This window comes from Bubalus bubalis, chromosome 1 (assembly GCF_019923935.1).
Source record: "Bubalus bubalis isolate 160015118507 breed Murrah chromosome 1, NDDB_SH_1, whole genome shotgun sequence".
In the NCBI taxonomy this organism is placed as follows: domain Eukaryota; kingdom Metazoa; phylum Chordata; class Mammalia; order Artiodactyla; family Bovidae; genus Bubalus; species Bubalus bubalis.
Window position 1 is genome coordinate 162,578,164 of NC_059157.1, and position 116,745 is coordinate 162,694,908.

Below are 116,745 nucleotides of genomic sequence, written 5' to 3' on the forward strand. Positions count from 1 at the left end.
TTTTGCCTGAGAATGTGAATGTGAACAGCTCTGCTTTGCCAGAGCTTTTAAGACTTCAAAAATGCAGCTGAATTTTCTTCTAAAGGGAACTTAGTTCCTAAGAGAATTGGGGAGGCATTCCCAAGTCACATAGTGCCTCATTTGCAACTATTTCTGGGTTACACACTGATTTCCTTTTCCAAGGGTGCCATCCCTCCCCAGCTCAAAAAAAAACAAAAAAAAAAAACAAAAAAACCAACCCGAGATGGCACCCTGATTGTGATGGCTCCGGTCCAATTCCAGGGTCTCTTTGCTTCACTTCCCCTTTTCTCTCTTTCTCTGTCCATCTCATGTCTTTTTCTCTGAAATGGTCTTTTTCTCATTCCCTCCTGCATCCAGTTTTTGCTTAGTGATCTTAGGAAAAATCTCCTTTCTTTCCTTCTCTTTGTTTCATTGATAAACACTCAGTGACCTCAACTGTGGTAGAATTTGAGAATAGTAATAATTTAATTGAGGAAGAGAAGATAAGTTTATGTGTATGGAACACAGAACCAGTATCTAAAGTGCAGAAAAATAACCAAAAGCATTTAGGAATCTCCTTAAAATTATTTTCTTTTTCCATTACTTAAGTCTGCTTAAAAAAAAAAAAAGTTAGCATTCAAACTTACAAAAAGAATTCTCATTCTGTTTTCTTATATTGACATTACTTTTAAAAAATTAACTTGTAAATAGCATTTTTGTTTTAATTAATACCCAGTTCTTCCATGTAAGGTTTTCGTGGGATAATCTCAGCACCAATAAGCACTTATTACCTCTGTGGGAAAACATGCAAATTTTCGTTTGTGAACATTTGACCTACAAACAAATTCTTGAGACATGATTCATTTGCAGCCAATAGTTCCTGACAGAACTCAGGGGTAAGGTAGGAATAAGTCTGATGGCAAGGAGCTAACAAGGGTTAATTCAAGGAGTTTGGCAATATAAAAGCAAAGAGCAGCAATACAGGTGATTATATTTGCAACTAGTTGCAGGGTATAGGTTTATTTACCCTGTGGCATATGGTATCTCAGTCCCACGACAAGGAATCGAACCCGTGTCTCCTGCATTGGAAGGTGACTGGACCACCAGGGAAGTCCCTACAATTCGCAACTTTTAAGGGAGTGAACATATTTTCCAGGTATGTTCTACGATTTCTAATTCCTTAGTTTTCCAATATTCTGATCTTTGAAACCCTCTAGTGGCCATAACAGGAATTGCGTTTTGGGGGAAACCTGCATCAACATATGTTCCTTGTTTTCTGACTTTTTTTCACTATGTGCTAAAGTGAGAAATACATTCAAGGGATTAGATCTGATAGACAGAATGTTTGAAGAACTATAGATGGAGGTTCAGTGACATTGTACAGGAGGCAGAGGTCAAGACCATCTCCAAGAAAAAAAATGCAAAAAAGCAAAATGGTTGTCTGAGGAGGCCTTACGAACAGCTGTGAAAAGAAGAGAAGCTAAAGGCAAAGGAGAAAAGGAAAGATATACCCATTTGAGTGCAGAGTTCCAAAGAATAGCAAGGAGCGATAAGAAAGCCTTCCTCAGTGATCAGTGCAAAGAAATAGAGGAAAACAACAGAATGGGAAAGACTAGAGATCTCGTCAAGAAAATTAGAGATACCAAGGGGACATTCATGCAAAGATGGGCTCAATAAAGAACAAAAACGGTGTGGACCTAACAGAAGCAGAAGATATTAAGACGAGGTGGCAAGAATACACAGAAGAACTGTACAAAAAAGAGCTTCATGACCCAGAGAATCACGATGGTGTGATCACTCACCTAGAGCCAGACATCCTGAAATGTGAAGTCAAGTGGGCCTTAGGAAGCATCACTATGAAAAGCTACTGGAGGTGATGAAATTCCAATTGAGCTATTTCAAATCCAAAAAGATGATGCCGTGAAAGTGCTGCACTCAATATGCCAGCAAATTTGGAAAACTCAGCAGTGGCCACAGGACTGGGAAAGGTCAGTTTTCATTCCAATCTCAAAGAAAGGCAATGCCAAAGAATGTTCAAACTACTGCACAACTGAATTCATCTCACATGCTAGTAAAATAATGCTCAAAATTCTCCAAGCAAGCTTCAACTGTATGTGAACCATGAACTTCCAGATGTTCAGGCTGGATTTAGAAAAGGCAAAGGAACCAGAGATCAAATTGCCAGTATCCGCCAGATTATCGAAAAAGCAAGAGAGTTCCAGAAAAACATCTATTTCTGCTTTATTGACTATGCCAAAGCCTTTGACTGTGTGGATCACAATAAACTGCGGAAAATTCTGAAAGAGATGGGAATACCTGATTCCCATCAAGATTGCCTGTTCTGCCTCTTGAGAAATCTGTATGCAGGTCAGGAAGCAACAGTTAGAACTGGACATGGAATAACAGACTGGTTCCAAATAGGAAAAGCAGTACATCAAGGCTGTATATTGTCACCCTGCTTATTTAACTTATATGAAGAGTCCATCATGAGAAACGCTGGGCTAGATGAAGCACAAGCTGGAATCAAGATACCCGGGAGAAATATCAATAACCTCAGATATGCAGATGGCACCACCCTCATGGCAGAAAGTGAAGAACTGAAGAGCCTTCTTGATGAAAGTGAAAGCAGAGAGTGAAAAAGTTGGCTTAAAGCTCAACATTCAAAAAACTAAGATCATGGCATCCGGTCCCATCACTTAATGGGAAATAGATGGGGAAACAGTGGAAACAGTGTCAGACTTTATTTTTCTGGGCTCCAAAATAACTGGAGATGGTGATTGCAGCCATGAAATTAAAAGACGCTTACTCCTTGGACGGAAAGTTATGACCAACCTAGACAGCATATTAAAAAGCAGAGACATTACTTCACCAACAAAGGTCCGTCTCATCAAGGCTATGGCTTTTCCAGAAGTCATGTATGGATGTGAGAGTTGGACTGTAAAGAAAGCTGAGCGCCGAAGGATTGATGGTTTTGAACTGTGGTGTTGGAGAAGACCCTTGAGCGTCCCTTGGACTGCAACGAGATCCAAACAGTCCATCTTAAAGGAGATCAGTCCTGGGTGTTCATTGGAAGGACTGATGGTGAAGCTGAAACTCCAATACTTTGACCACCTGATGCAAAGAGCTGACTCATTTGAAAAGACCCTGATGCTGAGAAAGACTGAAGGCAGGAAGAGAAGGGGATGATAGAGGATGTGATGGCTGGATGGCATCACCAACTCAATGGAGATGAGTATGAGTAGACTCTAGGAGTTGGTGATGGACAGGGAGGCCTGGAGTGCTGTGGTCCATGGGGTTGCCAAGAGTCGGACATGACTGAGCGACTGAACTGAACTGAGAGATCGCTTCAAGAAAATTAGAGATACCAAGGAAACATCTCATGCAAAGATGGACACAATAAAGGATAGAAATGGTACGGACCTAAAAGCAGAAGATATTAAGAAGGGTGGCAAGAATACACAGAACTATACAAAAAAGATCTTCATGACCCAGATAATCACGATGGTGTGATCACTCACCTAGAGCCAGACATTCTGGAATGCAAAGTCAAGTGGGCCTTAGGAAGCATCACTATAAACAAAGTTTATGGAGGTGATGAAATTCCAATTGAGCTATTTCAAATCCAAAAAGATGATGCCGTGAAAGTGCTGCACTCAATATGCCAGCAAATTTGGAAAACTCAGCAGTGGCCACAGGACTGGAAAAGGTCAGTTTTCACTCAAAGAAAGGCAATACCAAAGAATGCTCAAACTACCGCACAATTGCCTTCATCTCACACGCTAGTAGGAGAAGAGCACCCCACTCCAGTACTCTTGCCTGGAAAATCCCATGGATGGCGGAGCCTGGTAGGCTGTGGTCCATGGGGTTGCGAAGAGTCGGACACAACTGAGCGACTTCCCTTTCACTTTTCACTTTCATGCATTGGAGAAGGAAATGGCAACCCACTCGTGTTCTTGCCTGGAGAATCCTAGGGACGGAGGAGCCTGGTGGGCTGCCGTCTATGGAGTCGCACAGAGTCGGACATGACTGAAGCGACTTAGCAGCAGCAGCAGCACACGCTAATAAAGTAATGCTCAAAATTCTCCAAGCCAGGCTTCAACAGTACGTGAACTGTGAACTTCCAGATGTTCAGGCTGGATTTAGAAAAGGCAGAGGAACCAGAGATCAAATTGCCAACATCCATTGGATATCAAAAAAGCTAGTGAGTTCTAAAAAAACATCTACTTCTGCTTTATTGACTATGTCAAATCCTTTCACTGTATGGATTACAATAAACTGTGGAAAATTCTTCAAAGGATGGGAATACCAGACCACCTTACCCACCTCATGAGAAATCTGTATGCAGGTCAGGAAGCAACAGTTAGAACTGGACATGGAACAATAGACTGGTTCCAAATAGGGAAAGGAGTACATCAAGGCTGTATATTGTCACCCTGCTTCTTTAACTTATATGCAGAGAACATCATGAGAAACGCTGGGCTGGATGAAGCACAAGCAGGAATCAAGATTGCCGGGAGAAATATCAATAACCTCAGATATGCAGATGACACCACCCTTATGGCAGAAAGTGAAGAGGAACTCAAAAGCCTCTTGATGAAAGTGAAAGAGGAGAGTGAAAAACTTGGCTTAAAACTCAACATTCAAAAAACGAAGATCATGGCATCTGGTCCCATCACTTCATGGTAAATAGATGGGGAAACTGGAAACAGTGAGAGACTAATATTTTGGGCTCCAAAATTACTGCAGATGGTGAGCAGCCATGAAATTAAAAGATGCTTGATCCTGGAAGAAAACTTATGACCAACCTAGAGAGCATATTAAAAAGCAGAGACATTGCCGACAAATGTCCATCTAGTCAAGGCTATGGTTTTTCCAGTGGTCATGTATGGATGTGAGAGTTGGACTATAAAGAAAGCTGAGAGCCGAACTGATGCTTTTGAACTGTGGTGTTGGAGATTGAGAGTCCCTTGGACTGCAAGGACATCCAACCAGTCCATCCTAAAAGAAATCAGCCCTGAATATTCATTGGAAGGACTAATGCTGAAGCTGAAAACTCCAATACTTTGGTCACCTGATGCAAAAAACTGACTCATTTGAAAAGACCCTGATGCTGGGAAAGACTGAAGGTGGGAGAAGCAGATGACAGAGGATGACATGGTTGGATGGCATCACTGACTCAATGGACATGAGTTGGAGTAAACTCTGGGAGTTGGTGATGGACAAGGAGGCCTGGCATGCTGCAGTCTTTGGGGTCACAGAGTCAGACACGACTGAGCAACTGAAGTGAACCGATACAGACTGAATGTTTGTGTCCTTTCAAAATTCATACGTTGAACCTAGTTCCCAGCATCATGGTGTTTGGAAGTGAGGACTCGGCATAGCCCTCATAAAGGGGTCTAGCACCCTCATAAAAGCAGCCCCTAGAGCTCCCTCACACCTTCCACCATGTGAGGACACAGTAAGAAGACAGAACGAGGAAGCAGACTCTCACCCACTTCCAGATTTGTCAGAAAGAAATTTTTGTTATTTATAAGCAACCCAGACGATGATATTTTGTTAGAGTAGCCCTGATGGATTAAGACACCTGGCCACATCTTTTGGCAGGAATCTTCAAGTATCTTTTACTTCAACTCAATGTCAATCTTAAAACTTCTAAATACACTGTATTTCCTTTGTAACCTGCACTTTACACTGTAAACAACTGATCTATGTAGCTTAAAAAAAGAGCATGAAAGTTATTCCTTCTAAATCTGATTTGATTCTATTGCCTTTGGAGCCAAAGATGACCCAGAGAGTTAGGCACTTGGTGTTTGCTTATTCTATTATTCCTCCTGCCTTTCAGAAATTTAAAACAAACAAACAAAAAAACAAACACTTAACTTTGGCAAGATTGGAACAGCAAGGCAGTCACAGTAATTTGTCATTTTAGTACTTGTAAACTCATACTTTTCCCCTGCTCTGGACATTATTATTTTCAGAAGTGGATGAACCCAAGAACTGCTTTGAAACCTCATTTTAATAAAAAATTTTAATATTCCTAGTTATCTTGTCTCATATTTCACTAACTTAAAGAAATACACTACAAAACTGATCACCAGTTAAACTGAGTATCCAAAGACCTAATTTAATTTTTTGAGACACTCAACTTGGGGCTTCCCTGGTGGTCCAGTGGTTAAGAACTTGCCTTGCAATGAAGGGTATGCCGGTTTGATTCCTGGTCTGGGAAGATCCCACATGCCAAGGGGCAACCAGGCCCATGTGCCACAACCACTGAGCCTAAGCTCTGGAATCCATGTGCCGCAACTACTGAAGCCCGCCTGCCCAGAGCCCATGCTCTGCAACAAGAGAAGCCCCTGCAACAAGCCTGAGCACTGCAGCTGGAGTAGCCCCTGTTCAGAACAACTGGAGAAAGCCTGTGCACAGCAATGAAGACCCAGGGCAGCAGACCTATTTAAAGAAAAAAGACACCCAAGTTAATCCCAAAATAAACATCCATACTTTATTTTAAAGCATGTGTATATGTGTATTTAACTGACATTTTATAACCTAAATGTACACTGGTGTGAGCTGGTTAAACTGTCTTACCTCCAAAGAATGTGGTCATTATAAAGGTATATGTATAAATTTTAAAAGGGCAATGTCCTGATAGGAAATGACTTCCAAAATATGTTAAGGGAAAAAATACAGAACTCTGTGTGTGTATATATATATTTATTTATTTTGAAGGAAGTGTATATACACTTGAATATAAATATGCAATGTATCTTTAGAAAGATACCTAAGGAACTGGTAATCACTACATCTAGAACAGAAGTACCTTTCATTGTATGGCCTTTGTTCTGCTTGAATTAAAAAAAAAAAAATTCTGTGCATGCTCTTCCTACTTAAAATTTTAAGAGTATTTTACATGTTACTATATAGGACATGCTTATAAATCAGTAAGATGAAAGCTAAATACTCAAATAGGGAAATGGGCCAATGAAAAGGAAAAGCAATTCACTAAAAAAATATAAACCACCATATATAACCCATTACTAATAAAAAGTAACAAAAGCAAAAAGTATCATTTCTCCTCTCTTGATTTGGTAAAAATTCAAAAGCCTTATAGATCTGATAAGAATATGGGAAACTTTCATTGGTAGAAGTTAAACTTTTAAAGAAGGCAATTTGGCAGTATCCATAAAAACTGAAATGTGCACAGTCCAGCAGTCATGCTTATACAATCTATAATTACACTAAATCAAGTGTAGAAGGATATATTACCTCAGGATACAGGGGCAATATTATCATAGTGACCTAGAGCACAAGGACTGTTATCAGACTGCCTGGGTTTAAATCCCACATCCTAGCTTGGTGATATTGGCAAATTTCTTAATTCTACAGCTGTAGGGTCATATACCGGAGAAGGCAATGGCAACCCACTCCAGTACTCTTGCCTGGAAAATCCCATGGATGGGGGAGCCTGGTGGGCTGCCGTCTATGGGGTTGCACAGAGTCAAACATGACTGAAGCGACTTAGCAGCAGCAGGGTCATATACATTACAGAAAGATCATGCAGGTATCCATTAATAATAAAAATAATTACATGTGAATCAGTATGTGAAGTAGGAGTCAAACTCATTTTTTAAATATTAGATAACAGACCAGGATAAAGATGGAATCCCAACTTAATAGGCATTTATAAGAGAATACAGCAGATTTTCCATATTTACTTGCTAAAATTTCCTAGGGAAAAAAAATGAGAAGCATTTTTGCAAACATTTACCTTACTCTCATGCTGCCTCAGTTATTAGGTGCCATATTCCAAAGAGCAAATGAATTGCACATACCTATAACATTGAGTCCTTACCTTAGATATTATGGTGTATAGAAGTCATAAAATCGAACTGGAAGACAATTTTCTAGTTTGAAGCCTAGTCTCAGTTGGTTATGATTTTAAAATTGTACAAAATTATATTTTCCTTTATGTATAAAAAATTACACATTACAGATAAAGTTCCTTTTGACCACCCTCCACTTAGTAGTCAACGTCATCAATTTAGTGCATACCCTTAGCAAACCTTTTTCTGTTAGTTTACATACTTAAATGTAACCATCAAAAAATGTATTGTTTTGAAAATTTTTGTTATTATTTTATTTGGCAACATACGTATATGTCTTGACTTTGTAGCTCTAGTTCTAAGAGAATTCTTTTTTTTGGCTATAAAAGTTGAGTTTTGCTCCTTTTTCTCCTCCCTCTCTGGGAAACTTGTGTAACTAAAGAGCCTTTGTGCTACTGAAGGACCTCCCCTCAAGCTTATGTTCTTCACAGATGCTTATGGTAAATGCCAAATAACTTTTCCCCCCAGCCATGCTGTGCAGCATGTGGGATCTTAGTTACCCTACAAGGGAACGAACCCATGTCCCCTGCATTAAAAGTGCAGTTTTAACTACTGGATTGCCAGGAAAAGTCCTCCAAATACATTTCTGAGAGGATTAATGAAAAGAGATTTTTATGAGAATCCAGGAATTACATTTTTTCCTTTATAATGAATACACAACAGCATATTTAAAATTTCAAGCACACCTTCATCACTTTACACACTTTTCTATAACTGCCAGAAGATAATATATTTAAAATAAAAATAAAATATGTAGTCCAAGAACATCTCAGTGATTTTTACATTGATATGTGCTCAGAAATAAACATGATGCTAGTGGTAAAAGAAACCACCTGCCAATGCAGAGACATAAGAGACAGGGGTTTGATCCCTGGGTTGGGCAGATCCCCTGGAAAAGGTCAAGGGAACTACTCCAGTATATTGCCTGGAGAATCGCATGGATAGAGGAGCCTAACGAGCTACTGTCCATAGGGTTGCAAACAGTCGGACACGACTGAAGCAATTTAGCACGCAGAAATAAAACATTTCTTTGGAAAAAATTAAATAGATTGATTACAGAAATAAAGACAATTTAAAAACCAAGTCCAAATAATCTAATTTTAATAGGAACAGTCACCTTAGAGCAATTAAAAAGCATCTGACTAAAGCAAAAGGTTCAATGGTAATACTTCTAAGATAAACATTTCATTAAAAAAAATTTTGGGGGGGGGCCACATGGCATGCAGGATCTTAGTTCCCTGACCAGAGATCAAATACGTACGCCCTACAGTTGAAGTACGGAGTCCTAACCACTGAATCACCAGGCAATTCCCATAGATTGATAAAATTTATTGATAACTGATTTATTCACTGTCATGCCACACAGTGTGTGGGATCTTAGTCTGCCAACTAGGGATTGAACTCAGGCCCTCAGCAGTGAGAACACAGAGTCCTAACCACTGGAACACCAGGGAATTCCCTTAAGATGAACATTTTAAAAATGATTAATATATTTGCTGTAAACTGTATAAATTGGTAATTAAAAAATTTTAAATTAAGAAAACTGTTAGGCTGCTTGGTCAAAAAACATTACACTGGCTTAAGGTGAATTACTTAACATTATATTAGAAAATTACATTGTTTTACAATATATTACTTTAAAAAAGCTTATGTTTTTATTATCAAAAATGAATTAATGTTGAAAGAAATTATATGTACACAAGTGTGTATGTGTCCACATTCACTCTGCACACAAAACATTTAAAATACCACTCAAGGGACTTTGACAACAGTCCAGTGGTTAAGACTATGTGCTTCCACTGCAAAAAAAAAAAAAAAAACAACCCAAAACACTACAACTTTAATTCATTAGATCTGTACCAAATCTTATTTGTAGCTTTGGAACATCAGGAAGCTCAGTTACCTGTATATCTCTCTCAGAGTATTCCTAGATTCTTTTCTTTTACTTAGCTTAAATATTAGCTCTGGATAATTAAAACCTGTATCAATGTAAATGTAATAAAAATAACTTCAAATGTAAATCAGATAAAAAAAAAAAGTAGCTGTAACAGACTCCAAAACCAAATATAAATCAGTTTTGATAGCTAAATGTGTTGGGTTACCAGTACATCTTTTATTCATCATATAAGTGAACAACTTTTATTCATCGTATAAGCGAACAACCACAACAATCAAGACAACTACAGCAAAATAATCATAGTTCACATTTAGAAAATATTACCTTGTCATTAAATGGCCAGGTTTATTATCTGAAATATCACGTTTTATTATTTTCTCTTTTTAAAGTTCATATTTTAAAACTAATCAGAAAAACTTTACTTCAAATACTACCAATAATATAAACAATTTAATATATTTAGTACAACCTGATTTTAAGGCTTTTCTTTAATGTTCAACCATATAATCTTTTAGGATCAAGATAGTTATGTTATATATTCAAAGGAAAAATTTCCCAAACTTGTCTTTGTAAATTAATAAAGAAATTGTTAATTGAAGAACTTAGAGTCAACAAAGGCTAAAATTAAAATATTTTTATTCATTTATATGGTAAATACTGTCTCCTACTAAAAAACAATGACATTAGTCTTTCAATCTGTCAAGCTTAGCTAAACAGAAAATCATATGTCTCTTTTTGATATCATATGTTGACATGATACAGAATGCAGGATGTAAAACTCAATTTAACACGCATATTAAGTAATTGTATAGATATGTAGAATCTTAGATAAATGGTCAAAATTATAAGTGAATGTTAAATGTGGGCACATGGATATTTCTATGTACACTGATGGGTTTAACAGAAAATACGTTTGCAATGATTTCTGGTAACCAGCTTGCTTTCTGTGAATCTTTAAATACCCAGTTCCAAATCCTCCAGCTCTTGGAGAAGGGCTTTCTCTTTCTGAATTTTCTCCAACTAGAAAAGTTTAAAACAATAAAGTTATTAAACAGGAAATGAAATAATTATTAGATCAATAGGCACATAGCGAAAGAGAAAAAATTTAGAGAAAGAATATACCTGAGACTTTACCAGATTTTTTGGTCACCACCGATTTAAAAAACACAGATTAGAGACAAGGTCTAATTTGTTGTTTGATATGAATCAAGTACTTGGGGGCAATCTCAAAAATGACAATGATTTCTGTTCATTTCCAAGGCAAACCATTCAATATCACAGTAACCCAAGTCTATGCTCCAACCACTAATGCCAAAGAAGCTGGAACGGTTTCTATGATGACCTATAAGACGTTCTAGAACTAACAGCAAAAAAAGATGTCTCTTTCATCATAGGCAACTGGAATGCAAAAGTAGGAAGTCAAGAGATACCTGGAGTAACAGACAACTTTGGCCTTGGAGTACAGAATGAAGCAGGGCAAAGGCTAATAAGAGTTTTGCCAAGAGAACGCACTGGTCATAGCAAACATCCCTTCCAACAACACAAGAAAAGACTTTACACGTGGATATCATCAGATGGTCAATCAGACGGAAATCAGACCGATTCTGTTCTTTGCAGCTGGAGAAGCTCTCTACAGTCAGCAAAAACAAGACTGGGAGCTGACAGTGGCTCAGATCATGAATTCCTTATTGCCAAATTCAGACTTAAATTGAAGAAAAGTAGGGAAAACCACTAGATCATTTGGTCATGACCTAAATCAAATCCCTTACGATTATACAATGGAAGTGACAGATTCAAGGGATTAGATCTGATAGAGTGCCTGAAGAACTATGGACAGAGGTTTGTGACACTGTATAGGAGGCAGTGATCAAGGCCATCCCCAAGAAAAAGAAATGTAAACAGGCAAAATGGTTGTCTAAGGAGGCTTACAAATAGCTGAAAAAGAAGAGAAGCAAAAGGCAAAGGAGAAAAGGAAAGATACATGCATCTTAATGCAGAATTCCAAAGAATAGCAAGGAGACATAAGAAAGTCCTCCTCAGTGATCAATGAAAAGAAACAGAGGAAAACAATAGAATGGGAAAGACTAGAGATCTCTTCAAGAAAATTATGAGATACGAAGGAAACTTTTCATGCAAAGATGGGCACAATAAAGGACAGAAATGGTATGGACCTAAAAGCAGAAGATATTAAGAAGAGGTGGCAAGAATACACAGAAGAACTACACAAAAAAGATCTTTATGACCCAGAAAATCACAATGGTGTGATCACTCACCTAGAACCAGACATTCTGGAATGCAAAGTCAAGTGGTCCTTAGGAAGCATCACATGAAAAAAGCTAGTGGAGGTGATGGAATTCCAGTTGAGCTATTTCAAATCCTGAAAGATGATGCTGTGAATGTACTACACTCGATATGCCAGCAAATTTGGAAACCTCAGCAGTGGCCACAGGACTGGGAAAAGGTCAGTTTTCACTCCAATCCCAAAGAAAGGCAATACCAAAGAATGCTCAAACTACCGCACAATTGCACTCATCTCACATGCTAGTAAAATAATGCTCAAAATTCTCCAAGCCAGGCTTCAACAGTACGTGAACCTTGAAGTTCCAGACGTTCAGGCTGGATTTAGAAAAGGCAGAGGAACCAGAGATCAAACTTCCAGCATCCACTGGATCATAGAAAAAGCAAGATAATTCCAGAAAAAAATCTACTGCTGCTTCATTGACTACACTAAAGCTTTTGACTGTATGGATCACAACAAACTGTGGAAAATTCTGAAGGAGATGGGAATACCAGACCATCTGACCTGCCTCCTGAGAAATCTGTATGCAGGTCAAGCCAACAGTTAGAACCCAACATGGAACAACAGACTGGTTCCAAATTTGGAAACGAATACATCAAGGCTGTATATTGTCACCCTGTTATTTAACTTCTATGCAGAGTACATCATGAGAAATGCCAGATTGGATGAAGCACAAGCTGGAATCAGGAGTGCCAGGAGAAATATCAGTAACCTCAGATATGCAGATGACACCATCCTTATGGCAGAAAGGTTAGAGAAGCTAAAAAGCCTCTTGATGAAAGTGAAAGAGGAAAGTGAAAAAGCTGGCTTAAAACTCAACATTCAAAAGATGAAGATCATGGCATCCAGTCCCATCACTTCATGGCAAATAGATAGGGAAATAATGGAAACAGTCAGAGACTTTATTTTGGGAGGCTCCAAAATCACTGCAGATGGTGAGTGCAGTCATGAAATTAAAAGATGCTTGCTCCATGGAAGAAAAGCTATGACCAACTTAGCATATTAAAAAGCAGAGACACTGCCAACAAAGGTCCTTGTCAAAGCTATGGTTTTTCCAGTAGTCACGTATGGATGTGAGAGTTGGACTGTCAAGAAAGCTGAGCGCCGAAGAATTGATGCTTTCTAACTGTGGTGTTGGAGAAGACTCTTGAGAGTCCCTTGGACTGCAAGGAGATCAAACCAGACAATCCTAAATGAAATCAGTCCTGAATACTGACTGGAAGGACATGCTGAACTTGAAGCTCCAATACTTTGGCTATCTGATGTGAAGAACTGACTCATTTGAAAAACCCTGATGCTGGGAAAGACTGAAGGAAGGAGAAGGGGACAAGAGAAGATGAGATGGATGGATAGCATCACTGACTCAATGGACATGAGTTTGAGCAAGCTCTAGGAGTTGGTGATGGACAGGGAAGTCTTGTGTGCTGCAGTCCATGGGGTCATAAAGAGTTGGACACAACTGAGCGACTGAACTGATGAATTAAGGAGACAAAAGACAGAGCTGTCTTACTGCATTCTCTAAGTCTAATAAATCTTCCATTCTACACTTGGGCTTCAAAGTGTGGAGGACAGGAGGAAGGAAAAGGGGAAACAGGACAGTGTGACCTGAGATACAGAAAAGAAGAAAATTTTCTATTTGTCTAACATAATAAGCCAGCAGCTACAGCATTAGTATGTCTCACAGGAAATAGGGACTCTCTCATTCACCACGATCCACGTTTTCCCCTATCCTTGCGTATTTCAAAAGAAGTTTTAAAATCTATATACTCTTTAATCTGATTAAATAGTTGCTTGTAATAAAAAGGGGAAGGGTGGTAGTAACTATGAGCCCAAATGAAAAATGCAGAAAAGACCTGATTTTTTTCTAGCTGTTTTCCAGTTGCTGCTTGTTCTTTCAGCTGTTCAATTGCTCTCAGTTTCTGTAAACACCAAACAGGAGTCAAAAGGAAGAAAGAATAAGTAATTTCAGAATGCACAAACTACTTTCAAAATTAAACATAAAACTGTGTACATTAAGAACATGAAATTTGGTATTTTTCAAAATTTTAATATTACTATATATGTACATCTATGTATATGTACATGTATGTAAATATATGTCTAATTTCACCATTTATTTCAGTACCTCATGGTACCTGGACCATGTCTTTAGCTTTAAGAGAAACTCAGTAATGTGGCCTGGGAAGCACTCTAGAAACCTGATTTTACCTCTAAGGCCACCATCACACAGTGGTTGCAATTTGACAATTAATAAACTTCCTTTGTCCCTCTTTCTTCATCTTTAAAAATGGGATGAATATCTGTCCTACCTGTCTCACAAGGGTATAATGAAGCAGTGAGTATAAAAATGTTCAAATGTCCATTATTTCTTATTACTCTAAAAATCAATAATAAAGAACTAATATCCCTTAGACATCTGTGAATAAAACTAAAATCAGTACCATTCCTAAGTTACAGTATTTCATGGTGAGAAAGCAACAACAAGGATTGCTACAAACCTCTCAGATGCCTGTCTTTAGGCATCTAAACACTATTTCCTTTATATAATTCTCATGTGTTCTTTCAATAAACACATGTGCTTTTCACTGAAGCCTCCCACCTTCTTTAGGTTCTTGATTTTTTTGTCTGTCTCAGGGTCCCCAGAAGTTGACTGAGAAATAGTATTTCGTGGTGTGCTTTGTGGGGCAGGAGCAGGTGGCATATCTGGACTCTTGTCAATTCTTGCTTCCTGCAGGAAATATTTTCAAGAATTCAGTTTTCAAAAATGAAATCATTGAAGTATTTCAACAAACATAGCCTTTTAGAAAACAAAATATGATTTAGAAAACATAGCCTTTTACACACTTTATATAAAGAAAGCAACTGAACTGCTGGCCTCAAGTATGTTATATCGTCCCATAATAGTTATAATGAAGCTTAAAAAAATATTTCAGTACAATGAAATATCCAAAAGGCTAGATCTGTAACTTAAAGTAACATAATAATAAAATAAAAAATAGCATATTGGGGAATTCCATGGTGGCCTAGTGGTTTTAGGTCCCTGTGCTTCTACTGCAGGGCACAGAGGTTCAACCCCTGGTCCAGTAACTAAAGATCCCTCAAGACACGTGATGCAGCCCAAAAAAAAAAAAGGATTTTAGTAATATTAGCAAAATGTAATAAAAATATTATGTTAGTAATGTAAAATGTAATTAGTTATATAATAACAAATGGAAAGAAATGAAATGACCTTAGTAAACGAGATTACTGTTTCAGCCAATAAACATTCTAAATTTTTGGTTATTTTGGGATGTGCCATTATATGGATGATTTGGAAATGTGAGAGGGTTTATCTAACTAAGGTGTGTGTGTGAAGTTTCACTCTTGGATATCCTCCAAAACTATGAGTATATAAACTCAAGTACATATAACAGATGATGTTACAGGGTAAGTCCCATAGAGATTTATTTACAATCAGATCAATTCAGCTCAGCAATACTGTGCCATGGAAAACTTTTTAAGTAGGGCTTCTACTTCTTCCTTACAGAGTTCCCCGTAGAATACACAGACTCTGCAAGACTCTAGAATCTCTTAGAGTTCTGGGTGGAATACTCCAAACTCCCAAAGCATCCTAGGGGAACATGGGACAGGGTATCACTTCTAGATCTCCAAATCTAAAAATGTCTGCCGGAGAGTTTTTAGACAGTGCAGAATTCGAGCATTTTATTTCTTTTTTAGAGTCATGTTGGTTCTAATTTGTACACTACAATCCACAAATGTTAATTCCTAACCTTCTATGTGAAAATATTACTGAGCATTTAAGAGTATTTAGAAAGAAATTATTTAGTTTTGACTCTTAAGGAGCCTATAAGTTCTGATAATATGGTGTAGTTTGGTATTTTTCATAATAAAAAAGGAGAAGACTGGATAAAAGGAGAAGAGACATACTTTGCCTACCAAAATTTACTTTTGAAATCTCATTAAAAAAAAAACTTTTTAATAAAATTATTTATTTTTATTTATTTTGGGGCTGTACTGGGTCAAATCATACTGGGTCCGATCTTCACCGCAGCATGCAGAATCCTTTAGGTGTGGCATGTGGGATCTAGTCCCCTGACCAGCAATTGAACTCGGGTCCTTTGCACTGGAAACGCAGAGTCTTTGCCACTGGATCACCAGGGAAGTCCTCCCAATTTTTTCAATTTAGTTGTTTGTGGGAATATCCTGGCAGTCCACTTTCACAGCTGAGAGCCTGGGTTCCATCCTTGGTGGCAGAACTAAGAGCCTGTAAGCTGGGTGGCATGTCCAAAAAAATAAAAATGTAGTTGTTTGTAATCAGGTGAGAATACTAATTTTCTAGGAAGATTCAGTTCAGTTCAGTCGCTCAGTCGTGTCCGACCCTTTGCGACCCCACGAACTAGAGCACACCAGGCCTCCCTGTCCATCACCAATTCCCAGAGTTCACTCAAACTCATGTCCATCGAGTCAGTGATGCCATCCAGCCATCTCATCCTCTGTTCATCCCCTTCTCCTCCTACCCCCAATCCCTCCCAGCATCAGGGTCTTTTCCAATGAGTCAACTCTTCTCATGAGGTGGCCAAAGTACTGGAGTTTCAGCTTTAACATCAGTCCTTCCAAAGAACACCCAGGACTGATCTCCTTTAGAATGGACTAGTCAGATCTCCCTGCAGTCCAAGGGACTCTCAAGAGTCTTCTCCAACACACAGTTCAAAAGCATCAATTCTTTGGTGCTCAGCTTTCTTCACAGTCCAACTCTCACATCCATGCATGACTACTGGAAAAACCATAGCCTTGACTAGACGGACCTCTGTGGGCAAAGTAATGCCTCTGCTTTTTAATATGCTATCTAGGTTGGTCATAACTTTCCTTCCAAGGAGTAATCATCTTTTAATTTCATGGCTGCAATCACCATCTGCAGTGATTTTGGAGCCCCCAAAATTAAAGTCTGACACTGTTTCCACTGTTTCCCCATCTATTTTCCATGAAGTGATGGGACCAGATGCCATGATCTTCGTTTTCTGAATGTTGAGCTTTAAGCCAACTTTTTCACTCTCCTCTTTCACTTTCATCAAGAGGCTTTTGAGTTCCTCTTCACTTTCTGCCATAAGGGTGGTGTCATCTGCATATCTGAGGTTATTGATATTTTTCCCGGCAACCTTGATTCCAGCTTGTGCTTCTTCCAGCCCAGCATTTCTCATGATGTACTCTGCATATAAGTTAAACAAGCAGGGTGACAATATACAGCCTTGATGTACTGCTTTTCCTATTTGGAACCAGTCTGTTGTTCCATGTTCAATTCTAACTGTTGCTTCTTGACCTGCATACAGGTTTCTCAAGAGGCAGGTCAGGCGGTCTGGTATTCCCATCTCTTTCAGAATTTTCCACAGTTTATTGTGATCCACCCAGTCAAAGGCTTTGGCATAGTCAATAAAGCAGAAATAGATGTTTTTCTGGAACTCTCTTGCTTTTTCCATGATCCAGCGGATGTTGGCAATTTGATCTCTGGTTCCTCTGCCTTTTCTAAATCCAGCTTGAACACCTGGAAGTTTATGGTTCACGTATTGCTGAAGCCTGGCTTGGAGAATTTTGAGCATTACTTTACCAGCATGTGAGATGAGTGCAACTGTGCGGTAGTTTGAGCATTCTTTGGCATTGCCTTTCTTTGGGAGTGGAATGAAAACTGACCTTTTCCAGTCCTGTGGCCACTGCTGAGTTGTCCAAATTTGCTGGCATATTGAGTGCAGCGCTTTCACAGCATTATCTTTCAGGATTTGAAATAGCTCAACTGGAATTTCATCACCTCCACTAGCTTTGTTCGTAGTGATGCTTTCTAAGGCCCACTTGACTTCACATTGTCTGGCTCTAGGTGAGGGATCATACCATCGTGATTATCTGGGTCGTGAAGATCTTTTTTGTACAGTTCTTCTGTGTATTCTTGCCACCTCTTCTTAATATCTTCTGCTTCTGTTAGGTCCATACCATTTCTGTCCTTTATCGAGCCCACCTTTGCATGAAATGGTCCCTTGGCATCTCTAATTTTCTTGAAAATTAATATCATATAAAAAATTATTAAAGTTAAGTGAAATATGACACAATTTCTTCGTATTTTAAAAAACAAAGAGTAAGTCAAAATGTCTATGTTACTGTATTTAAATTCTGGTCACTCTCTGGAAAGGCTATGCATATGATAAGATTAAACTCTTTGTTTCACTTATTTTTGATAAAGATGATAAGTTCATAGGATCACCATAAATTTATAAAAGTACTTGGTTAGATTATATACATCTGACTCCTTCTCTTTGGTTCCTTAATTCACAGTCAGGCATAAGAAAAACGGTCTGGTTAAGGTGAGGTCCTATCATAGATTGTTTACCTCATTCTACCTCACAATCATAACTTTTACTAACTTCAACCAGTTGTCTCAAAAAAAAAAATAATTCTTTGCATATTGATAGAATTATCTTGAAAGTAGAAAACAGTTTGCTCTCACTGAGAAAACATGCAAAGAGCAACTCTACAATGATGGGTTAGTAGTGTCATCTTTAGTAAATAACGTGTGTCGGTGATTATATGGCTGTATGCAGGGGGGTGTGGGAGAGTGTTTCTGTAATTATTACGTTTTACAGTAAAAGCACGCATTGTTTTTTCAAAAGAGCCACAGGGCTATCATTAAGAAAGTCACTATTTTAATATTAGTTTTTCTAAATTAGAAAACTGAGTCTATAACCCTCTTCCCAAAATTTTATGTACTCAAGTATCAGAAAAACACACAAAATAAACGACTAATATTTTATTACAAAGGGAATTTACTTAGCTCAGTACCAGCAATGCTCATATTAAAAGTATCTTTTGATAAAGAGGAAGAAATATCACATAAAAATAGGATTCTGTGTTGAAAAGATTTCTGAAGACCCTTAAATCTCAATTAGAAGGAATCTTATACAGTCATTGTAAAAAACAGGATGGCAGTTCCTCAAGAAATTAAACACAGAGCTACCATATGATCCAGCAATCTCTCTTCTGGGTATACATCCAAAGGAAACAAAATCATTATCCCAAAGAGGTATCTGTACTCCCAGGTTTGTCGCAATATTATTTATAATAGCCAGGGTATGGAAACAAGCCAAGTGTCCATCAACAAAAGAATGAATATAGAAAATGTAATATATCAACATCAAACATATATAGAGTAGAATAGTATCCAGCCATAAAAAAATAAATAAATAAAAAGGAAATCCTACCATTTGCAACAACATGTATGAACCTGGAGGGCATTATGCTAAGTGCAAAAAGCCAGAAAGAGAAAGATAAACAGATAAATACTGCATGGCATCATTTATAAGTGGAATCTAAAAAAGAGAGAAGTCAAAATCACATAAATGGAGAGTATAAATGGTGGCTGTCGGGAGCTAGAGGAAATGGGGGATAGGAGAAATGGGAAGGGGCTGGTGAAAGGGTACAAACTTTCAGTTATAGGATAAATAAGATTTGAGGATATCATGTAGAATACGGAGACTATAGTTGATAATATTTTATTATACTGAACACAGTGATTGAAATTTGCTAAGAAAGCAGAATTTAATTGCTCCATCCCTCAGAATATATGTGTTATACATGTGTTAATTAACTTGACTGTAGGAATCCTATTACAATGTATATCTATATCATATCATCATGCTGGACACTTTTAAGATTTTTATTTGTCAATTACACCTATAATCATTAGCTGGAAAACCAACGACAACAAAAAAGGAATCTTAGCTACTAGTCTGTAACATCAGGCACCAGCAGAGGTCCCTACCCACTCTGATGAGAGACTAAGTCCTGCTTTTAAACAAGTCTAATACGTGGATTAGATTATTTTACTTGTAATCACCAAAGCTTAGGTTATTTACAGATATTTCTGGGGATAAAAATATATCAAATCATTATCATTGGTGTGTACAAAAGAACACACCAATATTTTAAGCTCAGATTTTAGCAGAATATGGTTACACAATGAAATTGTACTGGAGAAGGAAATGGCAACCACTCCAGTATTTTTGCCTGGAGAATCCCAAGGACAGAAGAGCCTGGCAGGCTACAGTCCCTGGGGTCACAAAGAGTTGGACATGACTGAGTGACTGAAGATGAAAGAAATTCTGTACCTTAAAATAGTAACTGTCTACCAAAACACCCAAGTAACCTAGAACTGTCAAAATCTAAGCATTAATAGGCAAGACCAAATTGTCTAAACCTCAAAAATGTGATTACCACGACTTTAACAACCATGTTTCTAGCAGCTGGTCTCACTACCACCATAAGCCACAAGCCATCACTATTTACTTGTCAATTGTTGTTTTTCAACTATGAAGTATATAAAAAAATTCTTTTAGAACAATTCCACTGTTTGGATACTTCTGGTATTTAGATTTCTAGTTGAACAATTTCCTGTAGCAATCTATTGAGTGACAAAATGGCTTTATAATCATGTAATTTCTGGTCTCTCCTAAATACATGGTTTAAGAAAGCAAACTATACCACATCACCCAGGCTCCTCCAAAACAGTCTGTTGCAAGTAACACACTACATAATCCCACTAGGGTTTCAGGTCTTAAGGTCAGTCCCAGTTTCCTCAGTCCCACGTTACACATACAGGACTACTGAGAAATTCATAGGTAAACACAAAAGAGACATTTTGGCTACTTATGTCTAACTCCAACTACATTTTATAATCTAACAATCAAGTTTTTAGGACTACAATTCTTTAAACTTTAAGGCATAGAGCTAATTTAACTGGTTTGGTCTGTTTTGGTTTGAAAAGATAAGTGTCCCAAGTACCTGCTTTGCAGCTTTCTTAGCCTCATGCTTCCTTTGATTTTTAAGGGCTGTTTTTGATAATGGCTTCTCATTTCCTGGTTGTGGTTTCATATTCTGAGGTGGTTCTTCTTCGTGCTATGGAAAATACAAATAAATGATTCTGAAATGGAGTCCATGTTTTTAAAAACATATACAACAAATTATACAATTTTGCTAGTACATGACAAATTTATTTTATCAAATTTATCTTAAGTTTACTGACAAAGAACATTTCAAAACTCCTGTGGCAGGTTTACTTCAATGGTCAGGATGGATTTAATAAGGATCTTCCTATTAGTTGATATACGGTATCTTTCAATTACATAAGAGCCAGCAAAATTCACTTTATTTTTATTTAAACAATGGCATTTTTCCTAGTACTACCACTGACACATGATTTTTATAAAATTAGATACTAACAATAGCTTCTTCTGTGGTCCTTTTGGATCTGACTACTGCCAAAAGAAATTCAGTTGCCTCAATTATTTTCTTTGCACAAATAGTCAATTGATACATCTTTACTTGCAAAATCAGAGATTAGAAGATAAATGGAAAAAAAAAACCGACAGTAAGAAAACAAATTGAATAGGAAGGAGTAAATAAATTACATAATTATAAATCCAGCTAACATAATGAAGAAGTCTTTAAAAAACTAAGCAATTTGTCAGACTGTACAATGAAAACAAGCAATCATTTTCATCATCAGGTATTTCTATAATTATTAACTACATTCAATAAGAGGGTGAATTACAGGTAGGATCAAGAAGGATTTAATGTAAAACATGATGACTATACTTGATAACACTGTATTGCATAACTGTACAGCTCAAATTCCTTGAGAGCAAAATTCAAATGTTCTCAATAAATAAATAAATAAGGTGATGGATGTGTTAATCCCCAGGTGAGAGGAAACCTTTTCAATGTATATCAAATCACCATGATGTACCCTCTAAATATCTTATAATTTTATAGGTAAATTATGTTCCAATGAAGCTGGGGAAAAAAAAAGTAACACCAGAGTAATTTCAGGCAACATGTAGTATAAACAACAGTACTCAACTTCTTATCAGATTCATTTACTTATTGATTTCTCTCAACTGCTATAATCTGAATGCTGTCTCTTAAACTCTCCATACTCAGCACATCAAAAGGACCAGATCTCCATGAAGTTTTTTGAGTACTAGATCTCAGAGCTGTGTCGTACTTAACAAGTGCCATAATCAAATGGGCAGGGATCAAACATTTAAGATATAGTAATAGCAAAAAATCATAAGGTGATTTTTATCTTAGCAGCTGCACTAACTATAGAAAGCATCAAAGTTCTATGTGTGAACATACCCTACTTGAAGCAACTGAATATATGAGAATCCATATTTGTAGAAGAGACAAATTTGCAGAGCAAGCCTTTCACTTTTTTTTATATCCACTGCTCATAATGATAGTTAAGATATACTAATATTTACTGAACATTTGTGTTATACATCAACATTCTTTCAATTGTGAGCTCTTCTATATAGTATCTTGCTTTAGTTGAAAAGTTTCCACTCATGAGAACTTCAAAAACAGACAAAGCAATTAAGAAAGATGCAGTAAGAAAGCATGAAGTCTCTTCCACTCTATAACCACCATGTAGCCATTGACAGACTTTCATTTTAGATGAAAAAAATCCACACAGTTATTACGGATCACAGGCTTTTCTGGCTTTAGTATGTGTCTACTCAACTTTGCTATAATCTGAATGCTGTCTTTAAACTATCCATACTCAGCAATTTCATTCTTACTAATAAAACTTGTTTCTTCAGTAACATTAACTCTAACACTGTTTTGATGAACACATCATATAAAAGTGAAGCTTTTCCAAAAGCCAAGAAATACTTCTTTAATTAATATATAAACTTTTTACTTATAAAAAAAGTAACCTTTTTTCTTCAGGGGGAAGAATCCAAACACATTTTTTCCTCCTTCTTCTATGTAACCCTCTTTCTTTGTGAAATTATCAACCAGGCTATCTTTGTTTCTAGTAATTTCTTGACAATATTTTCTTTGCCATTTAGCTCTTTTCTGGAATTAAATACAAAAATTTCTCATTTATAGGCATGTAGCTCCTTCAACTAAAATGATGTGACAGAGTCACATAATCCCCAGGTTATATATAAAAGCAAAAATTTAGTGGAAATCTTAACTGTCAAAAAAGTTTAGTTTTAAGAAGCTCTCACATAGTTTTCTCCCACTTTTTTCAAAGTATATTCTATTTTAATTTTTCTCCCTCCACTGACCAAAACAAATTAGTTTTATGAGTCAGAGAACAAAAATATATACTATTAATAATTCAGAATTTCTTTCTCTTGTGCTAAATTGCACAGATTCAGAAAGCAGGATGGGTTGAGGTCACTTCTTTTTTTTAATCTTGTGTAAGAAAAATTTCAATTGAGAGAGAACAAATTTTAAGACTAATATATCCTTTTTAAAAATCTAAAGACAAAAATAGTAAATAGGGCTTAATTTGTTATATATTTTAACTAAATAACAATGCAACAAAAATGTTTAAATACCAAGCACAGCACAGCACATAAGTGGCATAAGTGAAGCACAGAAATATTTATCCTTTGAAAAAGTATCTACTTCCCTGAGTGCCTAATCATTTAGTGACTACATAGTTGGACACGACTTAGCGACTGAGCACAAGCCCAAGACCATGCATTAGGTGTATATTAGGACACCTAATGTATGGTCTTGAGCTTGTGCTCAGTCGCTAAGTGGTGATCAACTCTTTTTGACCCTATAGACTGCAATCTGCCAGGCTCCTCTGTCCATGGGATTTCCCAGGCAAGAATACTGCTGTAGGTCGCTATTTCTTCCTCCAGGGAATCTTCCCAACTCAGAGATCGAACCTGTGTCTCCTGCATTGGCAGGCAGATTCTCTACCACTGAGCCACCTGGGAAGTACCTTTCTATTAATACCAGTAATTTTGTTATTCATTCTTTTTTTATTTTTTGTTGTTGTTCATTCTTAGAGTAACTTTATTCCTCAACATCATCACAGAAACTCATGTCATTAATAAATGCTCTCTCCTGAGCTCTGAAACATCTTACAGTAGATCAGAATCTGACGAATACTCGAACCACAATTTTGCATCAGAGGTAAGGATCTAATGGTCCAAGGACAAGTGTGTTTTGTTTGATCAGCAGTGTCTTAAAAAAACTGAGGCATTTCATACAAGCATCCAGACTTGTTTTGTCTTGAAAAATCAAACATTTTGGCAAACTGGGCCTAAAAATCTCCTGTGGAAACAAAAGGCTACTGTTGTGCAGTTGCTATGGCCTTTAAAGAGGGAATGTTCTCTCTCTTCACCCCTCCCCACCACTCACCACTGTCTCACACTACCAGCCTAGCTTGACAGGCATTTGAATTTGAGCCCACACTCTACAGCCAGTTAAGTCACACCCACTCATCTTTCCCAAGATTTTACATTAATTACTTTGCCAAGTTAACAACCTTTCACCATCTTCAGCAGCAGGTCCTCCACAATTTCTACCCTAGAGTTTATATCTTCTAATCAGATACCAAGTAACACAAAAACATGCATAAGAAAAAGATCTAGGGCATAAAGAATGGATGTATGGATACCAGAGCGGGGAAGAAGGGGAGGGATGAATTGGGAGATTGGGTTTGACATATACACTACTGATATTATGTATTAACTAGATAACAAATGAGAACCTACTGTATAGCACAGGGAACTCTACTCAGTGCTCTGCAGTGACCTAAATGGGAAAGAAGCCTAAAAAAAAGGGAATATGTATATACATATAGCTGGTTCACTTTGCTGAACAGCAAAAACACACACAACATTGTAAAGCAAGTATACTCCAATAAAAATTAATAAATAAATTAAAAAAAAGATCTAGGGAACTCTGCATTGAAAAACCTTTTCCTACCAAAGTAGTAAAACTCTACTTACCAGTTTGGAATTGGTGACTGGTTTATTTCTTAAAGCTGGGGGTCTATAAGCTGTTGCAACTTTAGGTTCTTCACTAGGCACATCACTTGGAACTACTTGGTAAGTTATTGCTTTTTCTGGAAATATTCCATCTAAGAATGGCTGCCAAGAAACCTGCCATAATTCTGCATTTGATGGTACATCATACTTGTGCAAGACAGAGCCTGTATAATGCCAAATCTTGTACCCATTATTAACACGTAACCGTGGGGCACATGTGGCTGTTAAAATATGCTCACCATCTGGGCACCAAGCAAAATATGTAGAATCAGAGGCCACTGGTTTAGAGATAAGTTTGTACTTTTTAACATCCCACACTTCCATTTGTCCCCTCAGATTCCCAAATCCAGCTAGTACTAATATATGTCCATGAGGGCTGTAGTAGGCTGCATTACGAGGGCCAGTTCCAAAGTCAAATACGGGATCACACTTCAGGTTGAAAACTGTCGCTTTGGCAGGCATGAACCCATACACGGCACAAAACTCAGTAGAACTAGAATTCCAAACCACATCGTAGATGGGGCCGTTTTTCGCTGGAAAAAGAAGATAAAATCTGTTAGAGATAAAGAATTCTATACAGGAATATAATATTTAGTAGTACAAGTTATAATCATACAATATTCATAAACAAGTCAAACAAGAAAAATCCAAAACTTTCACAGTATGATAAAATTAAGATTTTTTACATGACATACTGTGGGAATTAATGTATATTTCCTTTAAACATTTTGGCAATTTGGACTCATAGAAGCATCAGCTATTATTATTATTAAACTATTGACAGTTTTCCTTGAGAGAGGCAATATATGTATATAGCAATAAAAACACAAAAAAGACATGCCACAAAAATAAGCCTCTCTGGTGGTTCAGTGGTAAAGAACTTGCCTGCCAATTCAGGAGATGTGGGTTCCATCCCTGGGTCAGGAAGAGCCCCTGGAGAAGGAAGTGGCAACCCACTCCAGTATACTTGCCTAGAAAATCCCACTGACAGAGGAGCCTAGCATGCTACAGCGTGGGGTCGCAAAAGAGTCAGACACAACTTAGAGACTAAACAACCATGACACAAGGACAACCAATCCTCTATCATATTTCCTGCATATTATTTCAGAATATTTTTGTTGAAATTAAGGTTCTCTCCCTTAAATACATAAATGCACACACACACACAAAAGTTTTAAACCTTTCTTGTTTCATTTAATACTCCTATCTTGGAAATTCTTCCGTAAAGGCACACTGAGCTTTGCCTCATTCAGCTGCACTGCGTTCCATTACAAACCCTGCTATTTACTTTCCATTTGTGTAAATTTACACAAATAACACCTGTAAGAGAGAAACTGCCTGGTCAAAGGACACATAAATTTACTTGATAATGTACACTGAAATGCCCTTTAAAGAAGTTGCACCAATTTACACTACCAATAATTTTTGATAGCAAAGACTTTCCCCTCATTCTCACTCACTGTTTCATATTTTTATCTTTGCCAACCTACTAAGTGGAAAACTGTGTCTGGTTTCCTTTATTATAAGCTAAGCACCTTTTAATACACTTATACATAATCTTATTTCTTTTTTTAGTGTCCTATAATATAGTCCTGTGGACTATTTTTTACTGTCCTATACCTATTTTTATTTCCTATTATTGGTCTTTGTTATACTTAATATACTATCAAAAATCATCTTTTCTCATAATCATCCCTTTTCTAAAAATATTTTTCCCTAATATATTGTTTGTTTTGCTTAGTTTATGGACTTTTTTCTTCCCCCAATGTAGAAATCTATAATTTCATATACTCAAACTTACCACTTGCCCCATATGACTTCTGTCGTGTTTAGAAAGTCTTATTCTACTTTAAGATTAGAAGAAAATTCTCCCGCATTTTCTTCTAGTTCTATAGTTTTAGACATAATTTTTTGGCCCAGCCAGAACTTATTTTGGTAAACAAGTAGTAGCAAAATCTTTTTGTTACAAATAGCCAACTGTCCCCAAAGCATGTATTAAAAGAGCAGCATTTTTACCCATGATTCAAATGCTGACTTTATTATAAGTCAATGGCTACAGAAGTATGGATCTATTTCTGAATCCTGTTGTTTTCCACTGATTATCTGCCTAACCATAACACAGAACGAAACTGTCTTCATTACAATTGCTTTATATCTTAATAGTATCAGAATCCCTCTTTCCTTACTCTTTTTTTACATAGTTTTCAAACCATTCTTGCATGTTTACTTTTTGATAGCAACTTTGGAACGAGCTTATCTAGTTGTAAAAAAAGAAAATCCACTGGCATTCTAATTTAATTTTTAGATCAGTTTGGAGAGAAATGACATCTTTGTAAAATTCTCACGAAAGGTTAGTTTGCCCTTCGTTAGTTTTAGTTTTCTTCCTATCAGCCCTATATATTTCTTGTTTTTTTGTTGCCATATATGGAATCTTTCCTTCCATTATGCTTTATAAGAGGATGCTGTTTATACTGTGACAATCTGTATGAGCTGAGGTGATTTGCTTTTCACCTTTCAAAACGTATACTTATTCTTTTGATCAGGAATACTGACTAGGTCTTTCAGAATGTTCAACAATAGTAGAAAGTGCATGGGGGGAGTCATCCTTGTTTGGTTCCTGACTTCAATGGGACTACATACTGTTTTAAAAGAAAGTTTACCTTACCCTTAGATGTTCAATTCAAAATAAAAAAGATTACTGAGTTGCAGGAATTTTAAAACTATTAAGTTACCTTAACTCCTTGAAACAAAGTATGAAGTGGCTAACACTCTTCAGTTCTGAAGATGATGCTAAACCCACTAGATCAACTTGCTGTCATAGTTAAATAAGCTCCCAAAGAGCTAATACAGTGGAATTACCTCACTCAGCAAGTTCCCTACTCAACTTACAGCAAAACTAAATTAACTAATTGGATTCTGTCAAAATAGGGTATGTTTGGGGATGAGTTAAATTCCTTAATGAAGATAAATTTTATCTTAAAGGTTGTTAAAATACGTGAGTTCTATCACTTGATCAACAACTTAGATGTGGACTTCCCTGGTGGTCTGGTGGTTAAGAATTTGCCTTGCAATGCAGGGAAAGTGGGGTCAATCCCTGGTCAAGGAACGAAGATCACACATGCTGTGGAGCAGCTAAGCCTACTGAGCCTGTGAGCCACAATCAGAGAGTCTGTGTGCTGCAGCTAAGACCTGACACAACTTAAAAAAAAAAAAAAAAAAAGAACTTCGATGGTAACATTTTTATGGCACAGTATTTTTGACTATCATCGATTCTCCCAAAGGGAGACTCCTGGAGCACTCACGTAATTGTACCACGGCACTTTCTCCATTTGTTGCAATGTAGTGCAGCGTCTGTTCCCCATAGTAGGAAGCTCCTGTCTTGTCAACATCTGTACTAGCTATTACCAACACAGCAGTAGCTAAAAGGATAAAAACTTTAATTAGGTTTAAAACATAAATTAACCTAATGTTGATAAGAAGAGCATTAAAAAGTGTAACAGACCATATGTAAATTTTCAATAAACAAACACTGGTAATTTTTCCTTTTTCTATACACACAGGAATATAAGTCTCAATTAATGCTTGATAAACAAAATGGGAGATAAAAAGATATTTCTCATACCTTTTTTATTCCATAGCATTGTGACCTTATCAGCCTTAAAGAAACTTTTATTGGCTAAAGCTGCATGAGGCTCATCAAAGTTGGGGTACTGATATAATCTAACAAATGAAGGTGCACCCTTACTTCCTGGAACATAGACAGCCACCTAAGATACACAGACATAAGTAAATACTTAATTTTTTGAAGCATATAAACTAAGATGGACATGTCTTTAAAGTCACCAAAAACTAGGAAAAGGCTTAATCTCAAACCATTCCACATGAACAAACAAAAACATTAGCAATTACCTTGTATGGTTGGGGTCCAGGTGATAACACAAAATCATTAATTTTTTTCAAATGCAATTTATTTGCAATTGTGTCTAAAAAAAAAAGTAAATGGTGTTAGGTTAATGAGCAAAAGGTAATAGATATGTGTCAAATTCTGAATATATCATAAAAGGTTAATGTAACTATACACAAAATGTAGTCTCATGTAGGCCAGGCAGAGCTACACAGTAGAAAAAGCATGGGGTGAGAGCGAGATAGACCTATGCTTGAATTCTTACTCAGACACTACTAACTGTGTGACCTTCGCCAAGTAAGAGAATCACATACTTAATTCCTAGTACACAGTGCCAGGCACAAAGTAGGTATTAAATAGGTATCTATTCTCTTCCCTTAAACCTCTGAACTAATGTTGTCGTAGAGCCCATCTGATGGGAAAGATGACTAGCTTGCTACTGTAGAATGTGGATATGAAAATTCCGTAATTAACATGATACACAGATCCATAACAATGATAATCACAACAATAGTAACAATAACAATGGCTGGATATTTGTTGAATGATTACTCCGTGCCAGGTAGTAAGAAACCATGTTATCAACACTACTGCTCTCATGGTCAATGGGATCAAGAGCTATTACTCTCCCTTTGTTCAAATATGAGATCAACAGCCGTTCAAAAGTAGCATACCCAGCTGCTAAACTGGCAGCCCCCTCCTTTCAGCATGCTCATGAAGTGGCAAGTAAGATAAATAAGCAAGCTAACCCCAAATCAGCGGGAACAGATTAAGTCTCAAAAGCAGGACATTGAAGGGTACAGCTAAATGACTGTGTGGATGTTATCAAAATCAGCTTGCACACCATCTCTGGTACATGTGAACAGTTTCTAATTCCCATTTTACTTTCTCAACTTACAACATGGTTATGTCCTGATAAACCCATTTTAAGTTGAAAATATCATAAGCTGAAAATGCATGTAATACACCTGATGCATCGCTTATGTTAGACTATCCTAAATGTGCTCAGAACACTTAATGTTAGTCTATAGTTGAGCAAAATCATTAAACACAATGCTGATTTTATAATAAAATGTTGGATATCTCATGTAATCCATTGAATACTGAACTAAAAATGAATAACATAATCGCTGTAAGAGTCCAGAATAGCTGTAAGTGTATCAGTTGTTGACCCTTGTGATCACATGGCTGACTGGGAGCTGTGGCTCACTGCTGCTGCCCAACATCATGTATCATACCACATATCTCTAGCCCAGGGAAAGATCAACACTCAAAGTACAATTTCTACTGAATATATATAGCTTTCATTTTATTATAAAGTCAAAAAAGATAAGCCAAACTATCCAAGTTGGGGACTGTCTGTACTGAAAAGTGTTCAGTCACCAACAGAATGCTCTAAGGACAAAAGGAACTACAAAATTTCTTCTTTAAAGTATTTTTCAGTAATCATGTTATTGGTGTTATATTGCTGGTACTGCTATTCTAAAAACACTATGTGGTCGAGTAGAACAAAGCAAATGAATAATTATATGGATGTACTATTCTCAAACTATCTCCCCTGGTAGCCCAGAGAACCAGATTCTCAGTGTTAGCAAAAAAACAATACAGATGAAAGCTAAGAAAGAAGAAAAAAAAGAGTAGAAACAATGATCAATCAACACAGTAGCAAAGAGAATCCTCTACACCCAGACTGTAGTCTCTAAATACCATTTTCCACCAAAAGAGAGCAGAGTGTACTAGAGAATTGGCTGATTATACGTATATAGCAAGAAATAAATAAGATAACCCTAGAATGACTTGTCCCACCATACAGCAAAGAAGTCATTAAAGACCAATGACAGGACAATTTAAGCATTAATAAAAATAATTTTTAAATGGATTAATAAAATAATAAAATTTTAATAAAATTAAAAATAATTTTTAAATGGATTAATCATATATGTTTATTAGGTTGGGGGGAGGCTAACTTGTCTAAGGGATCTAGTTGCTAGTGAAAGAATTCATTTCGTTAAAAGTGATAAACGAAAAGAATATTTATCTTGCCTTTCCGATATAAAAAGTAACACTAGGTAACCAAATAGTAGAAAGGGGAATTCTCTTTATAGTGGTAGTATAAACTAACAAATGAGATGAGAAGGAGGGAAACTTTAATATCAGCAATTTCTAACCACTCATAAAATAATGGATCAAGGCACTGAATATTAATGCCAATTAACTATACAAAATTAAGGACAATGAGACATTAGGTGCTTCTTGATAAAAAAAAAATACTGCCTTATGATGATGTAGTCTTGCCCTCATATCTCCCAAAAAGAACTTAAAACTGACCAACTCTAGATTCAAAGTTATTTACTATTTGAATAGATGAATATGGTAAATTACAGAATAGGATACAAGAGCAAAACTTAAATTATGGGAAGATATATAATACAAGTAACCTTGTTCCTAAAATAATAAACTGCAAGGGGAAAGAAAGAATAGAGAGGAAATCTATATTTAAAGAAACTTATATATATATATCAACTGTAATATGAAAGACATTATCTGGATCTTAAGTTTTAAAAAACTTACATTTGCAATTATTAGAAATTTGAAACTGACCAGATATTTTATAATCTGTGATAACAGTATTATGACTACCTTACTGAAATATTTACAAGTAAAATTATATGATGTTTACGATTTGCTTAAGCAGAGTAAGAGAGATGGTAGGTGAATAGATGCCTGGATGAAGAAGGACTGGCAACAGGCTGATGATTACTGGGACTAGGTGTCTACTTTTGTGTTTGAAATTCTACACAATATTTTAAAAATTCATATCACAGAATTTCAATAGCAACTAAACTCAGTAAGAGCTATTCAAATATATTAATTTAGTAGTAATTAGATGGTAAAAACTTATTATAAAATAGTATATTTGTGTTATAACATTTTACTAGCATTTAGACTTCAGTTACTCAAATGAATTCCTATAACAGCAACTGTTGTTAACATAAAAACAGGATTTAGGAGAACCATATGATGCCATATAAGGCAATAAAAACTGTACACATTTATAGTAAATAATAAAATTATTTCGTAAATCTTTCCATACTAAAGTTGTTGTTTTCAAAAAAGTGAACTTCATTGTTCACATTTCGGGCACAAAGCGTTTCATCTTCTGACCAGGAAGGACACCTACAATGAAGAGCAAGAATATAACTATAGCATGTTAAAGTTTATTATATTGTTTACCATTTAAGGAAGAATACTTATAAACAAAGATCAAGATCTTACTCTACTGTATTTCCACATACAAAATCCTTAAAGATCTGGATTTTGATCTGACAAGTTATATTCTAAATTATACCAGAAAAACAAACAATATACAAAAAATATATTTAAAATATTTAAAAATAACTAATATTTTAAAGCACTTATTTACCAATTTTGCATTTTTTTCTGAATGAAGGACTTCAAACATGTTCCAGTTTTCACATCATAAAGTTGCAGATTGGGTAGCCCAGCTGTATCATCTTTAGAAGCTGCCATAAAAATAAATTTTTTTTTTGCAGTAACTGTCTCCTAACACCAGTAAAAAGATTTCATTCTTAGAAAAAATTTCAACAAGATTATAAAGATCAGGTAAGAGATGCTTTAAATCAATTTTCCCCCTCTAACGTAAGTTATAGATTTAATCGCCCATTCCTAAAGCCATGACGATATGACAGCTGTTTGAGAAGTTCAGTATTTCTGAAATGAGTCAATTACTACAGTTTTTAAAAATACTTAGGAGATTTCTTGTTTGTTAAGTCTGATGTGGTTTGCTGTTAAACAGATTAAACTGTCTTATTATGAAAGCTGTGTCTATAAGTCACACGCATGAAAAAAAGTTACATAAAACCACTCATAGTTCTCAACTGATTCTCCAATTCTTGTTTACTTACCTGGAAAACTAAGATTCATTACAGTCCATGCCTCTTAGAAGAACAAACTCAGAAGGTTTATAACCCTATAATGAACTACTAACTGATGCTGGGAGGGATTGGGGGCAGGAGGAGAAGGGGACAACAGAGGATGAGATGGCTGGATGGCATTGAGATGGCTGGATGGCATCACCGACTCGATGGACGTGAGTTTGAGTGAACTCCGGGAGTTGGTGATGGACAGGGAGGCCTGGCGTGCTGCGGTTCACGGGGTCGCAAAGAGTCGGACACGACTGAGCGACTGAATTGAACTGAACTGAACTGAACATATATTTATTCAACAATATTCATATTATTACATAATGCTTTTAAAAATAAGCTCTATACAAGTGCCCAATATTTTATCACTCATCTACAAAGCAGTTACATAAAATGCTCATATAAAGTATATTAGATCTTTACTTGTTCCAGAAAATGGCACACCATTTCCTACTCTGTCATACCATCCACATTTCTTAGATGATGTGTCTACTGTACTTCCTCTTTATGCTTATATAAAACATTTTATCTTAAAGTTCATTATTATTCTTAATTTTGAGATCTTCTTTATCCAGTGATTATTTACTTTATAAATTTTCCCTTGAGCTTTTTCTTTTCCTCTATCTCATGACAAATCTTCTAACTTGAAATCATTTAAAGTACACTGTATTTGGGGAATGCAAGATTCATTGTTGATTAAAAACATTCTTAAACACTGCTTAGTATTATAAAGATTAATTACTTTCCTATAAGGCTATAACCTTCTCTTTTTTCCCCCACTGAATTGCATTAGTCCTATCAGAATATTTTTACAATTGGAATATACTTACTAGTGTAAGGCTGCCATGTTGCCAGGACAGTGTTTTTTGGCGAGAACTCAAGGCAAACTGCCTTTGGAAGGTTGAAGGAGTGCAGCAGTCCCTTTTTAGTGACACTGATAACATTTATTCTGGTTTCAAAAGAAATTACTTCAGCAATGAAATACTGTTTCACAATAGTCAGCACTATCCAAAACATTCATACTTCTTTTTAAATACAGGTCACTCTGAAGTGTTCGTTTTTCATAAAGATCAATTTTCAGTTAGTTCTAGAAAATATCCAATAAATACTCTAACATAAAAAAGTATATGTTTTACCAAAAGGCCCCTATTTAAGGCTGGTGCTGGGAATTACTAAGAGTCAGACACGACTGAGCGACTTTACTTTCACTTTTCACTTTCATGCATTGGAGAAGGAAATGGCAACCCACTCCAGTGTTCTTGCCTGGAGAATCCCAGGGACGGGGGAGCCTGGTGGGCTGCCGTCTATGGGATCGCACAGAGTCAGACACGACTGAAGCGACTTAGTAGCAGCAGCAGCAGCTGGGAATTAAAATAGAATTTCCAGGGAGACACAATAGATGATACCACCTTTAGCCAAAAACAAATAACAGGCCTTTGAGTGAACACAGTGCAAACCCAGACAAGCAAAGGAATATCAAATTCAAGAGAAAACAAAAAGTGTATTTTTTAATTTGAGTAAATGGAAACTGCAGCAGCTGGGGAAATCATCAAGGAGAGTTTTGATGTCTATTAAAATCTCAGAAGCATTCTCCAAAAGACACTACTATAAGAATTGTCATGATACAATAAAGACAAAAATGACAATAACTGTATATTAAAAAAGCAGTTTCCTTTTTTTTGGAATATTTTCTACGTACTATGTTCTGTTTTAACCACTTTATGTACATTTTCTCATTTAATCCTCACAACAATCTCATAAAATAGATATTAACATCTCCATTTTACAAATGGTAAAACTGAAGGTTAGGAAAAAAAAAAAGTGATATGATTTGATGATTTGCCCAAGATCATACTACTAATAAATGCCAGAGCAAGGCTTTGAAACCTGTTTGGCCTGACTTGCTCTTGTGTAGGCCTTAGGATTTAAAAAAAAAAAAAAAAAAGATATTCCTTCTCACTGCAGAAATTCCTTAAGTTATTTTATTCAACTCAAGTTTAAGAACACTGGGTTATGATAAGCAAAAACTGCTTAAACACACAGATACACATGCTTACAACTGTAGATTCTTTACAATTTACTGTAAATTACATATTTTAGAATTACATGAAGTTTTCTGTTGTTGTTAATAAACTTTGAAGTTATTCTTAGTTTAATGAAGGGTATATATTTTATATGCATATATTTAAGGAAAAATCAGCTATAGCTTCTGACTTAATTAACCATGGACTCAGCAAAGACTACAATCAATACTCTACATCTGTTTCTCTCGCCCCAGGAACAATATGTATTGCTGTGGCTGTAGCACCTTAAGGAAATAAATACTAGAGCAAGGTATGAAAGAATATATTAAAAAGATGAATGGACACAACATGTGGGGACATAGTAAAAGGACTGAGTTGAATTCAACAGAAAGCAAAGTGGAGATATGACATGTAAAATAATTAATGATAATTGCCAAAGTGAAAATAAATTTACTTAATAAACTCTAAGTTATCAGAATAAAGGATATATCAAAAAGATAATAGGCAATGAAAAGATACATGGTATATCCTATCAGATAGTAAATTTCTATCAACTTATTACCCAAATAGTACAAACTAAAATATGGATTTAAAAATAATACAACCCAACAGGTTACACCTAAAGAAATAAGTTGAAAGTGCATCCTTTCTTTTGAGACTAAGACTGTTAACATTGTGAATAAGACCCAATATAATTACATTCTTAATAATTTGAGAGTAGTAGTTTGTTGATTGTATTTAGCAACTTACAAAAATATACTAATGAACATTTTTAATTATAAAAGTGAATCCTGCCAGCTACTTATAGTTGTAGAAGTGAATCAACTAACTCAACACAATCTTTCTAGCACTTTTAAAAATCATATGTTTAATCCAACTTGACCTGATAGTCGAAAGACCCGAGAATATATTACCATGGTGTAAGAAACATTTAAAATGCACTTTTCGAACTCATGTAATCGTTTTTCCCCCTTTAAAAATCTAAGCTATTGTATCTGGCTAAACACAACAACACTAAAATAACTTTAAATCAAGCAACAAATATTCGGGCATTTTTCCTGGTTCTGTTAATTAAAATATAGTGACTATGGAAAATGGAAAAGGATTAGTTTTCTGAGTGAAATTATGACACTGAAATCTAAATACTTATTTTTCTTAAAACCAATTTTATAATCTGATTATTTTATGTAATATAGACTATACCAAACATATTTCTGAATAACTTATACTTAATGACACGCTGTTATCTACAACAAAATAGCAATAAATACAGCTGTTAAGTAATTTAACAGCAAAAATATAAAGTATCTAAGATAAAGAAGCAAAGAGAACTACTCTCTAAGTATTAATGCAGAACTCAAGAAACCCTAACCAGTAACTTAGAGCACCACTTAAAACAAACTGCTGGCATTAAATTAATAGCCCCTTTTCATATGTTCCTTTTTAATTCTAAGAAACTAGAGAACTCAAACAAGTTTGACACACAAATAGAAACTAACAACTTTGGAGATGTTCTGTGAATGTTATACTGGAGATAATACCTAATTGTACCAAGACTATAAAGATGGAGTTTATAAATGACATCCAAATACATGTTATTCAAATAAAACAATTATGTTTTATATTCATGACATATACAAAAAAAGTTGTATAAATAAACACTAACTTTTCTCCATTGCCCCAGGCAAACAAGGTCCCATCTTTACTAAAGGTATAGGCTTTGCAGTTTTTCCCAGATTCTCTGAAAAATGACAAGAAAAAAAAAAAAGCTTAATAAACATTATTACTTAAAAAAATCTAATCAAAAATCCACAATCTTACTAATTTAGTGACTAAGACCTTACATAGATTTTAGAAAATAATTCTAACATGCTTTCATTTGTCCAAAATACTTTCCCTCTTAAAATGTAGCATTGACCACCACTATAAAGTAAGCTGGAAATCAATTTTTATACCAACAGATCAATCTTAAGTAAGAAATAGAGCCCTTTGGGGTGAATAACTAGTTTGTCTGAAAACCCGAAAAAGTAAGTATATGTGGAAACTAGGAGTTCCCAGGTGGTTCAGTGGTAAAGAATCTGTCTGCAATGCAGGAGACCTGGGTCTGACCCCTGGGTCAGGAAGATCCCCTGGAGAAGGAAATGGCAACCCACTCCAGTATCCTTGCCTGGGAAATCCCATGGACAGAGGAGCCTGGTGGGGCTATTCCATGGAGTCACAAAGGAGTTGGACAGGATTTAGCAACTAAAAACAAACAACAATGTGGAAGTTACCAGCTGTCAATCCTTATCCTGAGACAGCTGAAGGATTTCAACACAGCTTTGTAAAGAATTTCCCAAACTACCAGCGAACAAAACAATGGTGGGTACAATATCCTCAAGTAGCCAACAAGTGCCCCTGGAAGACAAAGATCTTCCATCAATTTCTCCTGTGCAGAGAAAGTATTAACAACCAGAAGAGGATATTCACATTAAATAAATATGGATGCAGGATTCTGTACAAAAACTAACCTGTGGAACTTGGACTTCTTGGCAATCTTCTATCAAATGATGAAAACTTTAAGCACTGTATCTCTCAAAAGGAGATGGCCACTGTGAGCACATCTCCCAGAGATAATGAAGACCCATAAAGAAATATGTGTGTGTGTGTGTGTGTGTGTGTGTGTGTGTGTTCAGTAATGCCCATACATGTAGTCACAACATCAGATCAGAATTTTGTAGCTAATAAATATTTGACTTGTCAAATAACAACACACTGAGAACTCACCAGTACACCCCTTCTAAACAGGGCACTATCTTTGCATTAATTCATCTGATGATGACATTTGTGTTTCTGCAATCACACAATGCCCAGATCTAAAAGCCTGACTAGAAGCAGGTTTTTAAAAATCTTCATAGAAGGTAAATACTACACTGTTCCTATTGCAACTCACCAAGAGACACGCACTGGCTCCTTGTTCTACTCTTAGTGATGCTGAGATTGTACTGGACTCACTATGCGCCTCCTCAGATCCAGTGAATCCTTCCTGCTCCCAGGCGCCAGCCATTCAAGGAAGACGTGGCCACCTCATCTCCTTAACACCACTGGTTGTCTCAGACTCTTCAGGAATGAGGGCCACATTTCAGCATGGCTTCCATTACACCTACCGCAGTAGCAGGAAGAGGAGCACTAGCACTCAGATTCAGCCCAAACAGATCAAGAGAGACTCTGGCTGTAGTCAATTCTGTACCCATCCTCTTAACAATAGGTTGTTCGAAGGCACAGTGGTTTTATACAACCTCGCTGGAGAGATTTGCATGACCAAGCAACCCGGCTGGATTTTGTGAACTGGTGGTCAGCTCAGTGTATCCTATTCTGTGTTTCCTTTCACTTCCTTTTCTCATTTCCCTTTCTCCCTCAGTCCTGCTGCCTTGGGACTGCACATCCCAGTGAAGTGCAGCACAAAAGCTTTAATCCAGACTCATTTTCTAAAGTGGTACTTTTCAAATATTAATGTGCATACAAATCACTGCAGACCTGGTTAAACTACAGATTTTGATTCAGCAAACTGAGTAGGGCCTGAGATGTTATATTTCTGCACTGACTCGAGGTGTTGCTAATACAGTTGACCTTGGGCCCTTATTTTCTGTAACAAACTTCTAGAGAACTGGAGCTCATAAAAAAAATCATCAATAGAGTCAGACGATGACAGTCTGATTATAAAGTTCCCTATCAACAGTTCATCTAACAGTTTCAGCATCTTTTGATGATCATTTGCCTAGATCAGTTGTTCTCAAAGTGTTGTCTCTAGACTTGAAGCATCAGCATTAACTGGGAACTTAAAAATTCTTATTCTTGGGGTCCTGCCCCAGATTTACTGAATCAGAAAACCTAAAGAGGCAACAGTATCCTGTGTGTGTTTTTTTTTAACAAGCTCTTCAGATGATTCTGAGGCATGCAAAAGCTTGAGAACCACTGATACGTGACTTCTTTACGATAAAGAAATAGTGATTATCTAAGCCCAACCTTCCTTCTGGGTTTATTACTGCTCTATAGAGAAGTTTTCTTCATCAACAGTTTGGTTTCTCTGAAAAAGTTTGTACAGGAAAGGTAACATAAATGCTTGATTTTTTTTATCAGTTTTCAAAGTAATGAATAGGATCCCATCAATGTCTAACACTGACCAAAAATATTTGGAAGGAGAAAGATTTTGGAGGGAATGTTTATATACTTGACATGCCTTAATTTTTGGTCATTATTCTCCTTAATCCTCAAATTGTTTTCTCTAAGGTTGGCAGGAACTCTTTCAGGTTGACTCCTATCACAGTTTAGCAAAACCCCCTCAGGCTGTAATTTAATGGAGATGATAGGCAGTGGTCTGGCTATCACATTCACAAGTTTCTCCTCATTCCTCTAAGCCTCAGGCATGAACTAAATTACACTGTTGTCTAGACCTTTTAAATGTACTCAAGCTATTGTTTTCAAATCTAAAGGTCATTTTTTTTGATAGAGAATATGCATTCTTCCCATCTTCTGTTAACATTATGTGATATGTCCCAAGAAACTAGCTTATCTGTTCTTTCTTTTTGTTCTCTATAACATTACTCAACAAAATAAAACCGTACCTTGGGAACACTGTGCTTTCTGTAAAATGTGGTGGTCCATTTACCATGTACAGCCCTTCTGATCCTCGGACTAGAGGAAAAAAAGGGAAAGAATCACCATTACTTTGTTAATAAATACTCAGTCATCACAAATGTTTAAAAAAGCAAAAAGTTTCCAATCAAAATACTAATAAAATCACTAAATATTTCATAGAACTATTAACATCAGCATTAAATGGGTACATTTTTCTTGCTCTTCTGCATAAGATCATTTAACTGCTGGGAAATAAATAAGTAATGCAATGAGTTGAATGTTTGTGTCTCCACAAAAGGCTCATGTTGAAACCCTAACTCCAATGTGATGATACTTGATGGTGGAGCCTTTCAGAGGGTTATTAGATCACAAAAGTGGATTCCTCATAAATAGGATTAGTACCCTTTTAAGAAAAACACAGAGGATATGTGAGGCTACAATACACTGGCAGACAACAAACAAGAAGAGGGTTCTTACCAGCACCTGACCATGCTGGCACCCTGAGCCAGACTTCCAGCCTCTAGAATTCTATCTTCTGTGGTTTACAAGTTACCTAGTATGCGGCACTGTTATAACAGCCTAAACTGACTAAGGGGCTTCCCAGTTGGCGCTAGTGGTAAAGAACCTGCCTGACAATGCAGGAGACATAAGACATGCAGGTTCGATCCCTGGATCAGAAAGATCCCCTGGAGGAGGGCATGGCAACCCATTCTAGTATTCCTGCCTGAGAATCCCATGGACAGAGGAGTCTGGCAGGCTGCAGTCCATAGCGTTGCACAGAACCGGACACGAATGAATCAATTTAGTGGGCACACATGCAAAATGACTAAGACAGTCAATATTATTCTTATTTTTTTTTTCTGCAGAGCATACTCATTTAGTCTCTGAGGAGATTACTTCAATAAACCCACTTTTATCTATTTTACAAGAAATCTATGCATGCACGTTGAAATATAACATTCATACTTATATCCTTTCATTCAAATGGGAAAAAAGTGATCTTAGTATTATGTTTTCACATTATTTTGTAATCTTATTTCAAAATGTATGGCTGTTGGAAACAGAACTAGAAGCTGAGTCTAAGTTAAATCTTTGTATCAGCTTACTGTTTCAATTAAGTTTTATAAATAAAAGCTCAAAATTGTAACTGTCACCAGTGAAAAGTAGTTGTACTGTAACAGAGAGGACATGAACTCAAAGGCAGATCTCAGTTCCTACTTGGCTGTGGAACCTTAGATACATTACTACCTCAAAGTCTGTGCCCTAATCAACAAAATGAAAACTTTAGAACACTGTGTACTTTATGTAAAATAATAACATGAAAATACAGTATAAATTCATGCAAAGTTATTAAAAAAAAATAACAAAACACTATTAATATAGTCACAATTTCTTAAACTAAGAATAAGTAGGACGAGACACTGACACCCTCAACGATACTACTGTCCTAAAAAATTAGGTGGGAACAAAGTTCAAGATTAAATAAGCAAAACCATCTACAGGACTAGATTCTACTTTGTTTTAAATGGCTGAATTAGAAGCTTATAAAGCTGAACCAAACAAAATGATCCATTCATTCAACAAATGTTTACAGGGGAAAAAAAAAAACTACCTCTCATGTTGAGTACTACAGATACAATAGGGAGGAAAATCACTCTTGTCCCTGACCTCACTGATCAAATCATTAGTCAAATAGATGGAAATCTATAACTGCATTTGGTGCTACAAAGGAAAGACAGAAGAGGCTACTAGAGTGAATAATTCGGAGTTTTAATCTAAAAATTGAAGGATAGGAAAAGCATCCTTGACTAGTGATTTGTGTGCTGATATGAAAGATAAAATAGCAGTTAACAAGCAAGGAGTAACAGTAACAGATACAGATGCTCCATGGCAGGAGAGATGACAGCATCGCAGGAACGGAAAGAAAGCCTGTGTGGCTGGAAGGAGATGGATCTACAGAAGAAAACAGGGCTCGGACCAAACAGGATCCCGGGGCCTGAGTTAGGCAACACTGGACTGGAGCGGAAGAACCACGGGAAAATTCAAAGAAGTTTTAGGCAGATTTTTAAAACCAGATTTGAAAAGGTCAACCTGACACAGTGTCGACAGAGACCCAGAAGGCAGTGAGAGGGCGTGAAGAGACTGAGAGGGCGTGAAGAGACTGAGAGGGCGTGAAGAGACTGCTCAAGATGGTCTGCAGGAGCCCCGCAGGAGAGATACACAAACTGGGTGATTCTCTGGTGGTCCAGTGGTTACGGACTCTTGTGTTTCTACTGCTATGGGCCCGGGTTTGATCCTTGGTCAGGGAACTATGATCCTGCAAGCTGTGCAGCATGGCAAAAACAAGACAAAAACCTTGGACTAGGGCCAGGCAGTGGAAATGCAAAGTGGAGAATCAGCATGCAATATTCAAGAGAGAAAACTGACAGAACTTGGTGATGAGTTACTATTTTATCAGCTAGAATTCTTGCTAGCAGCTTCAGTACACACCTGAAGAAAAGGTTTTACTGAAGTGCACCCGCTTCCTTTTCTACCAGCTATTTCCAAATCTCCCACTCTTCAGCAGCAAAGCTGGTACCCAAGGGCCACTCGGGCTCCAACTCTGATCCCATTTCCTCTCCCTTCCCAAGGGACAGTTATCATAACACTGATTTTCTGCCTATAGATTAACTAGCTCAATTTTCAGACATTGAGAATTGCTATTTACTTTTCAAAGTAAATGCTTTGAAGTTAGAATGAAAGTAAAAGAACCAGTGACAAACAATCCATGTACTCAACGGAGCTTTCATTGTAGTGGAAAAATGAGAAAAAAGTTGAGTAAACACATAACTGAATGATAAGTTTCTTGTCTACATTCACATGTATACAAGTGGATACCATGTTTCCTCATATACTAAACTGAATTGCCAAACTGTTGTGGCTAATTTGCCCTTGAACAGAATGGAGTCTAGCAAAGTGTTCTACATATCAGTTCAGTTCAGTTCAGTCGCTCAGTCGTGTTTGACTCTTTGTGACCCCATGAACTGCAGCACACCAGGCCTCCCTGTCCATCACCAACTCCCGGAGTTCACTCAAACCCATATCCATTGAGTCCGTGATGCCATCCAACCATCTCATCCTCTGTCGTCCCCTTCTTCTCCTGCCCTCAATCTTTCCCAACATCAGGGTCTTTTCCAATGAGTCAGCTCTTTAAAACGGGTGGCCAAAACATTGGAGTTTCAGCTTCAACATCAGTCCTTCCAATGAACACCCAGGACTGACCTCCTTTAGGATGGACTGGTTGGATCTCCTTGCAGTCCAAGGGACTCTCAAGAGTCTTCTCCAACACCACAGTTCAAAAGCATCCATTCTTCTGTGCTCAGCTCTCTTTATAGTCCAACTCTCACATCCATACATGACCACAGGAAAAACCATAGCCTTGACTAAGCGGACCTTTGTTGGCAAAGTAATGTCTCTGCTTTTTAATATGCTGTCTAGGTTGGTCATAACTTTCCTCCCAAGGAGTAAGCGTCTTTTAATTTCATGGCTGCAATCACCATCTGCAGTTCTACATATATCAAAACCTAAACTCCTCATAGGACTGCCCACAAGGCTCTCTATCTGGCCCCTGCACAGCTTCATGTGCTACGCATAAGGGTTTTTGTTTTTTTTTTCACTGTGCAACCCACTTCAGTGCCTGCAGCCTACAGGCAGAGGCTGGGCAATGGTTCGGGGCCAGTTTTTTCTGGCATGGGACACTATGAGAGGCCCAGGGGGACGGGCCTGCCATAAATCCAAACCCATGCATTGTACTAGGGATCTTAAAAAATGAGTCCATCACCGCACTCAAGATAACGGTTTCAAATGAGCTCAGTCCATTGCTACACCTTGAATGAAACATTGATGAATACCTATTCTAAAAATCTCTAATATGTGGTAAACATTTTCTGCCAAAAAATGGTATCTTAGATGACTTGAAAACTATGAAGTTTAATTCTTAACATCAGAAATTCTCAACTGTTTCTTGGTTTTTTTCCTATAATTTTTGGATGTGGACCATTTTTAAAATCTTTATTGAACTTATTATAATACTGCTTCTGTTTTATGTCTTGGTTTTTGGGCCATAAGGCATGTGGGATCTTAGCTCCCCGACAAAGGATGGATAAAATCTGCACCCTGTTGCACTGGAAGGCAAAGTCTTAACCACTGGATAGCCAGAGAAGTCCCATTCTTGGCCTTTGACTAAAATCAAGTATTCCGTCAAAATTCTCTTACTACACAGGCAAAGCTGTGCTCTTTCCTGTCACCAAGTCAATCACCTGCTGCAATACAATGTATGATACACTGATTTAGAAGAAAAGACACCATTCTTAATACTACAATTACGGTTTTAATAAATATTTGAAGGATTAATAAAAAATGAATTTCCCAAACTAGGGCATATACAGTTATCAGATTCCATGTTATAGCTAGGTTACATAATACTCCATCAGCCTAACGAAGTCCCTCTCACAAACTGCAGTGACAGTTTAACTCACTAAGCACTCTCTCAGAATTCTCACACTCATCTAGGAAAACAAAATGGTACATTGTCAGCACAGACCCAATGAATTCACAAATACTTTTTAAAATGTGCCATATGCTGAATGCAATCAAACCATGTTCTACCCAAAATGACTGGCAAAAAAGAAAAAAGCCATCCCCGGCTCGTCTCAACTTCTTATGCTCTCATGGAATTTGTACCTAGTGACCTCGGTCCTCTGTATCTGTTGATTCTGCTGTTATTACCAACCCAATGTTGACTTGATGAAAATTCAAAGGTTTTGTATATTATACTAAACTGGCAGCTGTATCTCAGAACCCAAGAAGGTAGCCTTCTGCCACAGCAGTGGGAACTTTCAGGGTATTCAGGGCAATCAGTACAAGTATAAGATTTTCCTCTCACAAAATTCCTGTCATACTTATATTCCAAACTAAGATAAGTAGAAGATCCCTAAAGAGTTGCTATAGACTGAATGTCTGTGTACTCCGACCCCAAATTCATACACTGAAACTTAATTCTTAATGGTATTTGGAGTGGCTTTGGGGAGGTCATTAGGTCAAGAAGGCAGAGCCTTTATGAATGGGACTCGTGCCCTCATGAAAGAAGCCACCCAGAGCTCCCCTGTCTCTTTTGCCATGTGAGGACATGGTGTAGAATGACTGTCTATAAACCAGGAAGCTGGTGCTCACCAGACACCGAATCTGCTGGTGCCTTGATCTTGGAATTGCCAGCCTCCAGAACTGTAATAAATAAATTTCCGTTGGCTACCACCCAGTCTTGGAGTAGGAAATGGCAACCACTCCAGTATTCCTGCCTGGATGATTCCATGGACAGAAGAGCCTCGCGGCTGCAGTCCATGGGATCACAAGGAGCTGAACACCACTGAGAACTGAGCGTGCATGTACCACCCAATCTATGCTATTTGTGTTACAGGAGCCAGAATGGACTAAGACAGGGAGCAAAACTCCCACTTAACCCTCACTCTTTCATGCAGATTAACCCAAAATCTCAGGAAGCAACACTGACAGAAAAGTCACTGTGAAAACTGCCATGTCCTTCTTGCTCAAGTAGCATTCACTTTTGTGGTTTTCAGTTACTGGTTTTAATATGATTCTGGAGAAGCAAAATCTGAGTCAAATTAATCAACTCCTTTTCAACATGCATATGTTCTCATTCTAAATAAAGAACACTTTAAAAACAAAAATCCACAGTGGTCTATGATCCCGTTTATACAACACTCTTGAAATGACAAAGTATCATGATAGAGGACAGATCAGTGGATGCCAAGGGTTACAGGTGGATGGAGGCTCCAACTAGAAAAGGGTGACAGAGTAGTCCTTTGTGGTGATGGAGCAGTTCTATATTCTGATAGTGGTGGTAACATGAATCTGCACATGTGGTAAAATACATGCACGCACAAACGAGTAAAATCCAAACAGGACAGCAGTTTAGTGAATACTACCATACCAGTATCAATTTCCTGGTTCTGACAATACACTATAGTTATATAAGATATTATCATTGAGGAAAGTTAGGTGAGGGATACACGGGAACTCTCTTGACTCTTTTTGCAACTTCCTGTCTTAATTTACTTCAAAATAAAAAGGCTTTTTAAAAGCCCATCATTTTTCAGTAATATTTTGTTTACAATATTTCAAGAAATGAAACCAATCAAAAGTCTGCCAACATTGTGCAAGAATGGATTTGCTTGGGAATACTGAACAAAAGTGTTAAATTAAAAATCGCATTGACCAAGAATTTCTGTACTAAGATAAAAACATATTCTGCAAGATAAAAGTACATATTAAAATTATTGTAGATGGTGATTGCAGGCATGAAATTAAAAGACGCTTACTCCTTGGAAGAAAAGTTATGTCCAACCTAGATAGCATATTCAAAAGCAGAGATATTACTTTGCCAACAAAGGTCCGTCTAGTCAAGGCTATGTTTTTTCCTGTGGTCATGTATGGATGTGAGAGTTGGACTGTGAAGAAAGCTGAGTGCCGAAGAATTGATGCTTTTGAACTGTGGTGTTGGAGAAGACTCTTGAGAGTCCCTTGGACTGCAAGGAGATCCAACCAGTCCATCCTAAAGGAGACCAGTCCTGGGTGTTCATTGGAAGGACTGATGCTGAAGCTGAAACTCCAGTTAATTTGGCCACCTCGTGTGAGGAGTGACTCATTGGAAAAGACCCTGATGGTGGGAGGGATTGGGGGCAGGAGGAGAAGGGGACGACAGAGGATGAGATGTCTGAATGGCATCATCGACTCGATGCACATGAGTTTGGGTGAACTCCGGGAGTTGGTGATGGACAGGTAGGCCTGGCGTGTTGCGATTTATGGGGTCACAAAGAGTCGGACAGGACTGAGCCACTGAACTGAACTGAAAGCTACTTTATGCACTAATGATACAGTTGGTTCCCATTAGACAACTTCTTTATACATGATGCTTTACAGTAGATATGTCTATTATAGGGGAACTAAATATCAATTATATTCATCATAAAAATCATAATGAGTCATTATAGCTTTGTTCATACATGTAAATCACTATTTAAAACAAATATTTTATTATATATTTCCCTACACAGAAATACAACTATAAGAAAGTGCTGTAAAAAATTTTGGAACCACTAAGATATACTACTGATAGTATACTGTATTATAAGTTTGAACAACTTCCACAAATTTGAATACACAGATATACAAAGTTTATCAGATGAAATGCAAAATCAGGTTCATAACAGAACATAAACTGCATTATAAATTAATAAAAGCAAAAATATGGACTCAAAACAAACTCTTTTCAATAACTGAAACAATCTTTTTCTACATGCCTTTCTAATGAATTCATTTTAATTGGAAGTGACTAAATGTAAAACAATGAGTAAAGTGTGGGGATAGCTTAATATAGTGTATTGACATGACATGATTCCTTATTTTTAATGATTTTCCCCTTTAATCAAAAAAGGATCAACATGTTCTATAAAAAAAGAAAAATCAAGTTACAAATGGTTTTCATTAAAGCAACAAATAAACAACAAAGTTCCACAAAAAATTACTGTTTAAAAACAATAATTACGTTAAATACTGTGCCTATATAGTATATTTTAAGCCTTTCTAGATACGTACCATTCATTGCTCTAGGCCTGAGTTAATACGCGAAGACTATGAGGCTCAACAAAAATTGGCCCTAGGTCTGGGATATAGTGATTATATCATACTATTTCCAATCCTTCTACCCACTGAAGTATATATCAATTTAGGAAAATGACTCAATCTTGATTATCTCAATGGCCTCAAGTAGGCAAGCTGACTGAACAACATGAGCTTCATGTAAAGGTTATTGTTCTTTTATGGCCAAACATCCTGGACCCCCTTTACAGGAGACCTTTGTTTTCCTTTGAGAAATATCCAGGGGTGAGAATAATTTGGTTCTGGTGATCCGATTAAAAACTGACTAATTTAGGACTTCCCTGGTGGCACAGTGAATAAGAATCCACCTGCCAGCAGCAATGGAGACAGAGAAGAGATGTGTGGTCACGGGTGTGGGAGGGGTGGGACCAATGGCGAGAGTAGCATGGAAACATATACATTACCATATGTAAAACAGACAGCCAGGGGGACTTTGCTGTATGACTCGGGGAACTCAAACCAGGGCTCTGTGACAAACTAGAGGGGTGGGATGGGGTGGGAGATGGGAGGGAGGTTCTGGAGGGAGGGGACATATGTATACCTATGGCTGATTCATGCTGATGTATGGCAGAAACCAACACAATATTATAAAGCAGTCATCCTTCAATTAAAAATTAATTAATTAAAAAACCAAACAGAAAAAAAAAGTAAATCCTGAGAGTTCTCATCACAAGAAAAAAAATTTTCATTTCCTTAAATTGTATATGAGAAACTTACTGTGATAATCATTTATTGAAAGAAGTCAAATCATTATGCTATACACCTTAACCTTATATGTGCTGTCTGTAAATCATATCTCAATAAAACTGGGAGAACAACAAAAAGAATCCACCTACCAATACATGAACTTCCTGATGTTCAAGCTGGTTTTAGAAAAGGCAGAGGAACCAGAGATCAAATTGCCAACATCTGCTGGATCATGGAAAAAGCAAGAGAGTTCCAGAAAAGCATCTATTTCTGCTTTATTGACTATGCCAAAGCCTTTGACTGTGTGGATCACAAGAAACTGTGGAAAATTCTGAAAGAGATGGGAATACCAGACTACCTGATCTGCCTCTTGAGAAATCTGTATGCAGGTCAGGAAGCAACAGTTAGAAGTGGACATGGAACAATAGACTGGTTCCAAATAGGAAAAGGAGTACATCAAGGCTGTATATTGTCACCCTGCTTATTTAACTTATATGCAGAGTACATCATGAGAAACACTGGACTGGAAGAAACACAAGCTGGAATCAAGATTGCCGGGAGAAATATCAATAACCTCAGATATGCAGATGACACCACCCTTATGGCAGAAAGTGAAGAGGAACTCAAAAGCCTCTTGATGAAAGTGAAAGTGGAGAGTGAAAAAGTTGGCTTAAAGCTCAACATTCAGAAAACTAAGATCGTGGCATCCGGTCCTATCACTTCATGGGAAATAGATGGGGAAACAGTGGAAAATGTGTCAGACTTTATTTTTCTGGGCTCCAAAATCACTGCAGATGGTGACTGCAGCCATGAAATTAAAAGACGCTTACTCCTTGGAAGGAAAGTTATGACCAACCTAGATAGCATATTGAAAAGCAGAGACATTACTTTGCCAACAAAGGTTTGTCTAGTCAAGGCTATGGTTTTTCCAGTGGTCATGTATGGATGTGAGAGTTGGACTGTGAAGAAGGCTGAGCGCCGAAGAATTGATGCTTTTGAACTGTGGTGTTGGAGAAGACTCTTGAGAGTCCCTTGGACTGCAAGGAGATCCAACCAGTCCATTCTAAAGATCAGCCCTGGGATTTCTTTGGGAGGAATGATGCTGAAGCTGAAACTCCAGTACTTTGGCCACCTCATGCGAAGAACTGACTCACTGGAAAAGACTCTGATGCTGGGAGGGATTGGGGGCAGGAGAAGGGGACGACAGAGGATGAGATGGCTGGATGGCATCACTGACTCGATGGACGTGAGTCTCAGTGAACTCCAGGAGTTGGTGATGGACAGGGAGGCCTGGCGTGCTGCGATTCATGGGGTCGCAAAGAGTCGGACACGACTGAGCGACTGATCTGATCTGATCTGACCAATACATGGGACATGGGTTCGATCCCTGGTTCAGGAAGATTCCACATGTCCTGCAGCAACTAAGCCTGTGTGCCACAACTACTGAAGCCCAGGCACCTAGAGCCTGTGCTCTGCAATAAGAGAAGCCACCGCAACCAGAGAAAGCCTGTGAAAAGCCACGACCCAGAGCATCCAAAAATAAATAAATACATGGGGGAAAAAAAGACTCTTAAAAGATAAATAAATAAATCTGACTAATTAAATGGCGAACAAGAGCCAAGTCAACTCAAAGACAGCCAACCTTAACACAGGCACAGATGTGCACTTTCCTTAGGGGCTGCTGAGCTGGCTGAATGTAAACCTGGAGATCCCAGTTAAAACATTAGCCTGAGAATAAATTTAACCTGAAAGAAAGCAAGAGCTTAGGGATGAAGAAAAACAGATTTCTGGAGTCATGAGAATACCCGAATGTAACAGTAAAAGCTTTCAGGTACATGAGATTTTTTTTTTTAATCCTTTCACTTGTTTTAGCTTTCTGTCATTTCCAGTGAAAAATAATAACTAATACAATTTATTATGTAATCGTAAGTTAAAATCATTAACAACTCCAAAATCCCATAAATTTAAACAAGATTTTGGAAGTAAAAGGATCCATTGTTGACTGAAATACCTAAACTCGGAATGTTTAAAAGATTAATCAGTATGTTCCAATGAGAGAGTTCCAGTGAAAGAAAAATGAAACATGGGGTTGAATGATTGAATATAATTCTGACTTCGCCAATTTGTAATGTGAATCTCACCACTTAATTTCTCTGAGCTGCTATAAATGTGAGAATATAATGAGAAGACTGATAACTCTTAAGCTCTTGATTTTAACTTAAGTCCTTGATTTTAAGCATTGTAAGAAAACTGTCACTCTTGGTTAGTCTGACTACAAATAAAGGGGTTATCTTTCATTACTTTATTTTTCCATTAAATATTTAGTGTCTCTTGTATACCAGGCATTGTATCTGGTATTGAGAAGACAGGGATGAATAAGACTCTGTCTCTGCCATTAAGGAGTTCACAGTCTACCAGGGGAGAAAAGCATCTGAACAAGTAGATTATCATCCTATGTGATGAATGAGAAGGAAAAAAAAAGTATATACGAGGTACAAAAACAGCCTGAGGAAAGATTGACTATCTGGGAAGATTAAGGAAAGCCTTCATAAAGTAATGACGTCTAAAATAAAATTAAAAAGATAAAAAGAAGTCAGCCAAATCAAGAGAAAGAGGATAGTGTTAGACTAAGGAAATACGTGGCTCAAGGGTTTTAAAGTTCAATATTGATGAAGAACAAAATAGGATGAGGTTGCAAGGAGTAAAATGAATGACAAGAGCTATTCAAAAGATTATAAAGGGTTCCACATGCTGTGCTAAACAGCAAAGAATTTACCCTGTAAGCAGTTACTATAAGGATTTTAAAAGGGAAAAGATAAAATGATTACATTCAAAAATGTATTAATTTTTAAAGTTCAAAAAAGCATTCAGTATTCCTAAATTGTAAGTAACATACAAGCTACCTTTGTGAAATTAGAGAAATAAATTCATTTAGTTAGGTAATTATGCTTTTAGGTAGTACCTGCCTGGCAAGGTATCGAACAAATCAGTCAGTATTTGACAAACGTTTGATGAAAGAACTGTGGTAGCCACACTGAATATGAATGAGCCTGGTGCTTAACACTGACAACAAAGATCTCCAAATGCAGAATGGCAAAAGGTGCAAAAGTTTTTTAAGGTTCCTTTCAAGTCTCAGGGGGAAGTAACCCCTTTCTCAATGGCTTCTTTTCCTCTACATGTTATTAAGTTATTGGTAACTTAATTTAAGCCTTCTTTTCTCTCCCAACTCCCCTCTCCTTACTTGAAGCTCATATATGAGACTCCAGCCACTACTCTAATCCAGAGTCATCGCCAATATTATCTAAGAGTAAGTTTATTATCTTCTGTAACATTATAAACTGTGCCTCGGCTTCAAAACCTCAGGAATCACAATACTGTTCTAATGTTGCTACTTTGTAATGCTCATTGCTACTCCTCTAGACCACACTCTCATCTACTTAAAACTTACACTAGCACAGCTCCACTCGGTCCCACAAACTGCATTAAAGCAAAGAGAATAGGATTTGTCATTAGTTAAATTTCGGTGTATTTAACGTGCGCGGTTACTCTAGTATTAACAGACTTTCCTGTTACAGAGCTAAATGACTTCACACTGTCAACAGGGCCTGTGACCTGGTAAGCGTTCGAGTACCACCGGTATTGCAGACCCAGGTTAACAAATTCCACTGGCACTCTGTTCTTACGCCCCTTTCGCTATTCCCGTAGAACCTTTAGTGTTAGGAAAGAATGATGGATGGGCAAAAGCGGGGGGCGGGATGCTGGAGCCTCGATGCTAGGGCCTAACTTCCGATTGCCACGCTACATCAAGAAATCCAAAAGGCCCTCCGGCTCTACCGCAATCCACAAAAAAAGGCGGATCTGACGCCAAGGCTGCTCGCGTGGTGCCCAAGGTCAAAAAAAGAAAAAAACTCTGCTCTAAAGAAATAGTCCCTCGCTCGTTCAGAACTCACCTGTCAGGAGTGGCGTGGACGGCGCCATCTTGTCCCGGAAAGAGAAACTCAGATACTTGAGTCAGAGTTCACGAGGGCCGAACCCGGCCCCAACACGTCTCCTCCGGCGTGGAGACGGCGAACTTGTGTTTCCTAGGTCATGAGCCTCGGGGCCAATTCACTTCCGGTCGGAGCGAGACGCTAAAAAGACCTCGAACGCGCGCACGCGCAACTTTGGGGCCGCGCTTTACGGTGCGTGGAGGGGCGGGGCTAGGGTCGGTGCTCCGGACTTCACCTTCCCTCTCCGTCTTCCTCAGCAGGCGGAGCCTGCACTTCCGCGGGGCGGGGCCAGTCCAGTGCTGACGTTGGCAGCGGATCCCGAAGCAGTTTGAGGCGACGGGCTGCTGCACTGTCTCGTTGTTGCGTTGTGTTCGTTTCCTTCCTCTTACATTCCACGCTCCCGGCGGCGGCCAGAGCGGCAGCGCGAGACTATTCTGGCGGCCTGCTCTGCACCTCCCGCGCGCCCGCCTCGCTCGGCCGGACAGTCCAGCGTCGTCAGTCGGCCCGCGCCCCGCTAGGGTTCAGACCCGGAGCCCGCCTCGCCCAGGCCCAGTGGTCGGAGCTAGCGCCCCGCCTGAGAGCCCCCTCGCTCTGGCGGCGCGGCCACCGGGAGCGGAGCGTCGGTCGCAGCGGCCCGAGACGAAGCGAGCGAGCGAGACCGAGGGGTGGCCGGGGCAGGTGGTGGCGCCGCGAAGATGGTTGCCAAGCAGCGGATCCGTATGGCCAACGAGAAGCACAGCAAGAATATCACCCAGCGCGGCAACGTCGCCAAGACCTCGGTAAGGGAAGAGCGGGCGCCTCTCTCCGTTCCGCAGCCGGTTCTGAGGCCCGGGAGCCAGGGCCGCGTCGAGCTCTCTTCCCCAGGCTCCGGCCCGAGGCCATGAGCTGGACCTAAGTTGGGAGCTTAAAAGATGGGTGCGGGATCTGGTCAACTCGGGAACGCGGGAGAGACCTGTGACGTGCGGGGACCCGGCCACCTGGCCCGGGGTGCGGGCGGTGAGAGCCCGGGCTCAGGCGGGTATTTTACATTGCAAACCGCGGATTTTCCATTTTGCAGAGAAATGCTCCTGAAGAGAAGGCGTCTGTAGGACCCTGGTTATTGGCTCTCTTCATTTTTGTTGTTTGTGGTTCTGGTAAGTGTTTTGGGGTCGACCGTCGGGTTGGGTGTTGGATGACGGGTTTGGGGATGACGTGGTGACCCGTGAGTGGTGAGTCCTACCCGCGTAGTTCTCAACCCACCTGCCGGGAGATCCATATAATTTTCTTTCGTCCGAACCAAATTACTTGCCCCACATATGTACGGAGGGTAGTGCTCTAGAAACTTCTACCCGTTTGATTTGCGCTCACAGGAGAACAGAAAAGGGGGTCAGGTTCTCAGTAATTATCGAGTTGAAAAACATTAGATCAAAACAAAAAAACACCTCCCAGAATGAGAATGTAGAATGTTTAGCAACTTTTGCGAAAGAGAAGCTTGTGAGTTTCACGTTCATGGAATTATTCGAACTTAATCTAACGTGTTGCAAAATATAATGTCTTTAAGTCAAAATTGGTTATGTTTTATAAAGTAAAGCTAGTACAAGGAATTAATCCACTGTAGAGGAATTTGTTCCTGATTGGCAATTTAATGTGTGAGACAAATGTTTTTAGTTTAATGAAAGAAATGTTTGGCATATGGTAGGAAGAATTAGTTGTCAGGGCAGACTGCTGTTCGAGTGGTAGACTCTTGTCTCTGCGAATGGATTACAGAATGTCTTTCCTCTCTTCATTTATTATCTTAATATGCAGGTTCTTAATATGGAAATAACATGTTTCTGCTTTCCTTGTCCTGACATTTTAAAGTCACTGGAGGTTTCTTTTAACCATTTCCCTTTGTCTGTCTCCTGAACGTTGGCGAAGCTTTCCTGATAAATGGCCAAGAGCCAAGCAGTTTATGTAACGTAAAGATAATTGAATTTCAGCTTCCTAAGAATGAGGAAATATGCATATATTACAGGTCAAGTACACCTGATATTTAGGGTTAAACCAAAATACTTGTATGCTAGAAAAACCTGTTCACTTTGGTACTTTAATTTCTTTCTTAAAAATCACTCCTTATGTGATAACTCTTAGACATTTAGACATAAAATTCAGGAAAGCTAAGGCATAGAAAAGTAATTGTATTATCACAGTAGGCTTGTCTTCATAATACTTGAAGTTACATAGTATTTGCAAGTAATTGTCAGGGTGTTCTTGGATTCTTGAACTACTTTAACACTTGTCAGTAGCCAGGCCTGTTTTATTCAAAGCATGTTTTAATTTTTGCTCTTTCTTTTTACAGCAATTTTCCAGATTATTCAAAGTATCAGGATGGGCATGTGAAGTGACTGACCTTAAGATGTTTCCATTCTCCTGTGAATTTTAACTTGAACTCATTCCTGATGTTTGGTATCCTGGTTAAAAACAATTCAGTAAAGCATCCTGCCTCAGAATGACTGTTCATATCATCCTTCATGTGTCATTCCAAGGTTTCTTCACAAGTCATTCCGAGTTTTCTAGTCCATACCACAGTGCCTTGCAAAAGCACCACATGAATAAAGCAATAAAATTTGATTGTTAAGCTACAGTAGTGGACCCTACTTATTCAGTCAGTAAAGAGTAAGTTTTTGGTTTTTTTAAAAGGTGGTTATTAGAACAAGATATAGAATAGAAAATTAGATTAAATCTGTGTAGACAGGGTCTAGATTTTGTTAGCCCAAATGTGTAAATGCAGTTAGCTTAATTTAAAATTGGGACTCCTACAGTTTTTATATAGCTAGGCACTTTATTACTATTTCTTGAATTGAAAGCACACTCCCACAAAGGGTCGTGTAACTGTCCTGTAATAAGGGACTTATAAATGGAACAACTACACGGCTAGCCTAGTTTTCCCACAATCTTTTAGCACCTAAAATTTTTTAAAAGCTTCTAAATGCCCGATACAAAGGGAGATGCTTACATCCACAATGTCTATTTTAACATTATTATTTCTATTACACTACCTTGGATTGCGCATGAGTGAATATACTAACCGAGGATGCCATAAGAAAACAACTTGGTTGAGCATTTTATAACTTAGTCACTTCAGTTTCACTAAAAGTAGCCATGGTGGAGTAAAGTCAGGGAAGGTTTTTTAATATCACCATTGATTGCACCAGAATTACTTTAATATATCAAAGGGGTCTATTATGGTGAACAACATTTTAGGGGAAAATACTACTAAAAATGGATGCCTCACCAGGACATACTATTGAGTCCAGTGCCATAAGACATCTTAGCATGTTGATAGCACTTTTAATACCAAAAAGGCACATCAACTGAAAAGTTACACTTAGTTTGGAAATACTTTTCTTGATTTATGGTTAAAATTCTGTTAGGATACTAGATATATCAGACTAAAGTGTCATTGGGAATTAAATGGATTTAACTGATAAGAATCAGTCCTTAGTCTTCCCTTTGTTATATGATTTTACAGGTTATGATTGATCAGACTTTGTTTTTACTAATGGTAAGGGTGAGAGATAAGGCAGGTTTGAGGTTTACTGGTACTGTTGAAAATTTCAAGTATTGGCTATTTAAATACTTAGCCCTAAGGTTGATGAAAAAAGCCTGAGAGGTGTCTGTGTGTTAATGAATTCGAGAGAAAGCTGCTTGTTTGCTTTGTTGATTGCCTCAGGATATCTCTTTAAAATAAGCTCTTTTAAGAGGAGCAGAAGGGAAATCTACTACCTAGTCTATACAGTATGAACCTCAAAGCTTCTGATAGCCCTAAGTATGGGGGAGAGTGAGCGAGAGGAGAGGTTAGGATGGTCCTTGACTACTCTGGAATAGGAAAGGAATCCGCTGACCTTGGACCAGCAGGTTTTTATCTGCATTGTTAACCTGCCTTTCTCACCCAGGAAATCAACCCCTGTGTTTGTTTCCCTCTTGGTTAACTAATTCTATTTTGTACCTTTAAAAATGAAATTTATTGTTCTAAATTCATAGCAGGTGCCTTAGTCTTTGCTTTTGAGTCAAACTATTCCATATCTCCATATCAGAATTTCCCTTTGGTTTACTATAGATAGTTGGCTTTAAAACATTTGATTTTTTTTTTTTTAACAATGTCTATTAATTTGATTGTTGAATTGCCATAGTGAGCAATCATTTTACATATGTAAAGTTGCATTCCCTTTGTATTTCATATGTAATTACCAATTGGGTGCATTTTATATTAAGGATGGATTATGCATGTTTGGGTCAATGAAAGCTATGTCTTATTTGATTTACCCTTTAAAAATAAAGATCGCTGAATAGTTGATGTTTTCTAAAAGGAAATGATTTTGTAGAGTTCTTAATCTGAGTATACTTTTTATAGTTAATAGAAGAAGATTTTAAGGAACGCCTGGGATGTTGTACTTGAGTTAGAAGAAATAGTACCCAGAGGCACAAATTTTAAGGTTTATAACTGGTAATAGGTACTAAGAAAAATATATAAAAGCACAATGAGTTAAATACTTTCCCACGTGGAATTTACCCTCATCTCATTATTTGAGTCTGGTACAAGGAAAAAGCACAGTTTTTTTGATCTCCCTTTCCCAGTTGAATTTTATATGTCACCTAATGTTGAGTACAATGTAGAGAATAAATACTTTATTGGGGTGGTCTGCATTATCCAATTACTCTTTTGTAATTTAGCTATAACATTTCAAGGAGTTGTCAATGACTTCATTTTATCTGTTGGGTTGTATATAATGTTGCTCAAAGTAATTAAGTGGGTTTCCAAAATAAGTGAAGATTTTCATTGTAACAGGATGCATTGTAATAGACTTTTATTTACATTAAAGAAGTGTATATATTCAACCGCAAGGCCATGGCTCTTCTCACTGAGGTTCCTGGAGTTTTGGCACATGGGAGATTCCACAACAAAATTATATTATGCTTTAACATCTCTAAAATTTAGGATATCATCAAATTTTCCACTGGAAAATTGTCTTGAAATTTGATTTAACCTTACCTACCTTTTTAGTTTCTTGTCATTTTAGATGCAAACCACAACTTTTAAGAGATAGTTCAGTTCAGTAGCAAATATTACGACACTCCCTCAGAGAATCCTTTCCTGTCTGAACAGTCCCACTCTGCTTGTATTACTATATCTTCAAGTTGAGTTAGAACAAAAATGTCTGAATTTGGACAGAGTTCTAATGAGCAATAAAAGGCTAGAAATTAACTTGAAGGGAAAAATTCCACTGTCTGAACTTAAATAATTCAAAGTAAATTCATATATATCACAGAATCTTAAAGATAGAAATAACATGGGAAATTTAGCACAACTGCCTCAATTTACAGATAAGAAAATTCATTTATTCAGAGGTAACTTAGGTGCCAGCTCTGGAAATAGAGCTGTGAATATAGAGTCCCAGCACTCAGATGTCTTCCAGTCAAGTGTGTTAGTCACTCAGTCATGTCCAACTCTTTGTGACCCCATAAACTGTAGCTGTCCATGGGATTCTCCAGGCAAGAATACTGGAGTGGGTTGCTATTTCCTTCTCCAGGGGATCTTCCTGACTCAGGGATTGAACCTGGGCTGCTCACTTTGCAGGTAGATGATGTACTATCTCAGCCACCAGAGAAGCCAGTAGTAAGGAAAAAATGCAATGAAAACAACTGTAATTGTGATAGGTATTTCAAAAGAAAAGTAAAACCAGATAAATGGAGTCTTTGCCCTCATGGGGCCAGTTGAGGTAGAATAGAAACTAGAGCCAAGGTTTCCTGGCTCACTAAGCCATCTAGAAACCATAGGACTGATTGCAATACATCCACACAAGACACTTCTGTTTTCAAGAACTTTTTGCTTCTGCTTTTAGAAAAGCTCAATTTTTTTTTTTTTTTTTTTGGGCTGTACTGAGTCGTCATTGCTATGCATGCTTTTTTCTAGTTGTGGGAAGCAGGGGTCACTCTCCAGTTGCTGTGCTTGGGCTTGTCGTTGCCGTGGCTTCTCTTGTGGAGCACAGGCTATAGGGCACCCAGACGTCAGTAGTTGCAGCTCCTGGCTTCAGAGCACAGGCTCGGTAGTTGTGGTGCATGGGCTTAGTTGCTCTATGGCATGTAGGATCTTCGGGATTGAACCTGTGTCTCTTGCACTGGGCAGGCAGATTCTTTACCACTGAGTCACCTGGGAAGCCCCTAAATTTTTTTTTCCTCTTGCCAATTGAAAGAAAAAGAGAATTTGTCCTTTTATGGATGCAATTTCTTTTGAAAATGAATTTGTGACCAATTTACTATTAGTTTCCTGTACAGCATGAAATTAACAAAGATTAAATCAGTAATGTTATTCACTATAACATATTTAAGGGTACATTTTTTTTAAAGTAGTTTTGTTAACACTTCGTTTAAATTTTTTAATCTGTGATGTTGAAAAATATTTTTTCTTAGCCCAATAGTCAAAAAAGATACCTGCTCTTCACAGATACAAGGTTCAGTGAACAATGCGTGTGTGACTTACTTTCCTATATACAAATTTCCACTTTGGGATGAAGATAGAACTTAATCTGCACATTTTAATAATTAAAGCTATGATTTCAGTATGCTCAAATGGGTTAGTAACAGGTTTTTCTTTTTTTCTTACTTAGGGAGAAAGTCAAACAGGAGAATGAGAATAATTTATTTTGGAGCTAAAAGGAACTCTTCAAATGATCTTTATTATCCCCCTTTATTTACACTTGAGGAAATTATGGCCTAGAGAAGTTATCTTTCTCATCATCAACAAACCAGGAGCAGAGCAAGGATTAGAAAACTGGATGTGGGGTGACCAAACTGGCTCTTTATTATGCTGAATGCCAAGAAATTATAATTCTTTAGGAATCTCTCCTTTTACCTTAGAAGATTATATGTTAATTTCATGAACCCCCTTGAGTGAGTGATAAAGGTAAGATCTGGGGATTAACTAAACTTCAATGGCTTCCTACTGCCATTGGAATGAACTAACTCTTTAACTATGATTTTTAGGCCAGTTCATAACATGGCCCAACCTTCCTTTTCAGCCTTGTGACACATAATCTTCCTTTCAGAGACTTGTTCTTGCTCCATGAGTACTTTCATTTTTCAGATACCTTGTGCTATTTTTTTTAATGCTTCCTTCCTTTATTTATATAATTCATTAAGATTCTTGTACCACAGTTTTTCAGATTGAGCATTCCAGACATGGCAATGAATTGTTTTCCTTTATGTGGAAAAAGAACAAACAGAATTGATCTTAAATACAGATATAAAATGGCCATTTGCCTACACACTTTGACCTGAGGGAGGTTACAAAAGCAAAAACAAAAAGTATTCTTTAACTCCTGGTTTTTGGCTCAAAATTTTTTATCGTTTTGAGTACTGTCTTCTCCCTGGAGTCCTGTTAAGATTGTATGTACATGTAAGGCTCATTATATTATCCAGGTTCAATGGACATGAGTTCTATTGTATGACTTTTATTTTGACTGGGGTAATTGGATTAAAATCATTTTTTTCTTCTAGAAAGAAGGATGAACTCTGAGAGAAAACTAATCCCTATATACAAGCATACCTCAGAGATACTGTGGTACACTTCGTGGCCACCACAATGAAGTGAATATTGCAATAAAGTGAGTCACAGGAACTTTTTGATTTCCCAGTACATATAAAAGTTATGTTTATACTACACTATAGTCTGTTGTGTAAAGTAGTAGTATGTCTGAAAAACAATGAATATACCTTAATTTAAAAAATATTGCTGAAAAATGCTATCATCTGACAATGCAGGGTTGTCACAAACCCTCAATTAGTTTTAAAAAAAGCACTCTGCCTAGACTTTTTATACTCTATTGCCCTTCCTCCAGATACTGCATTTTAAAACAAAGGTTGAAGCAACCCGTGTTGACTGTAAGCACCATTTTCCAACAGCATTTGCTCACTTTACTAAATAATTTTTCTTCCAGGCATATTAAATTGGCATAAAGCATTGTGTAAGTTTGATTTAAGATCCCCTTCATGGATCACAGCCTTGTTAGGGTAAATAGGCTTGCGTAAACAATGGAATGATCTTGGTTCATTTCCAAGACAAACCATTCAACATCACAGTAATCAAGTCTATGCCTCAACCACTACAGCTGAAGAAACTGAAGATGACTGGTTCTATGAAGACCTTATAAGACCTTCTAGAACTAACACCAAATATGTCCTTTTCATCTTAGGGGATTGGAATGTAAAAGTAGGAAGTTGAGATACCTGAAGTAACAGGCAATTTTGGCTTTGAAGTACAAAATGAACAGGGCAAAGGCTAACAGTTTTGTCAAGAGAACACACTGGTCATAGAAAACACCCTTTTCCAACAACACAAACGACAACCATATATGGACATCACCAGATGGTCAATACAGAAATCGGATTGATTTTATTCTTTGCAGCCGAATGGAGAAGCTCTTGTACTGTCAGCAAAAACAAGAACGGGAGCTCACTATGGTTCAGATTGTGAGCTGCTTATTGCAAAATTCAGGCTTAAATTGAAAATTTAATTTCCTAGTGGGAAAACCACTAGGCCATTTAGATATGACCTAAATCAAATCCCTTATGATTATACAGTGGAGGTGATGAATAGATTTGAAGGATTAGATCTGGTAGACAGAGTGCCTGAAGAATTATGGACGGAGGTTTGGAACTTTGTACAGAAGGGAGTAACCAAAACTATCCCAAAAGAAGAAGTGCAAGAAAGCAGTGGTTGCCTGAGGATGTTTTAAATTAGCTGAGAAAAGAAGAAAAAGCAAGGGAGAAAGGGAAATATACCCAACTAAATGCAGAGTTCCAGAGAATAGCAAGGAGAGATAAGAAAGCCTTCTTAAGTGAACAATACAAAAAAGTAGAGGAAAACAATAGAATGGGAAATAAGAGCTATCTTAAGAAAATTGGGGATATCAAAGAACATTTCATGCAAGGATGGGCACAATAAAGGACAGAAATTATAAGAACCTAACAGAAACAAAAGGTTAAAAAGAGGTGGCAAGAATACATGCAAGAACCACACACAAGAAAGCTCTTAATGACCCAGATAACCATGATGGTGTGATCACTTACCTAGAGCCAGACCTCTTGGAGTGTGATATCAAGTGGGCCTTAAGCATTACTACAAACAAAGCTAGTGGAGGTGATGGGATTCCAGGTGAGCTATTTAAAATCCTAAAGATGTTGCTATTAAAGTGCTGCATTCAATATGTCAGCAAATTTGGAAAACTCAGCAGTGACCACAGGACTGGAAAAGGTCAGTTTTCATTCCAGTCCCTAAGAAAGGCAATACCAGGTATCGATCAGAGCTGCCTGGGTGGTCGAGGACGTGCAGAAGCTCGGTCGCAGCTGCCAGACCATGCTGAGTGGAGTGTGCGCCCGGCTCGCGTGAGCGCTGCGAGGGACACGCGCGCCGCCGTCCGCGGTCGCCCTGAGGTGTCTGCACGCGTCCAGCTCGCGGCCGTCCACAGACAAGAGCGATAGGACGGAGAGACCACCCCGCGCCTTCCACCAGGTCTTGCTGGAGTTCCTGGTGTGTCCGCTCTCCAAGAAGCCGCTCAGATATGAAGCATCGACAAATGAATTGATTAATGAAGAGTTAGGAATAGCCTATCCAATTATTGATGGGATTCCTAATATGATACCACAGGCAGCTAGGATGACACATCAAAATAAGAAGCAAGAAGACGTGGAGCAGCATTAGATCATACTTAAAAACAACACACATTCTAAATATTCTAAATACCACCTACTTTTTAAAAAGTCAGAGTGGCAGGTATTAAGTGGAGGAGAAGAATGTTTCTGTCTCTTCCTACGCTGACTGTCCTGATTGCACTGGTATCTTTAGCAGGACTGTTTTACTCAGCCTCTGTGGAAGAAGACTTCCCTCAAGGCTGCACTCGCACCACCAGTCTGTGCTTTTACAGTCTGCTCTTGCCGATTACCATACCTGTTTATGTGTTCTTCCACCTTTGGACTTGGATGGGTATTAAACTCTTCAGGCATAATTAACGCAGCCAGAGCCAAGATGGTGTATCCTAAAGATATGCTTGAGTGCCTGTCTCTGAAGGCTCGTCTACATGGGAATACTGGAAACCCGCTTAATTTGCAGGAAAGATACTTTGCCTAGCTTTCTGTCAGGGGTCTAGGTCTATGAGAGGCTTAAGCTGCAGAGGAGTCTTTATTGTACTTCAGTTCTGCCCTTGTTTTTTGAAGGTTCTCATTTATACCTGGAGTATCAAAAGGAACAATACAGAGTGTCTTGTTGGAAATTAACAGCCCCAACCATCACTTGATGGCATATCCCATTCATAATTAAAAATTACTATTTTGAAATTTTATGTTTATTTTAGATTCAACGGCTTTGGTAATGTCACATGTTAACAATGACTAAAATAATTCCGAAGGAGCTATGTTGGAGTAGTTGTAGAGAAATGCATTTGAACTAATGTGATATAAAACTATAATAAAATGGAAATTTCATGAACTTGCCAAAATTCTGAGTTTTTAAAATCACCATTTCTTTGGCATCAAATGCTTACATTAATTTTAATAAAATAATAAATAAAAAGATATTGACACTTGCCATAAAAAAAAAAAAAAGAAAGGCAATACCAACAAATGGTCCAACTACCATAAAATTGCACTCTTTTCACATGCTAGCAAGGTAATGCTCAAAATTCTTCAGGCTAGGTTTCAGCAGTACATGAACCCAGAACTTCCAGAAGTACAAGCTGGATTTAGAAAAGGCAGAGGAACCAGAGATCAAATGACCAACATTCATTGGATCATAGAGAAAGCAAGAGAATTCCAGCAAAACATCCATTTCTGCTTCATTGACTATGCTAAAACCTTAGACTGTGTGTATCACAAAAAACCTTGGAAAATTCTTAAAGAGATGGGAATACCAGACCACCTTACCTGTATCCTGAGATACCTGTATGCAGGTCAAGAAGCAACAGAACTGACATGGAACAACGAACTGTTTCCAAATTAGGAAAGGAGTATGTCAAGGCTGTATATTGTCACCTTGCTTATTTAACTTACATGCAGAGTACATCATGTGAAATGCTGGGCTGGATGAATCATAAGCTAGAATCAAGACTGCTAGGAGAAATATCAACAACCTTAGGTATGCAGATGATACCACTGTAATTGCAGAAAGGGAAGAGGAACTAAAGAGCTTTCTTGATGAGGGTGAAAGAGGAAAGAGAAAAAGCTGACTTAAAACTCAACATTCAAAAAAGTAAGAACATGGTGTCTAGTCCCATCACTTCATGGCAAATAGGAGGGAAGTGGAAACAGTGACAGATTTTATTTTCTTGGGCTCCAAAATCACTGCTGATGGTGACTGCAGCCATGAAGTTAAAAGATGCTTGCTCCTTGGAAGGAAAGCTATGACAAACCTAGATAGCTTATTAAAAAGTAGAGACATCACTTGCAAGCAAAGGTCCATATAGTCAAAGCTATGGTTTTTCAGTAGTCAATATGGATGTGAGAATTGGACCATAAAGAAGGCTGAGCACCAAAGAATCGATGCATTTGAACTTTGGTGCTTGAAGAAGACTCTCAAACAGGAAGGAGATCAAACCAGCCAATCCTTAAGGAAATCAATCCTGAATATTCATTGGAAGGGAGGATGCTGAAGCTCCAATACTTTGGCCAACTGATAGGAAGAGCTGACTCATTGGAAAAGACCCTGATGCTGGGAGAGATTGAGGACGGAGGAGAGGGGGCGACAGAGGATGAGATGGTTGGATAGCATCACAGACTCAATGGAAATGGGTTTGAGCAAACTCTGTAAGACAGTGAAGGACAGAGAAGTCCAGTGGGTGCAGTCCATGAGATTGCAAAGAGGCGGACACCACTGAGAACTGAATGAGTTTCAGATCTAGAGCCTAGGTAGTTCCCTGGCAGTCCAGTGATTGGGCTCTGTGCTTTCACTGCTGAGGGCCCAGATTCGATCCCTGATTGGAGAACTAAGATCCTATAAGCTGCATGGCATGGCCAAAAAAGATGTAGAGCATAATGATTTTACCTAAATACATCATGAAATGATTACCACAATAAGTTTATTGAACACCTATCATCTCATACAGTACAAAATTAAACAAAAAAAATTTTTTTCCTTGGGATGAGGACTCAGGATTTACTCTTAACAACTTTCATATATAATATGCAGCAGTGTTGATTATATTTATCATGTTGCACATGTCATCCCTCGTATTTATCTTATAACTGGAAATTGTACCTTTTGATTGCCTTCATCCAATTCCCCCTTCCCCTAACCCCACCACTGCCTCAAATCTGATCTCTTTTTTCCTATGAGTGAGTTGATTTGTTTTTGAAACATGTTTGACCTCCATCACTGTGTTAGTTCCTGGTACCCAAAATGGTGATTCAATACATTTCAAAATGATCATCCTGGTAAGTCTAGTTATGATCTGTCACCATACGAAGACATTACCTAACTATAGACTGTATTCCCTACAGTGTACATCTGTCTCTATGACTCATTTGTTTTGCAACTGATATTTTGTACCTCCTAATCTCCCTCACCTATTTCTCTCCTCTCCCCCTGCCACTCCTCCCCTCTGGCAACCACCTGTTTGTTCTCCAGATAACCTGTACTATTTTTCTTCGTTTTCCTATATTATCATACTACATAGCCTTCAAAATCTACCTTAAATTTCACCTCCTCTCAGAAGTTTCCCCTTCCTATTGGAATCAGAAATACTCTCTTTGGAACTGATGACCCTGGACCAGTCAGCATTTATTATGTTACCTTGATTCATAGTTTTGTTTCTTAATTTCTCAGCTAGTATATGAAAATATTTAAGAACAAATGCCGTATCTTTCCTTTTTATTATTTATTTCTCATATCTTTCATTTTCAATCTTTTTTCATTTACTCTCACTACCACAAAGGCTGGTGTGAAACTTTGCACTCACAGGGGGAGCTTGACATTTCAGTTGCATGATAAAGTGAAAGAGCAATGAGAGCTCTATTATATCAGAATCACGTTTAAAGTAAGACTATGTCTTATAAGATCATCTACCCCCGGAATAACATGTCCCAACTACTTCCAATCCTGGCCACCTCTACTTAATGGCTGGACTCAGAATTCAGACTACCTTAGTTAGACATAGCTTCTCCCAAGATAGGCTTGATATTTGAAAATATATCAACAGCTGTATTTGCCCTTCAGTCACATTTGAGAACTGTTCATAATAACTGTAATTGAGAAGACCAAAGCCTGCTTCACAAAGAAAGCTGACACCTCGCTATACCAGTCTGTCCAGTTATAAGGGAAGAGTCAAACCAGCACACTTGCTGTTTAGAACAGGTGCCTATGGGCTGCCTGCTGCCCTCTCAGCCCCAACCTAGGGCACAGGAAGGGGCAAGGATGCCACACTGGGGTGTTCTTCTGCACCCTAGACTGGGAACCCAGAATGGCTGTTTCTGCCCACCCCCACGCCCCAAACCGGGTCCAGTCCCTGGGAGAACAGCTGCTTCTCCTCACAGAGGAATTCCCTACAGCAAGGCCACACCACATTGCTTAGCATTTATTAATAGGATGTGGTGTGGTTACCAAACCAGATCTCACAGCTGAGGCAGAGGAGGCTGCCAGAGCCCCACTGTGTAAATGCCAGTTGTGCTGCAGGGCTCCTGAAGAGCACCTAGCTCCTGTCACCCAGGGGTGCTGGGGAGCCAGGTGAACCACAAAGGCGCTGCAAGTTTGTTTTATTTGATGCACTGCTGATAAACAACTAGATTCTAAGGTGCAAATGCAACCAGGATTGCTACAGACTCTAACTTTTGACAAAGCCTAAATCATGAACACTGGAAGTACCCAAGCATATTTCCTCCTGATTCCAGTCTTGGTTATCCATGCACGGCCCATCTGTTAATTACATATACAAAGAAGGAAGGTGGCCACAGAGAATGAATACACAAAATCGTGTCAGCTTGCTTAAGTCATATCTGCTTGCTTAACAACAACGTCAGGATTTTCTCAAGGTGATAGCCCTTTCTTCCCCTGTTATCGTTTGCACCGCCAAGTACACACAGGGAAAGCAGACCAGTGAAGTTTAGTACCTAGCCCGAGTCAAAGGGTTAACCTCCCACTACTCAGAGTGTGGCCTGGAGATCAACAGTAAGGAAACCTGTTAGCAATGCAGCAGCTCAGGCCTCACCCAAGGCCCACTGAATCACAATTTGCATTCTTACTGGATCCCCAGGTGATTTGTACGCAAATTAAATTTTGAGACTTTCTGAAGAGGGCTCTGAGTTCTAGAAGTAGATGTTCTAAAAGAAAGCAGTTCTGAATTCATTGGAAGGACTGATTCTGAAGCTGAAACTCCAATACTTTGGCTACCTGATGCAAAGAACTGACTCACTGGAGAAGACCCTGATGCTGGGAAAGATTGAGGGCAGGAGGAGAAGGGGACGACAGAGGGTGAGATATTTGGATAGTATCACCGACTCGATGGAAATGAGTTTGAGCAAGCTCCGTGAGTTGGTGATGGACAGGGAAGCCTGGTGTGCTGCAGTCCATGGGGTCGCAAAGAGTAGGACATGACTAAGCAACTGAACTGAACTGAATTCTAGATCTTTGGCCATAAATCCCTTAAGCTTCTTAGCCTAAGGAAAAGGAAACTCTCCTGTCACAGGCAACTGTTATGAAACCTAACGATGGTAAAAGCACTTCGAAAAGTTAAAAATACTCTATGCAAATAACATTCCCCTACTTCATGAACCGCAAAAACGAAAAGATCTCTGATAGGGTAAGGGGCCTTCCTCATTGAAAACAAAAAAGGAAAGCAGGCTCCATATTTAACTTGGCAGGAAGTCACCAGCTTTCTTTTTCTCAAAGCTTGTGGGGCTGTAAAAAAATGTAGATATTTATACATTGCTTTCTTGTTCAGATAAAATATTGTAGAATTTCCCTAGTCTACAAGTGGAATTTCTGAGTGTGAGGTATGTGCCTCTTCAAATGTATTGAGTGGTGAAATCATTATCCAAAAAAGGCTCTAAAAATTAAACAATGTGTAAGAGTTCTTATATCCTCAAGAGCTCACTAAAATGTCATTTTATTCAACCTTAACTTTTGCAGTTCTAATAAGAAAATAAAGTATCTCAATGTTCTTTTATCAATAATATGCATTTCTCTGATTCTTAACAAGGTTGACCAAGTTTTCAGATGCTGCCCCTGAAGCCTGGGTTTGTATCTCTTTTTGGTTACTTTGTTTCTGTGTAACCTTCGGCAATCTATTTAAGTCTCAGTTTTGTCAATTATAAAATTAAATGAACTGATGCATGTCCTATGTTCCAGCCACTCAGGATGGCTGTCTCTTGCCCTCTCTACATCCCCTGCCCAACTAGTGCCTGCTTCATGTACACCCTGCTCACAAGACTGATCTTCTGAGTGCTTGCCCCAGGCCCCAGCTAGTGATAGCTTCAGATCAGATCAGATCAGATCAGTCGCTCAGTCGTGTCTGACTCTTTGCGACCCCATGAATCGCAGCATGCCGGGCCTCCCTGTCCATCACCAACTCCCAGAGTTCACTCAGACTCACGTCCATCGAGTCAGTGATGCCATCCAGCCGTCTCATCCTCTGTCGTCCCCTTCTCCTCTTGCCCTAATCCTTCCCAGCATCAGAGTCTTGTCCAAGGAGTCAACTCTTCGCATGAGGTGGCCAAAGTACTGGAGTTTCAGCTTTAGCATCATTCCTCCCAAAGAAATCCCAGGACTGATCTCCTTCAGAATGGACTGGTTGGATCTCCTTGCAGTCCAAGGGACTCTCAAGACTCTTCTCCAACACCACAGTTCAAAAACATCAATTCTTTGGTGCTCAGCCTTCTTCACAGTCCAACTCTCACATCCATACATGACCACTGGAAAAACCATAGCCTTGACTAGACAAACCTTTGTTGGCAAAGTAATGTCTCTGCTTTTGAATATGCTATCTAGGTTGGTCATAACTTTCCTTCCAAGGAGTAAGCATCTTTTAATTTCATGGCTGCAGTCACCATCTGCAGTGATTTTGGAGCCCAGAAAAATAAAGTCTGACAGTGTTTCCACTGTTTCCCCATCTATTGCCCATGAAGTGATGGGACCAGATGCCATGATCTCCGTTTTCTGAATGTTGAGCTTTAAGCCAACTTTTTCACTCTCCACTTTCACTTTCATCAAGAGGCTTTTGAGTTCCTCTTCACTTTCTGCCATAAGGGTGGTGTCATCTGCATATCTGAGGTTATTGATATTTTTCCCGGCAATCTTGATTCCAGCTTGTGTTTCTTCCAGTCCAGTATTTCTCATGATGTACTCTGCATATAAGTTAAATAAACAGGCTGACAATATACAGCCTTGACGAACTCCTTTTCCTATTTGGAACCAGTCTGTTGTTCCATATCCAGTTCTAACTGTTGCTTCCTGACCTGCATACAGATTTATCAAGAGGCAGATCAGGTAGTCTGGTATTCCCATCTCTTGAAGAATTTTCCACAGTTTCTTGTGATCCACATAGTCAAAGACTTTGGCATAGCCAATAAAGCAGAAATAGATGCTTTTCTGGAACTCTCTTGCTTTTTCCATGATCCAGCAGATGTTGGCAATTTGATCTCTGGTTCCTCTGCCTTTTCTAAAACCAGCTTGAACATCAGGAAGTTCACGGTTCACATATTGCTGAAGCCTGGCTTGGAGAATTTTGAGCATTACTTTACTAGCGTGTGAGATGAGTGCAATTGTGTGGTAGTTTGAGCATTCTTTGGCATTGCCTTTCTTTGGGATTGGAATGAAAACTGACCTTTTCCAGTCCTGTGGCCACTGCTGAGTTTTCCAAATTTGCTGGCATATTGAGTGCAGCACTTTCACAGCATCATCATTCAGGATTTGGAATAGCTCAACTGGAATTCCATCACCTCCACTAGCTTTGTTCGTAGTGATGCTTTCTGAGGCCCACTTGACTTCACATTCCAGGATGCCTGGCTCTAGGTCAGTGATCACACCATCGTGATTATCTGGGTCGTGAATATCTTTTTTGTACAGTTCTTCTGTGTATTCTTGCCATGTCTTCTTAATATCTTCTGCTTCTGTTAGGTCCATACCATTTCTGTCCTTTATCGAGCCCATCTTTGCATGAAATGTTCCTTTGGTATCTCTGATTTTCTTGAAGAGATCCCTAGTCTTTCCCATTCTGTTGTTTTCCTCTATTTCTTTGCATTGATCGCTGAAGAAGGCTTTCTTATCTCTTCTTGCTACTCTTTGGAACTCTGCATTCAGATGTTTATATATTTCCTTTTCTCCTTTGCTTTTCACTTCTCTTCTTTTCACAGCTATTTGTAAGGGCTCCCCAGACAGCCATTTTGCTTTTTTGCATTTCTTTTCCATGGGGATGGTCTTGATCCCTGTCTCCTGTACAATGTCATGAACCTCATTCCATAGTTCATCAGGCACTCTATCTATCAGATCTAGGCCCTTAAATCTATTTCTCACTTCCGCTGTATAATCATAAGGGATTTGATTTAGGTCATACCTGAATGGTCTAGTGGTTTTCCCTACTTTCTTCAATTGAAGTCTGAATTTGGCAATAAGGAGTTCATGGTCTGAGCCACAGTCAGCTCCTGGTCTTGTTTTTGCTGACTGTATAGATCTTCTCCATCTTTGACTGCAAAGAATATAATCAATCTGATTTTGGTGTTGACCATCTGGTGATGTCTGTGTGTAGAGTCTTCTCTTGTGTTGTTGGCAGAGGGTGTTTGCTATGACCAGTGCATTTTCTTGGCAAAACTGTATTAGTCTTTGCCCTGCTTCATTCCGTATTCCAAGGCCAAATTTGCCTGTTACTCCAGGTGTTTCTTGAGTTCCTACTTTTGCATTCCAGTCCCCTATAATGAAAAGGACATCTTTTTTGGGTGTTAGTTGTAAAAGGTCTTGTAGGTCTTCATAGAACCGTTCAACTTCAGCTTCTTCAGTGTTACTGGTTGGGGCATAGACTTGGATTACTGTGATATTAAATGGTTTGCCTTGGAAATGAACAGAGATCATTCTGTCGTTTTTGAGATTGCATCCAAGTACTGCATTTCAGACTCTTTTGTTGACCATAATGGCCTCTCCATTTCTTCTGAGGGATTCCTGCCTGCAGTAGTAGATATAATGATATCTTAGTGATAGCTTATCAAAGTTTTAACCACTGAACCACCAGGGAATTCTGAGTGATAGCTTATCAAAGATGTGATAAGTGATAGCTTATCAAAGAGAGGCATGTCCCTCTACTGGTTTCCCTGGTAAACCCACCTGAGGTCAGTTCCCCTATAACTGGTATTGCCCCACTGCTACGCCCCAGGAGGGGAGACTGCCACCACGTCCTGCTCACAGACCTGCCCACTGCACATGGTGGGGTGTCACTCCAGTACCTTGTTTCAGACGCATTAGCTCCCCCCATCCATTAAACCAGTGAAGTCTCTGTTGCTGACTGTGGACTTTTTCTTCAGTCTTGAAGCTGAGCAAGCACGGGCCTTGTGTTGGGTGCAGCCCAACACATGTAAAGCACACAGAAAAGAGACTGGCATAACAGGTTACCCCAGAGTCACCTGAGCTATTTGCTGCCCAAATACGGATTCAGCAATTTTCTCAAAGAGCCCCTGGTTCTTTGTATGAATGTATGGTATTTAGAAATCACAGCCTGAAGTCTATGGGTGTTCATTACCCCCTATGTTCTCGTTGCTGCTAAGACTTTTGATGAACAAAGATAGAAAATATGTACTTTAAAGATAAATGCATTTACATGATTTTATATTGATAATTCCAGTTCAGATGTAAGATTATAGGCTTTCACATATTTCTTGAATTTTGTGTTTATATCCTTTTTTCTTAAATTGAAAACCTTGGCTCCCAAGAACATTAATGTAATTATATAGTTACTTTATCCTACTAAATATACAGTAGCTTCAAAATACAGTAACAATTTTATTAACATTTATGACTACTGAAAACAGTATTTTAAAATTTTTCTTTGCCAAAAAAAAAATTAAGAAGAAAAAAACGTTTAAAAGAAAAACAAATTGCTTTGCTGTTCTTTTTGTCCTTGGCAATATTTCATGAGGGAGATAGAGTCAATATGTTTTATATACTTATATATTTAGTCAGTGGAGTTTTCAACAAGGATGCCAAGACAATTCAGTAGGAAAACAAGAGTCTTTTCAACAAATGATGCTGGGACAACAATAGCAACAAACAAAGGAATAAAATTGGACCCTTGCTTTATATCATATACAAAAATAAACTCAAAATTGATGAAGACCTAAATGTAAGAGCCAAAGAAAAGTAAAGAAGAAACCATGAGCGTAAATCTTTACCACCTTGGATTTGGCAATGAATTCTTAGTATGACACTAAAAGCACAAACAACAAAAAGTAGATTAATTGGGCTTCTGTCAAAATTTAAAACTTTTGTGCTTCAAAAGACGCTTTCAAGAAAGTTGAAAAGGCAACCCAAAACTGGAAGAAAAAACTTGCAAATCATATATCCAATAAAGAACTTCTGTTTAGAATTATATCAAGATCTCTTGCTGCTGCTGCTCCTGCTAAGTCGCTTCAGTCGTGTTGGACTCTGTGCGACCCCATAGACGGCAGCCCACCAGGCCCCGCCGTCCCTGGGATTCTCCAGGCAAGAACAGTGGAGTGGGTTGCCATTTCCTTCTCCAATGCATGAAAGTGAAAAGTGAAAGTGAAGTGGCTCAGTCCTGTCCGACTCTTAGCGACCCCATGGACTGCGGCCTACCAGGCTCCTCCTCCCTCCATGGGATTTTCCAGGCAAGAGTACTGGAGTGGGTCTCCATTGCCTTCTCCAATCAAGATCTCTTACAAATCAATAATAAGAAACAAATAACTTTTTTATTGGGCAAAAGAGATCTCATGTAAGCATTCTTTCTTTGATGGTTACCAGAGTCAGGGGGTGGGGGTGGGTAAGTGAAAAGGAGTCAAAAGGTATAAACTTCCACTTATAAAATAAATTAGTCAAGGTATGTAATGCACAGCATGATGACTATAGTTAATAATACTGTACTGAGTATTTGAAAGTTGCTAAGAGTACATCGTTTTGCTTTTTTTAATGATTTTTTTGGTGTCAACCATTTTTAAAGTCTTTATTGAGTTTGTTGCAATATTGCTTCTGTTTCATGTTTTGGTTTTTTGGCCACAATGTTCCATGTCAAAATGTGGGATCTTAACTCCCAGAGCAGGGATCAAACCTGCACCCCCCTGCATTAGAAGGCGAAGACTTAACCACTGGACTGTTAGGGAAGTCTCGATTATTGTGGTGGTCATCTTGCAACATATCGATGAATACAAATATTGAATCATTATGTTGCACACCTGAAACTAATGTTTTATGTCAATTATACCTCAGTTTTAAAATGTTCTTACTAAAGTCAAATATAAATAAGCACAGGTCTGCATAAGTATCTCACCAAAGAAGATACACACCCAGGCAATAAACACATGAAAATCATCTGCCATCAGGGAAGTGCAAATTAAAACCACAATGAGATACCACTTCACTCCCACTAGGATGGCTGGAATCAAAAAGACAATAATAAACATTGACAAGAATGTAGAAAAACAGGAACCCTCATATACTGGTGGGGATGTGAAGTGGTGCAGCCGCTTCAGAGAACAATCTGGCACGCCTCAAAAAAGTTAAGGACTTAAGCAGTTCTACTGCTAGAGAAATGGAAACATATGTTCACACAAAAACTTGTACACAAATGTTTATAGCTGCATCATTCACAATAGTCAAAGGTAAAAAACAACCCAAATCTCCATCAGTTCATGAGTGGATTCACAAAATATGGTATATCTATTTAATAGAATGTTATTCAGCCATAAAAAGGAATTAAGTGTTTGTACAGGTTACAGCATGGATGCAGCTAGTCACAAAATACCACATATCAAATTATTCCATTTATGTGAAATGTCCATAATTGGCAAATATATAGAAAGAGAAAGTAAATTAGTGATTGCTTTAGGCTATGAAATGAATCGGCGAAGGCAATGGCACCCCACTCCAGTACTCTTGCCTGGAAAATCCCATGGATGGAGGAGCCTGGTAGGCTGCAGTCCATGGGGTTGCTAGGAGTCTGGCACGACTGAGCGACTTCACTTTCACTTTTCACTTTCACACACTGGAGAAGGAAATGGCAACCCACTCCAGTGTTCTTGCCTGGAGAATCCCACGGACGGGGAAGCCTGGTGGGCTGCCGTCTATGGGGTCGCACAGAGTCGAACACAACTGAAGCGACCTAGCATAGCATAGCATGAGGTGAATAACTGAGTGGTAATTGATAAAGGGTACTAGGTTTCTTTTTGAGGTGCTAGAAATGTGACTGTGATGATGGTTGTAGGACTCTGTGAATATCATAAAATCCACTTAACTTTTCACTTTAATAAAATCGGTGATTTATATGGTATGTGAATTATATATTAGTAAAGCTGTTAGGAAAAAAGAAAAGTCTGAAAATAAAGATCAAATGGAACAAATGAATCTAACAGTGTAACAAATTAATGGCATAATCACAGAGGAATTTCAGGAATTTATTTATTTATTTGGCTGTACCACAGGCTTGTGTGGTCTTGGTTTCCTGACCAGGGATTGAAACTGTGCCCCCTGCATTGGAAGGTGGAGTCTTAGCCACTGGACTGCTGGGAATTCCTGCTTTTCAATTTGATTTTATTTATATGTGGCTTATTTACATGTTTCTAAAGTAAAATCTATTAACATAAATATATTCAGAGAAATCCAGTTTCTTTTCGTATTTTTTCTATTCTGTTTCTTCTTCCTATTGATACGGTTAAAGCATTTAAAATATTTAGATATAGTTAATATACCATAACACCCACCCTTTAAAATGTATAAGTCATCGTTTTTAGTATATTTACAAAGTTGACAACTATCATCACTATCTAATTTTGAGAAGAATATTTTATCTTCTCAAAAAAAAAAAAGTAACTCCCTATTCCCCATTCACCTTCCCCCTAACCCTGGCAAGTACTAATTTACTTTCTTTCTCTCCAGGTTTGCCTACTCGGGACTTTTGTTATCAATGGCATAATTTAATCTATGGCCTTTTGTGACGGTCTTCTTTCACTTAGCACAATGTAGTCAAGATTCATTTATTTTGTTGTATGAATCAATATGTTATTCTTTTTTTATGACTGAATAATATTCTGTTGTTTGGATATAACAGTTTGCTTACTCATTCATCAGTTGATGGACCTTGGGGTTGTTTCCATTTTTTGACTGTTACGAACAGTGCTGCTGTGAATATTCATGTTGAAGTTTCTGTATGAACATATGTGTTTCCTTCTCTTTGGGATATGTCTAAGAGGAATTGCTGGGTTACATAATAGATAACCTTTTTAAAAAAGTTTTTGTTCTTGCAAGACAAAATAGAGATATGAATATTAATATTATGCAGATATCATCATTTTCTTAGCCAAATGGTAACACTCCACATATATTTTTTCTTCTCTTTGCTTTCTTCCCTTAAAATGTACCCTCCAAAATAAAATACAAATTTTGTATGCTGGGCATCAGTCCATATCAGTATGTAGATATTCCTCGCTTTTTTTTATAGTTGCATAATCAGGATGTGCCATGTTTATTCAATTCAGTTCAGTTACTCAGTTGTATTAGACTCTTTGCAACCCCATGGACTGCAGCACGCCAGGCTATCCTGTCCATCACCAACTCCCAGAGCTTGCTCAAACTCATGTCCATCCAATTTGTGATGCCATCCAACCATCTCGTCCTCTGTCGTCCCTTTCTCCTTCTGCCTTCAGTCTTTCCCAGCATCAGGGTCTTTTCCAATGAGTCGGTTCTTCGCATCAGGTGGGCAAAGTAATGGAGCTTCAACTTTATCATCAGCCCTTCCAATGAATATTCAGGACCGATTTCCTTTAGGACTGACTGGTTTGATCTCCTTGCAGTCCAACGGACTCTCAAGAGTCTTCTCCAACATGTATGGATGTGAGAGTTGGACTGTGAAGAAAGCTGAGTGCCGAAGAATTTTGAACTGTGGTGCTGGAGAAGACTCTTGAGAGTCCCTTGGACTGCAAGGAGATCCAACCAGTCCATTCTAAAGGAGATCAGTCCTGGGTGTTTATTGGAAGGATTGATGCTAAAGCTGAAACTCCAATACTTTGGCCATCTCATGCGAAGAGTTGGCTCATTGGAAAAGACTCTGATACTGGGAGGGATTGGGGGCAGGAAGAGAAGGGGACAACAGAGGATGAAATGGCTGGATGGCATCACCGACGCGATGGACATGAGTTTGAGTAAACTCTGGGAGTTGGTGATGGACAGGGAGGCCTGGCATGCTGCGATTCATGGGGTCTCAAAGAGTCGGACATGACTGAGCGACTGGACTGTACATATATATATGTATTTAATGGTACTTCCCAGATGGCGCTCATGCTAAAGAACACATCTGCTAATAGAGGTAGGCGTAAGAGACACTGGTTGAATTGCTGGGTGGGGAAGATGTCCTGAAGGAAGGGCACAGCAACCCACTCCAGTATTCTTGCCTGGGGAATCCCATGGACAGAGGAGCCTGGCAGGCTGCAGCCCAAAGCGTCGCACAGAGTCAGACACAAGTGTAGTGACTTGGTATGCATGCACACACATATATCTTTAATACATATATTCATATATATATTCATTTCCTTTTGGGTGCTGTTTATGCTGTGTCTATTTCTCTTTTTCAATCTTTCTATGTTATTCTGTTTAAAGTATCTATTTTAAATAGCGTATACCGGAAATTTGATTATGTTTTTATGTAGTTCTTTAAATGGAGAAGGAAATGGCAACCCACTCCGGTACTCTTGCCTGGAAAATCCCATGGGCAGAGGAGCCTGGTAGGCTGCAGTCCATGGGGTCGCTAAGAGTCAGACACGACTGAGTGACTTCACTTTCACTTTTCACTGTCATGCATTGGAGAAGGAAATGGCAACCCATTCCAGTGTTCTTGCCTAGAGAATCCCAGGGATGGGGGAGCCTGGTGGGCTGCCGTCTATGGGGTCTCACAGAGTCAGACACAACTGAAGCGACTTAGCAGCAGCAGCAGCAGTTCTTTAAAAGACCTGTTTCATTTACACTTGTTATTATTAGTGACATTTTAAGATTTATTTCTACTGTCATATTTATTGTTTTCTCTTTACCATGTATTTTAACTTAAAAATTACTTTATTTTGCTTATGTTTAACTTCTATTCCTGCCTTCTAATGGGTTGTTGGGATTTGGAATTTCTGAGCTTTTTTATGAATAAAATTAATCTCAGCAGCATGACATTTTCTTTGCTATAATTTTTACCTATGTCATTTTTTTCTTCAAAATTGGAGACCATTTTCCCAATAAGTTTAGTTTCTTCATTTCTTCTCAGCTTAGGGATATACTTGAGAAGGGCTTTTTGTAGAAGTTAGTATAAAATTTTTTAAATTTCTAAACCATAATTTAAGTACACATAAAGCACACAAAACCTACAATGTGTGAAGCTTTGGGGAAAAATTTTTATCTTAATCTTTTTTACTATAAAAATTTTTCTAAATACCATCAGAGACTCTTGAATATCCCTATTATCAGGAAATACACACTAAAATATTCAAGAGTAAAGACTCCTTATGTATGTAACTTTTCTGCAAATAGTTTAGGAATATAATTATAGTTAGGTAGAAAAAATTATTAGGGCTTCCCAGGAGGCTTAGCGGTAAAGAATCCTCCTGCAATGCACAGACATGGGTTCGATCCCTGGGTTGGGAAGATCCCCTGGAGAAGGAAATAACAATTCACTCCAGTATTTGTGCCTGGAGAATTCCATGGACAGAGGAGCCTGGTGGGCTACAGGCATGGTATCTCAAGACTTAGTGACTAAACAATAGGAACAACAACAAGAAAAAATTATTAGAACGAGAGAGAGAGAATGATACAAGTGAATGATGTAAAATGTTCACACTAGGGAAATTAGTGTAAAGACTATAAGACTGTTTTGGTATTATTTTTATATTTGCAAAATTTTATAACTTTGAAATTATTTCCAAAGGAAAAAATGATGAAACTTTATGTTCAGCAAAATATTGAACAGAAAATTTCTTTGTGTGTGAAAATTTCCACACATTAAAAAAGTGACTATAGTTATATTTTTGATGATGATTGGGTGCCATCCAGTGTTCAATTTCTGCAACTGCTAATCTTACAAATTTAAACCCAACTGTTCCTAACTGTATTTGGAAATGGCTTTTTGTTGATTTCTTTATGCTGGTACCATAAGACTATAAAAATAATGTACCTGATCAAAATTAGTAAAACAAATCTATTAAATATGAAAAAAAAATTGCCATGCTTTGTGAGATAAAATGCAGGTTTCTGCCTCTCTGGAATTTTATCAAAATCTTGAGAAGGAGTCAAAGTAGCTGGAGCATACGAAAAGCTAATGATCAGTGCCCAGACTAATCAAAACTACAGATTTACATATAATCTGTGATGATCCCAGGGCATAAAATTTATTTTAAAATAATTTTATTTTTAAATGTTTATTTATTTATGGCTGTGCTGGGTCTTTGTTGCTGTGCATGGGCTTTCTCTAGTTGCAGTGGGAGGGCTTCTCCTTGCAGTGGCTTCTCTTGTTGGGGGGCACAGGGCTCTAGGGTGCGAGGGCTTCAGTAGTGGCAGCTGGAAGGCTCAGTAGTTTTGGACTTTCAGACAGGCTTAGTCATTGTGGCGCACAGGCTCAGTTGCCCCGCAGCCTGTGGGATCTTAGTTCCCTGACGGGATCAAATCCATGTCCCCTGCATTAGAAGACAGATTCTTAACCACTGAACCACCAGGGAAGTCACTAACTTATCTTTTTAATTACAGCCAGTTCTGGTACTTGTATTCACGGACTCACTTATGGTGGAATATTTCCTTATGCTTTAACAAAGTTTTTAGATTTAACTCATCTTTAATGGGGGCTTCCCTGATAGCTTGAACGTGAAAGTCACTCAGTTGTGTCTGACTCTTTGAATTCTCTTGGCGATAGAATTCTCTAGGCCAGAATACTGGAGTGGGTAGCTATTTTCTTCTCCAGGGGATCTTCCCAACCCAGGGATCAAACCCAGGTCTCCTAAATTGCAGGTGGATTCTTTACCAGCTGAGTCAGATAGCTTAGCTGGTGAAGAATCTGCCTGTAATGCAGGAGACCCCAGTTCAATTCCTGGGTCAGGAAGATCCCCTGGAGAAGGGGCTACCCACTGCAGTATTCTTGGGCTTCCCTTGTGGCTTAGCTGGTAAAGAATCCGCCTGCAATTTGGGAGACCTGGGTTCGATCCCAGTTTGGGAAGATCCCCTGGAGAAGGAAACAGCTACCCACTCCAGTGTTCTGGCCTAGAGAATTCCATGGAGTCCATGGGGTCACAGAGTCAGATACGACTGAGTGACTTTCACTTTCACATCTTTAGTGGGGGTTGTGTTTTCTGTGAAAAGAGTGTATTATTCCAGAGAAGAGCACTGGATGTTTCACAGAGCTGGGAGATATCATTAATCTCTCAGTATTTTATATTAATTTTTCAGCTGGGGTGGCAGTGGGCATTGAGTTCTTGAGTCATGAAATTCTTACATCAAAACTGAACGATGTATTAAGCCCAGGGCTTTAGAATTCTATACAAACAAATAAAAATAAGTAAAAATCCAAACTTAGGAAAAAAAAAAAACAAAACTTTTCTCTTTTTTTGATTGTGCTGCATGGTATGCAGGATCTTAGTTCCCTGACCAGGGATCAAACCCATGCCCCTTGCAGTGGAAGCTCTGAGTCTTAACCACTGGACCACCAGGGAATTTCCCACATGTGCTTTTAACCAGAGTCTAGAGCAGGGACAGACAAGCCTCCTTGACATCTTGCTGGCTTGGTGGACACATTTCCTTCTGATCCACTCTGTCACTGAGGGCATAGACCCTAAAAGGGCTCCATTTATTTACTGCATTCCTCCCTCAATCCTCGAGAAACAAGGGTTTGTCTCTAGTCCCTTTGTCACTTCTAGAAGAGCCAGAGAATTATCTCCTGTGTTTACTACCTCGGTTTTCCATTCCTTCTTTATATTGGCACTTAGGAATTCTCCATTATAATCTGCAAGTTTAGCCACTTGCTTAGGGAGAGTATTGTTATATTTTATTTAGCAGGTCTTTGATGGAAGGCTAGATTTTTCTAGTACTCTTATTGGAATTGGGAAGTTTGACATTGTTAAAGTATGATTTTCAAAAAAGTCTAAAATCATAACTCTTATTTAGATAGAATATAAATATGTGTTTAAGATTTATTTAATCTGTTTTTAATGAAGAGGCATGTAAGACGCTAACCAATTCAAATAGGAAGTCAAGAAACACAAACAAATGGAATAAAGGAATGTTGAAATGAATTTACAAATGAATAGGGGAACTGACTATTTCCATGGGGAGGAGAAAAGTCAGTTAAACATCCATCAGACAGAATATATTTATGTCTCTAGACAAGACTTTCCTTGCATTTCTGTCATTCACCCATAATTTACAGACTTGTAAAATAGGTAAAAAAGCAATGAATGGCTAGAATCAGGTAACCTGAAAAGGTAAGCTCTAAATATGCCAGTTTTTCACTGGAGACTCCTAGTAATCCTCTTTATTTTATTTTTGGCTGCACTGGGTCTTCACTGGTGTACACGGGCTTTCTCTAGTTGCAGCTAGCGGGGGCTACTCTCGAGTTGCGGTGTGCCAGCTTTTCATGCAGCAGCTTCTCTTGTTGCAGGCACAGGCTCTAGGGCGCGTGGGCTCATTAGCTGCAGTGAGTGGGTTTAGTTGCCCCATAGCATGTGGAATCTTCCTAGACCACAGTCTGAACTCATGTCCTTTGCATTGGCAGGTGGATTCTTAACCACTGGACCATAATGGAACTCCCCCAATAATCTTTCTTGCTATTTCCAAATATACTTCAACTGATTAAGAGTCTTTCTTTAACCAAACTTTAATGAGGCCCCTCTGAACTCCCTTGTGGACTAGATGTTTGTGTCTCCTCCAATTCCTGTGTTGAGATTCTTATCCCCAACATGACGGTATTAGGAGGTCTGGGTCTATGGAAGGTCATTAGGACATTAGAGTGGAACTCTTGGAAATGGGATTAGTGCCCGTTAAAAGAGACCCCAGAGAGCTCCCTCACCTTTCACCACCATGAGGACACAACGAGAAGATAGTCTTCTATGAATGAAGAAGAGGGCCCTCAGTTTGGTTCAGTTCAGTCACTCAGTCATGTCCGATGCTTTGTGACCCCATGGACTGCAGCATGCCAGGCTTCCCTGTCCATCACTAACTCCCAGAGCTTACTCAAACACTTGGCCATCAAGTCAGTGATGACATCCAACCATCTCATCCTCTGTCCTCCCCTTCTCCTTCCACCTTCAATCGTTCCCAGCATCAGGTCTTTTCAAAGGAGTCGGCTCTTCTCGTCAGGTGGCCAAAGTACTGGAGTTTTACCTTCAGCATCAGTCCTTCCAATGAACATTCAGGACTGATCTCCTTTAGGATGGACTGGTTGGATCTCCTTGCAGTCCAAGGGACTCTCAGGAGTCTTCTCCAACACCACAGATCAAAAGCATCATTCTTCAGCACTCAGCTTTCTTTATAGTCCAACTCTCACATCCATACATGACTGCTGGAAAAACCATAGCTTTGACTAGATGGACCTTTGTTGGCAAAGTAATGTCTCTGCTTTTTAATATGCTGTCTACATTGGTCATAACTTTTCTTCCAAGCAGCAAGCATCTTTTAATTTCATGTTTGCAGTCACCATCTGCAGTGATGTTGGAGTGGTAAAAAATAAAGTCTGCCACTGTTTCCATTGTTTCCCCATCTATTTGCCATGAAGTGATGGGACCAGATGCCATGATCTTCATTTTCTGAATGTTGACTTTTAAGCCAACTTTTTCACTCTCCTCATGCACTTTTATCAAGAGGCTCTTTAGCTCCTCTTTGCTTTCTGCCTTAAGTGTGGTGTTATATGCATATCTGAGGTTATTGATATTTCTCCAGGCAATCGTGATTCCAGCTTATGCTTCAAACAGTCCAGTGTGTCTCATGATGTATTTTGCATATAAGTTAAATAAGCAGGGTGACAATATACACCCTTGACCTACTCCTCTTCCAATTTGGAACTTCTAACCATTGCTTCTTGACCTGCATACAGACTTCTCAGGAGGCAGGTAAGGTGGTCTGGGCTTCCTATATCTTGAAGAATTTTCCACAGTTTGTTGTGATCCACACAGTCAAAGGCTTTGGCATAGTCAATAAAGCAGAAATAGATGCTTTTCTGGAACTCTCTTGCTTTTTCAATGATCCAACAGATGCTGGCAATTTGATCTCTGGTTCCTCTGCCTTTTCTAAATCCAGCTTAAATATTTGGAAGTTCACGGTTCACATACTGCTGAAGCCTGGCTTGGAGAATTTTGAGCATTACTTTGCTAGTGTGTGAGATGAGTGCAATTGTGTGGTAGTTTGAGCATTCTTTGGCATTGCCTTTCTTTGGGATTGGAATGAAAACTGACCTTTTCCAGTCCTGTGGCCACTGCTGAGTTTTCCAAATTTGCTGGCATATTGAGTGCAGCGCTTTCACAGCATCATCTTTTAGGATTTTAAATAGCTCAACTGGAATTTCATCACCTCCACTAGCTTTGTTCGTAGTGATGCTTCCTAAGGCCCACTTGACTTCACATTCCAGGATGTCTGGCTTTAGGTGAGTGATCACACCATCATGGTTATCTGGGCCATGAAGATCTTTTTTGTATAGTTCTGTGTATTCTTGCCACCTCTTCTTAATATCTTCTGCTTCTGTTAGGTCCATGTTATTTCTGTCCTTTATTGTGCCCATCTTTGTATGAAATGTTCCCTTGGTATCTCTAATTTTCTTGAAGAGATCTTGAGTCTTTCCCATTCTATTGTTTTCCTCTATTTCTTTGCACTGATTACTGAGAAAGGCTTTCTTATATCTCCTTGCTGTTCTTTGGAACTCTGCATTCAAGTGGATATATCTTCCTTTTTTCCTTTGCCTTTCACTTCCCTTCTTTTCACAGCTATGTGTAAAGCCTCCTCAGACAATCATTCTGCCTTTTTGCATTTCATTTTCTTGGGGATGGTCTTGATCCCTGTCTCCTGTACAATGTCACACCTCCATCCATAGTTCTTCAGGCAATCTGTCTATCAGATCTAATCCCTTGAATCTATTTGTCACTTCCACTGTATAATCATAAGGGATTTGATTTAGGTCATACCTGAATGGCCTAGTGGTTTTCCCTACTTTCTTCAATTTAAGTCTGAATTTGGCAATAAGGAGTTCATGATCTGAGCCACAGTCAGCTCCCAGTCTTGTTTTTGCTGACTGTATAGAGCTTTTCCAAATTTGGCTGCAAAGAATATAATCAATCTGATTTTGGTATTGACCATCTGGTGATGTCCATGTGTAGAGTCTTCTCTTGTGTTGTTGGAAGAGGGTGTTTGCTATGACCAGTGCATTCTCTTGGCAAAACTCTATTAGCCTTTGCCCTGATTCATTCTGTATTCCAAGGCCAAAATTACTCCAGGTGTTTCTTGACTTCCTACTTTTGCATTCCAATCCCCTATAATGAAATGGACATCTTTTTTGGGTGTTAGTTCTAGAAGGTCTTGTAGGTCTTCATAGAACCGTTTAACATCAGCTTCTTCAGCATTACTGGTCGGGGCATAGACTTGGATTACCATGATATTGAATGGTTTGGTTTGCCTTGGAAACGAAGAGAGATCATTCTGTCGTTTTTGAGACTGCATCCAAGTACTGCATTTTGGACTCTTTTGTTGACTATGATGGCTACTCCATTTCTTCTAAGGGATTCCTGCCCACAGTAGTAGAAAAAATGGTCATCTGAGTTAAATTCACCCATTCCAGTCCATTTTAGTTCTCTGATTCCTAAAATGTTGACGTTCACTCTTGCCATCTCTTGTTTGACCACTTCCAATTTGCCTTGATTCATGGACCTAACACTCCAGGTTCCTATGCAATATTGCTCTTTACAGCATCAGACCTTGCTTCTTTCACCAGTCACGCCCACAACTGGTGTTGTTTTTGCTTTGGCTCCATCTCTTCATTCTTTCTGGAATTATTTCTCCACTGATCTCCAGTAGCATATTGGGCACCTACCGACCTGGGGAGTTCATCTTTCAGTATCCTATCATTTTGCCTTTTCATGCTGTTCATGGGGTTCTCAAGGCCAAGAATACTGAAGTGGTTTGCCATTCCCTTCTCCAGTGGACCACATTTTGTCATAACTCTCCACCATGACCCATCCTTCTTGGGTGACCCTACACAGCATGGCTCATAGTTTCATTGAGTTAGACAAGGCTGTGGTCCATGTGATCAGATTGGTTAGTTTTCTGTGATTGTGGTTTTCATTCTGTCTGCCCTCTGATGAAGAAGGATAAGAGGCTTATGGAAGCTTCCTGATGAGAGAGACTGACTGAGGGGAAACGGTCTTGTTCTGCTTGGTGGGGCTATGCTCAATAAATCTTTAATCCACTATTTTGTTGATGGGTGGGACTGTGTTCCCTCCCAGTTATTTGACCTGAGGCGAAACTATGGTGAAAGTAATGAAGATAATGGGGACCTCCTTCAAAGGTCCCATGCATGCACTGCTGCACGCTGCCCCCAACCCTGCAGCCGGCCACTGCCAACCCATGCCTCTGCTGGAGACTCCTGGACATTCACAGGCGAGTCAGGGTCAGTCTTTTGTGGGGTCACTGCTCCTTTCTGCCGGGTCCTGGTGCACACAAGGTTTTGTTTGTGCCCCCAGTAGTCTGTTACCTCAGTCTTGTGCAAGTTCTGTGGTAAGGTTAATGGTGACCTCCTCCAAGAGGGCTTTTGCCATACTCAGGTCTGCTGCACCCAGAGCCCCTGCCCTGCAGCAGTCCACTGCTGACCTTTACCTCCACAGGAGACACTCGAGCACAGTTCTGTCTCAGTCTCTGTGGGGTCTCTGGATCCTGGTGCACACAGGGTTTGTTTGAGCCCTCTGAAGATCTCTGGCGGCTATGGGGTTTGATTATAAATGTGATTTCACCCCTCCTACCGTCTTGCTGGGGCTTCTTCTTTGCCCCTGGACATGGGTTATCTTCTCAAAGTCACTCCATCACCACACAGCTGCTGCTCCAGCACCGCGCAGCTGCCGCTCCAGCACCTGCCATCTTGCTGGAGCTTCTCACAAGTGGCCCTCACCAGATGTGGTGAGTGGGCCCTCACCAGATGTCAAATCTGTCAGCACCTTGATCTTGGATTGTTAGGTTTTAGAACCTTGGGAAATAAAGGTCTTGTTTAAGGTACCTAGTCTATATATTGTAGCAGCTCAAACTTATCAACTGCCTTGACTTTGGGGCTTCTGTGTTTGCCTTTTCATTGTTGGATTTCAGCAGGAATCCTGCCAAGTTACTTTAGCCATACTCCTTCATCCTCAATAGCTGATCAGGTTCCTTTTCCTCCACCATCCAGATGATATCTGATCACCCTGACTTGCCTTCAGCAAGAATCCTGCCAGTGCAGTTTAGCCAGAGTCCCCCTTACTGCTGATGTTCCCTCTTAGTTATTTTCTATTCACTGATTCCCACCCTGTTCCTTGGCTTCAAATTCCCACTTTTCCTTATTGCATTTGAAGTTGAACCCTATCTCTCTCTCCTGCTGCAAAACCCCATTGCAGAGTTCTGTACACATGTAGACATAGCTTTGTAGTCTGCCTTACCGTTCTTTCACTGCATCATAAATAAAATGTTTTTAAAACACAACCTTGGATTTTTTAGTATTTTTTCAGAGAAGATACTCTCATCAGTCAGTTCAGTTAGTCACTCAGTCATGTCTGACGCTTTGCGACCCCATCAACTGCAGCATGCCAGCCTTCCCTGTCCATCACCAACTCCTGGAGCTTACTCAAACTCATGGCCATCAAGTCAGTGATGCCATCCAACAATCTCATCCTCCCCTTCTTCCACCTTCAATCTTTCCCAGCATCAGGGTCTTTTCCAATGAGTCAGCTCTTCGTGTCAGGTGGCCAAAGTACTGGAGCTTCAGCTTCAGCATCAGTCCTTCCAATGAATATTCAGAACTGATTTCCTTCAGGATGGACTGGTTGGATCTCCTTGCAGTCCAAGGGACTCTCAAGAGTCTTCTCCAACACCATGGTTCAAAAGCATCAATTCTTCAGTGCTCAGCTTTCTTCACAGTCCAACTCTCACATCCATACATGACCACTGGAAAAACCATAGCCTTGACCAGACCAACCTTTGTTGGCAAATTTAATGTGTCTGCTTTTCAATATGCTATCTAGGTTGGTCATAACTTTCCTTCCAAGGAGTAAGCGTCTTTTAATTTCATGGCTGCAGTCACCATCTGCAGTGATTTTGGAGCCCCCAAAAATAGTCTCTCACTCTTTCCATTATTTCCTTATCTATTTCCCATGAAGTGATGGGACCAGATGCCATGATCTTCGTTTTCTGAATGTTGAGCTTTAAGCCAACTTTTTCACTCTCCTCTTTCACTTTCATCAAGAGGCTTTTTAGCTCCTCTTCACTTTCTGCCATAAGGGTGGTGTCATCTGCATATCTGAGGTTATTGATATTTCTCCCGGCAATCTTGATTCCAGCTTGTGCTTCATTCAGCCCAGCGTTTCTCATGATGTACTCTGCATAGAAGTTAAATAAGCAGGGTGACAATATACAGCCTTGACGTACTCCTTTTCCTATTTGGAACCAGTCTGTTGTTCCATGTCCAGTTCTAACTGTTGCTTTCTGACCTGCATACAGATTTCTCAAGAGGCAGGTCAGGTGGTCTGGTATTCATTCCCAGCTCTTTCAGAATTTTCCACAAAGAAAATATAAGGGACCATAAATGCATATTTGGTCCGAGTCCTGCACAGGATCTTAGTCTATCAGATTCTTTGTTTGATCTGATGGAAGAGTAGGTGATTGGTTAATGAGGGAGAGGGCGTTGATTTCTGAAAGATGCACAGGGCATAAATGCTTTCATTTCCTGGGACAGAAAATCCATTCTCCATCCATCTACTACTCCAAACCACTCCCTTTGAAGCATATTTTAAAAACCACTACAGGAGTTTGAAAGGTGAAGATCATTCAGGATTTTCCTTTACATTTCAGGGTTGTACCTTATTACTTTTGTTTCTGGGAAGGAAGATTAGCAGATTTTGCCCTGGTATTATCAGAGAACTGAAGGCACTTTGGGGACAGCCCTGCATGCCCATCCCTGGGAACTCTAAGGGAGTTATAGAGACAAAAGCCTGCTTATGTTGGGATAAAAGGCAGGTAAGATAATCTCTTCCTCCAGCAAAGGGGGAACAGCTGGCTCTGTTGTCACTGATTTTATGTCTTTGTGAGGCAACAACAGTGTCCTTCAGGCACTTGACTGAGGCAGTTGCTGTTTCATGTAGGAGAGATTAAAGGGATGGAGTAAAATGTGTAAGCATTCTATGATTTTAAATGTGGTGAGGAATGAAAAAAATTGACAAGGAAAAAACCTGTTAAGTTTGCTCTGGTCATTTGTGTTAAGTAAAATTTTGAGGGGTGGAATTATTATGTTGAAGAATTTAGATATTTTAATCAGCTTTATGTGCTGGAGCAGCCATGAAGAGATACCCCACGTCCAAGGTAAGAGAAACCCAAGACGGTAAGTGTTGCCAGAGGGCATCAGAGGGCAGACACATTGAAACCATAATCACAGAAAACTAGTCAATCTAATCTCATGGACCACAGTCTTGTCTAATTAAATGAAACTAAGCCATGCGTGTGGGGCCACCCAAGATGGGCGGGTCATGGTGGAGAGGTCTGACAGAATGTGGTCCACTGGAGAAGGAAATGGCAAACCACTTCAGTATTCTTGCCTTGAGAACCCCATGAACAGCATGAAAAGGCAAAATGATAGGATACTGAAAGATGAACTCCCCAGGTCGGTAGGTGCCCAATATGCTACTGGAGATCAGTGGAGAAATAATTCCAGAAAGAATGAAGAGATGGAGCCAAAGCAAAAATAACACCCAGTTGTGGATGTGATTGGTGATAGAAGCAAGGTTTGATGCTGTAAAAAGCAATATTGCATAGGAACCTGGAGTGTTAGGTCCATGAATCAAGGCAAATTGGAAGTGGTCAAACAGGAGATGGCAAGAGTGAACGTCGACATTTTAGGAATCAGAAAACTAAAATGGACTGGAATGGGTGAATTTAACTCAGATGACCATTTTTTCTACTACTGTGGGCAGGAATCCCTTAGAAGAAATGGAGTAGCCATCATAGTCAACAAAAGAGTCCAAAATGCAGTACTTGGATGCAGTCTCAAAAACGACAGAATGATCTCTCTTCGTTTCCAAGACAAACCATTCAATATCATGGTAATCCAAGTCTATGCCCCGACCAATAACACTGAAGAAGCTGAAGTTGAACAGTTCTATGAAGACCTACAAGACCTTCTAGAACTAACACCCAAAGAAGATGTCCATTTCATTATAGGGGACTGGAATGCAAAAGTAGGAAGTCAAGAAACACCTGGAGTAACAGGCAAATTTGGCCTTGGAATACAGAATGAATCAGGGCAAAGGCTAATAGAGTTTTGCCAAGAGAACACACTGGTAATAGCAAACACCCTCTTCCAACAACACAAGAGAAGACTCTACACACGGGCATCACCAGATGGCCAACACTGAAGTCAGATTGATTATATTCTTTGCAGCCAAAGATGGAGACGCTCTATGCAATCAGCAAGAAAAGACCAGGAGCTGACTGTGGCTCAGATCATGAACTCCTTATTGCCAAATTCAGACTTAAATTGAAGACAGTAGGGAAAACCACTAGGCCATTCAGGTATGACCTAAAATCAAATCCCTTATGATTATACAGTGGAAGTGAGAAATAGATTTAAGGGACTAGATCTGATAGACCAAGTGCCTGGTGAACTATGGACAGAAGTTCGTGACTTTGTATAGGAGGCAGAAATCAAGACCATCCCCAGGAAAAAGAAATGCAAAAAAGCAAAATGGCTGTCTGAGGAGGCCCTTACAAATAGCTGTGAAAAGAAGAGAAGCAAAAAGTAAAGGAGAAAAGGAAAGATATACCCATTTGAATATAGAGTTTGAATGCTGTTCTCCAGAATAGCAAGGAGAGATAAGAAAGCCTTCCTCAGCAATCAATGCAAAGAAATAGAGGAAAACAATAGAATGGGAAAAACTAGAGCTGTCTTCAAGAAAATTAGAGATACCGAGGGAATATTTCATGCAAAGATGGGTTCAATAAAGGACAGAAACGGTATGGACCTAACAGAAGCAGAAGATATTAAGAAGAGGTGGCAAGAATACACAGAAGAACTGTACAAAAAACATCTTCTTGACCCAGATAACTACGATGGTGTGATCACTTACCTAGAGCCAGACATCCTGGAATGTGAAGTCAAGTGGGCCTTGGGAAGCATCACTACGAACAAAGCTAGTGGAGGTGATGAAATTCCAATTGAGCTATTTCAAATCCTAAAAGGTGATGCTGTGAAAGTGCTGCACTCAATATGCCAGCAAATTTGGAAAACTCAGCAATGGCCACAGGTCTATAAAAGGTCGGTTTTCATTCCAATCCAAAAGAAAGACAATGCCAAAGAATGCTCAATCTACTGCACAATTGCACTCATCTCATATGCTAGCATAGTAATTCTCAAAATTCTCCAAGCCAGGCTTCAGCAATACATGAACTGTAACTTCCAGGTGTTCAAGCTGGATTTAGAAAAGGCAGAGGAACCAGAGATCAAATTGCCAATATCCACTGGATCATCGGAAAAGCAAGAGAGTTCTAGAAAAGCATCTATTGCTGCTTTACTGAGTATGCCAAAGCCTTTGACTGTGTGGGTCACAATAAACTGGAAATTCTTTAAGAGATGGGAATACCAGACCACCTGACCTGCCCCTTGAGAAACCTATATGCAGGTCAGGAAGCAACAGTTAGAAGTGAACATAGGACAACAGACTGCTTCCAAATCGGGAAAGGAGTATTTCAGGGTGTATATTGTCACCCTGCTTATATAACTTATATGCAGAGTGAATCAAGAGAAATGCTGGGCTGAATGAAGCACAAGCTGGAATCAAGATTGCTGGGAGAAATATCAATAACCTCAGATATGCAGATGACACCACCCTTATGGCAGAAAGTGAAGAAGAACTAAAGAGCCTCTTGATAAAAGTGAATGAGGAGAGTGAAAAAGTTGGCTTAAAGCTCAACATTCAGAAAATGAAGATCATGGCATCTGGTCCCATCACTTCATGGCAAATAGATGGAGAAACACGTGGAAACAGTGGCAGACTTTATTTTTCTGGGCTCCAAAATCACTGCAGATGGTGACTGCAGCCATGAAATTAAAAGATGCTTACTCCTTGGCAAGAAAGTTATGAGTAACCTAGACAGCATATAAAAAGCAGAGACATTACTTTGCCAACAAAGATCTGTCTAGTCAAGCTATGGTTTTTCCAGTAATCACATATGGATGTGAGAGTTGGACTATAAAGAAAGCTGAGCACTGAAGAATTGAAAGAAAAGCTGAGCACTTTTGAACTGTGGTGTTGGAGAAGACTCTTGAGAGTCCCTTGGTCTGCAAGGATATCCAACCAGTCCACCCTAAAGGAGATCAGTCCTGAATCTTCATTGGAAGGACTGAAGTTGAAGCTGAACCTCGTGTACTTTGGCCACCTGACGTGAAGAGCTGACTCATTGGAAAAGACCCTGATGCTGGGAAAAATTGAAGGTGGGAGAAGGGGAGGATGAGATGGTTGGATGGCATCACAGACTCAATGGACATGAGTTTGGGTAATCTCTGGGATTAGATGGATAGGGAGGCCTGGCGTGCTGCGGTCCATGGGGTCGCAGAGTCAGACACGACTGAGAGACTGAACTGAACTAAACTGAATATTATATTGCATATATATACTACAGTTTGTTTACCCATTCATCCACTTCTACCTTTTAACCTTTTGTAGTATATTTGTTATGTGTGTGTGTTAGTCACTCAGTCATGTCTGATTCTTTGTGATTCCATGAACTGTAGCCCACCAGGCTCTTCTGTCCATGGGATTTCCCAGGCAAGAGTCCTGGAGTGGTAGTCCTGGAGTGGTCTCTTCCTGACCCAGGGATCATACCTGGGCCTCCTGTCTTGCAGGTGAATTCTTTACCACCTGAGCCACCAGGGAATAGTAAATATATTGTGACTTGAAGACAATGTATATTTTGGAGGAAAAGTAAATAGAAAGGGGACAATGGGCCATTTTTGGTATTTGTGTATTTATTCTAAGTGACTATACAGTTTTAGAAGGAAGTCTTTATTACATTGTGTTAGATTTTGTGACCCTCTAATCACTTGCATTACCCTACTTGTATGGTCCCCAGTTCTTTGGTGCCTAATGTCTAACACAACATGAATCACTTGGCTAGTGTGGGATAATTCAGCTGAGAACTGAGTAAAGGATTACAGGGTAGCATCAAATATAGCCACTAATCAGAGATAAAATTTCTTTCTAGTTGAGACTTTATGAAAGACTACATGTTTGCAAAATACTGTGTGATCAGTTTAATCAGATAGGCATTTTAAAAGTCTTCTGTGATTTATGTTTTAATCCGTGAAATCTTCAGATCTAACAGGAGATAAGGAAAGAGGGTTACTCCTGGCTTGGGGAAGTGAGAGGGAAAGACCGCAAAGGGTAAGAGAAACTTTTCAATTCCTTTTAGTGAAACTGACATGCTACAAAGCAAAATTTTCTCTAAGACTACAAAAAATGAAAAAGCAGTATTTGGACATGTGACTTTGAGTTTCTAATCTACTCCTTGTTGTTTTCAGTTGCTAAATCGTATGTGACACTTCTGTGACCCCATGGACTGCAGCCCTCCAGGCTCCTCTGTCCATGAGATTTCCCAGGCAAGAATATATTTTCCTCTCCAGGGGATCTTCCCCACCCAGGAATTGAAACTGCATCTCCTGCACTGGCAAGTCTACTCCTCAATTATGTCTAAAGTTCAGTAAGAGAAGCAAATAAAAATCAGATGCATCAAAAGAATAGCAGCAGCCAAGGCCTAAGGGATCCCTGGTCAAATGGCCAAGAAAAGTAGCTCCAAATATCCAGGAGGGGAATTTTTCAGGTAACAAACATAGCAGACTTAGTAGTTAGCCACAGACCTTGTCAATATCTTGACGGTCAGTAACCTAGAGTTTTAAAATTCCTTAATTGATTTACTTTCTTTCTGTCTGTGCTGGGTTTCTGTTGCTGTGCATGGGCTTACTCCAGTTGCGGAGAGGTGTGTCCACTTTTTGTTGCGGTGTATGGGCTTCGCATTGTGGCAGTCTCTCTTGTCCAGGAGCACGGGGCTCTAGAGCGCAGGCTCAGTAGTTGTGGCTCACAGGCTTAGACGCCCCTCGGCATGTGGAATCTTCCTGGACCAGGGATGGAACCTGTGTTCCCTGCATTGGCAGGCAGATGCTCAACCACTGGACTACCAGGGAAGTCTCAGTAATCCAGGTTTTTAAATGCACCTGTCCCCAAGGAACAACTAAACAGAATTCACAGTGGCTCCCAGGGTCTCACTGTACCCAAATGAAGTATGGTATTTTGTACCTTGGCCACCCTGCCATCTCTGGCCTTTTCATCTTTGCCTTATTTTGCCTTCTCATTCCTGATTGTTCACTGCAGCAGATGTCCTGTATCCAAGCTGTTCCTCTAGCTGTGCTTTGAGTATCTTGTCTGGGACTTTGCTTTCCTGTTCATTTGGTTTCTCTTCTTTGTGTAGTCTGATCCCTACCATGATCTGCTCTTCAATCAATGGCTTGCTCCAATTTAAGTACAGTGTTACAAAACTTGAGAGTGGGTCTGCACAGGATTATACATTAACTTAGTACTCCCACTGCCTCTTTTCGTAAGAGCTAAAGAGTCAGGAACCCAAACTTTAGATCACCATTTCCAAAGGGCTGCTGCTGCTAAATCACCTCAGTCATGTCCGACTCCGTGCGACCCCATAGACGGCAGCCCACCAGGCTCCTCCGTCCCTGGGATTCTCCAGGCAAGAACACTGGAGTGGGTTGCCATTTCCTTTTTCAATGCAAGAAAGTGAAAGAAAGTGAAGTCGCTCAGTTATGTCCAACTCTTAGCGACCCCATGGACTGCGGCCTACCAGGGTCCTCTGTCCATGGGATTTTCCAGGCAAGAGTACTGGAGTGGGGTGCCATTGCCTTCTCCATTCCAAAGGACAGGTGTCTGCAAATTGTAGAGCATGTCAGATCACCTGGAGGGCATATTGAAACAACTATTGCGGGCATGACTCCCAGTGATGCCCCTGATTGAGTAGGTCTGAGTGGGGCTCAGAATTTGCATTTCTAACATTTTCTCAGTTGATGCCAGTGCTTCTGGTCTAGGGACTACACTTTAGAATTAAAGCTCAATGATGATAATATTAATATCAGAGCTACATCTCACAGTTATCAGCGCTTTACGTATTTTGTGTTTAAAGCAACTTTTGTTTTTCTTGTTTTCAAATGAGGAGTCACTGAGAAATTAAATACTTTTCCCCAAGTCACACTGTGAGTGCTGGTGCTGGGCTACGAACCTTGATAGTTTCAGAGCCCAAGGGTTTAAATTAACTTCTATAATATCAAGTAACATATTTAACAGTTTGCGATGAGTATATTGGCATACATTTTGCATTTACTTATGGCTGAACCTCTAAAAACTCAGAGATGCTTAAGAAAAACAATTGTTGTTGTTAATGTTGAGCCAGTTGTTGCATTTCTCCCCAGTTCTATTCATTTTTACTTACTGTCCCCACTGTGGACCAGAATGATGAAGAATGAGGGATATAAAAAATGTTTAACTGAAAAATGTAAAAAAGATTTACCTCTCAAATGAAGAGTTCTCTTGCATATTATTTCTCTTTTAGCTCGCCTCCTTTTGAACCAATTTTCAGCCATTGTAGTATTTTTTTTCATGCACTTCAATCACCTGTGGAGATGTGGGTTATTACTTTTCTTCTTCCCAGAGAAGGGCACTTTGTCTCTGCTCCACTGATGCTTTAATCTGGGCTTTCCCAAGAGCTGAAACTGAAAAACATTATTGATTTGAGAGCTTACTGCTTGAATGACTATAAATTGTGACAAATTCTCTCCTCTTGGGTATCCACATCCATGACCATAGTAATTTAGAGCAAAAGAAAGGTCTTGAACCAATATGACTGTTATTTCAAGTCCAACTGCACCTAATTGTGGAAAGAACTATTATGTTATGTATCATTAAAAAAAAGAATTCTGCCAGTTGACTATGACACAGTGTCTCAGCTGAAGTTCTTAGGCGATAGTTGGTCACACTAATCTCTCATGTCTTTCATCTCTTCTGAAGGATTCGGCAAGGGTTCCAGATTTATTCAGGTGCATTTCTTAGCTTTCGATATATCAGGCTGCTGCTGCTGCTAAGTCGCTTCAGTCGTGTCCGACTCGGTGCAACCCCATAGACGCAGCCCACCAGGCTCCCCCGTCCCTGGGATTCTCCAGGCAAGAACACTGGAGTGGGTTGCCATTTCCTTCTCCCATGCATGAAAGTGAAAAGTGAAAGTGAAGTCGTTCAGTCGTGTCCGACTCTTAGCGACCCCAAGGACTGCAGCCTACCAGGCTCCTCCATCCATGGGATTTTCCAGGCAAGAGTACTGGAGTGGAGTGCCATTGCCTTCTCCATGTTTGCAGGGAGGAATTAAAAGGAGTCATTTTTTTTTCTTTCAGTTCCATGAAGGGCTTGTGTTCTACTTTCCAACCACCAGATGGAGACCACACAAAACTAATAAAGGCAATCCCTGCCGCTGCTAAGTCGCTTCAGTGTGTCCGACTCTGTGCGACCCCATAGACGGCAGCCTACAAGGCTCCGCCATCCCTGGGATTCTCCAGGCAAGAACAGTGGAGTGGGTTGCCATTGCCTTCTCTGAAGGCAATCCCTAAGTCTGCTTTATACTGAATTTTCTCAATTTCTTAACCTCAATCAAGGGCACAGAGAATTGTTTTATCTTTAGAGTGACCACTGACCTCCTAGAGAATAAAACAGTAAATCAAATCATGCAAATTCAAAACACAATTTTTTCGAAGCGAACCTATTGGATTCAAATCAATGATTTTTATGTATTTATTTTTGGTTGCACTGGGTCTTTATTGCTGCATGAGGGCTTTCTCTAGTTGTGACAGTCTTGGGCTACTTTTCGTTGTGGTGCACAGGTTTCTCACGGCAGTGGCTCCTCCTGTTGCAGAGCACAGGCTCTAGGCACGCGGGCTTCGGTAGTTTCAGCACATGGGCTCAGTAGCTGCAGCTCTTGGGCTCTGAAGTTGTGGTGCACAGGCTTAGTTACTCTCTGGCATCTGGAATCTTCCTGGACCAGGGATCGAACCTGTGTCCCCTGCATTGACAGGAGGATTCCCATCAACTGCACCACCAGGGAAGTCTATCAAACCAATGACTTTTAAAATAAAAATTGGGAAACCTGTATATTTTATTTTTGGCCACACTGTGGGGCATGAGCGATCTTAGAGCCCTGACCAGGGATCGAAACTGCTCCTCCTGCAGTGCAAGCCTGGAGTCCTAACTGCTGGACCACCAGGGAAGTCCTGAAACCTGTATATTTTAAATAAGTTTAACAAAAGTGAATGTATTTTCATGTTACCTTATGTCCAGTTAGAGGGCGAGTGAGATGAACTAGAGAAAAATAGCAGCCCCTCACTCACCAAAAAAGAGGAAGAAAGAAAAAGCAGGCACAGACAGGCCTACACAGAGTGAAACATCAGCGGTTGAAAGCTGGGCTAGAGGGTGAGCAAGAAGAGGGAGCCAAGTCTGCTGTCTTGGGGCCCGCACTGTTTTGATCCTCCTCCTCGTCCCTGTGCAACACGGCCATCTGGGCCAGCAATCCCTTTCCTGATTAACCTCCCAGCATCCCCCTTTCTGAACGAGGGATTCTCTGTTTTTCTTTGCAAACTTCCAAGTTGAATGTTCAAATGAAGATTTCTGGGCTTCCCTGGTGGCTCAGTGGTAAGGCATTCACCTCCCAATGCAGGAGATGTGGGTTTGATCCCTGATCGGGGAATATACTACATGCAGTGGAGCAACTAAGCCCATACACCACAGCTACTGAGCCTGTGCTCTAGAGCCTGGGAGCTGCAACTTCTGAAGCCAGGACACTCTAGAGCCCATACTTGGCCACAAGAGAAGCCCCCACAAAGAGAAGCCTGTGCACCGCAACTAGGGAGAAGCCTCCCCGCCACTCCCTGGCCCCTGATCGCTGCCATGAGAGAAAAGCCCACGTAGCAACAAAGACCCAGCCCAGCTCAAAATAAGTCACTACCTAACTAAATAAAAATTATAAAAAGTATGCGCGGCTCATGGGGTCGCAAAGAGTCGGACACGACTGAGCGACTGAACTGAACTGATAAAAAGTATGGGTCATTAAAAAAAAAATGAAGATTTCTTTTTCTATCCAACTTGAAAAATTTCCCCACCTCATGTATAGCTATCACTTGTGTTTTTAAAGTTCCCTCTTTGTAATTGTATAAGTGCTATCTTTGGGGGTGAGATATTTACTATTCAGAAGCAGTCAAGTAGCCTTATGTCTGGCTTTTCTTTCTCTTTTTTTAGGTTGGGGCTTCTCGTGCCACGATATTTGGAAGTTATAATCATTCTAGTGGCCATATCACTGTTCTGAACCTTGTTGCCAGTCAAACCTCTTGTGTATGTGTGTGTGACAGCCATAGCGAGTCACAGGCACACTGCCTGATTATGCCCTGAGAGGATGTTCTGTGGTAGGAACAGAGATAAAATTGCCCTCTGGGGACCAACAGACCCTGTTTCCTGCCTCTTCAGGGATCCAACAATTTCAGTCACCACAGCTTACCACAAAGAGGGGGAAATAGCCCTGTGTCTACAGCTCACTTCTCCTTACTTACCAGAAACTAGACGCAGTGGAATTAGCAGCAGAACTTCTCCCTGAGGGTCTTGTTGTGCAGATGGTCTGGCAGCGTTGTCACCGTGACTAGAAAGCCGTGGGGGTATTGAAACCAGTTACACTGTTCAAAAAAAAAGCCCGTCTCATAGATACTGAAAACGACCACATTTTGAGGCTTCTGTAACATTACATCATAGGGAAGTTGGCAGCCTTTTGATGAAAATGTGACAGTGCTCATATTTCTTCCTGTACCACTTGGGGATTTAAAATGTGGGGCGGGGGATTCCTCTGGCAGCCCAGCATTTTATAATATCCAGTAGACATGGATATAGAATCTCCCATAAAATAGTGGTAAAGGGAATTCTCTGGCAGTCCAGTGGTTAGGACTCTGTTCACTGACAAGGGTCCAGGTTCAACTCCTGCTCTGGTAAGTAAGAGCGTGTAAGCTGTGTGGTATGGCAAAAAAAAAAAAAAAAAAAAAGCTGGGCAAAAAGAAAGCTAACGCTGTCCTGTTATTTAATGAGTATCTCCTTACTTTTTAAGAACTTTAAAACAAACTCCCCAAAATTGCCTTACTGGAAGCCAGCTGTGTGACCTTGGGCTACTCACTGAACCTCTCTGGGCATCTGAGTCTCGAAGGTGGAGCATGCCCTCCTGGAGCCTGGGTGAAGATGATCCACTGGGGAGCTGGAAGAAATGTTACAAGTTTTATTTACATTTTTTTTCTATCTTATATGTAAGAAAAAAATATGAAGCTTTACTAATAAGTGATACATGGACCAAGAGAGTACAAGTATATAATTTATAAATATACGAAAGTTGGGACTGTATGCTCAAAAGCGTTTCTCTGAATGGCATATGATCAAAAAAGTGTGGAGATGACTGATCTACACATTTTGAAGATTAGGCTACATTCGGGTTTTTTCAAATTGCTGGTTGCAACCTGTTGTTGGATGGTGCAGTCCATTTAGAGAACTTTTAAAGAAGAAAAGGGCTTCCCAGGTGGCGCTAGTGGTAAAAGAACCTGCCTGCCAATGTAGGAGTTGTAAGAGACGTGGATTCGATCCTTAGGTTGGAAAGATCCCCCGGAGGAGAGCATGGCAACCCACTCCCATTTTCTTGCCTGGAGAATCCCATGGATTCCTCCTGCCAGAGAAGCCTGGCAGGCTATGGTCCATAGTGTCGCAGAGAGTTGGACATGCCTGAAGCGACTTAGCACACACGCAAATACGTAAAATTAAGTATAAAATGTCAGAGTGCATTGCTTGTAGTAAGAATTAAGTATTGTTTTGTGGAACTCCTCAGATGAACACATGTATGAATGCTAGGTTCTGGTGTAAAATGTGTCTCCTACTGTGTGGCTTGTACTTAAAGAAAATGGAAAGCAACTGGACGACAGCACTCATGTCACCCTTGAACCAGCAGCTGCATCATAGGAGAACTTGTTAGAAAGGCAGATTCTTCAATCTCACTCCAGATTTACTGCATCAGAAAGTGGGGGTGGAGCCAGGCAATCGTGTGTTCTAGGTGATTCTGCAGAATGCTAGAGTTTAGAGCCACTGGCTTAGACCATTTCTAGGCCTCATCTGGTTAGAAAACCTTAAGACTCTGTTAGATATTCATCTAAGGCAGTTCTTTTTGAACTTCCCGGTCATAAGATTCACCTGGTAATTTTAAAGTATCTCAGAGAACCTAAGTAAGCAGCTCTGGGTTGGAGCCTTGGAATCTGATTTTTAGCAAACATCTCTGGTGATTCTTGTGATCAGACAAGTTTGGGAGCTACTTTACCAAGAGATAGGGAGAATAGAAAGAGTCTGGAGAATGTAACTACTTTAGTGAACAGAAATGTGTTCTAGAGAAACAAAGTCCAAGGTTGGAAAATAAGCCATTCAAACCGAAACCAAAAAGCTAAAATTATTTCAACATTCCTAAACTGAATGAAATGACCCACCTTTCATTTTGAGTCAGCTGAGACTGTGATTCTCCTCTGAAAAGCTTGCTCTGGAGTTCTGCACAGCATTTCAACTCTAGCACGCACTAGCTATTCAAGAAGAGCTAACTGAGGGACTTGCCTCATGGTCCAGTGGCTGAGACTCTGAGTTCCCAATGCAGGGGGCCCAGGTTCGAGCCCTGATCAGGGAACTAGATCCCACATGCTGTAACTAAAGATTGTGCATGCTGCAACTAACTCCCAGCACAGCCAAAAAAAAAAAAAAACAACACAAAACACCCATAAATATTAAAAAAAAGAGGTGCTAATTGTATAAACCTTTCAGGAACTACAACATTTAGTCCTGGGGTCGGGGAGGAGGGCAGCTCTGGATTCAGAGAGTTTGAGGCAAATGTTGTGTGTGGGGAGTGTCTTCAAATTCCTTCGTGGTTGAACCAGACAAGTTTCAAGTGCCTTGATGTGATAGGGACCCCACTTTCAAAAAGTAACTATCAAATTCGACTTAGTTTTGTTACTGCTAAAACTCAATTCCCAGTTGATTGTAATTAAAAATAAAATCTTCATAGGGTAGAAACATAATGTCTGCATATTATAAATATATTCAATAAAAATGGGTATTCAAATGTGAAAATCCTCTGACACCCCCCTCCTGTTCTCAGCACCAAACCCCCAGATCATCATTGCTAACAATTTGGAGGATATTTTCTGACTTGTTGATATACATGAATGTTTTTTGACATACATACACATAACCATTAAACATCAAAAGTATTATTGATGTAATTTTTCAGCAGACAATAGACCATGGATATGTTTTTCTGTGTCATTCTATATCTAGCCCAATTCTTTTGAACACCAGCAGATTTTAAATGTCTAATTTGCTTTTTCAAGACTTAAACTTTTTATTTTGTATTGGGGTATGCTGTGGTGTTGGAGAAGACTCTTGAGAGTCCCTTGGACTGCAAGGAGATCCAACCAGTCCATTCTGAAGGAGATCGGCCCTGGGATTTCTTTGGAAGGAATGATGCTAAAGCTGAAACTCCAGTACTTTGGCCACCTCATGCGAAGAGTTGACTCACTGGAAAAGACTCGGATGCTGGGAGGGATTGGGAGCAGGAGGAGAAGAGGAGGACAGAGGATGAGATGGCTGGATGGCATCACTGACTCGATGGACGTGAGTCTCAGTGAACTCCGGGAGTTGGTGATGGACAGGGAGGCCTGGCGTGCTGCGATTCATGGGGTCACAAAGAGTCGGACACAACTGAGCGACTGATCTGATCTGATCTGATCTAATAGCTGATTAACAATGTTGTGATAGTTCCAGGTGAACAGTGAAGGGACTCAGCCATACATACACGTGTATCCGTTCTCCCCCAAAGTCCCCTCCCGTCCAGGCTGGCATATAACTTAAATGTTTAATTTTTGGGAAACTTATTTGATCTCAGAATACTTAAAATTAGAATGCATTTTGATCGAATATCCCCAAGTGCTCAAGGCAGACAATGTATGCTTGGATGAAAGGAGATAGCAAAACAATGTCTTCTAAACAATGTATACTGCAAGAAATGATATAAATTTAATTTATTGCATTTTAAAATCTTTACAACAGGAAGAATAATGAGTGAAAAATTAAATTATCATATTTTACAAAGAACAGATTATGCTGAGATTAAGTAAAATGTTTTTCATTTGTTATAAAATGTGACATAAAAACAAACTAAAAGTAAAGACAGCATTTGGGGTTATTTCATTCCAAATTGGTAGCTGTAACACTGTTATGGGGGTAAAATTCATATATGTGGTTAAGATATCAGAGCAGTTGCTATATGTTATTTTAAGATATCAGATCAGTTGCTATATGTTATGTAAAATTCGTATATGTGGTTAAGATATCAGATCAGTTGCTATATGTTATTTTATAATAATGAGATGTTAAAGAAATCTCATTATTAATATGAGGACACTGTAACAAAAGTACACAAGCCATACAAACATTTTATGGTCTCCAAGTATTCTTGATTTAAATCTTCTAAAAATCCTTAATTTTGTCCTGTTGAATAGCTCTCTGCTGACTTTTTTAGAAATGACTTTACTAGAATGATGAGTACGATCATTCATTTTCGTGTTGACTTGCTCAGCAATTCTGTTCTTTTAATCTGCACAAAGCTTTTGAACTACAAGGTTGTGTTCCATTGGAACTCTTTTTTCTTTCAGCCTTTAGTCTGTGAGGAGAAAGTTTGTGTATTATGTGATTAAGAATACCATAAGTATCAAACAATAACTTCAAATGTGTGTATCAGTATGAGATAAGACATGTAGCATGGAGCAGAGCCATTATCATCCAAAGAGGATGTGCAATGAGGCATTCAGAGACTTAGATACTAGGCATCTTTCTCCTGCAACTTCCTACCATTCTGGGGTAGGAAGCAACTTTAGAATTTGATGAAAGTTTATGGTTTAGGATCCAACTATAATATATAGTAAGGGAGTAAACAAATGCTAGTAAGATGCTATAGATTTAATTTGGGGGTCAATTTTTTCTAATATCAGAATAAAACTCTTGAATCTGGATTCTTCAGCCCAGGACTCAGGCCTAAGGAAGGATATTCCTTTACAGAATTTATTGAATTTATTATTTATTTAATTTATTATTAATTTATTAATTCAATTATAGCAGGTGAGGAGGAAAGAAAACATCCTTCCATAATTTTCATCAAGGCTTTATAACTTTATTTTATAGTCTACAGAAGTATTGTCTATAGACTCTTTCATTTAACCCTTAGAAACACACTGTGAAACAGGTATTATTGCCATTTTACAGATGAAGAAACTGAGGCTCAGAGTGGTAAAGTGACTTGTTCACAAGGCCATTCTCTACATCTGTGTCTCTATTCCTGCCCTGCAAATAGGTTCATTAGTACCATTTTTCTAGATTCCAAATGTATGCATTAATATACAGTATTTGTTTTTCTCTTTCTGACTCACTTCCTCTGTATGACAGACTTTAGGTTCATCCACATCACTACAAATGACCCAGTTTTGTTTCTTTTTATGGATGAGTAATATTCCATCATATATATGTACAGCATCTTCTTTATTCATTCATCTGTTGATGGACATTTAGGATGCTTCCATGTCCTGGCTATTGTAAATAGCCTGTGTTCTTAATAATTAGCAGCATTCCTGGCTTCTACCAACTAGATACCAGTAGCACTCTCCCCTGCTTTGCCCCGCTTGGCCCCTGGCAAGTTATGATAACCACAAATGATCTAGATATTTCCAAAAGTCCCATGTAGGGAAAAATCACCTGAAGTTGAAAACCACTGTATTAGGTAATAATTTGTGTGAGGAGTTAAAAAGAAAATGGAAATTCAAGGAGAAAAGGAATCATGCAATTTCTGCTTATTACAGAAGAGCCTGTTCATTCTTAGTTGATAACATGTGTATAGTCACTAAGGGATTTCTATTCTACTACTCTATATCACCATATAAAGGGAAAGCCAGTTTTCTTTAATATTCTGGGTTGAATTGCACCCTTCCCCAAAAAAATATATTGAGATTATAGCTCCCATGACACCCAAACATGACATTATTTGGAAATAGAGTCAATAAAGTTAAAGTGAAGTTATAGGGTGCGTCCTAACCCAGTCTGACTGGTGTCCTTATAAAAAAGGGAATTTAGACAGAAACAGAGATATGCACAAAAGGGAGACAATGTGGAGATGGCCACATGATGCTGAAGGCAGAGATTGGACTGATGCAGCTACAAATCAGGGATTGTTAAGGATTGCTAGTCAGCACAGGAAGCTAGGAAGAGGCAAGGAAGGAGTCCATCCTGAGTCCTAGAGGGGGCATGGCCTTCCCAGCACCTTGGCTTTGGACTTCAAGCCTCTAAAACTAGAAGGTAATTTTTTTTTTAAGTTATCCAGCTTGTGGCCCTCTGTTATGGTAGTAGCCCTTGTAAACTAGTATATTTGTCATAAAAGTAAAACCATTAAAAACAAATACAATAGAACAAAACAATGCTCTTAAATATTATTAAATTCCAGCTAGATGCTTAGAAATCCACTAAAGACAGGCTTGAGCCACAGTTCAGTTCAGTTCAGTCACTCAGTCGTGTCCGACTCTTTGTGATCCCATGGACAGCAGCACACCAGGCTTCCCTGTCCATCACCAACTCCTGGAACTTACTCAAACTCATGGCCATTGAGTCGGTGATGCCATCCAACCATCTTATCCTCTGTCATCCCCTTTGCCTCCCGCCTTCAATCTTTCCCAGCATCAGGGTCTTTTCCAATGAGTCAGTTCTTCGCATCAGGTGGCCAAAATATTGGAGTTTCAGCTTCAGCATCAGTCCTTCCAATGAATATTCAGGACTGATTTCTTTTAGGATTGACTGGTTGGATCTCCTCGAAGGCCAAGGGACTCTCAAGAGTCTTCTTCAACAGTTCAAAAGCATCAATTCTTCAGAGCTCAGCTTTCTTTATAGTCCAACTCTCAAATCCTTACATGACTACTGGAAAAATCATAGCTTTGACTAGATGGACCTTTGTTGGCAAAGCAATGTCTCCTTTTTAATGCTAAGTTGGTCATAGCTTTTCTTCCAAGGAGCAAGTGTCTTTTGATTTCATGGCTGCAGTCACCATCTGCAGTGATTTTGGAGGCCCCAAAAATAAAGTCTGTCACTGTTTCCCTGGTTTCCCCATCTGTCTGCCATAAAGTGATGGGACCAGATGCCATGATCTTACTTTTCTGAATGTTGAGTTTTAAGCCAACTTTTTCACTCTCCTCTTTCACTTTCATCAAAAGGTTCCTTAGTTCCTCTTTGCTTTTTGCCATAAGGATGGTATCATCTGCATATCTGGAATGCAAAATAGGACCTAAGTCAAGAGATACCTGGAGGAACAAGCAAATTTGGCCTTGGAGTACAAAATGAAGCAGGGCAAAGGCTAACAGAGTTTTGCCAAGAGAACGTGCTGGTCATACCAAACACCCTTTTCCAACAACACAAGAGAAGACTCTACACATACACATCACCAGATGGTCAATACTGAAATCAGATTGATTATATTCTTTGCAGCCAAAGATGGAGAAGCTCTATATGGTCAGCATAAACAAGACTGGGAGCTGACTGGCTCAGGTCATGAACCCCTTATTGCCAAATTCCGACTTAAATTGAAGAAAGTAGGGAAAACGACTAGACAACTTAGGTATGATCAAATCCCTTATGATTATACAGTGGAAGAGATAAATCAAGGGATTAGATGTGATAAACAGAGTGCCTGAAGAACTATGGATGGAGGTTCATGACACTGTAAAGGAGGGAGTGATCGAGATCATCCCCAAGAAAAAGAAATGCCAAAAGGCAAAATGGTTGTCTGAGGAGAGCTTGAAAATAGCTAAGAAAAGAAGAGAAGCAAAAGGCAAAGGAGAAAAGGAAAGATATACCCATTTGAATGCAGAGTTCCAAAGTATAGCAAGGAGATATAAGAAAGCCTTCCTCAGCGATCAATGCAAAGAAATAGAGGAAAACAATAGAATGGGAAAAACTAGAGATCTCTTCAAGAAAATTAGAGATACCAAGGGAGCAATTCATGCAAAGATGGGCACAATAAAGGACAGAAACGGTATGTACCTAACAGAAGCAGAAGATATTAAGAAGAGGTAGAAAGAATACAGAGAAGAACTGTACAAAAAAGATCTTCATGACCCAGATAATCACGATGGTGCAATCACTTACCTAGAGCCAGACATCCTGGAATGTGAAGTCAAGTGGGCCTTAGGAAGCATCAGTATGAACAAAGCTAGTGGAGGTGATGAAATTCCAGTTGAGTTATTTCAAATCCTAAAAGGTGATGCTGTGAAAGTGCTGCACTCAATATGCCAGCAAATTTGGAAAACTCAGCAGTGGCCACAGGACTGCAAAAGGTCAGTTTTCATTCCAATCCCAAAGAAAGGCAATGCCAAAGAATGCTCATACTACCACACAATTGCACTCATCTCACACACTAGCAAAGTAATGCTCAAAATTCTGCAAGCCAGGCTTCAAGGGTATGTGAACCATGAACTTCCAGATGTTCAAGCAGGATTTAGAAAGGGCAGAGGAATCGGATCATTGAAAAAACAAGAGCGTTCCAGAAAAACATCTACTTCTACTTTATTGACTGTGTGGATCACAAAAAAGTATGGAAAATTCTTCAAGAGATGGGAACACCAGACCATCTTACCTGCATCCTGAGAAAACTGTATGCAGGTCAAGAAGCAACAGTTAGAATTAGACATGGAACAACAGACTGGTTCCAAATTGGGAAAGGAGTACGTCAAGGCTGTATATTGTCACCCTGCTTATTTAACTTATATGCAGAGTACACCATGTGACATGCTGGGCTGGATGAAGCACAAGCTGGAATCAAGATTGCTGGGAGAAATATCAATCACTCTGGTTTGGGATGGCAGAGTAGAAGGACGTGAACTCATCTTCTCCTGCGAGAACTCCAAAATTACAACTTGCTCCTGAACAACCGTCGACAGGAAAATGTTGGATCCCACCAAAAAGAGATATCCCATGTCCAAGGGCAAAGGAGAAGCACCAGCAAGATGATAGGAAGGACAAAAGTGCATTTAGAATCAAACCCCATAACCAACAGAGACACTCGGAGGTCTCAAACAAGGGCTCTCCTTGTGCACACCAGGAGAACCCAAAGAGACTGAGCCAGACCTGCCTTTGAGTGTTTGAGCATCTCCTGCAGAGGTACGGGTGAGCAGTGGCCTGCCGCAGGGGCAGGGGCTCTGGTGCAGCAGACTTGGGTATGGCATAAGCCCTGTTGGAGGATGTCGCCATTATCCCCACCATAGAGCTACCAGAACTTACAAAGGGCTGGGGAAACAGAGTCTTGGAGGGCACAAACAGAACCTTGTGTGTAACAGGACCCAGGAGAAAGGAACAGTGACCCCAAGAGAGACTGACCAGGCTTGCTCATTAGTGTGCAGGAGTCTCCAGTGGAGGTGTAGGTCAGCGGTGGCCTGCTGCAGGGTCAGGGGCACTAAGTGCAGGCAGTGTGACCTTGGAAGGAGGTCGCCATTATCTTCATTACCTCCAGCATAGTTTGGCCTCAGGTCAAACAACAGGGAGGGAATCAACAGAAAATTGGATTAAAGATTTACTAAGTATGGCCCATAAGAACAAGACCCTTTCCCACTCAGTCAGTGTCTCCCATCAGTTCAGTTCAGTTCAGTCACTCAGTCATGTCTGACTCTTTGCGACCCCATGAATCGCAGCACGCCAGGCCTCCCTGTCCATTACCAACTCCCGGAGTTCACCCAGACTCAGGTCCATCGAGTCAGTGATGCCATCCAGCCATCTCATCCTCTGTCGTCCCCTTCTCCTCCTGCCCCCAATCCCTCCCAGCATCAGGGTCTTTTCCAATGAGTCAACTCTTCGCATGAGGTAGCCAAGGTACTGGAGTTTCAGCTTTAGCATCATTCCTTCCAAAGAACACCCAGGGCTGATCTCCTTCAGAATGGACTGGTTGGATCTCCTTGCAGTCCAAAGGACTCTCAAGAGTCTTCTCCAACACCACAGTTCAAAAGCATCAATTCTTCGGCACTCAGCTTCCTTCACAGTCCAACTCTCACATCCATACATGACCACAGGAAAAACCATAGCCTTGACTAGATGGACCTTTGTTGGCAAAGTAATGTCTCTGCTTTTCAATATGCTATCTAGGTTGGTCATAACTTTCCTTCCAAGGAGTAAGCGTCTTTTAATTTCATGGCTGCAGTCACCATCCGCAGTGATTTTGGAGCCAAGAAAAATAAAGTCTGACACTGTTTCCACTGTTTCCCCATCTATTTCCCATGAAGTGATGGGACCAGATGCCATGATCTTCGTTTTCTGAATATTGAGCTTTAAGCCAACTTTTTCACTCTCCAGTTTCACTTTCAAGAGGCTTTTTAGTTCCTCTTCACTTTCTGCCATAAGGGTGGTGTCATCTGTATATCTAAGGTTATTGATATTTCTCTCGCCAATCTTGATTCCAGCTTGTGCTTCTTCCAGCCCAGCATTTCTCGTGATGTACTCTGCATAGAAGTTAAATAAGCAGGGTGACAATATACAGCCTTGACGTACTCCTTTTCCTATTTGGAACCAGTCTGTTGTTCTCTCCCATCAGGAAGCTTCTATAAGCCTCTTTTCCTTATCCATCAGAGGGCAGACAGAATGAAAACCACAATCACAGAAAACTAATCAAACTGATCACATGGACCAGGCCTTGTCTAACTCAATGACACTATGAGCCATGCTGTGTAGGGCCAACCAAGATGGATGGGTCATGGTGGAGAGTACTGACAAAACGTGGTCCTCTGGAGAAGGTAATGGCAAACCACTTCAGTATTTTTGCCTTGAGAACCCTATGAACAGTATGAAAAGGCAAAAAGATAGGACACTGGAAAATGAACTCCCCAGGTCAGTATGCTACTGGAAACTTTACATTCTCCCTGACCCCCAGCCACATATAACTCCAGAAAAAATGAAGAGACGGAGCCAAAGCAAAAACAACACCCAGTTGTGGATGTTGAGTGGTGATGGAAATAAAGTCCAAAGCTGTAAAGAACAATATTGCATAGGAACCTAGAATGTTAGGTCCATGAATCAAGGTAAATTCAAAGTGGTCAAACAGGAGATGGCAAGAGTGAACGTTGACATTTTAGGAATCAGTGAACTAAAATGGACTGGAATGGGTGAATTTAACTCAGATGACCATTATATCTACTACAGCAGGCAAGAATCCCTTAGAAAAAAATGGAGTAGCCATCATAGTCAACAAAAGAGTCCGAAATGCAGTAGTTGGATGCAATCTCAAAAATGACAGAATGATCTCTGTTCATTTCCAAGGCAAACCATTCAATATCACAGTAATCCAAGTCTATGCCCCGACCAGTAACACTGAAGAAGCTGAAGTTGAACGGTTCTTTGAAGACCTACAAGACCTTCTAGAACTACCCCCACCACAAGAAAAAAGATACTTGAGCCTCACCATTTCTTTATGAAAAGGAAGAATAGTCAATGTGACACCCATGTTCATAGCAGCATTTTGGCAATAGAGGAAAGGCAGCAACCCGAGTGTTCATCAATGAATGAGTGAAAAAATAAAATGTGGTGTATAAACACAATGGAATATTATTCATACTTTAAACTACAACACTAATGAATCTTGAGGATATTACGCTAAGTGAAGCAAGCCAGAAAGACAAATACTGTGAATGATTTCAAGTATATGATGTACTTAGAGTAGTCAGATTCATAGAGATAGATGGTAGAATAGTGGCTGCCAGAGGGGTCTGGGGTCACGGAGAGCGTAAAGTTTCAGGTTTCCAACATGAAGATCATTGTGTGGATGAGCGGTGGTGGCAGCTGCGCAACGGGAATGAGCTCAGTGCCGCTGAACGCGCACTGTAACAGCTAAGGGACTTCCCAGTGGTTGAGAATCTGCCTTGCCATGCAGGGGATGTGGGTTGCTTCCCTGGTCTGGGACCTGAGACCCCACGTGCCGTGGGGCAACCAAGCCTTTGAGCCACAGCTAGAGTCCTTGCGCCGCAACTAAGACCTGGTGCAGTTAAACAGATATATAAGTAAACAAATATTTAAAAACCAAAATGGAAAATTTTATAATGTGTATTTTACCACAATTAAAAGGAAAAAAATGAATAGCCAATGTTAAAAGAGAGGTGTTAAAGGCACAATAGAGGTGATTAGGTCACACAAAATGGAGGTGACCTAATCACACAAACCACCAGTCCATTCTAAAGGAGATCAGTCCTGGGTATTATTTGGAAGGAATGATGCTAAAGCTGAAACTCCAGTACTTTGGCCACCTCATGCGAAGAGTTGACTCTTTGGAAAAGACTGATGCTGGGAGGGATTGGGGGCAGGAGGAGAAGGGGATGACAGAGGATGAGATGGCTGGATGGCATCACTGACTCGATGGATGTGAGTCTGAGTGAACTCCAGGAGTTGGGGATGGACAGGGAGGCCTGGCGTGCTGCGATTCATGGGGTCACAAAGAGTCAGACACGACTGAGCAACTGAACTGAACTAAATTGAATCACACAAACTGGACATTAGTTTGCATAACTTTCTATGTGAGTGAATATAATTTTTTGCTAGATAACTGTCTCAGTTCAGTTCAGTTGCTCAGTCCTGTCCAACTCTTTGTGATCGCATGGACTGCAACATACCAGGCCTCCCTGTCCATCATCAACTCCTGGAGCTTGCTCAAACTCATGTTCATCGAGTCGTTAATGCCATCCAACCATCTAATCCTCTGTTGTCCCCTTCTCCTGCCTTCAATCTTTCCCAGCATCAGGGTCTTTTCCAATGAGTCAGTTCTTTACATCAGGTGGCCAAGATATTGGAGTTTCAGCTTCAGCATCAGTCCTTCCAGTGAATATTCAGGAATGTCTTCCTTTAGGATTGATTGGTTTGATCCCCTTGCCAAGTGTCTACACAGAGTCATCTCACAGGGTGGAAAACTCAACCCTACATCATGTGAACTTCCCTAAAAAAGATTTAAGACATACAAAACCAGAGCCAGGACTTGACCTGTGTCCTTTGACTCAGTCTAGCACATTCCCTTATAACACAAAGGATGTTTATTTTGATAATAACACCTGGTCCTTAGTTACTGGACTGAGGATAAACTCTGAACCTGGTACGGTCTGTTAGGTAGTTTCGGTAGGAAAGTATTCTAGGGTAAAGGACAGAGAAAGAAGAAACTCTGGTATGATTGAGGTTTCAGGGAGAAACTTTCAGAGAGAGAGAGCAGCTGGGGAGAGAGAGACAGGGATCAGAAAAAATAAATACATTCTCATTACAGGGCAATTGAGGAGGAAAAGTGAAGATCCCTATTGGAAAACTGCATATTGTATGCCTCTTGGAAAACTACAGTTATTTGCCAGTTGTCTATTTTCTTCCTGTTTTGTTTGATCATTCAGGGGAACTGCAACACAGGTGATTCAGTGCTAGCCAGAGACAGAAGCTTAGCAGCAGTTAGTCTAGAATCAGAAGCCAGGAAGTTGGGGATGATTTTATTAAGAGTGAATGGGAATAGTGAAATATTTTCAGATCAAATATTATTTGAAACACTGTTTTTATGCCTGGCTTGGAAGACACATTTTAAATGTAGGTTTAAAATTAGTTTGGAAATTGTCTTTAAGAGGGGATTGCATAAGTTATTTTAGATTTGGGGCCTCATTAAAAATGCATTAAGGAACAATCAGATACTGTGGCTGCCAGTGTGAAGCAGTTTGAGGCACAGAGCACCAGGTAGCAAGCTTCTAGCCAACAATGTGCACTTGAATCTAAGGAGGCCCCTAGAGGTGCACTCCTGTTTACAGGAAATGGGGAGGGGAGGAGAAAGAAGAAAAGGTTAAATGATAACATTTGAACTGAGATTTGCTGTAAAAATGGGCTTCCCTAGTGGCTTAGATTGTAAAGACTCTGCCTGCAATGCAGGAGACCTGGGTTCCATCCCTGGGTCGAGAAGATCCCCTGGAGAAACACGTGGCAACCCACTCCAGTATTCTTGCCTGGAGAATCCCAGGGACAGAGGAATCTGGAGAACTACTGTCTGTAGGGTTGCAAAGAGTCGGACAGGACTAAGCGACTAACACTTGCTGTAGAGCACTTCAGTAAGGGGGGAGAAAAGTGAAAGAACTGTCCACTAGTTTCCTGTGGCTGCCATACAAATTGCCACAAACTTGGTGGCTTGCAATAACAGAGATGGATGTTACTGTAAGCCAATACCAAAGATGTAATATCATCTTACATGGAGAAAGAGGTGATCAAGTTAAGGTGGGCTTCCCTGGTGGCTTAGTGGTAAAGAGGACACGGGTTTGATCCCTGGTCCGGGAAAATTCCACATGCCATGGGGCAACTAAGCCCATGTGCCAAAACTACTGAGCTAGTGCTCTAGGGGCCACGAGCTGCAACTGCTGAGCCTGTGTCTGTGTTCCGCAACTACAGAAGTGGAGCACCTGGAGCACGTGGTCTGGAACACGTGGTCTAAAACACAGAAGCCACCCTAGTGAGAAGCCTGAGTACTGCAATGAAGAGTAGCTCCTGCTCGCCACAACTAGAAAAAGCCCACATGCAGCAAGGAAGACCTAGTGCAGCTAAAAATCAATCAAAAAATAAATGGGTCTAATGGCAATTTTATAAAAAAAAAGAACTATACACTGAGAATTACAAAATATTGGTAAGATAAAGACTTAAAGAAATGGAGAGGAATTCTATGTTCATGGATTAGAAGACTCAATATTGAGATGGTATTTCTCCCCAAATTGATCTACAGTTTCAATAAATCCCTATCAAAATATCATCAGCCTTTTTTGGGGTAGAAATTGATAAACTGATCCTGAATTTTAAATGGAAATGTAGAGAACTTAGACTCACCAAAACAGTCTATGGTCCACACCACCCTTAATTAAAAAAAAAAAAGAAGAAATTTGAAGACTTAAACTATCCTATTTTAAAACTTGCAAACAACAAGGCCCTATTGAATAGCACAGAGAACTACATTCATATCCTATGATAAGCCATAATGGAAAAGGGTTTATATATACATATATATATTTAAATATATATATGCATAACTGAATTACTTTGCTGTATAGCAGTAATTAACACAACATTGTAAATCAACTATACTTCAATAAAAAAATAAGGAACGCCTTTCAAAAAAAAATAAAATGTGCTATAAAGCTACAGAAATTGAGCATATAGTATTTACACAAAGATACACATGTAGATCAATGGCACAGAATTGACAAAATTAGGGGTTATATTTAGCTTCCCTGGTGGCTCAGAGGTTAAAGCATCTGCCTGCAAGGTGGGAGACCGGGGTTCAATCCCTGGGTCGGGAAGATCCCCTGGAGAAGGAAATGGCAACCCACTCCAGTATTCTTGCCTGGAGAATCCCATGGATGGAGGAACCTGGTAGGCTACACTCCATGGGGTTATATTTACATTGTGTGGGTTTTACATTTATAATCAACCACTTTTTTACTAAGATTCTAAGATTCAATAGGGAAAGGGTAATTTTCATTTGGAATCCATATGCAAAAGGGTAAATTTAAGCTCTTATCTTGTGTGCATACTAACTTGCTTCAGTTGTGTCTGACTCTTTTGGACCCCATGCACTATAGCCCTCCAGGCTCCTCTGTCCATGGAATTCTCCAGGCAAGAATACTGGAGTAGGTTGCCATGCCCTCCTCTAGGGGATCTTCCCAACCCAGGGATCGGACCTATGTCTCTTACACCTCCCGCATTGCGGGCGGATTCTTTACGACTAGCGCCACCTGGGGAGCCCTCTTATTCCATCCTACATACACAAGTTAACTCAAAACGGATCACAGACTTAAATATAAAAGCTAAATACATAAAAACTCTGGGAGAGAACAAAGGAGAAAGTCATCTTGACTTTGGAGTAGGCAAAGATTTCTTAGATTAGACTGAAAGAACATAAACTATAACAGAAAATTTTGATAAAAAAATTTCATCAAATTAAAATGTTCTACTCGAAATGAAAACAGGCTGAGAGAAAATATTTGCAATACCTATCTCTAATGAAAGATGGGATACAGAATACATAAAGATATCTTACAACTTAAATAATAAGAAACTAAATAAGCTAATAAAAATGGATAAAAGATTTGCAGACACTTCACAAAAGAAGATAATAGTCATGGCCAATAAGCACATGAAAAGATGCTCAGCATCATCAGTTACAAAGGAAATGCAAATTAAAAAAATCACAGTGAGGGACATCCCTGGTGGTTCAGTGGTCAGGACTTCGTGCTTCCACTGCAGGGGACATGGGTTTGATACCTGGTTGAGGAACTAAGATCACACATGCCGCCATGTGGCCAAAAAAAGAAAAAAAAAGTCACAATGAAATACCACTACATACTTCTTTGAAGTCTAAAATTAAAGAGTGACAATACCAAGTCCTGGCAAGAATGTGGAGCAACTGGAACTCTCAGTGAGAAAGTAAGACATGTAAACACTTTGGAAAACATTTTGGCCATTTTAAAAATCAGCTGAACTATATACTTACGATATGAATCATTCCTGGGTATTTATCCAAGAGAAAAGAAAACAATGTATCCATACAAAGATCTGTACACAAATGTTCCTACAGCTTTATTTATAACAGTTCTAAACAGGAAGCAGCCCAGTTATTCACTGACACTGAATGGATGCACAGTGGTGCAACTCTATGATAGAATGCTAATCAGGGATACAAAGAAATGAATTACTGATAGAGCAACAAATATGTATTTCCAAAAATACTTCAACGAGCAAAAGAAGCCAGGTTCAAAAGATTAATTCTGCATACTTTAATTTATATGAAGTTTAAGATAAAGGAAACCTAAAATTTCAAACAAAAAGACTGAAAACAAAATCCTCCTGCAAACCCGAACAACAACAGAAAAAACAGCCTAGGGCAGGAATGGGTAGGACTCAACTTCAAAGGGGCAGGAGGGAATTTTTAAGGTGATAGAGTTACTCTTCATCTTGACTGTGGTTGTGGTTATATGAGTATGCACACTTGTCAAAACTCATCAAATTGTTTATTTAAAATAGTTTATGTTGCATTTTATTGTCTGGATTATACTGTTATGGAAGGATGTCCATGATTACTGTAGATTTGTAGAAAGCAAGGTGAAGAAGAGTATGTTTAGTATGATCCCATTTATGTTAAAAAAAAACCCACAAAATGTGTATATGCATGTATTTCTTAATTATATGCAGAGAAAACTGTAAGCAGAGATTAAGTCTGCAGACTAGGGTTGAGGATGAGTCAGGAGATTTAGATTTTATATTGGAGTATAGCCAGTTATCAACGTTGTGATAGTTTCAGGTGGACAGCAAAGGGACTCAGCCATACATTTACATGTATCCATTCTCCCTTAAACTCCCCTCCCATTCAGGCTGCCACCTGGCCATCTTTTGAATCATAGACCTGCCTCGATGAGATCAAATAGATGAATCAATGAACAGAAATACTTTGTGTACAGCTTCAATGTAATTTGTTCTAGAAAAGGAGCTTTTTCTTCCTATGACCTCTAACTCACTTAAGTACGATGGGAACAAAAACATGGGATGTGGTTTTTTTCCACAGTCTGGAATCTAGTTCTACCACTAACCAGATCTGAGATCTTACACAGATTACAAGATCTCTCTCTGGATTCTCTACATCTGTTTCCCTATCTGTCAAATGAGCAAAATATTTGCTTTCCCAAGACTTACTAGGCTAGTTGTGAGGATTTAATGAGATAAAGGGGGAAAAAGACTTTGTAGCAGGTGGTTTAACTTATCTAGGTGACCTCTATTATCATGGGTGCTATTCTCAGGTCCTAAAAATCACCCAATCTTTTCCTAGGGCTTTTGGTCGAGAAGTGCTCACTATGGGCCAGGTCCCAGTTAAGCAATGCATGTATTTCACCTCGTTTCATCCTCACAACAAGCCTAGGACTTATTATCTCAGGCTATGTTTACAGATCAGAACACTCAAAATAAAGAATGCATAACCTATGTGCAAGCCCTTGTTCATTTATCCATTTAGTAACAGTATTAGGTACCAAAAGTACAACTAAGGCAGAGTTCTGCTCGCACAGATCTTACCTCTGAGGGCAATCTGTCTTGAAGGTCCTCGGCTGTGAATGGCAAAGGAGGGATTCTGTTGGGATTCTGTTTTTTAAAAAAGTACTTATTTATTACTATTTGTATTTTTGGTTGCACTGGATCTTCTTTGCTGTGTGCGCGGACTTTCTCTAGTGGCGGCGGGTGGGCGCTATTCCCGAGTTGTGTGGGCTTCTCACGGTGGTGGCTTCTCTTGTTACTAAGCACAGGCTCTAAGCACACAGGCTTCAGTAGTAGCAGCACGTGGGCTCAGTAGCTGAAGCTGGAAGGCTCTGGAGCATGGACTCAGTAGTTGCCCCTCTAGCAGGTGAAAACTTCCTGGCCCAGAGGCTGAACCTGTGTCCTCTGCGTTGGCAGGTGGCCTCTCATCCACTGTACCAGCACGGAAGTCCTCTCCTTCAGTTGCATACCACTCAGCTTCTGGCTTTAAGTATTGTAACCTTCCTGCCCCATGGTTTTTGGATTCTTCACCGTATGTCCGGGGCTTCCCAGGTGACTCTGTGGTAAAAAATAATCTGCCCGCCAATGTAGAAGACTCCAGTTCCATCCCTGGGTTGGGAGGATCCCCTGGAGAAGGAAATAACAATCCACTCCAGTATTCTCGCTGGGCAGAGGAGCTTGGCGGGCTATACAGTCCATGGGGTTGCAAAACAGTTGGACATGACTTATCGACTAAATAGCAACTTTATATCCCACAAGTTGGTTCCAGAACACGGATGTCTTTTCTCTTTCTCCCCGAGATTCCCCACCCTGTGCCAGCAACATTCTTGAATATCCAGGGGTAGACGCCTTTGTTAACCAGTTTTTGTTGTTCCCCACCCCCCAAGGTGTGATTATCTGAGCAAAGCAAACCTCCAGGAAAACTGCATTCCCAGATGAGTCAGCCATCATCACAGCGATTACCTAATGCTGAGCTGGATGGGTTCAGAAAGTTGAAGGCAGGAAAAAAGCCAAAACTCACAGGTTTGGAACTCAAGGTCACTGGAAGCCAGGGGTTGGCCGTGTTTCTGCAGCTGGTGCCATTTTTACTTGCTCATTCTCTCTGGAGAGCAGGATGGGGTAGCCTTCAAGAGTCCCCTTTAAAAAGATGCTGGTATTTCTGGGAAGAGGTTCCTTCTCAATCTTTCCCAAAGAGCGTTTGTTTACCAAGGACAGTCAACAGGGGCAGAGTGGGGTGGGGAGAGGGGAGAGGAAAGGGCGAGAGGGTAGCGAAAGACAGGAGGATGAGAGGAGTGGTTACTAGGAGGTACTTAACCTCATGTCTCAATACTGAAGTCTCTTCTTGTGTCCAGGGCAAGACCATAAGAATAATAAATTAATTCTTGTTAAGAGTCAAGACATGGTTAACAAAGGCAATAAACAGAACACATGGGCACCAGTGTCGTTGATTTTATTGCCTTGCTAGAAGAAATGCGGCATAAGCTAAATGTTACCCACCCATGCTGTGTTTCTTAGGAAACTTCCTGGCTTGTTGTCAGCTTGTAAGGAGAGTATTTCCAGTCTCCATTTGGCATAGACTAAGCACACAATATTCCAGGACTCCGTTTGTGTAACTCTTCTTCACTCCCTGGGTCCTCAGGGCACCCTGACCTGCTTTCTCTGGTGGTGTATGCTGCTCTGACCCAGCCCCCAAGCTGCCCAGATACGGGCTTCCTGTCTCTATTCCCTCAAGGTACTCTTGACTCACAAGTTACTCCCAGACTCAGCAGTAAAGAGAAGTTTTCAGGTTGCCATTTCTCAACCTCAGCTTTTTGGGAGTAGTTATTTCCTGGTGTCTCCCTACCAGCCTCTGAAACAGACCATCCCAGATCAACTCACTTTATTCTCTTTTTCTCAGAATAAAATATCAAGGAAGTCTTCCTCAATCACTCATTTACTTTTTATTCCTTTCTAGATACTCATTATTTTGAAAACTGAGAAATTAAAGTAAAGCATTAAGTCCCTGACCTTATATGAACCTCAAGGTCACTGTGACTTCCCTGGTGGCTCAGATGGTAAAGCGTCTGCCTACAATGTGGGAGACCTGGGTTCAATCCCTGGGTTGGGAAGATCTCCTGGAGAAGGAAATGAAATGGCAACCCACTCCAGTATTCTTGCCTGGAAAATCCCATGGATGGAGGAACCTGGTAGGCTACACTCCATGGGGTTGCAAATAATCGGACACGACTGAGCAACTTCACTTTCACTTTTTCAAGGTCACTGAATTATTAAAAAGGGTAATTTTCTCTCTAGAGAAAGTGTTTTGCTAATGAGTGAGAAGCAATGAGAAGAGTTAATAGGTTAATGGGTCTAGGTAATGCTTATCAGTGTTGTCAAAATCACAAAATAGGGATACCCAGACCTTATGTGATGGAAGTATACACCACTACTTATGAATTAATCTTGACAAGATATGAACCCAAATCTGATTAAGCTCCTAGATCTAACTAATTTACAGGAAATGCAGGGATCAGGGACTCTACAAGAATGTAATCAAGAAAACTTGGGCAAGTTGTTGGACAAACAACTCTGATTTTTAATTTCAGAGGAAAAGAGGGGAGTGAGGAATCTGTAGATTAAAAGAGACTTAAGAAGCATGCCAACCAATTGCAACATATATACATTAGTTTGATTCAAATTCAAACAAATACACTATGAAAAAAATTTAAAATAAGCAGGGGAACATAGACATTGACTATTTTTTAATGATATTAAGGAAGGAATTATTGTTACTTTTGTAGTGGAATAATAGTACAGTTATTTTTTAAAAGAAACCCTATATTTTAAAGATGTTTTATTTTAAAAATATATTAAGTGTTATGGTATCTTGAATTTCTTTTGGTATAATTCAGAGGTCCATGGGGGAAATGGGGCGCAAGTGTAAATAATAGATTAGATAATGGTTTAAACTGAAGGATAGGTACATAGAAATTCTTTATGCTGTTTATTTTTGTACATAATTGAAAATTTCCACAATAAAATGATAAAACCTGTAAGATAAATCCCTGGAAGAATGGACATGGAATGTATAACTTCCCAACCCTTAGAAGAGATAAAAATGAATAAGAAAACAAAAGGCAAGAAAAGGGAAAAAGGGGGGGCAGGAATCTAAAAAACATTTCAAACAGAAAACACAAAACAAGATGGTAGAAACATACCTAAAAGTGCTAGTGATGATAATAGATGGAAACAGCTAACTAATGTATGAAAATATAGATTGGGGAATTCCCTGGGGGTTTGAGAGC

At 39.5% G+C, this 116,745-nt stretch overlaps 3 protein-coding genes, 1 non-coding gene and 1 pseudogene across 8 annotated transcripts; 3 read left to right on the plus strand and 2 right to left on the minus strand.

Annotated features, from left to right (window-relative positions):
• Positions 1 to 10,396: 10,396 nt before the first annotated feature.
• On the minus strand, positions 10,397 to 52,096 carry EIF2A (eukaryotic translation initiation factor 2A). 5 transcript variants are annotated; one of them, XM_006048533.4, is made up of 14 exons: positions 51,758 to 52,096; positions 39,392 to 39,461; positions 36,454 to 36,528; positions 33,594 to 33,712; positions 32,244 to 32,343; positions 31,914 to 31,996; positions 28,825 to 28,898; positions 28,538 to 28,682; positions 28,218 to 28,334; positions 24,877 to 25,448; positions 20,897 to 21,010; positions 14,676 to 14,804; positions 13,930 to 13,995; positions 10,397 to 10,797 (listed from the first exon to the last, which is right to left on the minus strand). In XM_006048533.4, exons 1-14 carry the CDS (start codon positions 51,783 to 51,785, stop codon positions 10,732 to 10,734), a joined length of 1,758 nt encoding a protein of 585 aa, XP_006048595.1. In that variant the 5' UTR covers positions 51,786 to 52,096; the 3' UTR covers positions 10,397 to 10,731. The 5 variants fall into 5 exon arrangements, 4 of the variants coding, with proteins under 4 accessions (XP_006048595.1, XP_044801971.1, XP_025145732.2 ...); XR_003110574.3 differs by having other exon boundaries at positions 14,575 to 14,804; XM_044946036.1 differs by lacking the exon at positions 36,454 to 36,528.
• Positions 43,058 to 43,189, minus strand: LOC112587442. Its single transcript, XR_003111941.1, has one exon. It is a non-coding gene; the product is annotated as a small nucleolar RNA SNORA42/SNORA80 family (small nucleolar RNA).
• Positions 52,097 to 52,113: 17 nt separating the features above from the next.
• Positions 52,114 to 56,109, plus strand: SERP1 (stress associated endoplasmic reticulum protein 1). Its single transcript, XM_006048532.4, has 3 exons — positions 52,114 to 52,575; positions 52,854 to 52,929; positions 54,114 to 56,109. Exons 1-3 carry the CDS (start codon positions 52,492 to 52,494, stop codon positions 54,152 to 54,154), a joined length of 201 nt encoding a protein of 66 aa, XP_006048594.1. The 5' UTR covers positions 52,114 to 52,491; the 3' UTR covers positions 54,155 to 56,109.
• Positions 56,110 to 61,169: 5,060 nt separating this feature from the next.
• On the plus strand, positions 61,170 to 61,514 carry LOC102389824 (annotated as a pseudogene).
• An 87-nt stretch (positions 61,515 to 61,601) lies between these two features.
• LOC112586179 (phosphatidylinositol N-acetylglucosaminyltransferase subunit Y-like) lies at positions 61,602 to 62,300 on the plus strand. Its single transcript, XM_025289972.3, has one exon. It carries the CDS (start codon positions 61,607 to 61,609, stop codon positions 61,820 to 61,822), a length of 216 nt encoding a protein of 71 aa, XP_025145757.1. The 5' UTR covers positions 61,602 to 61,606; the 3' UTR covers positions 61,823 to 62,300.
• Positions 62,301 to 116,745: the final 54,445 nt, after the last annotated feature.

Coding starts and splice junctions, on each gene's coding strand:
- SERP1 (XM_006048532.4), top strand. CDS start 52,492: ATGGTTGCCAAGCAGCGGATCCGTATGGCCAACGAGAAGCACAGCAAG. Junction 52,576..52,853: donor GCAACGTCGCCAAGACCTCG/GTAAGGGAAGAG, acceptor TCCATTTTGCAG/AGAAATGCTCCTGAAGAGAA. Junction 52,930..54,113: donor TTTTGTTGTTTGTGGTTCTG/GTAAGTGTTTTG, acceptor TTCTTTTTACAG/CAATTTTCCAGATTATTCAA.
- EIF2A (XM_006048533.4), bottom strand. CDS start 51,785: ATGGCGCCGTCCACGCCACTCCTGACAG. Junction 28,683..28,824: donor CTGGACCCCAACCATACAAG/GTAATTGCTAAT, acceptor TGTGTATCTTAG/GTGGCTGTCTATGTTCCAGG. Junction 10,798..13,929: donor AACAGCTAGAAAAAAATCAG/GTCTTTTCTGCA, acceptor AAACTTTTCTAG/TTGGAGAAAATTCAGAAAGA.
- LOC112586179 (XM_025289972.3), top strand. CDS start 61,607: ATGTTTCTGTCTCTTCCTACGCTGACTGTCCTGATTGCACTGGTATCT.